The sequence below is a fragment of the Vipera berus genome (genome assembly GCF_964194415.1).
Source record: "Vipera berus genome assembly, chromosome: 5".
NCBI lineage: Eukaryota > Metazoa > Chordata > Lepidosauria > Squamata > Viperidae > Vipera > Vipera berus.
The window spans coordinates 6,183,012-6,302,112 of record NC_138207.1 but is presented as its reverse complement, the minus strand read 5'-3'; the positions used below and the strand labels follow the sequence as shown (position 1 = coordinate 6,302,112).

Genomic DNA, 119,101 nt, shown 5'->3' with positions numbered 1-119,101 from the left:
ATTTAGATGAGGGAATTGAAGGGGACCTCATCAAATTTGCAGATGTCACAAAACTGACAGGAATAGCCCACACCCCAGAAGATAAATTTACAATCTAAAAAGATATTGACCAACTTGAACAATAGGACCTATCCAACAAAATGAGTTTCAATGTGGAGAAAAGCTAAGTCTTACACTTAGACAGGAAAAACCAAAGGCACAAATACAGATTGGGCAAGACCTGGCTTTAAAACAGTAACTGTGAGAGAGACCTTGGAGTTGTAGTGGATGATCACATGACTATGAGGCAGCAGTGTGCAGCAGCAACCAAAAAAAGCTAATAAAATCCTGGGTTGTAGAAACAGGCATAAAGTCAAGATCACGCAAAGTACTAGTACTAGTACCACTTTACAAAGCTCTGGAATACTGCAGCCAATTTGGTCAACATATCATAAAATAGATGTTGAGAGTTTGGAAAAAATTCAGAGAAGAGCAACTAAGATCAAAGGCGTGGAGACCAAAACGTACAAAGAACAGCTGCAGAACTTGGGTTGGCCAGTCTAAAGAAAAGAAACAGGGGAGACATGATAGCAATATTCCAGTATCTGAAGGGCTGCCAGAAAGAAGAGGGGGTAAGGATGTTCACCAAAGCACCAGGGGGATGGATGAGAAACAATGACTGGAAACTGATCAAGGATAGAAGCAAACCTGGAATTAAGGAGAAACTTCCTGACAGTGAGGACAAGCAACCAGTGGAACAGCTTGCCTCCAGAAATCGTTGGCAATCCATCACTGGAGATTTTTAAGAAGAGACTGGACAACCACCTGTCTGAGGTGGTATAGGTTCTCCTGCTTGAGCAAGGGGCTGGAATAGAAGACCTCCAAGGTCCCTTCCACCTTCTGTTTTGTTCTGTTCTGTTCTGTTCTATTCCATTCCATTCTGTTTTCTGTGATCCAAAATTGTATATTCCTCATAATGCAAGAATATTTTACTAGAAAAAGAATAGAACAAAACTTTACTGATTTAATCTGATACAAATATTCAAGTTGAGTCAAAGAAAACAAGAGGACATGTTCATACTGTATTTTCCTGAAAGTAAACCCTACTCCAAAAGTAAGACCCAGCTGTTTTTCAGTGGTGGGCCTAATATAAGCCCTACCCTGAAAGTAAGCCCTATCGCAAGGCAGTTGGCCTAGATCTTCCATGCCCTCTGCCAGTGGCCACCAGTGGAACCAGCTACCACAGGCCCCACCATCTCCATCCCACCGTCTGTATGCCTGCGGCCACAATGAACCGTACCTCGATGAGCCCCAGGCTCTGCCTGCCCTGCCTGCTGCTCTACTGCTGCTGGGACATTTCTTGACCGTTGAGTGCCATGTGTGGCCGCCAAGTGGCTGCCCATGAGGCTTTGGGCTTTGCGGAGCTCTTTGCTTTCCTGACCATGTTGTTCTGGGCTGCCATGCTGGGCTGCTCCTGCCTGGCGTGGAGTCAGTCCATGCCTCCGCCTTCGGGCTGCTGCACACTAGGCTGCGTGCCTACTCAGTGCTGCAGGCACCGGGCTAAGGGCTGAACCTGGCGCTCTTCAGGCCGAGGTGGGCGCTGCACCACTCATGCCAGCTGGGTGCTTTTGGCCTCTACCGGCTGCTCCTGCCAGATCACCTTCCATCTGGCCAGCGGCTGCTGCCACCACCATGAGGCGGGGAGGGAATTGCTTCCCTCTGCCTGCCGGACACCTGCGGAAGCCGCACAGGGTAAGGTTGCTGTGCCTCCTCGCCCAGATGCCCTTGCCTCCCCCAAGCGTTTTTTTTTTTACTAACCTGCCTTTCAGCTGCATTGTGTTTCTCCATTTGCTTCTCAGCCTTCGCCGTGTGTTTGTGGGACAAAAATAAGTTCAATCAGACTTTCTAACTTTGTGAAATCTGTAGCCCTTCTTTTAAAATGTGGCAGTGGGGAGCCTGTTTCTGTGAATGATTTACTTTTATTTTATTTATTTTATTTTATCTATGATGATAATGTTACCCATTCAGTTGTTTCACCTTTGATGGTGTCCAGCCACCATGCTCTTTGGGGGCCTGGTTTCCTTTTACTACTAACTCTTCCAAACATAATTGCTTTCTCTAGTGAATTCCCCCACATGATTTGACCAAAATAAGTGATTTGCAGTTTTGTGATTTATTTTTATTTTTTTATTTATTTTTATTTTAATTCCATTTATATCCCGCCCTTCTCCGAAGACTCAGGGTGGCTTACAAGCTTAGCAGTAGCCTTCATTCTATGTATATGCCTGCTTGTTAGGGCTTTCACACACACACCCAAGCGGCATTATTACAAAGTCAGCTTATTGCCCCCAACAATCTGGGTCCTCATTTTACCTACCTCGGAAGGATGGAAGGCTGAGTCCACCTTGAGCCTGGTGGGATGCGAACCTGCACTAATTGCAGGCAGCTGGTGTTACTTAAGGAGGCATTAGCCCACTGCTCCACCAAGGCTCTAGTGACATGTCTGGTGGCATGTACTCCAATATTTGCTTGCTAGTCACTTTTTGCTGTCCAAGAAACATTGCAGGAGCCTTCTCCAGCACCACAATTCAAACAAGTCGATGTCTTCCTTTCTTGCTTTCTTAAGGTCCAACTTTCATTTCTGTGAAAACAACTTGATCTATGTGTTCCTAGCTCCAGGTATACCTAGTCCACCACTTCCTAAAATTGCTTTTCGATTTATTGATATTCAGGTAGTTGAACAGATAATGTGAACTAAATCTGTGCACCAATCTTCTCAACCCTACCCGGATAAATGACATTAATGCTATGTCATCTTCATAAAGTAAAACTTTATGATATTCATATCAATTGAACGAAGGGAAATCATTAATATGCAAATTAGATAAAATGGAAGCCAGTATATATCTTTTCCTGACTCCTTTTATCAGTATTAATTTTCCGTGTTAAGGAACAATGTGTTCCTGGGCATACCATTAGGCATTGATTTGTGCTTCTTAGATTGTAAGCCGCCCTGAGTCTTCGGAGGAGGGTAGGATATAAATGGGATTTTAAAAAAAAGATGATCAAAGGCCTGGTATTATTTTTCCCTGTTAAGGAACAATGTGTTCCTGGGCAAACCATTAGGCATAAATTTGCAGTATAATGCCTTGATTGAAGAGGGGAATCAGGAATGCATGCTCAGATCCATATGTTTCTTTCAAAGAGGGTCTCTGTTTATTGAATCAAATGCTGCACTGAGGTCCATAAAATTGGTAAACATCTACCTCCTTTTAACTGTATATGTTAAGGACCCACTTAAATTTACATCGTAAGAAGACAGAACTCTTGGAAATATTTTCTTCCATCAGGAGTCTTTATTAAGAGAAATTAACTGAAGGCATGTTAAACTGGATCTGGGGAGCTCTCACCACCATTCAACATCTTAAAGTGTTCCCCAAGCAGCCCCAACTCGCAGTTCTTCTGGGCGATCCAAACCGGCAGATTCTAGGTGTTTATTTCAGGGAAGATAATTTCAGTCCAGCTCAGTTGGCACGATCATTCAATCCTTTTATTGCCCAGACTCCAAGTGTTGTATCTTTCCCCCTCCCCTTTTCCCTCTCTGTCGGCACAGAGAAGCTCTTCACAGAGGCATAGGATGAAAGACAGATGGCTGTATTGTTATGTTTAGTATACCCAGAGTGAATCAACAAAAGGTTACTTTGTAGTGAAGACAGGAAGGGAAAGCAAAAAAAGTCCCCATGCATTCCCCCTCCCCTTTTTTCGTATGACAGAATCCGGGAGAACGCAAGGGCCTCATTTTTAATCAGAGAAGATAGGTAGAAATGAAATCTAACTGGATTCTGACAGTATATTTTTCTACTAGGTGATATAAAATGAAGTAGTTATCAATGGTGGGGTGACCAGACCTAAAATCAGTTTTCTCTTTTAAATTACTCAATCCTCAATCTTGTACAAGTTTGCCCCCCTTGCTTTCTAAACGCCTCCCAGATATAAGAGGGGGTCTAGGGGTAGCCGAGGCAAACCCTTCTGCCCATCTCTGGTCAACAGCTGCCTGCAATTAGTGCAGGTTCGCGTCCCACCAGGCTCAAGGTTGACTCAGCCTTCCATCCTTCCATGGTAGGTAAAATGAGGACCCAGATTGTTGGGGGCAATAAGCTGACTTTGTAATAATGCCGCTTGGTGTGTGTGTGAAAGCCCTAACAAGCAGGCATATACATAGAATGAAGGCTACTGCTAAGCTTGTAAGCCGCCCTGAGTCTTCGGAGAAGGGCGGGATATTTCATTTCATTTCATTTCATTTATTGGATTTCTATACCGCCCTTCTCCCTAGGGACTCAGGGCGGTTCACAGGGCATATATAAATAGGTATACAAAAATTAAAAGAGAATTAAACCATGCCCAATTAAAATACAGCAATAGTAAAATAATAAAACCAATTAGAAAACCCATATTCCCCTTCAGGCCAGACCAGCTAACTCGAACAAGTGGGTCTTCAACCCGCGACGGAAGGATCGGAGGTCCGATGCCATCCGGAGCTCAACCGGCAGTTGGTTCCATAGTGCCGGGGCACCCACAGAGAAGGCCCTCCCCCTGGGGGCCACCAGTCGACATTCCCTGACTGGAGGCACCCTGAGGAGGCCCTCTCTGTGGGCACGCACAGGGCGGAGGGGAGTTGAATATAAATATTAAATTTTATAAATTTAATAAAAATAAAAAATAAATAAAAAATAAAATAAAATAAAGTGATTCAAGAAAACAGATACACTTTTACACACACATACACATACTCCCCTGGGCATGCCTGTGCTATAAAGCAATATAAGCTTACCTTATCTTCAGCCCTCCTGAGTATGCAGGAACCAAGTGAAGGCAACAACCACAACAAAAAGGAGGAAAAAAAAACTAGTTCCTGTTTAAAAGCCACAGTGAAGAGTCAAGAAGGGGGGAGGCACTTCCAGGAAACCCCAGAGCGTGCTTGGTGCCTTCCCCCTTCCCAAGCCTCCCTAGGACCAAGCACCTCTCCTAAGCCAGAGCTCGCCAAAAATGATATGCAGGTTCTGAGGTTTTGCTGGATAAAAAATACAGGAAACCAGAAGTTGCCCTCAAGCTTTATGTGTTTATTCAGCTGAACAAAGATGGGCTTCTCTAAAAAGATACAAAAGCCCGAAATATCAGAAAAGCCTTATTTTTATACCTACTTTGATTACTTAAGCAATTCACCCAGCAAAGCTGACACACATAAGATTAAGACTTCGCCCTTTAAGGCTGGCACATTGTAGATAAGGAAGAAGAAAGCAGAAGTAGCTAATATGTTCCCTTTTGTGTGTTTCCCCAAGACACCATGTTCCCTTTTGGGTGTTTCCCCAAGACACCAGGTGTTCCCTTTTGGGTGTTTCCCCAAGGCACCATATGTTCAAAAGGTTTCCTTGGTCTTTGAAATAACCTAAGGCAGGCTGAATCCACATATGCTCCTCCTTCCTCGGGAGATGGCAGAATCCGTATTGGGGGGGATAATGTTTTAAGCATACATTTATGAATGTGATATAAATGGATTCTGACATCCCGCTCTCCTTAAAAGAAAGATATGTCCATCTGTAGGGAAAGAAAGAAAGAAAGAAAAACATATATAAATGTTAACTTGGTTTGTTCGGATATTCTGTATGAAATCTCTTAAGCAGCTTTGGTGCTTTAACGTGGCGTTTGCTGACCCATTCATTTTCTGAGGAGGGGAGGTGTTTCCAAGCCACTAAATATTGGGTCGTTCCATGATGTTTCCTGAAATCCAAAATTTCTTTCACCTCAAAATGTTGTTCCCCTTCCACAATGATGGGAGGTGGTGGTGGTGGGATTTTTGTTCGTAGGGGAGATTGTTGTTCTCTCTTTATTAGACTGCAGTGAAAGATTTGTCTAAGATTTTTAGGTAGTCCTAATTCAACTGTTACTGGGTTTATGATTCTTTTAATTGGAAAAGGTCCAATATATTTTGGTCCTATTTTTTTGCAGGGTTGGAGTGATTTAAGGTATTTTGTGGACAGATATACCATCTCTCCCACTTTGAACGGTGTGGGATCGGCTCTTTTCCTGTCTGCCTGTGTTTTGTATGCTAGTCTAGCATCTGTTAACGCTTTTCTGACAATAGGCCAGGTGTATTGTAATTGAGCAATCCATTCCTTTAGTTCTGGAATTACCGGTTCTTTTGGAGTTAGTTCAGGTATGGGGTTGAAGCTTTGGCCTGTAGCTACTTGAAAAGGAGTGTAACCTGTGCTGGAGTGGACTGTATTACTATATGCCACTTCTGCGAAAGGCAGCAGGTCTGTCCAATTGTTCTGCTGAAAATATACATAACATCTTAAATATTGCTCAAGTACTGTGTTAGATCTCTCACATTGCCCATTACCTTGAGGATGATGACTAGATGTCAATCCTTGGGTAGTTCCTAACAGGGATAAGAATTCCTTCCAAAATGCCAAGGTAAATTGCACCCCTCTGACAGATATGATGCGTATGGGGGGGGAATAATGTTTTAAACATACATTTATGAATGTGATATAAATGGATTCTGACAATTAGCTGTCTTTTAAGCATATTCTCTTTTTCACCCACTCATAAAATTTTCCCCAAATTTCATAATACTCTGACTCTGTCTTATCTTTAATTATCATTGTTAATCTATTCATTTCTGCACATTCCATTATTTTCCTGATCACCTCTTCTTCTGGAGGAGCTTTCAGTGCCTTCCAGTTTTGTGCAAACACAATCCTAGCTGCAGTGGTTATATAAATAATCAAATATGTGTTCTCTTTACTATATTTCTCTGGTAAAATACCCAACAGGAATATTTCTGCTCTTAATTCTATACGTTGTTGTATCATCTTTCTATCCATGATTTAATTATGTTCCAATAGGTCCACTACATATGATAGAAAGAGCCTGGTATTTGATTGCATTTCCAACGTTTCATAGATCTGTCCTTAAACATTTTAGCTAGTTTTTCTGAAGACATATGCCATCTGTAGAACATATTGTACATATTTTCTTTATACGCTGTCGCCATTGTCAGTTTATAGTTTCTTTCCCACAATTGCTGCCATCTATCTAATTCAATCGTATATCCAAAATTTCTTGACCATTTTATCATTGACTCCTTAACCTGCTACTCCTCTAATTCCCTATATAATAAGTAGCTGTACATTTTTTAATGTTTCCTTTTGGGTGTTTCCCCAAGATACCATGTTCCCTTTTGGGTTTTCCCCATGGCACCAGATGTTCCCTTTTGGGTGTTTCCCCAAGGCACCATATGTTCCCTTTGGGGTGTTTCCCCATGACACCAGATGTTCTCAGGTGGGTTAGGGTTCATGGGTCTGCAAGTGGCCAGAGAGAGAGGGGCCATCTGCACATATTCACAATTGATACTCTCCCCTAAGTCCGGGTCATCAGTAGCCATTCTATTTCCTATAGATCTATAAGATGAAATTGATTACAGAGGGATGGACCTAAGGATAAAACAATAGCTCTTTTTGTACCCCAATGACCAATGATCAAATACGTTTTTTAAATGATTCAACTGTCAGTCAGTGCTTGGAATGAGACACATCAAGACAATCAGTAATTTGGCGGTAAGGAATAAAAGGAACAATAATAGCATTGGGCCATAAGGCAAAACACAATAGCTTAAAGAATGGCTTGGTATTACTCATGCCACCTGACCTCCATTGAGTTTAAGGGTGCTTCAGAGTTGGACAATTGTTCCTGCTAAAGCTTTAGCATGGATCATTTCCAGATGTGCTCAAGGGCTAACCCTCATGTGCTGACTTCATTCTTAGGTAGGCATTGCTCAGCATCTATAATTATCTACCTATAATTTGTTGCTTGGATTAAGGGCAACTGTTAATAACAGCTGCTGCGGGATCTATAACAGCAGCCCCAAATTATTAGGGTGATGGTGTTCATTTCTCTTAGTTGCAAAAGACTGATCAATCACATAGATCCACAGATGGTTCTCAGACATGATGCCCACCTGGAGATAGTCTCTTATTTGCAGGGGAAGTTGAGAGAAGGTTTTTTTTTCCATAATAATGTCCTAATGAAGGACTTGCATGAGTGTGCATGAGACATAATTCTGGACTACATAATATCTCTGTGACCCATGAAATTCTCCTTTATTTTCAGGTAGATTTAATGGACATATGGTACACCATGATTTTAAAATAATCCTGGCATAATATCATGATAGGGACAAATATTATATAGCCCTTGTCTATGGAGTTTTTCAGTTATCCAGGTCACGATTGTCCCAAAAAGCAACTGGACTTCTTGGTTGTTGTTTTTTTCTCGTCCCAAACTTGTCTGTTTGTGTCAGCATGTTTGTCCTTTGAGTGTGCAAGCTTCTGTCTTAATGTATTCCTGGGTTTAAAGAGTGCACATATGTTGTGTCCGTTGAAAATCTTTCATAGCTTTTCAAATATTCCTGCAGTGTATGGAATGACAACATTGTTCTGTTTTGTTGTTCCCTTCTTTGTCTTTATGAAACAGCTCCTGGTGGATTTTTTTTTATGGAGAGACAAAATAGAGCAATGTGGTATATGAAGTGCAATGCAGCAAGACATGTGCAGACCTATACATTGGGGAAGCAAGACCACTTCACAAACACATGACACAACACAGGGGAACAAACTCATAAGGACAAGATTCAGCAATCCATCTGCATCTAAAAGAGAAGGGTAACTATTTTGAAGAGAGTGAAGTTCATATCCTGGACAAAGAGGACCACCGGTTTGAAAGATGAGTCAAAGAGGCCATCTGTGTCAAAACTGAACAGCCCTTCTTCAAATTTGAACAGCCCTTTGACATCACCCACCTCCTGTTCACAACACAGTCCTTTCAGCAGTCCCAACAAGGTTCCACACCCATTTACACGCTGATTCAGGTGACTCTGAGGATACAGATAAACTCCCAATTGGCCTCAATCACTCTCAGGGAACTAAGGACCAATCCTCAGGATGCTAGCAACGAGATGACTGCAAAGAATATAAATCCTTCCATTCCCCACTAATCAGTTAGAACTGAAGAATCATTATTACAAACAAATCAATTAATCTAGTAAAATGTTCTTGCATGATGAGAAATTTAATTCATCTTGAATGAGAAGTAAAATATTTTCAAAGAAAAAAACCCAAGAAATTCCAGTCGCCTTTTGGAAAAAGCACCTTTGGGGTACACAGCTCTTGATTTATTCATTTTTTAAAGTCCTCCTCTGTTATTTGCATGTCATATGGTGAGAGGCAACCTCATTGACCCAAATTAATGTGATAATAACTTGTTGACAAACTGGCAGCACTAATCAGACAGATGAACATTGAAAGACGTGTTGTTATTTGTTTCCCATCAATGGAATAGGTAAAATAGGAAGAAAAGCAAAACAGATCTGATAAAAGGATACATCCACATCCAGGCTTACCAGAAAGTCTCAAGGATAAAGAACCAGCAGGAAAATGATTGTGATATGGATATTGTTGCTTGTTTCGCCACTTGCTCTGCTGATTCTCCTCTTCCTGAGGGAACTCTGGTCCCAAAGACATTTGCCTCCTGGTCCTGTGGGTCTACCTCTTGTTCGGACCTTGTAGGCTGATGGGTTTTGGTTTCGCGAAGATTATTTTCTTAAGGTTGTTGTTGTTGTTGTTAGTAGCGAAGTCATGTCCGACCCATCACGACCCCATGGACAATGTTCCTCCAGGCCTTCCTGTCCTCTACCATCTTCTTCCTTAAGGTATTTCATTCTAAATAATCAACCTGCAATATTCAAAATAATTCTCAATTGTTTTCTTTTACCATTATTACAGACAAATCAATTAATCTAGTTTAAATATTCTTGCATGATGAGAAATTTAATTCATCTTGAATGAGAAGTAAAATATTTTCAAAGAAAAAAAACCAAGAAATTCCAGGAAAAAGCACCTTTGGGGTACACAGCTCTTGATTTATTCATTTTTTAAAGTCCTCCTCTGTTATTTGCATGTCATATGGTGAGAGGCAACCTCATTGACCCAAATTAATGTGATAATAACTTGTTGACAAACTACCAGCACTAATCAGACAGATGAACATTGAAAGACGTGTTGTTATTTGTTTCCCATCAATGGAATAGGTAAAATAGGAAGAAAAGCAAAACAGATCTGATAAAAGGATACAACCACATCCAGGCTTACCAGAAAGTCTCAAGGATAAAGAACCAGCAGGAAAATGATTGTGATATGGATATTGTTGCTTGTTTCTCCACTTGCTCTGCTGATTCTCCTCTTCCTGAGGCAACTCTGGTCCCAAAGACATTTGCCTCCTGGTCCTGTGGGTCTACCTCTTGTTCGGACCTTGTAGGCTGATGGGTTTTGGTTTCGCGAAGATTATTTTCTTAAGGTTGTTGTTGTTGTTGTTAGTAGCGAAGTCATGTCCGACCCATCACGACCCCATGGACAATGTTCCTCCAGGCCTTCCTGTCCTCTACCATCTTCTTCCTTAAGGTATTTCATTCTAAATAATCAACCTGCAATATTCAAAATAATTCTCAATTGTTTTCTTTTACCATTATTACAGACAAATCAATTAATCTAGTTTAAATATTCTTGCATGATGAGAAATTTAATTCATCTTGAATGAGAAGTAAAATATTTTCAAAGAAAAAAAAACAAGAAATTCCAGGAAAAAGCACCTTTGGGGTACACAGCTCTTGATTTATTCATTTTTTAAAGTCCTCCTCTGTTATTTGCATGTCATATGGTGAGAGGCAACCTCATTGACCCAAATTAATGTGATAATAACTTGTTGACAAACTACCAGCACTAATCAGACAGATGAACATTGAAAGACATGTTGTTATTTGTTTCCCATCAATGGAATAGGTAAAATAGGAAGAAAAGCAAAACAGATCTGATAAAAGGATACAACCACATCCAGGCTTACCAGAAAGTCTCAAGGATAAAGAACCAGCAGGAAAATGATTGTGATATGGATATTGTTGCTTGTTTCTCCACTTGCTCTGCTGATTCTCCTCTTCCTGAGGCAACTCTGGTCCCGAAGACATTTGCCTCCTGGTCCTGTGGGTTTACCTCTCGTCGGGACCTTGTGGGCTGATGGGTTTTGGCTTCGCGAAGATTACTTCCTTAAGGTATTTCATTCTAAATAATCAACCTGTAATATTCAAAATAATTCTCAATTCTTTTCTTTTACCATTATTACAGACAAATCAATTAATCTAGGAAAATATTCTTGCATGATGAGGAATTTAATTAATCAAATGATGGTGATGACACCTGATTAATCATTTTCCACATCATGCCAGAATATCCAAGCTAAGACCTGGTCACCAATGTTTCACAGAGCGGCAAGTGAAATAATGAAGTTGAATTATTAGAAGACAGATTCTAGTTTAATCTTGCTAATAAATTGTAAAATTGGATAATGGAACCAATTTACCAGAGAGAGGGTAGTTTCCCCTTCACTCTACTCAAATGAGGTCAGACATTCCTCTGTTGAGGATGCTTTATTTTGTATTCCTGCAGTGGACAATAGGTTGAATTTGCTAGCCTAAATGACCTCTACTGATTCTGCAATTCTAGAATGATGAAAAAAAGTTTTTGGATCTGAGTTATAAAGATTAAGATGTGATGTTATTTATTTATCAAATTCATATATTGCCCATTTCACCTAAGTGATTCTGGGTGGCTTACAAATAAAACCCATACAGCCATACACACGAGTCATAGATAAAAACAATGTTAAAAACAGGAATACAGTAAATCAGTTTGAGACTTTGGGAAAAGTGCAGAGAAGAGAAACTAAGATGATTAGAAGGCCGGGAGACTAAAACATATGAAGGACAGTTGCAGGATTTGGGTATGGCTAGTCTAGAGAAAAGAAGGACTAGGGTAGACATGATAGCAGTATTCCAGTATTTGAGGGGCTGCCACAAAGAGAAGGGGGGTAACTTATTTTCCACAGCACCACAGGGCAGGACAAGAAACAATGGTTGGAAGACCAAAGAGAGAAGCAACCTGAAATTAAGGAGAAACTTCCTAACAGTGAGGACAATTAACCGGTGGAACAGCTTTGCCTTCAGAAGTTGTGGGTGCTCCATCACTGGAGGTTTTTAAGAAGAGACTGGACAGCCACTTGTCTCAAATTGTATGAGAAGGGGGTTGCACTAGGAGACCTCCAAGGTCCCTTCCAGCTTCTATTCTATTCTAGTCTATTCTAGTCTAGTCCAGTCCAGTCTAGTCCAGTCCAGTCCAGTCCAGTCCAGTCCATTCTAATCCAGTCCATTCTTAAAACTTGTTATACTTGCTGCCCTGTCTCCATCTTTTCTATCTTTTTCTGGAGCCAGAGAAAATGGCCCTGCCTACTGAGCAAATTGTCGCACTGAGAACAATGCAGGTTCACCAGGGTGCATTTCCCCTCTGTTGAAGATGATATTTGTCTCCAGCAGTGTCATAAGGCTCCCTATAGTCTAAAAGGCTGTTGCCAGATTCTTTTTGATTTGGGATTACTGTTGATGAAGAAGGCTTCCCTCCACAGTATTTTCATGAGCCATGTATCGCATGGAATGTGGCCACAAACCAAGCAGATTTTAACAACTTACCCAATAGTTTGTATGGATGGTCTATATAGAGACTTTGATCTGCCTGATGGGTTGCCATCCATCAGATAAAGAGCAACCCACCAGGCAGATCAAAGTCTCTATCTAGATTCTAGACCATCCTGTCAACATAGCAATCAGTTTGAGAATTGAAGAGTTGGTGGCTTATAAAGGAAGAAGGTCAGAGAGGTTGAGAAAGCCTCTTCAAACATCCAAATTATAGTGCTCAAAAGATGTGACTCATGAACAAGCTGTTTCAGACAACCATTGACTAACCTACCTGTCAGTCAGAGGAGCAGTGGGCAGTATGAAGGCCCTCTCTTATCCAGGGCAAGGAGGAGTGGAGCAAACAGATTGGAAATGGTGGATTTTAGGCAGAAATATAGAGAAGGAAATGTCCCAGGAAAATAAAAGAAAGTGGATGGAGAAGTTCTTAGCACAAATCTTAAAGAGAGAAATTCTAAAGAGTAGAGAATATGGTGAAAGGTTTTAGAATTGAGGATTTAGGAAAGATTGTAGGTGGCATATCATATATAAATAATGTTTTATTTGATGGTAACATTTCTCAACATTGATTCACTTGGCAGCATATAAAACGATATGGAAATATATACTCCACGTGGGCTGGACCTCACCTTATAGTAGTATTGTCTAGATTCAAAACTGTGAAAGAAGCAATGACCAGCTTTCCAGAGGAATTCTCTGATCGACCATATGATGGTTTCTTGAGTACTTTACAGAACGGAAGGGGTAAGTGCAAATAATAAGAAATGGTATCTTAATAACCATCGGGCTATAATAATTTGTGGTAATATGCGTATCTATATATCTATACCTCTATCAATCTTTATTTTTCCTTTTTTTATTAGTTTTCCAATATTACAATAGTATCTTTAAAAAGCAACGTGGTGTCTGGGTTACAATAGTTCCATTTCAGACAAATACTTATTTATTTATTGATTGATTGATTGATTGATTGAATTTATATATTATTACAAATCTCCAAATTGTTGTAACCAATACTTCCTCTCTCTTGTTTGCTTTAATACATATTATCTCTTATCTAAATTAACATACTTCTCATTGCTATCCATCAGTCATTTAATAGTTTTCTTATATTTGTCAATACTTGGGTATATTTTATATTTTAACATTCCATCTTTAAAACATAAAACATCTTATATATTTTTCCACCTTTAATTTTGCATCAATATTAAAATTAAAAGTTTAAAGTTTCTCATTTTCATATTGCTAAATAACATCCTTTCCCTTTACACAATTTTCTCCGATACCTAGTAATGTAAATACACTTCTTATTTATCTCATTTCCATATCAATGTTAGTAGTACAATATTAGAATGGTAGTCATTAGGATACCAATTGCAAAGGAGGAGAACGAGGAGGAGGACAATATAATATTCTTATTTCTCATTTATAATTTCCACATATTAAAAATTAACCAAAATTTCTTCCGTTTCAACATTTAATACATCCTTTCATGTCACTACTTCCAAGTATATTAGTTACATTCTATCATTCTTAACATATATACATCTTAATCCATGTCATTTAAAGAGGTCAATATTTCAATGTTAGTATTCATACATCTGTGTTTTATTTTTAATTAGTCAGTATTTTTACCTACTCATCAAAACAATCTCTTGTAATCCAAGTACAATCCTGTCTATTTTGGTATTATCTATTTCAGGCCTCTTAAGGATGTCCATAGGGTTTTCATGGCAAAGATACTGGAGTGGGTTGCCATTTCCTTCTCCAGCAGATCATGTTTTGTCAGAACTCTCTGCTATGACCTTTCTGTCTTGGGTGGCCCTGCACGGCATAGCTCATAGCTTCATTGAATTACGCAAGCCCCTTCGCCACGACAAGGCAGTAATCCATGAAGGGGTCTTCCCAGTTGCAATGTATGGCAGTGAAAGTTGGACCATAAAAAAGGCTGAGCGCCAAAGAATTGAGGCCTTTGAACTATGGTGCTGGAGAAGACTCCTGCGAGTCCCTTGGACTGCAAGGTGATCAAACCGGTCAGTCCTAGAGGAGATCAGCCCTGACTGCTCTTTAGAAGGCCAGATCCTGAAGCTAAAACTCAAATACTTTGGCCACCTAATGAGAAGGAAGGACTCACTGGAGAAGAGCCTAATGCTGGGAAAGGTTGAGGGCAAGAGAAGAAGGGGACGACAGAGAATGAGGTGGCTGGATGGAGTCCCTGAAGCAGTAGGCGTGAGCTTAAATGGACTCCAGACGATGGTAGTGGACAGGAAGGCCTGGGGGAACGTTGTCCATGGGTTCGCGATGGGTTGGACATGACTTTGCAGCTAACAACAACAAAGGATGTCCATATTTCTTCAATCTTATTCTTGCTTTCTTCCTTTGCCATGTCATTTTTTGCTTCTTTGCCTCAGGGTCATCAAAGCATTCTTGTGTTATTATATCATATCGAAGTAGCCCTCCAGTCTCCATTTTTGAAGAATTGAGGAGTCTGTTAACAGTGCCAAATCTTCTCATTGTTTTCACCTCTTGATATAATTGTCCTGGACTAAATAATTTTTTTCCACCTGTTTCCCATTATGGTCTTCAAAAGTCTGTGTTTGTTGAATAGTTAATTCTTCTGCCAATGTATTTGATTGTTCAATTTCTTCTGTTAAGTTCTGTCCCGATAAAATATTAGTTGTAGTCACAGTTTGAGTTTGTTTCTTCAAGATGCTAATTCTTTTCCAAAAGCTCTTATTTCATCGCCAACTGTAGAAAGGAACTGATAAGTTTGGTAAGATATTTCCCACATAGCATATATTTGTTTTTGAAACTCTTCCATGGTGGAGTTTCACATCTGGTATTCAAGGTTAATCTTATCCATCTCTATCAATCTATCTCTGTCTCTGTCTCCGTTTCCATATCCATATCCCCATGAATATCTCTATCTCTATCTCTATCTCTATCTCTATCTCTATCTCTATCTCTATCTCTATCTCTATCTCTATCTCTATCTCTATCTCTATCTCTATCTCTATCTCTATCTCTATCTCTATCTCTATCTCTATCTCTCTATCTATATCAATCTATATATATCAATCTATATATATATATATCAATCTCTATCTATCAATCTCCATCTCCATCTCCATCCCCATCTCCATATCTATATCTATATGTATAATCTCACACTTTTGAGATATATACGAGAGAGCTTTCTCCACTCTACACCAAGTTATTGTGCATATCCATAGTTTTCTGTTTGGTCCATTACATTCATATGTTGATTTTGACATTATTTCTTTTTCATTAAAATTCTACCTCATTTTTTCCCCTGAGGTTCTTGTAAGTCAACTAAAAATTTCCACATCTTCCCTTTCCTCTTCTCTCCATTCCTTTTTTTGTTCATATTTTGCTTTTTTGTTCATATTTTGTTTCTTCCTTCAAATTTTCATTATCATCAATTCCTCTCTATATAAGCATTCCACCTAAAGACATTAATTTCAGAATAACTACCTAACTATGCATAATCATACACTCACTATTTCCATGTACAAGAATTAGGTTTAGGTGGGATAGTTTAATTTAGTCACCGCACCACATATGTCTCCCAGTGTCTATGTGACTTCCAAAATGATTAAATATTTTTTAAAGAAAAAAATAACATGGCCATAATTTTACAAAACGACAACATGTCAGAAGGGTTTCGTATTCCCACCTGAAATTCAGAGAATACAACTACACCTGTGTTTGTTTGTTTGTTTTTAGCATAAATGTCCTCAGGAATCACTTATCATTCTCTGCTGATGCCCTCAGGTATTGTTTTCTCCAATGGCCACATCTGGAAACAACAGCGACACATTGCCATCACTTCTCTGCGGAAGCTGGGCCTGGGAAAGAAAAGCATTGAGTATCAGATAGAAGACGCAGCTCAGACATTGGTGGAGATTTTTAGACAAACAAAAGGTATGCAATTTGGGGTAATGACTCAAATCTCTGTCTGTAATTTTTTTAAAAAAACAGATGTATTTGATTTGATTTTTTTTATTTTTTTTTAAATAATTGGCAGAGTTCCCAATTCTCTTCCTTCATCCCCTTTACAAGCCCTGTTCCTTAAGTATTCATTATAAAATATCTTCATTTGCAGGACAGCCATTTGATCCATCACTTCCAATACTAAATGCAGTTTGTAATATCATATGTGCTTTGAGTTTTGGATGTCAATTTGCTCCTGAAGATGAAAACTACCAAAAGCTAACTCAAGCCCTTGAAACACTTGTGAATTTCACTGGTAACTTTTTCCATATTGTGAGTCATGTTTTCTACTAAAGAGACAAAGTTCCCACACCAATTATATTTCCGTCTGATTTAGTGCTTGAGTTGGGACTAGAATTCAGAGTTTCTCAGTTTCTAGACTTGTGCATAGACCACTAAACCAAAGTGATTCTACCTATGAAGGAATCCATCATTTTAGTATCACCAGCAGCTGGCCAACCATGCCATATGTTAACAACTCTCAACCACCACTTCCTGGGACAGTCTTTTGTACTCAGTGGTGGGATTCAAATATGTGAACAACTGGTTCTCTGTGTGGATGTCGCTTCCAGAAATCCGTTCTGGGCCTGGGCAACAAAAAACTAGCTACCGGTTCTCCAGAAGTGGTGCGAACTGGTTGAATCCCACCACTGCTTGTACTGCTCCCAATTGTTCCTTTTAAGTTTTTCCTTCCAAGACTCTTGTCATCTCAGCTGTTCTACCCCAAAACACCCTAATTTAGAAATGTTGTTCTTAAAGCACAGAGTAGAGAACTATATATAATATCCTAGTGGGGTCTGAATAATGAGGAAGAAAGAGGAAGAATGATATATCTTGATCTTGATACCAGACTTATTTATATATAACCTAGGATTATACACCTTGTAATCATAAGTTGAGTTCCCCAAACTTATAGTTTTGGGCGACTTCAATCTACCATCCCTAGGAGGATCATCTGAGCTAGCTCGGGAGTTCATGGCTTCCATGACGGCCATGGACCTGACGCAAATAATTCTTGGACCAACTCATGAGGGAGGCCACACCCTTGACTTGGTTTTCTTATCTGGACAGTGGTTTGATGATCTTGGTGGGGGCTCTCCAACCGTTATGCCCCTGTCATGGACTGATCATCACCTCCTGCGGCTAGTCTTCCGTTTTGCCACCCCCCGCCGTGGGTGTACGGAGCCAACTAGATGGTACTGCCCCAGGTGCTTAATGGATCCTGACAGGTTCCAGGCAGCGCTTGGGACCCCACCTGCCTCCCCTGCTCACAACTCGGCGGATGCCTTAGTGGAAGCCTGGGAAAGGGCAGCCACGGAGGCACTTGACCGAGTTGTACCCTTGCGGCCCTTGACCCGGCGCAGATCCCAGCGAGCCCCATGGTTCTCTGCGGAGCTCCGGGAGATGAAGCGTCGGAGACGGGGCCTAGAGAGCCGTTGGAGGTCCAGTCAATCCGAATCCGACCGGTTGCGACTAAGAACCCATATTAGGTCTTATCTCGCAGCGATAAGAGCGGCGAGATCCAATTACTTCTCCGCCCTCATCTCATCCGCAGATAACCGCCCGTCTGCCCTGTTTAGAGTGACCCGCTCCCTTCTCAATCAGGAGGTGAGGGAGGAGCCCTTGCAGGGTCGTGCTGAGGAATTTGGTCAATATCTGTTGGATAAAATCGCTCGGATTCGAACCGGCCTGGACTCCAACTGGGCAGAGTCTGACGAACAGGACACGGGCGGTCTTGTCGACGTTATCTGGGAGGAGTTTGATCCTGTGACTCCGAAGGAAGTGGACAGGATTATGAGGAGATTAAGCTCCACCACATGTTTATTGGACCCGTGCCCTTCCTGGCTGGTTTATGCAGCTCGGGAGGGGACACGAGGCTGGTTCCAGGCGGTTATATCTGCTTCTTTGAGTGAGGGTAACTTCCCCGCCGCCTTGAAGGAGGCGGTGGTGAGACCTCTCCTCAAGAAGCCCTCCTTGGACCCAGCTGTGTTAAATAACTTTCGTCCGGTCTCCAACCTTCGCTTTCTTGCAAAGGTTGTTGAGAGTGTGGTGGCGCATCAGCTCCCTCTGGTCCTGGATGAAGCGGATTATCTAGACCCGTGCCAATCGGGTTTCAGGCCCAGCTACAGCACGGAGACGGCATTGGTCGCTCTGGTTAATGATCTCTGGAGGGCCCGGGACAGGGGATATTCCTCTGTCCTAGTCCTATTAGACCTCTCGGCGGCTTTCAATACCATCGACCATGGTATCCTGCTGCGGCGCCTCACGGGATTGGGAGTGGGAGGCACAGTTCTTCGGTGGTTCTCCTCCTATCTCCTGGGACGCTCACAGTCGGTGTTGGCAGGAGGGCAAAGGTCGACCCCAAGGTCTCTCGTTTGTGGAGTTCCTCAGGGGTCGGTCCTCTCGCCTCTCCTGTTCAACATCTACATGATCACAAGCTAGCAGACTGTGGAAATTCAACAATTGTAGTTAATGCATTATTTAGCTGGCATGTAAATCCAGCTGGCCAAATTAATTACATCATAGCTCAGTTAGCCACAAGTAATCATATTTACAAAGGCTCCTGGGGACAATGAGAGAATAAGATAATTTTATAATAGCTTTATAATGATCTATTTGCCTCCAACATTATCTATCAAGAATTTGTAAATAGCTTTTCTGGAGCGTTCTTGAGGTCTGACACCATGTATGCTTTGCCATGTTTTAATGGGTTTGTAATGTTTTTCTTTGGTTATTAAATGCTGTCTATTACTGTCAGCTGCTTGGGAGTCTTTTCTAATTGTGGTAGGAAATAAATAACTTTTCTTCTTCCTTTTTTATGAGATGTACGGTTTGTTTCCACAAATAATGAAGTACCTTCCAGGCCCTCACAAGGTGGCCCAGGCATCTAGAGAGCTGATCCTTTCCTTTGCAAAGCAGGAAATAGAGAAACACAAGGAATCCAGTTCTCTGCATGAACCACAAGATTTCATTGATCACTATCTACTTCAGATGGAGAAGGTATGGGTTTATTGTGGTTCAATACTTGGACAAGGAATGATTACATTCCTCAATATAAATAAACCAGGGGAGCTACTGGAACTATCTTCTTTGGATTTTTTCTTTTCTTTTTCATTCATCTCCCATTCTGAATTTAGCCCATGCTAAATTCTGGTTGCTTCTAAGTAAGAGTTACATTAAGCCTCTGCAATATTAGACTTGGGAGTCTGTGGGAGGAAAAATAAATTCCGAAATAGCTGCTTTTTCAACAACAAAGTGATTGCAGCACCGCCCCCCCCAGCTGTTGAAGCTGTTGAATTTACTTGTAGACCAGGGCTCCCTGGAGGATCTTGTGGGATGATTCTAGGACTCTCCGGAACCCAGGAGATTCATATAAACTGAAGCAGGGGTGTCAAACTAACAACATCACGTGACGTGTCGCGACGTATCGTGACTTTTTTTGCCATTGCCAGCAATGGGGTGAGCGCAGTTTCGCTATGATGCATCCGGCCCGTGGGCCGGCTGTTTGACACCCCTGAACTAAAGGAATGCTGGTTCCTTCTCTTGGTCAGTTGAAAAAGCAACAAGTGCAGCAAAAAAACCTTTCAGAGAGCTCTAGGGATCTGTCCCTGGGGGTGTTGTGCATTGACCATCTTTTCACCGGAAGCGCCTTTCCCCTTTTTTCTAAAGTACCATTAAGAAAGAAAAGAATTAACAAGGTAGGAATTTTTTATTGGTTCATACTTAACTGAATACTTATTCTGAAATGATTTTAAAAGGACAGATACTTTCACAGCCTCAACCATAAGTAAACATATAAAGGTTTTTGAAACAAGAAAAAAAGCCCTCTTCTCCAATGATATACAGACTTCTTAATACTGACCCCCATTCCTAAACCATTAAAACAGATTTCCACCTTTGTGTTAATGGTTCAGAGGATCTTTATGTTTCACTCTGTATTAAGGTATCATCACTATATAATAGCATCCGTGGGCATTGTAATTGTAGGTTTCTGGTTACAGTATCCATACTGATTATAAAGAGCAATAACTCAGAGACAGCCATGTTTATGCTGGTTTGTTTCTCAAGTTGCTTTTCCATCAATAGGCAGATGGTCTGTGTTGCTTCAGTTGTCCCACAATTCTTCATGAAATTGCAATGGTTTGGTGAAAGTTTAATGATGCTTCAGAAAAATCTAGTATTCTATATATTCCATAAATTGGCATATTGTGGCATAATAGCTACAAAAGCTTGTTGTTAGAGCTGTCATGGACATAGATTTTAGATATAACTTTAAAACAGAATGGATTCAGATAAACCTGCTTGTGAACTTTTGTGATTCACTCTAGTAGATACACATTAATCACTGCTACACAGACAAACAGAACAACAAAATAATAAGGTTGAAAAGGACCTTGGAGGTCTTCTAGTCCAATCCCCTGCTCAAGCAGGAAATCCTATAACATTTCAAACAAGTGGTTATCCAATTTCTTCTTAAAAACCTCCAGCAACAAAGCACCCACAACTTCTGAAGTCAAACCATTCCAATGATTGATTGTTCTAATTGTCAGGAAATTTATTCTTATCTCTAGTTGGTTCTCTCCTTGATTAGCTTCCATCCATTGCTTCTGCCTTCAGGTGCTTTGTAGAATAGGCTGGCTTCCTCTTCTTCATGGCAGCCCTTTAGATATTGGAACCCCGCTATCACCCTAATCTTTTCATTTAATTAGACATATTCTTGCAATGGTTCTTCATATGCTTTAGCCTTCACTCTTCTAATTATCTTTGTTGCTCTTCTCTGTACTCTTTCTAGAGTCTCAACATATTTTTTTTCATATTATGGTGACCAATACTGGATGGAATATTCTAAGTGTGGTCTTAACAAGGCGTTATAAAGTGGTACTAACACTTCACATGTGTGTATATATATATATATATATATATATAGAAAGAGGGAGAGAAATAGAGGGAGAGAGAGAAAGGGAGAAATAGAGGGAAAGAGAAAAATAGAGAGGGAGAGAAAGAGGGAGAGAGAAAAGGAGAAAGAAAGAGGGAGGGAAATGGAGAGAGAAAGAGGGAGAAATAGAGGGAAAGAGAAAAATAGGGAGAGAAAGAGGGAGAGAAAGGGAGAGAGAGAAAGATGGAGAGAGAGGAGAGAGAAAGAAAGAGGGAAGGGGAGAGAGGGAGAGAAAGAGAAGGAGAGAGAGAAATTAAATTAGTAACATGATTGTTAAGTGAATCTGGTTTCCCCACTAACTTTGCTTGTCAGAAGGTTGCAAAAGGCAATCACATGACCCTGGAACAATGTGACCATCATAAATATGAATCGATTGCCAAGCATCTGAATGTAAATCACATGACCCTGGGGATGCTGCAATGGTCATAAGTGTGAAAAATGGTCATAAATCACTTTTTCAGTGCCGTCGTAACTTTGAACAGTCACTAAGTGAATTATTGTAAGCCGAGGACTACCTGTACTTTATCATTTTTTTCCTTTTTTTGGGGGGGGTGTCAAGTTTTTGACACCTTGCTGGGCGACTGGTGGTACTCGGACATTGCCTTGTCCTAAAAGTGGTACAATGGATGAAAAGGTTGAAAAGCCCTGTTTTAGTATACCAGTACTATTTGGTTCAGAATATTTTTTTTCTTGTTTTCCTGCTCTAAAACCTGGGTGCGTCTTATGGTCAGGTGCGTCTTATGGTCCGAAAAATACGGTAATTTAACAGGAAAAGTAGGGGGTCATCTTATAAGCCCAGTCGTCTTATAAGCCGGAAAATATGGTAGATGCAGTTCTGTTAAGGACTACATGTTGAGTGCGGTTAGTCAGCCACTTCTGAATCCATCTGCTAGTAACGCTATCTAACCCACTTTTTTCTATTGTATCAAGTAGTAGGTCATAGTGTACGTTGGCCTTACTGAAGTCCAAGTAAATTATGTCCATGGCATTTTTCTGGTTGACTACTTTAGTCATGTTGTCAAACATTTACTGAAGTAACCAACCAATCAACCAAACATAAAAGAAAAGAAAAGAAAATGCATTCAAGTTCTTCCAAGGCTGAACCTCTCTTTGATCTGGACTACTTTAAGATAGGGAATTATACATTTTGAATCTACCACTTTATTTTTTTACTCTCCTGCATTGATTTTTCTATGTAACTGCCAAGAATATATTTATTCTCATGGAAAATATCCACAAAAGATCCGCATAGAAATAATTGTATTTTTCATTTTTTTTATTGAAAAGTTTTACAGTACATTTTATCTTTAACAATCCCCCCTCCCTCCACCCACCCCTACCTAACCCTCCCTATCCCTCCCTCCCATTCCCCCCTCCCCCCCGACTTCCCAGAGCTAAATACAAGGTATAAAAACGAAGAACAATCATAAACATCCATATGCTAACAACAATAAACTGCTAATTCTATCGCACTCTAGCTCATATGAAATGACTACAAGCAATACTAATATTACATATAAAAAAAAGAAAACTTATTCAAATGCTAAATGAAACTTTTTAGTCCCATATTTGTTCTGGATATAATCAATCCACTTTTTCCACTCCATAATATAACGTTCTTGCGAATGATCTTTCAAGTAAGCCGAAATCTTTGCCATTTCCGCCAGGTCCGAAACTTTTAGAGTCCATTCTTCTATAGTCGGCAGTTCCTCCTTTTTCCAATATTGACCTATTAAGAGTCTTGCTGCTGTGATTAAGTTCAACATCAACTTAATGTCCACAACAGTAGCATCTGTAATTATGCCCAATAAAAACAATTGCGGACAAAACTTTATCCTTTGCTTGAAGATCTTCTGCATATTCCACCAAATTTTTATCCAAAAAGCCTTAACCTTTTTGCAGGTCCACCATATATGAAAATACGTTGCATCTTCGCCACCACACCTCCAGCATTTAGGTTGATAATTCGGATACATACTTGCAAGCTTTTTAGGATCTAAATGCCATCTATAAAACATTTTATAAAAGTTCTCTCTTAGGTTTTGGGCTTGCGTAAATTTTACGTTCCTCACCCAGATCTTTTCCCACGTGTCCATTGTAATAACTTCTTGAATATTCTGGGCCCATTTTATCATACAATCTTTAACAAGTTCTGTTTCTGAGTCAATATCTATCAATGCAAGATAAATCCGTTTGATATGTGCTGGACCCTGATTTCTAATTTGCTTTATCAAATTTTCATCAGTCATTGAGAAACCAATTTTCTGATCTTCTTTCCACCTGGCACGTAATTGAGTATATTGAAACCAAGTTTGAACGATCTTCTCATCTCGCAAGAGATTGTACGGCTTCAAACACCAGACGTTCCTTTCCAAGCTTAAGATCTTCTTATACGTAGTCACATCATGTTTGAAGCCAACATTTATGTTTTCTATTGCATGTTTCGGGATTGCCCACAACGGCATCTTGTAGTCTAACTTATGTCTATACTTCTTCCAAACTCTCAACAATGCCTGTCTTAAAATATGCACTTTAAACACATTATCTACCTTCTTATCATACAACAAATATGCATGCCAGCCAAATAACAAGTCATGGCCCTCCAGATTTAATAATCTCCCTTGTGTCAAATTAATCCAGTCACTTATTCCTGACAACGCAGCAGCTTCATAATATAATTTAAGATTAGGCATTTTAAGACCACCTCTTTCACGAGTGTCCTGCATAATCTTAAGTTTAACTCGTGGCCTTTTCCCTGCCCACACAAATTTATTGATACCCCGTTGCCATTCTTCCAAATTAGAGTCTTTTTTAAGAATCGGTATCATTTGGAATAAAAATAAAAATTTAGGCAGGACATTCATTTTCACTGCTGCAATTCTTCCCAGTAAAGACAACTGCAATTTTTCCCAACTCTCCAATTCTTTTTGAATTTTTCCCCATAACTTTTCATAATTATTTTTATATAACTTTGCATTTGAGGGTGACAAATACACCCCCAAATATTTGACCCTTTTAACAATCTCAAATCCAGTTAATCCTTCTAAAAGGGCCTTTTGCGGTGTTGTCATGTTTTTGGCCAAAATTTTTGTTTTTTGTACATTAACCTTAAATCCAGAAACCTTCCCATATTGCATTATTATCTCCATCAGGTCCACAACAGAGTTTTCTGGCTGAGTCACCGTAACAACCAGATCATCTGCAAACGCCCTCAGTCTATAATCCTGATCTCTAATTTGAATACCCTTAATTTTTTCCGAGTTCCGTATTTTTATCAATAATATCTCCAATGTTAAAACAAATAATAAAGGTGATAACGGACACCCTTGTCTTGTGCCCTTCTCAATATTGCATACTTCAGTCAGACTATTGTTAACTATTATTCGGGCGTATTTTTCATTTTCCATTTTAAACTTCAGAGCAGGAATGACCCCGATTCGACCTACAGTGAAGAAAACCTGGCTCAGTGTATTTTTGATTTTTTTGCTGCTGGAACAGACACAACCTTCGCTACTCTGAAGTGGGCACTGCTCCTCTTGACCAATCATCCTGACATCCAAGGTGAGACAGACATGGGTAAGAGAAACAAGGGTTACTCTCAGGTTTTAAAAGACAGAGAAATTTGAAATACTAAGGGCTATTGAATGATGAACTCAACCTATTAATCATAATAATTTTCCTATGAAGATTGCTGACCCTACAAGCAAAACCATGACATTTAGCAGTATTAAAGGAAAGCAAAGAATGTATATACAAAGACCTTCTTTGAATCCTGACCAATGGGAGACACCAGTGTGTGTGGTTGTGGAAAGTGAAGAGTCCCATGGGCACTGGGAGCTATGGTTAAAATGCCATAGGAACATTCTTCCTTCCATTTATTTATTTATTTATTTATTTATTTATTTATTTATTTATTTATTTATTTATTTGTTTGTTTTTATAAACCGCCCTTCTCCCGAGGGACTCGGGGCGGTGTACAGAGTAAGATAGGCATTTACCCAATTAGATAGCTCTGTATCTACAGGGTTAGGGTTAGCAACTTGGCCAATCCAGGACAGTGAACATGCACCAGATATGATTTTCTTGTCTGAACAGAGGGGAATTTATCATTACCCCCCCCCCCGGTCATGGTCAGACTATACCATGGTGTCTTTGAGATTTTCCAATGCTGTACACACACACCTTTGCAGGGAGGCTAAATCTACTCAAATGGTGTATCCTCAGTGATTGATGGACCCACTCAGGTTGTAGAGGGAATTGGTGGATGTCTCAGGGACTCTGCTGCATTGTCTTGTGAATGTTCTGGTTACAGCCTGGAATCAGAAAGCAGCCAGAACCATGTACAGGATTGTGCCCAAGCACTGTCTTCCTGGTCTATCATTCCTGACAGTCCTGTAATTTATGGAGGAATTGATGGTGTCAAAAATGGACAAGAGATAGCTACTGGAGGAATACAAAGAATGAATCTAACTGAACATGGGTCAGAGTTGCCATTAAATCCTACCTTATACCTGAGTACTGCCCAATGAATCTGTTTAAGGTCACCAGGACCCTCCTTAGGGAAGGAGAGCTCAGATGATTATTTAGAGGAACATGAGGAGGAATTTGTCACACACCTAACAGATAACTCAAAGATACTTTTTCAAAAGGCAGTTGGATTGTTTGTTTGTTTTCCTTGATGGGGGAAAGGGAAGGGGATGGAAGGATAGGTATTGACAGTTGAGACTAGATAGTGGGGGGATGGAAGGTCAGGTTTTGCCTGGAGGATGGGAAGAGGAATGGAAGTATTGTATTTCTTTGCAGTCTTCTGGTCATTAGCACTCTTGGTGAGAGCTCCTGAGGTCCCTTGGGGGTTTATCTTTGCCCTCAGGGTTACCTGAATCAGGATCCAATTGGTTGTGGAATCTGTATTGTGGACTGGAGATGGGTGATGTCTTATCCCTCCCCTTCTGTTGGTTGAGAGAGGGCTGCTCAATGTTAACATAAATGGCCTCTTTTAGCCCTTTTTCAAACTTAATGACCCTCTCTATCCAAAATGTGGACTTTGCTGTCTTCAAAAGAATGGCCTTTGTCTTTCAAATGTACATGGACTGCTTAATCTTGTCCCGATTGGTTTGAGCTCCTACATTGTGCCATGTCCTTGTGGAGTAGTTGTTTAGTTTCACCTTTGTACAGATCTGCACATGTCTCATTGCATTGTAACTGCATATGTCACATTGCTCAGTTGGGTCTGGGTGTTTTATCTTTGGAGTGGACAAGCTACTGTCTTAGTGCATTCTTGGTTTTGAACGACATTCAAAAACAAACAAATGAAACACTTTCTATTTCCATCATTTTTTTTTCTAGAGAAAGTCCAGAAGGAGATGGAAGATGTGTTTGGCTTATCGGGGTCAATTTCCTATCAGGATCGGAAGAAGCTGCCCTACACCAATGCTGTGATTCATGAAATGCAGCGTGTGAAATATATCTTGCTAGCTGGGGTTCCCAGGCAAAGTACAAAGGATGTGAACTTGAAGGGTTACCACATCCCAAAGGTAAGAAATGTATTCAGGCTGCATTCCAGTAGCTCAACATGGAATGGAAAGCAAAATATGGCAGTTGGACAGAAGCTCTCTGTTCAGGAACTGCCAATGTAGTCATGCAAAATTGAATAAGCAAGAATAACAAACTTTTTTGAGGATAAATTATGGGTTTAAAACCAAACACCTCTCAGATTTTAAAGCTAGAACCATAAACATTTATTTATTCTAGAAAGATAACAAGAGAGAGAGCAGGCTGGATTTAAGTTCAAAATTGTAGTCATGTATACTGTTCCTTAAGGGACGCGGTGGCTCAGTGGGTTAGGACGCTGAGCTTGTCAATCAGAAGGTCGGCAGTTTGGCGGGTCGAATCCCAAGTGCCGTGTAGCAGAGTGAGTGCCTGTTACTCGTCCCAGCTTCTGCCAACCTAGCAGTTCGAAAGCATGTAAAAATGCAAGTAGAAAAATAGGGACCACTACGGTGGGAAGGTAACAGCGCTCCACGCGCCTTTGGCGTCTAGTCATGCCGGCCACATGACCACGGAGATGTTCTCGGACAAGCGCTGGCTCTTCAGCTTTGAAACGGAGATGAGCACCAGCCCCTAGAGTCAGAAACGACTAGCACGCATGTGCGGGGGAAACTTTACCTTTACCTTATACTGTTCCTTTGTCCATTTGGGGGGCAATCTGGTATAATAAAGAAATATACACCCAGCTCTCTGTTTTAATGGGAGGGAGGGGAGAAAGGAAGCTAAATAATTGAGCAGCTACTGTTCTCAGAATCTGCTTTGAGAATGAACAAATATGGGTCCACTGTGACAAGCTAAACCAAGTGTTTCATCAATATTGGGGTTTTTTTGCCTGTTTCTCTTATAAAAAATGCTCTGTTTAATCATCTTTTTTTACAGGGGACTGTTATTGGCCTAAACTTGCATTCTGTTCTTCTTGATCCTGAACAATGGGAGACACCTAAAGAATTCAACCCAAATCACTTTTTAGATAAGGATGGGAAATTCACTGAACGAGAAGAATTTCTGCCATTCGGAATAAGTACGTCCTTGAGCCCAAAGCAGTTTATCACTTATACATTCTCATCACCTCCATCACTCAGTTGTTCTCAAATCATGATCTGAATAGAAAGCCAAGTAATCTGAAATCCTTCTAGTTTCAAAAGTATGAGAGTTCGAATTTCCCCTTAGGTTGAAATTGTTGAAGTACAAATAAATGCTAGTTAAATTTAGATTGTAATCAGTAGAGCTTTGTAAGAAATATACCGTATTTTCTAGCGTATAAGATGACTGGGTATATAAAACGACCCCCTACTTTTCCTGTTCAATTACCGTATTTTTCGGACCATAAGACGCACCTGACCATAAGACACACCCAGTTTTTAGAGCAGGAAAACAAGAAAAAAATATTCTGAACCAAATAGTACCGGTATATTAAAACAGGGCTTTTCAACCTTTTCATCCATTGTACCACTTTTAGGACAAGGCAATGTCCGAGTACCACCAGTCGCCCAGCAAGGTGTCAAAAACTTGACACCCCCCCCAAAAAAAAGGAAAAAAATGATAAAGTACAGGTAGTCCTTGGCTTACAATGATTTACTTAGTGACCGTTCAAAGTTACGACGGCACTGAAAAAAGTGACTTATGACCATTTTTCACACTTATGACCATTGCAGCATCCCCAGGGTCATGTGATTTACATTCGGAGGCTTGGCAATCGATTCATGTTTATGATGGTCACATTGTTCCAGGGTCATGTGATTGCCTTTTGCAACCTTCTGACAAGCAAAGTTAGTGGGGAAACCAGATTCACTTAACAATCATGTTACTAATTTAATTTTTCTCTCTCCTTCTCTTTCTCTCCCTCTCTCCCCTCCCTCTTTCTTTCTCTCTCCTCTCTCTCCTTCTTTCTCTCTCTCCCTTTCTCTCCCTCTCCCTCTTCCTCTCCCTATTTTTCTCTTTCCCTCTATTTCTCCCTCTTTCTCTCTCCCTCTATTTCCCTCCCTCTTTCTTTCTCCTTTTCTCTCTCTCCCTCTTTCTCTCCCTCTCTATTTTTCTCTTTCCCTCTGTTTCTTCCTTTCTCTCCCTCTATTTCCCTCCCTCTTTCTTTCTCCTTGTCTCTCTCTCCCTCTTTCTCTCTCTCTCCCTTTCTTTCTCTCCCTCTCTTTCCCTCTCCCTCTTTCTCTCTCTCCCTCTATTTCTCTCCCTTTCTTTCTCCTTCTCTCTCTCTCCCTCTTTCTCTCCCTCCCTATTTCTTTCTCCTTCTCTCTCTCCCTCCCTTTCTCTCTCTCTCTCTCTCTCTCTATTTCTCTCTCTCCCTACCTCTCCCATTGTCTCTTCCTTCTTTCCTTCCTTCCTTTCTTCCTTCCCTCCCTCTTTGTCCTTCCCTCTCCACGTTAGAGCAGTACCTGCGGAGGCGGCCCTGCGGCCCGGCTTTCTCTTGCAGAAAGCAAGCTGAAATGGAGCAAGGGAGATTGCCAGGAATGCGAATCAGCCGATCTCGCGCTCCTGCAATCTCTCTCCCTCAGTTTCAGCTTCCCTTGCTACAAGACTGTTAATCCCACATTTGTCCAGGCAGCCAGGTGCAGAAAAAAAACCCTAACAAAAATATGTGTGTGATCACTGAAAGAGAATTCCTATAGATTATGTCCATTCCACCTCCATCTCCTCCAGCTGTAACACAATGCAGTGTGGAATAACGTATTAGTATACAATTTACCAAGGGACGCGGTGGCTCAGTGGGTTAGGACGCTGAGCTTGTCGATCAGAAGGTCAGCAGTTTGGCGGGTTGAATCCCGAGTGCCGCATAACAGAGTGAGCACCTGTTACTCGTCCCAGCTTCTGCCAACCTAGCAGTTCGAAAGCATGTAAAAATGCAAGTAGAAAAATAGGGACCGCTACGGTGGGAAGGTAACAGCATTCCGTGCGCCTTTGGCGTCTAGTCATGCCAGCCACATGACCACGGAGACGTCCTCGGACAAGTGCTGGCTCTTCGGCTATGAAACGGAGATGAGCACCGGCCCCTAGAATCGGAAACGACTAGCACGCATGTGTGGGGGAACCTTTACATTTACCTTTATACAATTCACCAGTGGAACAGTTTGCCTTCAGAAGTTGTGGGTGCTTCATCACTGGAGGTTTTTCAGAAGAGACTGGACAGTCACTTTTGTGAAATTGTATAGGGTCTCCTACTGGAGGAGGGGGTTGGACTACAAGACCTCCAAAGTCCTTCCAGCTTTATTCTGATTGATTGACATTGATTCATTGATTGATTGATTGAAAATAGTGGACAGAGAGAGATGAGAAAGTGATTTCCCTCTTGTAGGCCCATCTCTGGAAAACATGTCAGATCATTTTTTTTTTCATGGGTGTATAGCTTTTCCTTTGAAATGGTGAACCATTTAGTACAAACTGAATTAAAGGCATCTCTCTGATGGGTGTCAACAAACAAAATAAAAGAGAGAAAGTAGCTTTATTCCAAAGGTGCTTTTTTCAAGGCAACTGGACTTTGTTTTTTTCTTTGAAGATATTTCACTTCTCATCCAAGAGGTTTCTTCAGCTCTGACAGGAAGGTGGGGAATGGAAGGATTTATACTCCTTGCAGACAACTAGTCATTTGCCTTCTTTCAGGGAGTCGTTGAGGCCACCTTGAGGTTTCTCTGTGTCATCAAGGTCACCCGAGTAGTACAAATGGGTGTGGACCCTTCTTGGAACTGCCGAAAGGACAATCATTATTATCCACTTCATGCGTGCCTTGTCTTATCTACAGGTCAACGTTCCTGTGTGGGAGAGCAGCTGGCAAGAATTGAAATCTTCATCTTTCTCACCAGCCTGTTGAGGGCCTTCAGTTTCCGGTTGCCTGAAGGAGTGAAAGAACTCAATGAAGACCCTGTTGTAAAAGTTACATTGCATCCACATCCTTATAAACTATGTGCTATTCCCACACAGGATTAAATTTAAATAACATTAAAAGGATAAAAGTAAATATAGAGTAGTATGGGAGATGAAAATATAGCCCCCTCCTCATATAACAAGATGAGGCTGGAGCAAACCTGTGATAGGCCCCACAGTAGTGATTTAAAACAATACGAAGCTTTGACTTGAACTTTATACTATTTCACAATACGAACATACTATTTGTAATCTGTGCAATATGATATTGCATAGTAGATAGGTCTATGTATATTTGGAACATGAGTATTATAACCGTGGGAGAAATAGGAAACTAAAAGTAGCTGATGGATGCAGGTTCCAATGTACATGGGTATATTTGGAAAGTTATGTTCAGCAGAAAGTATATGTGAAAAGTAGGTCATCAGAGAGTCAGTAAGAGGTCAGCAAATGTCAGCAGAAGTCAGCAAAAGTTAGCGGACCATCTGCCTACAGTCGTAGAACAAGAAAGGGTATAAATGGTTGGGACTGGACCTGATCGATTTGCCATTGGCCTATAGCTGCCCTATTGGAATTTGCTATAACTATACAGTCCTCATTGCAATGGGTTATTAATGTACGTGATGATGTGTTATTATGCTTGCTATGTTCTAAATTATTAGAAACATAAACCTCTGAATCTTAAAGTAAGAATTATTGGTCTGTGTTGCTGTCTCTTGTCTTTTCCATTGGGTTTTTTCCACAACAGTAGCTTTTCAGTATAAATGTTTCTTACATACCTATTCACTTAATATTGTGTTCTGCTTCTTTTTACCCAATACTGAAACTTATTCAATGTATTGCTGGGTTCACACAACAAACCTAACCTGGTCAACCAAAGACCAGAAGTCCCAAAGGTGCTTTTTCAAAAGGCAATTTGACTTTCTTTGTTTTTCCTTGAAGACATTTCACTTCTCATTCAAGAAGCTTCTTCTGTTCTGACTGAATGATGGAGAATGGAAAGATTTATATTTCTTGCAGTCATCTGGTCATTAGCCTCTCTCTGAGAATTGTTGAGGCCACTTAAAGTGTTATTTGTGCCCTCAGGGTCACCTGAATAGTGCAAGTGGGCATGGAATCTTCTTGGAACTGAAAGAACTCAAAGGAAATGCTAATAATCAGATGACTACAAGGAATATAAATTGTTCCATTCTGAAACAATTCATAATGAATACATATGATTGCTCAGTAAAAGTATTGCCAACATAGCCAAGTAATGGGGCTCATGGTCTTATGGTCTCAAATCTGGCATACCACCAGGTCATCATTGCCATATGAATGGCCAGCAGAGATAGGGCTATTTTAATCTCTTGAGCAAGAATGTTCCCAAGGATAGGAGCTTCACATGTAGCTACATATTACACCAGTTGTAATTTCCTAATACTGTTCAGGGGCAGCCAAATGTAGAGTGTATTGCAGTAATCCAGATTATCAACACTGCTAACATTGGATGTTTTTGGATGGAAATGTAGTCATCTTTCCCCTTTTGCTTTTAGATTTAGATTATGCTGGGATGGGGGGATGTGAATGAGAGTCCAGCTAGACATAACAACACTAAACTTAGCATGAGAATCAAGGTTATTGAGCCCAGAGCTGATAAAGAATTGGTGGACTGTAGAGGAAGCCCGCGCTTCAAGCTAATTAAGGAATGTGATTTATGACTGTTAATTGGAGAAGGGAATTGTGGTTTGATACTATGTGCCCAGGGGAGGGGAATTCAGTTTTTGGCTTCAGTTATGCAGTGCCGATGTTATGCTACTCAAATAAAAGATCCTTTAAGGTAAGCAATGCCTCAAAGTTCTTTTGAAGAGTTTCATCTGTCAGAACCATGACATTAAGCCAAAAACTCCATTTTTTTCCTAACTACCTTGGGGTCCTGAGTCCCAGTCAATTCTAGGGAATTGAGGGATAAGCCGACAAAGATTTGGGGAAGCTCTCAGTGTGGAGAAAGAGCGCCTGAAACCAGCACCCCAAAAGGGGGAGCGACAGCCAGCACACTGGTGGAGAAGGAATTTTTTCAGGCCTCCCAGCCCGACCTCTCTGCTGAATCCTCACAGTTCTGGCAAAGCCTCCCAGCCAGTGCTAATCCCCCCCCCTCAATTCCCCTCTCTGCTACACTTCCTTCCTTTTCTCCTTCTCATCTCTTTCCTTCTTCTACGCTCAGGAAGGGGTGATGGGAGGGGGAGAGATTGCCATGTTGCTGCCAGTCTTACTATCCCACATGGGGAGGGGTCTGTCCCAGTGAAAGGAAAGCCTCATGACTGCGAGGCTGGAAGTGCTGGTGGGGGTTGGTGCTGATCTATAACCTGGCTGCGTCCATCAAAGCCAGAACGCGCTCAGCCTAAGATCCACTGGAATCAGCAAGGAGCTGCCTTGCCACCTCTGCCCTACCCCCCGAATGTGTGCACAGGAGACAACCAGTGCTGGTATCCTGGGTGAAGTCAGCCTGCATGACAAGACAGCCAGCAGGAACACTGGACTTTGCTTGCGCGCACATGCGGGGGGCAGGGTGGGGCTGCCCTGTGGATTTAACGCTGAGCATGTTCTGGCTTTGATGGATGCAACCAGGTTGTAGATCAGCACCCGGTTGTCATGGGCCGGGCTGAGGTGCGGCGGGCCAGTCTTTTGCTCTTTTCAGAGCAGGTCCCCAGGCTGGATGGAAAAACATGTCAGGCCACATATGGCCCGCGGGCCTTATGTTTGACATGTCTGGACTAGTTGTTCAGCTTCTCCGCTATAAGAAGCAAGCCCTACCTGAAGCTGAGTTGAGGCCACAGCAACCCAAATGGCAGCCACTCCCCCCAAAAAAACCTCCAACCACTGCAGCTACTGAAAATCCCAGGCCACCTGCAGGCCCACCGATCAAGTGGTAAAGTGTGCATGTATGTTATGTTGGCTGAAGATCTTCCTGACCTTTTCTAATATTCCTGCAATGAATGGAATGACTACCGTATTTTCCAGCGTATAAGACGACTTTTTAACCCATGAAAATCTTCTCAAAAGTTGGGTGTCGTCTTATATGCCCAGTCGTCGTATACGCCAGAAAATACGGTAGTCGGCTGATTCACGTTCCTGGCAATCTCCCTTGCTCTGTTTCAGCTTGCTTTCTGCAAGAGAAAGCCGGGCCGCAGGGCCGCCTCCGCAGGTACTCCTCTAACGTGGAGAGGGAAGGACAAAGAGGGAGGGAAGGAAGAAAGGAAAGAAGGAAAGAAGGAAGAGACAATGGGAGAGGTAGGGAGAGAGAGAAATAGAGAGAGAGAGGGAGGGAGAGAGAGAAGGAGAAATAGGGAGGGAAAGAAAGGGAGAGAGAGAGAAGGAGAAAGAAAGGGAGAGAAATAGAGGGAGAGAGAGAAAGAGGGAGAGGGAAAGAGAGGGAGAGAAAGAAAGGGAGAGAGAGAGAAAGAGGGAGAGAGAGACAAGGAGAAAGAAAGAGGGAGGGAAATAGAGGGAGAGAGAGAAAGGGAGAAATAGAGGAAAAGAGAAAAATAGAGAGGGAGAGAAAGAGGGAGAGAGAGAGAAGAAGAAAGGGAGGGAAATAGAGGAGAAAGAGGGAGAAATAGAGGGAAAGAGAAAAATAGAGAGGGAGAGAAAGAGGGAGAGAGAGACCAGGAAAAAGAAAGAGGGACGGAAATAGAGGGAGAGAGAAAGAGGGAGAAATAGAGGGAAAGAGAAAAATAGGGAGAGAAAGAGGGAGAGGGAGAGAAAGGGAGAGAGAGAAAGAAGGAGAGAGAGGAGAGAGAAAGAAAGAGGGAGGGTGAGAGGGAGAGAAAGAGAAGGAGAGAGAGAAGTTAAATTAGTAACATGATTATTGAGTGAATCTGGTTTCCCCACTAACTTTGCTTGTCAGAAGGTTGCAAAAGGCGATCACATGACCCTGGAACAATGTGACCATCATAAATATGAATCGATTGCCAAGCATCTGAATGTAAATCACATGACCCTGGGGATGCTGCAATGGTCATAAGTGTGAAAAATGGTCATAAGTCACTTTTTTCAGTGCCATCGTAACTTTGAACGGTCACTAAGTGAATCATTGTAAGCCGAGGACTACCTGTACTTTATCATTTTTTTCCTTTTTTGGGGGGGGGTCATGTTTTTGACACCTTGCTGGGCGACTGGTGGTACTCGGACATTGCCTTGTCCTAAAAGTGGTACAATGGATGAAAAGGTTGAAAAGCCCTGTTTTAGTATACCGGTACTATTTGGTTCAGAATATTTTTTTTCTTGTTTTCCTGCTCTAAAACCTGGGTGCGTCTTATGGTCAGGTGTGTCTTATGGTCCGAAAAATACGGTAATTTAACAGGAAAAGTAGGGGGTTGTCTTATACGCCCAGTCGTCTTATACACCAGAAAATACAGTACATTGCTTCCTCCTGTGGAGGAGTTCCTGCTGTGTCTTTTTTGGGATTGGATAATTTATTACTGGTTGAATATTTAGAATTAAGGAAATTATCTTCACAAAGCCCAAACCTGTCAGTTTTTTTCCCTCTTTGATGCTTTCCAGTCAATCTAGAGGTGGCTGTTCCTTTTTATCTGATGCTTTTTACTTCTCTTCCTGGTTTTCTGTATTCCGTTGCTAGGAAACTAATAGAAACATGTCTTTTGAGGCTCTGATTGATTAGCACTGGTGCATTGTCAACCAGGTATTACCCCATTCATTGACATAGTTCTGACTGTGTGCTACTTAGGTACCCGAGGAAGTGATGTTTTTTTTAAAAAAAAAATCAAGGGCATGGGATGCGGTGGGAGCAAAAAGTTTGCAAAAGAAAGTCATGTATTGTATGTCACCTAGAGTCACTTCAAAGAATGAGACAATTTATACATAAAAAATTAGTAACAAGCAAGAAGATGTTTCAAGGACAACTGGAGGGTTCTTATCTTTGAGGCATGACCTGGCACCCAGTTACCATGAAGGTGGTCCTATGAAGAGATAATTATGGAATGACTCTAGGAACCAAGTGAAACCTGAATCATTCTTAAAATTCTGTTTACCCTGAGGAGAAAAAGAAAACATCTGGAGCCTAGGAACAAGGGCAGATGTGAGTTTCAAAGAAAAGAAAATCTTATAAGGATTCAGCTCCTAGGTTGTGCTCAGAATGAAACACATCAAGGCTAATTTGGTTGTAAAGAATAAACTGAATTAAAAAAAAATACTGGGCCCCAATATAAAACACAATAAAGAATAGCTAGGTCTGTTCCTAGTCTACAGAGTTGGGCAATTATCCTTGCCAAGCATGGATCATTCTCAGATGTGTGCCTGGATTAGACAGCTGGGTTTATGATATAATTGAGAGGTAGGTATTGTGAAAGTACTTACTGTATAATTTAATACTTGGATTAAGCACACAACCAAGAAGAGCTAATGCAGAATCTATTCCAACAGCCCTTCCTTATTAGCACAATCCTTTCAGCAGTCCCAACAAGGTTCCACACCCATTTACACGCTGATTCAGGTGACTCTGAGGATACAGATAAACTCCCAATTGGCCTCAATCACTCTCAGGGAACTAAGGACCAACCCTCAGGATGCTAGCGACCAGATGACTGCAAAGAATATAAATCCTTCAATTCCCCACTAGTCAGTTAGAACTGAAGACCCATTATTACAGACAAATCAATTAATCTAGTAAAATATTCCACAACCAAGAAGCTTCTTCAGCTGAAACGTCTTCAAAGAAAAACAAGATACTCCAGTTGCCTCGTGAAAAAGCATCTTTGGGATAACTATGACCTGGATGACTGAGAATCTCCATAGACAAATCCAGAGATGGTTCTCAAATAGTCTGATGCCCTCATTAAGACATTTTATTATTGGCAAGGGAAACTGAGTGAGATTTTTTTTCCCATGATAGTATCCTGATGACGGGCTTCCAAGTGTGTGCCTGAGACATAATAATGGACTAGATAATATTTTTGTGATCCAAAACATTCTCCTTTTTATTTATTCAGATAAATTTCATAGACAGGTGGTACACCATGATTTTTAAGTAATTCTGGCATAGTATCACATTAGGGCACATTAGATCACACAACCCTTGGTTTTAAAAAAATCTCCTCCTCTGCCATTTGAGTAACACATGTCAGATTATATTAACCTGATTAACATAATAGTAACTTGCTGACTGTAGAGATGGAGGTCAAGGATATGAAGGGACCGTGTGCAGAAAACTGCCTGCCTTGGTATCTTGTTTACCGTCTGTCTATGAGCTCACTCCGATTAGCACCGCCGAGGACTGCCAGAAACCATCAAGATATGTGAGACTCTACCCTGGCTGGGATGTTCTTAAAGATTGACAAGAGAGTACACCAATAAACAATGCTTTTACAATGCTTTTGCTGTGTGCTCTTTCCTGCTTGTTAAAAACTGTATAAAAGAATAAACTCTGCGTAGGCAGGCAGACATTTTGGACACCCTGCAATGACTGGTCTCTGAATCCCACATTCTGGTGCCTTGAACAGGGACTTTCCTCCAGGAGAGCAACTTCCAACATACTTACCTTCATCTGGAATAGACCCCAAGGTGCACCTTCGTCCTACGGGACTCCTCAGAGGTAAGTATGGGTTGCAATCTATCTCACCAACAGCAGCAGCATGTAGAGGAACTTTGATTCCTGCTACAAAAGTCAGGGCTTACAGTGCCTGAGGAAGATATAAGGAAGCTCATAGGAGAGATAGGGAAACACTGTCCTTGGTATCCAGAGCTCCTCATGAAGAGGTTAATTCTTCTGCTTCTTCACAGCCATTGTATACCCCCATGAGGCAAAATTTAGAGGGACAATTAGCAAAAGGGGGGAGGAAATGTAGAAGAAATTGCTGACGGGTCTGGTCCCTTTGCTCCAGTTTATGCTCAAGTTGTTTTACCAGCTGCCACTCTACAGATTTCTTCTGAATGCGCCTACCGAGCATTTGGAAAAGTGCCTGTTTCTGGCAAGCCTCATCAAGCCTTTTCTAACATCAGGCAGAAGGCTACTGAGGCGTATCCTGATTTTGTTAACAGATTACAGTGTTAAGTCGTGGGCTCTTGGGAGCAGGAATGATGACACGAGGCTGAGTACAGAATAACTCATGCTTTTATTCTTGCTGGAACTGTACTGAAGGCTTGGGCCACAACCAGCCACAATATATAGACTAGCCCCTAGGCGGTAGCCAATAGGGTTGAACCCACTCTTGCCGCCTGGGCTAACCAATTGCAGGACTGGAGACAGCTTGTCTGGGTTGCTGGAGAGCCGTTAGCATCTCCAGCAACGCATGTGGTGTAACACCACAAGCCCAATACATAACATACAGGATATAGGAATAGCTTCTTGTCAAACAAATTTATTGGCAGCCGCTTTATCGCAAGGCAGCAAGCCTCAAGGAAAGTGTTATAACTATTATGTACTGAGCTTGTGGTACCACACCACATGAGCCAATGGCTCTCTTGAAACCTAGACAGACCGTCTCCAGCCTTGCAATTGGTCTACCTTGGTGGGAAGCATGGGCTGGGCACAGCCCAGGTTAAGCTCTGTCATAATTATAATAAAGGATGTGTTACTCTCTGAACAACTGTGTGTCTTCATTCCGGCTCACCAGAGCCCACGATATAATAGTGGTGATGAGGATGGGATCCTGCTTCACCACCTGAAAAGAGCTTAAGTCAGCGAGGGGTCGGCAAGATGCGCTGGTGGGAAGAGGCGTTCCCCCCCTCTCCAGGCTGGCTAGTAATGCTACACTAGTGGCCACGTGCTCAGTGGAAGCATTCTTGAGCCCTTTGAAGCAGGATCCTTGAGCACTGGAATCAAGAAAGATGCCGAAGGTCAGCAAACTCAGAGTTCAACATTAAACATCCAGAAGACTGGCCATCTTACCTCTCGCAGGTGGAAAACTATTTACGGAGGAAGGCCTCAAAGCTGCCACATTGCTGTGCGCTTGTGGACCAGCAACATTTGATCTAGTTTGCGCCTACGCCCATCAAAGCCGTATCATTTGCAGATCTCAAAAAAAAGCTGACCAGACATTTCCAGCCAAAAATGTTGGAGATGGCGTGGCATTTTAAGTTCGACCAGAGAGTACAGCTACCCAGAGAGACAGCTTCAGAGTGTATTGCAGGCCTGAGGCAGGCCACACGCCTCTGCAAATTTTTGAACTTAGAGGAATGTCTGAGAGACCAGCTTATCTGTGGCCTCAGAGACAGAACATCACAGCAAAGATTGTTCGCGAGACCTAACCTCACATTCTCAGAAGTACAGAACGAGATCATGGTGGACAAAGCCCCCGGAGGAGCTGTGCAGACTGTGCAACCCTCCAAAACCCCGAAGGTTGAAGATTCAGTCCATTCTGAGGTCACCAAACACGCCAGAGAATCGTCAGAAGATGAAGAGCCCAAAGTCAACAAGCTCCAACAACAACAACAGGGCACGCAAAACCGTAGAAGCCAGCAAAGAGAGAATGATTACAAGGCAGTTCTCTTACCTAGATGTAAGGGGTGTGGAGGCAGCCATCTTCGCACCAGTTGTAGATTCCGCTTGGCCACGGGGTAGAGCGTGCGGAAAGACCGGCCATATTGCCATGGTCTGCAGAGCCTGCCAGAGAGACAGGCCACTCAAGCAACAGTCAGAAGAACCGACTAGGAGAGGTACAGGGGCCCAGGGTCCACTTAGTGTGGGATTCTTCAAAAGTCGGAAAAGCGTTTGCCACACTGGGGCTCATTGCCCACTCAAGCCCAAACTCAAGCTCACAGTAGAGCTACAAGGAGTTCCTTGTAAAATGGAGTTGGACTCTGGCTCGGCTGTATCAATCATTTCGCAAGACACATTCAACTGTGTTTGCAGGCGCAACAACAATTGGGTTAAACTAATGTTTAACAGCCTTATCAGACCCGGCCACCAAAGGTAGCTTCTAGCTAAGGCCTTCATCCTTACAATGCCAGGGTGGCCTTCATGTAAAGATTGTAAGACTCTATCCCTCAATGAGGTGAGAATTACAACTCTGTTGCTCCATAGTAGGCAGCCCTTGTGAGCAGACAACTCATGTCTCCTGACAAAATAACTTTGGAATTCTGATCCTGGACTTTTATCCAGCCACCCCATGTATATCCAAGACAATACCCTGCTCAGAATTTTATCTGATGCAGTTTCAGCAGCAATGTCCCCAGCGTGAAGGGGAAAATTGGGTCAATCCTGAATAGACAATATTTTACAGCAGGTGCAGGTTCAGGCTCCATTAGTGGCAGTGGCAGTCTGCTTAGGCCATCTGCATGGCCCATTTCCTTCCCTGGTTTATGAAGTAACTTAAAAGTGTATGCAGACAAAAATATGGACCACCTTAACATCCTGGGTGAAAGTATGTGAGGAATTTGTCTGTTAACCTTAACATTAGCGTTCTGAAAGTCAGTTAACACAATATCAGAGTGCCTTAGTTTAACCCACTTGTTGCTGCGCCTGCAAACACAGTTGAATGTGTCTTGCGAAATGATGGATACAGCCGAGCCAGAGTCCAACTCCATTTTACAAGGAACTTCTTGTAGCTCTACTGTGAGCTTGAGTTTGGCCTTCAGTGGGCGATGAGCCCCAGTGTGGCAAATGCTTCTCTGACTATTGAAGAATCCCACACTAAATGTACCCTGGGCCCCAGTACCTCTCCTAGCCGGCTCTTCCAACTGTTGCTTGGGTGGCCTGTCTCTCTGGCGGGCTCTGCAGACCATGGCAATATGGCCGGTCCTTCCGCACGCTCTAGACGTGGCCGAGTGGAATCTGCAACTGGTGCGAAGATGGCTGCCTCCACACCCCTTACATCTAGGTAAGAGAACTGCCTTGTAATCGTTCTCTTTTTGCTGGGTTCTCCGGTTTTGCGCACTCGGTTGTTGTTGTAGCTTGTTGACTTTGGGTTCTTCATCTCCTGACGATTCTTCAGCATGTTTGTCCCGTTGCCTGGAAGCGGTACAGATTTGGATGGGAGAAAACAGGCTTCGACTCAACCCGGCCAAGACTGAGTGGCTGTACATACCGTCATCTCGTTTAGTCCAAGAGGTTCCATCTCTGACTATAGGAGGAGAGATGTTACCTCCCATTGATAGAGCACGCAATCTGGGCGTCCTCCTAGATTCGCGACTCAGTTTTGAAGATCATATTGGAGTCATGGCTAGGGGGGCATTTGCACAGATTCGTCTTATATACCAATTGCGCCCCTTTTTGGACCGAGATGCCCTACGTACAGTCACCCACACACTCGTTACCTCCCGTATAGATTAGTGTAATGCTCTCTACATGGGGCTGCCCTTGAAGACCACCCGGAGGCTTCAGCTGGTGCAGAATGCAGCTGCACGGGTTGTGATGGGAGCACCCCGATACTCCCATATTACACCCCTCCTGCGTGAGCTGCATTGGCTACCAGTTGCCCTCCGGGTGAGATTTAAGGTGCTGGTACTTACCTTTAAAGCCCTACATGGCTTAGGCCCGGGATACTTGCAGGACCATCTGCTGCCGGGAACAAATTCCCATCGTCCAGTACGCTCACACAGAGAAGGCCTCCTCAGGGTACCGTCAGCTAGGCAATGTCGGCTGGCGACCCCCAGGGGGAGGGCCTTCTCTGTGGGAGTGCCAGCCCTATGGAATCAGCTCCCCCCTGAGCTTCGGATGGCCCAAAACCTCCAATCCTTTCGCCGCGGCCTCAAAACACTTCTGTTCCACCAGGCTGACCTGGACTGACAGGCATTTTAATTAATTTATATTTAGAATTTTTAATTTATTTTTTAATTCTTTAATTTTAATTTATTGCACAGATGATTTCAATTTTATTTTTATCTTGATTTCTGTACTTATTATATGTTTTGTTGTTAGCCGCCCTGAGTCCTTCGGGAGATAGGGCGGGATATAAATCCCATAAATAAATAAATAAATAAATAAATAAATAAATAAATAAATAAATAAATAAATAAATAAATGTTTGGCGACCTTGGAATGAACTGAACCTTCAATGCTCAAGTTTTTGGTTGGCTGTACGGTCTGCACAGCTCCTCCGGCGGCTTCGTTGGCCATGATCTCGTCCTGAGCTTCTGAGAAAGTGAGATTAGGTCTCACGAACAGTCTTTGCTGTAATGTTCTGTCTCTGAGATGGCAGACAAGCCAGTCTCTCAGGCGTTCCTCCAAGTTTAAAACTTGCAGAGGCGTGCAGCCTGCCTTAGGCCCGCAATAAATTCTGACGCTCTCTCCGGGTAGCTGTACGCTTTGATCAAACTTAAAATGCCATGCCATCTCCGACATTTTCAGATGAAGATGTATGGTCAACTTCCTTTTGAGATCTGCAAATGATATGGCTTCGATGGGCGTTGGCGCAAAGAGATTTTCAGCTAGGTCGAACGTTGCTGGTCCGCAAATGCACAGCAACGTGGCAGCTTTTAGGCCTTCCTCTGCAATCTGGTTAGCACGTAGATAGTTTTCTACCTGCGAGAGGTTAGACGGCCAATCTTCTGGATGCTTGATGTCGAACTCTCTGAGTTTGCCGACCTTCAGCATGTTTCTTGATTCCGATGCTCACAGATCCTGCTTCGAGGGGCTCAGGAATGCTTTCACTGAGCACGCGACCGCTAGTGTAGAGTTACTAGCCAGCCTGGAGAGGGGGGGAAGTGCCTCTTCCCAACAGCACATCTTGCCGACCCCTCGCTGACTTAAGCTCTTTCAGGCAGCGAAGCAGGATCCCACCTTCATCACCACTGTTATGTCATGGGCTCGGGTGAGCAGGAATGAATACAGACAGTTGTTCATAAAGCAACACATCCTTTATTAGTTATGACAGAGCTTAACCTGGGCCGAGCCCAGCCACTATATATATATACAGTCAAACCCCATAGCAGCAGCCAATCGAATGGAACCCATGCTTCCCACCAAGGTTGATCAATTGCAGGGCCGGAAACTGTCTGTCTAGGTTTCAGGAGAGCTGTTAACTCACATGGTGTAATACCACAAGCTCAGTACATAACAATTCCTTTTACCTTTTCCTTTCCCCCTCCAGTCTCTTTCTCCCCACCTCCCCACTGTGTTACTTTAAGAGTGTGAAAGAGAGACAGAAAAAGAAGGAGGGGCTGGTCATTTTAACTGTTTTTCCCCCCTCTGCTTAGAATTCTGGTCTGAGAAAAGTGGGGGTGGACGTGAAATTTAATACCCACTCTTGCAGTTTCAGCTTGCAGTTTTGTTTTGTTTTTTCTGGAAAGAGGAGACAGTACTTGTTGGACAATTCTTTTTGAAATCTTTGAATCCTAAAAGAAATTACTCTGTTGTTTTGTTTAGATTTGTAAGTTTTAACCTACTTGACGGAAGTTTGTTTCCATCTGATTGGAATCTGATTAAATTGGAATTTGACTAACTATATTGAAAGCAATACGAAAGTTTAATATACGTAAAACTGTATCTCATTCAGTTTGTTTATTTTTTGTTTTGTGGAGTTGTTTTTTTTGTTTTTGTGTCTGTGCAGGACACATTGATGGATGATATTTTAATTGGAGCCCCAAAGCTACAACCTAATTGGTTTTCAGAAATACAAAATTATTTAGGTGTCTATGGATTACAGATTGCCCCGGAAAAAATACAATTGCACTCTCCCTATTTGGGGCATAAAATGTTGCAATCTTATTGTGCTCCAGCTTTTCCTCACTTGAACTTATGAAAAGTTATTTCGTTGGTAGATTTACAGCAATTGCTGGGTACTCTTAATTGGGTTCACCCATATTTTTCCTTGCCTATACATTTACTTAGCCCCTTATTTGATTTATTGACCAAAGCAAAACAACCTGGAGATCTCATTGCAGTTCCCTCTGCAGCACTCACCACAGCTGAGAAAATTAACAATTATCTTGAGCGTTCAGTTTGTGGATCGTATTCCTTATAGAGACTGTCAGTTAACTCTTTTGGTGTTTCCTACTAGCAAGCTGCCTACGGGAGTATTAGCTGTAATAGAAGATAAAAAGGCAGGGCTTTTTTTCTCATAGAACTCAGAACGGTGTTCTGGCACCCTTTTTTTGCAACAACAACAACAAAAAACACTCTGTCTGAAAGCCTATTGCAGGGCTAGGCAACCTTGGCCCTTTTTTATGACTCGTGGACTTCAACTCCCAGAAATCCTGAGCCAGCCACGCTGAGGGGAAAGAGAAAGGTTTCCAAGCTGAGCCATGCTGGCTCAGGAATTCTGGGAGTTGAAGTCCTTGAGTCATAAAAGAGCCAAGGTTGCCTACCCTGCGCTACAGGAGGACATTAAAATTATTTACAGGATTACTTCTTTAGGAACTAAACTTTTAGAATCTAAAACAGCTAATTCAAAAAAGTCAACAGGAAAGAACCTCACGTTTTTCGTCTGCTTCTGTCTTTTGGAAGGTAAAATTAGATAACAAAATAATCTATTTCCTATGTTAACATGTCTGCAATGAAATCAAAGGTAGCAGGAAAAAAATGAGAAACATTTTTCTCAATGTAATATGTTAGCTGATGCTAGAAAAAAATAGTATCTTTTGTACATACTCTATTACAACTAAACCACTTTAAACATTTCTTAAGAATGAAATATTCTTAATTTGGACTTTACTTTTACTGTTTGGACTGTTGTATGTTTTGAAAAAATAATTATTTAGAATCTAGTTATGTTGCACTTCAGTCTTTAAATAATTAACCTAGTATATACATAACAATTTATGATGTTTTCCATGGTGAGCTTAACATCAATAACAACATTTATTAAAAAGGCTAAAATAATTTCTGGTGGTATTATCTGTACATTAAAATTTTGTTTAGTCACAATCTTTCACTTTTCACATTCTGGACAAGCAACCTAGCAAAACATGTTACATATGTGCATAAGCGTAGTCAGTAGCATATGCCTTTTTAATAATATCAAACATGCAAAAAAACAAAAATAAGTCCAAAATATCTGTATTACATCAAGAAATGCCAGCTTTGCAACCAATATTTTTCATCCATAACTATGGCACCTTAAGGATACCTGCATACGCTGTGCGCTCTTTCTTGCTTGTTAAAAACTGTACAAAAGAATAAACTCTGTGTAGGCAGACAGACATTTTGGACACCCTGAGATGACTGGTCTCTGAATCCCACAGCTGACAAAATACCAGCGCTAGACAAAAGACATGTTGCTATTTGTTTCCAATTAACACAGTGTTGACCTGGAATTAGGAGAAAGTATAGGAAATATCAATTGTGAATGTGCAGATGGTCCTACTGTCTTTGGGCTCTTGCAAAGTCCTGGATGCAGGGTCATGAAAGGCCAGCAAGGAAAATACCCAATGTCCTAACCCACCCAAGAACATCCGGTATCTACAGGGAAACACCCAGAAGGGAACATGTTTATCTACAGTATGCCAGACCTAGTAGGTATGCATGTCAGCTTTGCTGGATGGCTTGCTTATGTAACCAGAAAGAATAAATACAAGGATTTCTTGTCTTTCATGGCTGCTCTCATTTAGATGAGCCCGTCTTTCTGTTCAGCTGAATAAAAATACGTAAAGCTTGAAGGCAACTTCTGGTTTCCTGTATTTTTTACCAGCAAAACCTCAGAACCTGCATATCAATAGTACGTAAAACAGGAAGAAAAGCAAAACACTTCAGGTAAACGGAAACAACAACCACCTCCAGGTGGACTAGAGACCATCAAAGGGAAACAACCAGAAAGACAGTGATGGCGATAGGGATATTCCTGTTTGTTTTGCTGCTTGTTCTGCTGATTCTGTTCTTCCTGAAACAACTTTGGACCCGAAGACATTTGCCTCCTGGTCCTTTGGCTCTTCCTCTCATCGGGACCTTGTGGACTGTTGGGTTTTGGCTTCATGAAGATTTTTACCTTAAGGTATTTCATTCTATGTAAATATATGATAATTCTCAATTGTTCTCTTTGTATCAAATGTATGGACAAATCCATGTCTAAAATATTCTTACACAATGAGGAATACAATTAATCTAGTTATAGTGATAACATTTGATTAGTTATTTTTGCCATTATGCCAGAATATTCAAGCTGAGACCTGCTCACCAACATTTCACAGGGCAGGATGTGAAATAATGGGGCTGTGTTTTTAGAACTTTGAACTGTAAGATTATTTTGGGATCCTAGAACAGACATGTCAAACACAAGGCCCGGGGGCCAGATCCGGCCCGCGAACTGGTTTTATGCGGCCCGCAAAGCCATCCTGGAAACAGTGAGGGAACGGCCCCCACTGCCTTGGCCCTGGCCCAGAGACCCTCCTTCTGCCAGAGACCCTCAGATCTGCCCCACTCCTGCCCAGGCCCACATAGGCACCCTTGATGCGAACGATGTGGAGCTGGCCACGCCCACCCAGTAGGCCATATGCACTCTAGCCATGCCCACCCAGTAGGCCACGCCCACCCAGGTTATACCCACCCGGCCCCCTGAGGGAAACTGCAATGCTGATGTGGCCCTCAATGAAATTGAGTTTGACACCCCTGTCCTAGAATAACAGACGAACATCAAGATTATATCCTTGGAAGGAAGTTGTTAATAGGAAACAAAATTAGAATGTGCAGAATGCCTTATACAAGGCTTGCAATGCACAAAGGAAAGTGTACTGGGGCCTTTAAGAAGCAAACAGTAAAAGGCAAACTAACTTGAGTTGTATCATAACAATATTTTTACTCAGACAATATAGCACAAAACAAACAATAAAAAAAAACACCACAATTACATATAGTCCAGTTTTCAATCCAAGGTCTGTAATGAAGAATCACCATTGAATAACAGTTCAGGAGTAAACAAAGTCAAAGTCAAAAAATCCTTACCAGTTAAAAGTCAAATATCAATACACACAGTAACAAGTCTGTCAGAGAAAAAACACTAGAGAGAAAGTAAGTCTAACACCTGAAATTCATTTATGCTGAATAGAATTAGTCACACCCTTAGGCCATTTCTCTTCTTAAAGGTACACAACCATATTATATGTATTTCACCCAAACCAGGTTAGGACTTTAATTCCTAACAATCTCCCCTTTGGGGTGACATACACTTTTACAATCTTAAATTATATTCATTACATACTGTTTTATGTTTTACAACACCCTGTGCCTTAGTAAACTGGTCAGCAATATTATCTTCTGTAGCACAATATTCCAATTTTATTAAATTATCTTTAATGCATTGTCTGACATTGAGATAACGTAGATCTGTGTGTTTAGATCTAGTCTTTACTGCAGCGCTTGTTGCCAACTTAATAGCTGCTTGATTGTCTTCAAACACAGTTATTGGTTTCTTACATTCCAACCCCATAACAGACATTAACTGTTTCCAAGCCAGTAGCTCAGTGCACAATAACGATAGACAGGAGAATTCAGATTCAGTTGTAGACAAGCTAACATGTTTCTGTCTGTTTGATTTCCATCCTATCAAAGCGTTTCCCAATAATATAACCAGACCTGAAGTGGATTTTCTGGTAACAGTATCGGATGCAAAGCTGGCATCTGCCAACGCTTTCCATTCCATTTCCCTTGTTGGCTCTAAATACAAATAATAATGTATGGTGTGCTTTAAATACCGTAAAACTCTTTTAGCACCTTGCCAGCATTTCACTGTTGGATTTTTGCAATATCTTGCCAGGTGATTTACAGTAAAAGCTATATCAGGTCTTGACCAGTTACACAGGTACATCAAACTCCCAATTAACGATTGGTATGTGTTTTTATCAAACGGTTTGCTATTATCTGCTGAACTCTCGAAACCCTGAGACACAGGAGTCTTGGCAGGTTTACAATTTTCCATATTGTAACATTTCAACAAACGATTGATTTTCTTTGCTTGAGTTAGTTTAAATCCCTTATTTGTCCTGGCAATATCCAGTCCTAGATAATGGCTAATAGCCCCTAGGTTTCTAATTCTAAATTTGCCTCTCAAATCTGAAACAATTCTTTCAGTTTCCTTGTTATCTTTTGCTATAATAGCAATATCATCTGTAAATAGTAACAACAATGTTAAATTATTATTTTGCTTTCTAATAAACAAACAAGGATCTGCAATACTTGCTTTAAATCCCAGTGTATTTAATTCTTTTACCAAACACTTATTCCACTCATATCCAGCCTGTTTCAACCCATACAAACACTTTTAGTTTCCAACAATAACCTTGTTGCTTTACAGTTACTCCAGGTGGAATTCTTACATAGATATCATGACTTAAATCAGCATGTAAATAAGCTGTTTCAATATCAATATGAGTTACAGTATAATCCTTACTAGCTGCCCACACCAACGCTGCTCTAAGAGTAGAAGCTCTTAGTGTTGGTGAAAAAACTTCATCATAGTCACAATTCCTCTGTGCAAACCCCTGTGCTACTAATCGTGCTTTGTAAATAGCTGTTCCCTCAGACCTTTCCTTTATTTTGAAAACCCATTTACATCCTAGTAGACTTTCATTTTGAGGAATCTTTACTTCTTGGTAAACACCTAGATCTTGTAAAGACTTAAGCTCTTTACTTATAGCTACATTCCATTTCTCCCTTTCCTCTCAGGATACATTTCTATCTCTTCAAAAGTAGAAGGCTCCACATCTACCTGACAGATCAACCCTGCCTCATAACATTCCGGTGGTCGTCTCTCTCTAGTAGACCGTCTGGGCAGAACCGGGCTTGTGGGTACAATCACCTTTCTCTCCTCCTCCCCAACCTCCTCTAACAATGACTCTTGTTTAATATTAACGGCAGATTTTTCCTCTTCTCTATTGGAATCTCCTAAGAAATCAATTGAATCTGGTGGAGGAATGCACACAGCATTTTCTAACCTATCCCAACCTGACTGTTCTTGGAAAATAGCACTTGAACTACAATATACATTCTTGGTTCCTTTCTCCCAGAAATGGAAAGACTTATGATTTGATTCATAGCCAACAAAGATTAACTGTCTCGCTCTATGTTCTCCCTTCTTTCTTAATGAGGCAGTAATATGAACCCATGCAGAAGTACCAAATGTATGCAAATAACTGAGGTCAGGTTTCCAACCATGCCATAACGTAAAAGGAATTTTACCAGTAGCTGAACTAACCACATTATTTAATACATGATTAGCACAAATAGCTGCTTCCTCCCCACAAACCATTTGGCAAACCATAATTCTCTAGCATAGCTCTAACCATAGCTTGCAGTGTTTGGCCACGCCTCTCTACAAAAGAATTATGTTGTGGCCTGTAGGGAGCTGAACGTCTGTGCTCTATCCCTACAGACACTAACAAATCAGTGAATCCTTTGTTAGTAAACTCAGTTGCATTATCTGTGATAATACATTTCACTTTTAATTGTGTCTTTCTTTCAGCAAACCTAAGCCAATTAGAAAATTTTTCTACAGTTTCTGCTTTAGATTTTAGGAGGTAAAAAAAACCATATCTGCTATAATGATCTAATATGCTTAATGTGTAACAAGCCTCCCTTAAACTTGGTTTCATTGGGCCAATTATATCAGCAAAAACCAATTCTAATGGAGCATTGGTCTTAAAGCCACCTAGCCTATTGGCTGGTGTTGCCTTGCTCTTTTCTCTACTGCAAACGTAGCATTGTAGATATTTTTGACAAGCTTTCACTTTTATTCCTGTAGATAATTCTATTGTTTTCCTAAGAAAATTGTAGTTTATATGACCCAACCTTCGATGTAATAAATGAGTGCAGTTGTCATGTGGCTTTTGGTTAACACATGTATTGGACATCATTATAGGATTGCAGTGTAAAACGAACAAACCATCTTTCAACTTAGCTACAGCCTTCACTTCATTCTTTTCAATAAGACATTCCTCCCCTAGGAAAGTCACTTTGAATCCTGCTTTAACTAAAGCTTTAACAGATAGTAAATTATCATTAATTTTTGGAACATAAAGCATATCTAAATTTTGCTTAATAAAAGAACAATAAAACTTACCCTCACCAGAGGCTTTTATTTTCCATCCATTAGCCATAGTTATGTATCTGTTACTATAAGCTATCTTTTCAAAACGTTCTTTTGAATTAGTGATGCATTGGGTAGCCCCACTATCAATTACCCATAAATTGTGATTACTGGTTGTTGCTGCATCAGACACAGCTATATTAACCACTTTCTTTCCCTTCCTATGGCTTTCGTTCCTCTGCTTGTTTCCTTTCTTACAGAACTTTGCTATATGTCCTTTCACCCCACAGTTATAGCACTTCTTTGCCATGTAAGCAGCTGTAGTATGCTCCTGTTCCTGTGGTAGCGTCTCTCAGCTGATCTCTTTCAATACGTCTTCTGTACTCCTCCAGTAGTCTTCCAATTATTGAAGATAAAGTTAGTTCATCTTTAGACAGAACTTCAAGCGGTGAAACAAATGCATCGTAGCTGTCAGGTAACGATGACAAAATGATGTAGACCTGATGTAACTCAGAAAAAATGAGCTCCTTCTCATGTAGCTCCAAAAGGGTTGACTTCATAAAGTCTAGGTGAGCTAGCATGTCCCCATTCTTTTCCAGACGAGCCCTAAACAGCTTCCTTGTGAGATGTATGTGTGCACCCACACTGTCACGAACATACAGCTTCCGCAACATGGTCCAACAACGAGCAGCAGACATACATGGACAAGCTGTTGGTCACCTAGTGTTAGCCCAATTAAGCACAAAGCTTTTTCATTGTCTCTATTGAAAGCTGCAATTTTCTTCTCGTCATCCTCGTCATCTGGATCCCAGGCAGTCACATCAGGAAGATTGTTAACTACGCCCCATAGACCTTCTTTTCGCAACAGCAAACTAAATTGTTTGCGCATGCCCAAGATGGCGGACGTGCTGGGCTGAGCTCCGTGGAGTGTTTCCAGTCCTGGCGTCCTTACCGGTCTTCTGGGGACCCTACGAGCCCGCGGATATGTTTTTCCTCTGTATCGAGGCTCGGAGGGACGATTGAACTGAGAAAGAAGAAGGGTCGGCACGCTGTTGGAGTTGCAGTCCTCCATTTTTCCATCCGAGCTTCGGCGTCTTCATCTCGGAGGTCCCGGTGGAGCTGGGAGGAGCCGCGGCTTGGAGGGCTCTGAGTGGTGGATCCTCAGAGCCGATAGAGCCGCGGCCTAGAGTGGCCTCCGATACCCTCGTATGCTCTGTAATGGAGGTTGACTCGGCGCTGGGATAGAGTGGTGGAGTGATCGGCAGCGAGCGGAATGGAAGCGTTTTGCCGGTTCGTGGTCTCTGCGAGGTCTGTAGAAGATTATTTGAAGCTGCTTTTTGCCTATTCTCGACCAGGGAGACCTACGGCTGGCGTGGGACCGTTTGACTTTTGGCGCTGTGTGTGGCTGACCAAACAACATGCTTTTTGCCATCCGGTCTTCAGCTGCCTGCATTGGGGTCCATCTATCTGCCGTCCGGCGTCTCCTGCTCTCCTCGCTTTGCTCTTCCCACCTTGAAATGAACCGTGCTCTCCAACCTAACCATGGTTACCTTCAGGTTATGCCTGTTCTTTTCCTTCTCTCCCTATGGTCCCTATTGTATTAAGAAGGTCTTGGACGAGCTTCCGTGAGAGGGCGGCTCATTTGTATTCTCATCGATACCAACCAATACCATCTGCTGCCTCCCTAGAGGTGAGAGATCTAGGGAGGTATGCCCTACTGGGTTGGTATTTTGTCCATCCCATGATAGATTCAGGCCCTTCATGAGAGGGAGGTGCCTGTTCTATTTTGGAAGTCACCTGAATGGTACCCAGCTCAGTGGCAGGGAGCTGGTGGATTGGACACTCTTGACCTTCCAGTTTTTCATCTCTAGACTGACGGACTGCCTGACTGGACTTACCCGGACAAATGGTTTATTTATCTTACTCCAGCACAGACTTATTTGCGCTCAGGGGTGCCCCCCTCTCCTGGGCGCGACCCGCCTTCCTTTCCATCGTTTCTCTTGATGACGGGCCCAATTATTGGGACCCAGAGAGATGGCTGGGCAGGGACAGGAGCCTCCTTCACAAATTTAACAAGAGGCCCCTGGCGTGTTTTTTAGCGAAATATTTTGTGGGGTTAGGGAGGGGGGTGGGTTTACAGGTTCGGTTGGAAACTGGGGGGGGTTTCCACCAACCGTTTCTCAGACCAGGTCGGGGATTGATCGCGCCGTGATGGGGGTTGGGCTACAGGGCCCCGGAGCGGGGTGTGGGATTGCCTATTCCCACGGCGGTAGGGAATGGCCGCAGGTGTATGAACAGAGGGCCATATCAATATCTGGGAGTGCGTCCCCGCTGTCTCCAAGCGGTGATGCGCTCCGACCCTCTGATTTCGGCCCGTGGTACCGGGAGCGAGGATGAGCAGCCACCTGAGCTCAGGCTCGTGTATTTTAATGCCAGGTCCATAATGAATAAGGCTCCTCTCATTCATGAGCTGATTGAGGAGGAGCATACTGACCTGGCTTGCATTACGGAGACCTGGTTGGGCCCAGAGGGCAGGGTCCCCCTGGTTGATCTTTGCCCATCAGGCCTCCGGGTGCTGCACCAGCCTCGGGCTCAGGGTAGGGGCGGTGGAGTGGCAGTAGTTGTGAGGGAGACCTTATGTCCGCGGGAGGCCACCATAGTCCAGATAGTCGGGTGTGAGTCCCTCCTCCTGAGATGTGGCCCTAGAGCTCAGTTGGGCTTGCTGCTGGTGTACTTTTCGCCTAGTCGCGTAGCACCAGCCCTGCCTGAGCTTCTCGATATCCTTTCAGGGTTGGTGGTTGAGTTCCCCAAACTTATAGTTTTGGGTGACTTCAACCTACCATCCCTGGGAGGATCATCTGAGTTAGCTCGGGAGTTCATGGCTTCCATGACGGCCATGGACCTGATGCAGGTTATTCAGGGCCTAACTCATGGGGGGGGTCATACGCTCGATTTGGTTTTTCTATCCGGACGGTGGTTAGATGATCTTGGGGGGGGTTCCCCAATTATTACACCTCTGTCATGGACCAATCATCATCTCCTGCGGTTGGTCTTCCGTTTTGCCACTCCCCGTCGTGGGCTTGCTGAGCCAATGAGATGGTTCCACCCTAGGTGCCTGATGGATGCTGAGCAGTTCCAGGCGGCGCTTGGGCCCCCACCTGCCTCCTTTGCCCACAGCTCAGTCGATGCCCTAGTGGAAGCCTGGGAAAAGGCGGCCACAGAGGCACTCGACCAAGTTGTACCCATGTGGCCCTTGACCCGGAGCAGATCCCAATGGGCTCCATGGTTCTCCATGGAGCTCCGGGAGATGAAGCGTCGGAGACGGGGCGTAGAGAGCTGTTGGAGATCCAGCCAATCTGAATCTGACCGGTTACGACTAAGGTCGTTCACGAGAACTTATCTCGCAGCGATGAGGGTGGCAAGGTCTAACCACTTTGCCACCCTCATCGCGTCTGCAGATAATCGCCCGGCCGCCCTGTTTAGAGTAACTCGCTCTCTCCTTAATCGGGAGGTGAGGGAGGAACCCTTGCAGGGTCGAGCCGAGGAGTTTAGTCAATTTCTGTCGGACAAAATCGCTCGGATCCGGACCGGTCTGGACTCTGACTGGGCAGAGTCTGACGATGAGGATACGGGCAGCCTTGTCGATGTTATCTGGGAGGAGTTCGATCCTGTGACTCCTGAAGAAGTGGACAAGATCATGGGGAAGCTGAGCTCCACCACGTGTTTGTTGGACCCGTGTCCCTCCTGGCTGACTTATGCGGCCCGGGATGGGACACGAGGCTGGCTCCAGGCAGTGATTACTGCCTCTTTGAGTGAGGGTAGCTTTCCCGCCGCCTTGAAGGAGGCGGTGGTGAGACCCCTCCTCAAGAAGCCTGCCTTGGACCCAGCAATATTAAACAACTTTCGTCCGGTCTCCAACCTTCACTTTCTGGCGAAGGTTGTTGAGAGCGTGGTGGCGCAACAGCTCCCTTTGTTCTTGGATGAAGCTGATTATCTAGACCCGTACCAATCAGGCTTCAGGCCTGGGTACAACACGGAGACAGCATTGGTCGCGCTGGTGAATGATCTCTGGCGGGCTCGGGACAGGGGTTGCTCCTCTGTCCTAGTCCTTTTAGACCTCTCAGCGGCTTTTGATACCATCGACCATGGTATCTTGCTGCGACATCTCAGGGGGTTGGGAGTGGGAGGCACAGTTCTCCAGTGGTTCTCCTCCTACCTTCTGGGACGTTTGCAGTCGGTGTTGGCAGGGGGACATAGGTCGACCTTGAGGCCTCTCATTTGTGGAGTCCCTCAGGGATCGGTCCTCTCGCCTCTCCTGTTCAACATCTACATGAAGCCGCTGGGCGAGATCATTCGTGGTTTTGGAGTTGGGTATCATCAGTATGCTGATGATACCCAGCTTTTTATTTCGACCCCAAACCACCCGTGATGACCTCGACGTGATGTCCCGCTGCCTGGAGGCGGTCCGGGTCTGGATGGGGAGGAACAGGCTTCGGCTCAACCCTGACAAGACTGAGTGGCTGTTCGTGCTGGCATCCCGGGAAATTCTGATTATTCCATCTCTGGCTATGGGGGTTGAGCTATTACCCCCGTAGATAGGGTGCGCAACTTGGGGGTCCTTCTAGATTCACAGCTCTCTTTAGAAGAGCATATTGGAGCTGTGACTAGGGGGGCCTTTGCCCAGGTTCGCCTGGTGTGCCAGTTGCGACCCTATCTGGACCGGGATGCCTTGCGTACAGTCACTTATGCGCTCGTGACCTCTCGTCTAGACTACTGTAATGCTCTCTACATGGGGCTGCCCTTGAAGTCCACTCGGAGGCTTCAACTGGTGCAGAATGCAGCCGTGCGAGTTGTACTGGGAGTTTCCCGATACTCCCATGTTACACCTTTGCTCCGCAAGCTGCATTGGCTGCCAGTTGCCCTCTGGGTGAAATTCAAGGTGTTGGTAATGACTTTCAAAGCCCTACATGGCATGGGTCCGGATTACCTACGGCAACACCTGTGGCCGGCATCAACTTCCCTCCGTCCAGTGCGCTCCCACAGAGAGGGCCTCCTCAGGGTGCCTCCGATCAAAGAATGCCGATTGGTGGCCCCCAGGGGGAGGGCGTTCTCTGTGGGCGCGCCAGACCTGTGGAACCGCTTGCCGGTTGAGCTCCAGATGGCCCCCGACCTTCGCTCCTTCCGGCGCAATCTAAAAACGTATTTATTTGAGCAATCTGACCTGGTCTGATGGATTAGGGTTGGGGTTTTAATATGTTTTTAATTATTGTTTTAAATCTTAAATTTGGGCATTATATTTAATCGTTTTTTAACTTTTGTATTCTGTTTTTTATATTTATTGCCCTGTACACCACCCTGAGTCCTTCGGGAGAAGGGCGGTATAAATATATAACAAACAAACAAACAAACAAACAAACAAACAAATAAATAAATAAATAAATAAATAAATAAATAAATAAATAAATAAATAAATAAATAAATTGCGTAGACCAGAATACGTAGTTTGACCCATTAAGCCAAGTTATACAGAACGGATTAAATATCCCTTGTGCCATTGTCTGGTAAACTCAGTTAGTAAAAAAAAAATATTACTGTGCCAGCCCTCAGTACCACACTGGGCCCATAACCAGTGTTAATCAGAAACAAAATTAGAATGTGCAGAATGCCTTATACAAGGCTTGCAATGCACAAAGGAAAGTGTACTGGGACCTTTAAGAAGCAAACAGTAAAAGGCAAACTAACTTGAGTTGTATCATAACAATATTTTTACTCAGACAATATAACACAAAACAAACAATCAAAAAAACACAATTACATATAGTCCAGTTTTCAATCCAAGGTCAGTAATGAAGAATCACCGTTGAATAACAGTTCAGGAGTAAACAAAGTCAAAGTCAAAAAACCTTACCAGTTAAAAGTCAAATATCAATACACACAGTAACAAGTCAGTCAGAGAAAAAACACTAGAGAGAGAGAAAGTCTAACATCTGAAATTCATTTATGATGAATAGAATTAGTCACACCCTTTAGGCCATTTCTCTTCTTAAAGGTACACAACCATATTATATGTATTTCACCCAAACCAGGTTAGGACTTTAATTCCTAACAGAAGTACTATTAGGTTTTTACTTAAACTAATGCAATTCCAAGCAACAATTACACAGAACAGAACCAAAGGTGTTGGGAGGGGAGAAAAATTTATGACTTGGGAATGTTGTTCATGACTGTCTTCCAAAAAACACAAGTACATTCTTTACTTCAGATTTTCTATCTTTCTCTGGAACCAGAAAAATTGTCTCTGTCACATTTTCTGACTCCTTATGAGCAAATTGTAAATGGTAGCAACAAGAGCAATGCAAGTTCACCAGGATGCATTTGTCTTCTATTGAAGATGGCAACTTTCTACAGAGAATGTTGTAAGGCTTTTTGATTTTGGCCAACTATTGACTTACAGTTCCCTTTCACAATATCTGCATAAGTCATCTTTCTTAAGGAACTTGTTCATTTTTAAAAAACTACTTTCCCAATTGTTTGGAGATACTGCTGTTCTTGTAGTCAATCTTAATTCAGGTTTTAAGCCATCAGATGAAGGGAACAAACAGATGGCAGATAGTGGATTTCAAGCAGAAACATAGAAAAGGAACATCCCAGGAAAATAAAGAAAAGTACATTATGAATTTCTTGGCAGGAATGTTAGCAAAAATAAGTTTCTAAAGAGTTGAGAATTGCCTATGGTGAAACGTGCTAAAATTTAGGTTTTAGGAAAGACTCTAGGTGGAAAACCGTCTGTAAATAATCTGATTATTTGATTGTAATGTAGCTCATCTTTGATTCACTCGGTAGCATGTGAAACAATATGGAAATGTACACTCCACGTGGGTTGGATCTTACCTTGTAGTTGTGCTGTCTGGATTCAAAACTGTGAAAGAAGGAATGACAAGCTTCCTAGAAGAGTTCGCTGATCGACCAGATGAGCCTTTCTGTGATAATTTAGGGGGAAAAAAGGGTAAGTGCAAATAGTGAGAAACTATTCTTCAAACTCTACCAATTTGTGGTAACATGATGCATAGAATGGTTGTAATCAACTTTATATTTTTGTTTTCAATACCAAGTGCTGAAATGTTTGTGAGTGTGTATGTGTGTGTGTTTGCCAAAGACATAGCCCAACTTTTTCTAGTCCATGTCTTTCATTACCATGGCGTGCTCTCAGCACTCGTGTCAGACAGAGGCACACAATTCCAATCTAGATTTTGGAATGCACTTTTCCACCTACCAAATGTCAAGGGCAACCTCTCCTCACCTCACCACCCTGCCACAAATGGGGAAGCTGAAAAAACTAATCAGCTCCTACAGTAGTACTTGAGGTGCTACTGTATCTACCACCAAGAAAACTGCCCATTGTCACTGCCACTCACTAGCACCTTCAGAGGAGGAGGAGGAGGATTCAGTCATGAGTCCCTTCATGCTCACAAGAGATCTAAGTCCAGCTCATCTTGAATTCTTTCTATTCCTATCTCCCACTAATTTTCCTTGGCTGTTTAAAGTTCAGATTCATGTAGAGAGCTCAAGCTTGCAACAATTTTTATACCCATTTGAATTGTCTGGAGCTCCTGATTTTTCTGGCACTCGACAATTATTTTAGAAGCTTTTGCTCTCCATCATATAAGATATAGGTTGGCAAACACTGTCCCCATGCCACATGTGTCTCCCAGTGTCCCTATGGATTCCAAAATGAATAAATATTTTTAAAGAAAAAATAATATGGACAGAAACCTACAAAATGCCTCCATGTTACAAATGTTTGGTATTTCCAGTTGAGAGATGTTTGGCATAACTAGACCTAACCCTTTTTAAGAATTGTTTATCACTGTCTGCTGATGCCCTCAGGTATTATTTTCTCCAATGGCCCCACCTGGAAACAGCAGCGACACATTGCTATCACGTCTCTGCGGAAGCTGGGCCTGGGGAAGAAAAGCGTTGAGCATCAAATTGAAGACACAGCTCAGACATTGATGGAGAGATTTAGAGAGAAAAAAGGTCTGTGATTTGTAGTAATAGTCCCTGAGTGCAGAAATCTTTTTCATTCTGATTATTTCAAATAAAACACATTTATTTAATTTGATTTTTAAAAAAAAAAACCTGATAAATTTCCCATTTTTTTCCTTCATCACTGTCCCAGGTTTATTAGATAGGGGACATAACAAGATGAACTAATTGTACTTCTACATTAGCAGACTTCTGCAAGTTTGAAAGTACAAATGTTCCACACTTTCTTTTTACTGCCTGATAAGTTGATGGGATCCTTTCAAGTTTTCTGAACATTCCCTTGGCAGTGCTTCCTCCCCAACCTGTCTTCCAAGGTCATTTGCACGTTCTATTACATCACCTTAAAAGTCTTGTTCTTTAATGTTAACAGGTTAACAGGAGAATCTGAATTCACTATAAAATACCTTCATTGCAGGACAGCCTTTTGACCCGTCACTTCTGGTGCTAAATGCAGTTTGTAATGCCATATGTGCTTTGAGTTGTGGACATCAGTTTGCTCCTGAAGATGAAAACTTCCAGAAATTAACTGAAGCCCTTACTTTTTTTTTTAATTTCACTGGTGGCTTTTATCATGTGGTGAGTCATATTTTCTAGTAAAGAGACAATGCACCCCAAACAAATTATGTTTCAACTAAGAACATCAACATAGCCATTAAGTGAATCATTTGCTCATAATCATTTGCTCTTTTTTTCTCCACAAGATGGCAGCACATTCACATGCAGCGGCTCTGAGCTCCCGGTACTGGTGTGTGGTGATTGGATTAATGTGCGTATGGATGAATGTGCACAGTGTAGTGCAAGGGGCTAAAATAGCCTACAGATGTATAGAGCTGTTAAACATCGGGCTTGCAAGGCAATCTGAAATTACTAGTGATTTTCAGCAGTCACATAACCTACCGAACTGCATAGTGAGGCCTCCAGGATCTCCATGAATTGTCTTCGGGCCAGGGAGGAGACGACGTAAGCGAAAGAGAAAGGAGCGAAAGCAAAAACGTGGCTGAAGGGCCGGGATTCTGATTAGACTTCAAAAGCAGCCTTTTAGACCAGCATTGCCGAGTCTTTTTCTGAGCAATACCAGATCCCTCATCCATAAAATTGACAAATTACAGCTGCATTTGGCAGCAAGCAGGCTTCTCTGTGAATGTTGTGTGATGGTTGTCACGGAGACCTGGCTTCATCCAGAGATACTGAATGCAGCAGTGGAGCTGACAAGTCGAGTCATCCACCGCTCTGACAGAGATAAGGGCTCCGGGAAGTGCAGAGGAGGAGGACTCTGTGTGTATATACACTGTGAATGGTGTGTTAACAGCAGATTGGTATACAAGTATTGCTCCCCAGATGTGGAACTGATGACTGTTATATGTAGGCCTTTCTATCTGCCTAGAGAAATTACTGTGGTAATTATTACAGCTGTTTATGTTCCACCTGATGCCAATGTTAACATGGCACTTTCTAAGCTGTATGACGTCATCACCAGGCAGCAGCAAACTCACCCAGAGGGCGCTCTTGTTGTGGCTGGGGACTTCAATAAAGCTTGTCTAAAGACAGTTCTCCCCAAGTTTGTACAGTATGTGCAAGTTTCCACCAGAGGGAAGAACACTTTGGACCATGTGTATTCCAATCCGAAACAGGCATACAGAGCTTTCCCTCTTCCCCACCTGGGTACATCCGACCATCTTTCACTCCTGTTGTGCCCAAAGTATGTCCCTCAGGCAGGGACAAGGAAAAGGACTCAGGCAGTCACAAAAAGGGTCAGAACCTGGCCAGTGGGTGCTCTCAGTCAGTTGCAGGACTGCTTTGAAACCACTGACTGGAGTGTATTTGAAGAACAAGACCTAAATTCATATACAGATGCCGTACTCCTGAGAGCCTGGGATTCTGCCTTTAAGGCAGGGGACAGGGATGCATACAGAGAGGCCAGGGCAAATCTCAGAAGAGGCATTAGGATGGCAAAACAACAATACAAACAAAAGGTGGAGAACCACTTAGCAGATAACGATCTGAGGCAAGGATGGCAGGGACTACAGCACTTAACCAACTATAAGGGCAGCACGAGAAGCATGGTAAACACCGATGCCTCGTTGGCTGAGGAGCTGAATATCTTCTTTGCCCGCTACGAGGTTAAAAGATCAGACCCCGTAGCCTCTGCTGGCCAGCCTTCTGACTCTGAGCCACTCACCCTGTGCGAACACCAAGTGAGAGCTGTATTGAAGGCTGTGAATCCCAGCAAAGCCGCAGGCCCAGATGGGGTGCTGGGGATAGTGGTAAGGAATTGTGCTGACCAATTAGCAGGGGTCCTGACAAGGATTTTTAACATCTCCTTGCAAACGGCATGTGTACCATCGTGCTTGTCCCAGTCCCCAAGAAAACTGCATTTGAGTACCTGAATGACTACAGACCTATTGCATTAATGTCTGTCGTCATGAAATGCTTCGAAAGATTGGTTCTCCAACATCTTAGGACATGCCTCCCACTGGACTTTGATAAACATCAATTTGCCTACAGGGAAAATAGGTCGACAGACAATGCCATAGCTACTGCTTTACACTCTGTAGCAAGTCATCTCAAGAAACCTGGAAGTTATGTCAGGATGCTTTTTGTTGACTACAGCTCAGCTTTCAATACCATTTTGCCGAGCATTCTCATCGAGAAGCTGACTGACTTGAAATTCTCCCCCCCATCTGCGATTGGATTCAAGACTTTCTTAGGGACCGGTTACAAACAGTGAGGATCGGGTCTGCTTTGTCCACCTCCCTGAAGCTTTGCACCGGCATGCCACAGGGCTGTGTGCTTAGCCCCTACCTGTACTCTTTATACACATATGATTGTGTATTACAGGTGGGTATGAGACAGCATACAGGGCAGAGGTACAAAAACTATCCATATGGTGTAGTAACAACAACTTGCACCTAAACATTGGCAAGACAAAAGAGATGGTGTTAGACTTCCAGAGAAAAAAGGAGGAACCTGCCCCACTTTACATCAGGGAGGACTGTGTGGAGAGAGTTTCCTCCTTTAAATTTCTGGGAGTCTACCTCTGTGAAGATCTGACCTGGAAAGTTAACACAACCCAGGTGGCTAGAAAGGCCCAACAGAGGCTTCACTTTTTTAGGGTCTTGCGGAAGAACAGGGTAGAACGACGGCTAATGACCCTCTTTTACCAGTCTACTATAGAGAGCGTCCTCTCTATGGTATTGTGGTTTGGTATGCTGGTCTGACAGCCGCGGACAGGAAAGTATTACAGAGGGTAGTGAGCACAGCACAAGACATTGTGGGCTGTTCCCTGACACCTCTGGATGACATCGCCAGGGCTCATTGCCTTGGAAGAGTGAGGAAAATTCTCAGGGATGACTCACACCCTGGACGGTATCTCTTTACTCTCCTACCATCGGGTAGGAGATATAAGAGTATAGCCAGCCGTACCAACAGGCTGAAAAACAGCTTTTATCTGTGGGCTGTTAGGCTTTTGAATCGGATATAATCTCTGTGAACGTATGCAGAATTGACTTGGGAGGCCGGTGTGTGGTGTAGTTGGTTCACATGGTGTGGTAGGATGGAGGGTTTGTTGTCACTGTGTGTTGGGGGGAGAGAGCACGGGGGGAGGCTCAGCTAATCTCAATGTACACATGTTGTACTTTGACAATAAAGGTTTGTTATTTTTATTTTTATTATTTTTTATTATCATTATAAGTCTAAACCCAGCTTATCCAAAGGATGTTTGTTGCCGGAAAATGGCAAAAAATATAAACCATGATTATGTGACACTGAGATGTTGCTACTGGTCATAAATGGAAGCCTATTGCCAAGTACCCAAAATACAATGATATGACAATTGGGATGGTAGTTTATCTTTGAAAATAAGTCCTAAGTATGTTTTTTCAAGTCTGTTGTATCTTTTTATATATAAATATTTTATTAATTTTCTGTTTTTACAAACAAATGCTTAATAGACTTAATATCTATTTATTCAGTCAGTATCCTATTTTTTCAGTTTTAGTTTACATCCATATTCAAAATATCCTAATTGTTTATAGTTTCAGAACAAGTTATATTTGTGTAACCAAAGGTTTCCCTTATTCAAACTTCTTAGCATTTTCTTATTTCCCTTTTCATGCCAAAATATGATATTCTGATTATCTATCTAGATAATTATTCTGATAATGTATCTTATCTATCTAGTTATAATAATATTTCTATTTCTAGCAATCTATTCTTAACCATATTCAAACATCTAATTGATAATATAATATCCCCTCTAATAGGTCAAAGTTTCTGTTTTCTTCAGTCTTACACTAGCTTTCTTCTTTTGCCAACTAACTTTCCAAGTCAGTGAATTTGGGTCATCAAATAATTCTTCCTCTATTTTTGTGCATATTATTTGGAGCAAAAGAAATAATTTAAAGAGAGGGTCAGGTGTCACCCAGTTTCATCCACGTTGCTGTAATGTTGCTTGTTGGTGCTTATTGCCTTCCAATTGTCAGCATCTTAGGACTGGCTTTGTGAATTTAGCCAGTCTTTCCCCCACCGGTTTGGAGACTTTCTCAGATAAAATGGGGGGCTGCCACACACACACACACACACACCCTGATTAACAAGGGTCCCCTCCTTACTTGTCGCCTCTATGGGGTGACTTTCGACTCTTTCCAGGGTCCCCCCAGCGGGCTGAAATCAAACATGAAATATGGAGCCCCTTCTTCCTTCTTCTGCATCACCGTGACATCAAATCTAGAAGCCAAGTATGTGGTATCTTAGAATTGTTGTTAAGCAACCAGTTGTAAGTCGAGGATTATCTGTTTCAGGGAATTGTATCACTTTATTGGCTGATGGTAACATAATGATCCAAAAAGAGTGATACCTGGAGCAAGAGAATCAGTTCAACTCGGAAACAAATCAGTTCATTTAGTGATTGATGATTTATATAGCCACCCATCTCACACAGGTGGCTCAGGGGGCTTACAGGACTGTAACAAACCCACCAGAAATGACCCTCAAAACCCAAGAATAGACAATAATCACTTTCTTCATCAATAATTACACATTTCATCTACCCACCTGATCCAAATGTCTTTGGGAAAAGTCGGGATTTCAATACTTTATGAAACACAAGCAGACTTGGGGGGATCTGAATCTCTTTGATTAGGGATAGTCATTTTTGATTCAAAAGATTATCTTGTAGTGCTAAGTCAATGATACTAGATCACAAGCTAGTATACTGGGAAAATTTACAGTTTTTGTATTATGTAGTCTGGTACATGAATCCATTTAGGCATCTAGTCATGCCAGCCACATGACCATGGAGACGTCCTCGGACAAGCGCTGGCTCTTCGGCTTTGAAACAGAGATGAGCACTGGCCCCTAGAGTCGGAAACGACTAGCACGCATGTGCGGGGGAACCTTTACCTTTACCTTTATTAAATGACAAGTTGTTAGTCACAGATAAACACATTTTAAAAGGCTCCACTAAAAAAATAAAGCAATCTATAATAGCTTTATAATAATCAACCTGCCTCCAACATTACCTGCTATGTAGAAGTTGGGATTTTCAGGGGGGGTTGGGGGTTGGGATCTAATACCATGTATTGTTTGACATGTTTTAATGTGTTTGTAATATTTTTGTTTGAATATTAAGTTCTGCTGTTGCTGTGAGTTGCTAAGAGTTTTCTGTAACTGTTGTGAAAAATAAATAATTTTTCCTCCTCTTTCTTTTAGATATATGATTTGTTCCCACGGTTAATGAACTACCTCCCAGGCCCTCACAAGAAGGCCCTGGCTTCCGTGGATTCGATCCTTACCTTTGCAAAGCAGGAAATAGAGAAACACAAGGAATCTCACTCTCTGCACGAGCCACAGGATTTCATTGATTACTATCTTCTTCAAATGGAAAAGGTATGGTTTTATTGTAGCTCAATAGATGGGAAAGGAATAATCATATTCCTTGCTATAATTAAATAGAAGGAGAGATTGATTCTGACTTCCTTGTTCCTAGATTTTTCTTTCTTTTTCATTCAATTTCCATTCTGAATATAGCTCATGGTAAGTTCAGGTTGCTTCTCTTGGAGGTTAAATCTGGTCCACGTCTTATTCCAAGCGGCAGAGAAATCCAGGAAAAGGAAAAATTCCAGGCAGGCTGCAGTTGGAAAGGAGATTTATTGGCCCAGTAACAGCAGTGAAAACAGCAAACATTTCTGGGGTAGCTAGGAAATTGGGGTTATTAGTTAGCGAGTTTTTATATGTTTCTGAGGTTTTTTTTAATTGGTGTATTGACATTTCTTCTTTAGACTGGATATAGTATTTTAATTGTCACTGCAATTCTATTGTGGCATGTGGGATCATGACTCACCTTAAGGGCAAAGGGAAAGTGTAAAACAAGTGTTTTGTTTTCCTGATGTTGTCCCCAATTCGGGTCTGAGCCTTTGTCGAATACTATGAAAAACACCAGACATGAGGTGCAGATATTGTTTCCTTGTATTGAAGCGCTCCAAGAAAAGGGGTCCTGGCTAGAAAATGTCAAGCAACTTTGAACAATAGAATTAAGAAAGCTTTATAAATTTTCACTAAAGCAGAAGATGAATAAGCTAGGGTGTATAAAACTAATCATCTAATATACATTTTAGTAATGATCTAACAATCATCCTATTGGTCTCTAGCCATCCCTATTCCTAAACCTTGGCTAATGAATTATCAAGGAGTTATATCATACATACTGTATTTGCTCAGGGAGATCCCTATTCTTAATTTCCCTCTGAGGTCTGCAGGATGTCTAACTCTTTGTTATAGTCCTCTAACCACCTAGAATAGATGCAAGTGTTACACGTGCATATTCTTTGTGAATAAATATTCTTTGTTCTTGCCAGAGAGACTGCAGAATTACAGGCATCATAACCTTGCTTCATTTTATCAGACAGCCCATCACTAATTTAATCTCGTTTGCATAGTTAGTTTGAGCTCCTGGTCTATTCTGCCATCTATTTGGAGATCGCTTTAGCCAAGTTCGATTTTACAATGTATACATTGTTTTATGAATGAAACTTAGTTTCCTTAAGCTTTTTCAGCAGGTTGTTTTAGGGGAGGAAAGCTTGGGGCTGCTTTCTGCCTTTGCTAAGGAGATTTTTCTGCTCTTATCCTTTAGGGGAAATATTCTATTCTGCTTCCTTTCTTGTTCTGTGAAATATTTTATTTGTGACCTGCCCATCTTCCGCTCAACAAACCCAGTGTAATGTATTGGGGTTTTTGCTTGTACTGATTCACATGTCTGTTTAAATGCTGCATTAACGGTTGCTCATTCGTGTTTATGTGTAACGGCTACTGACTAAGCCAGACTTATTGTCTCCAGGATTATCACTGGTAGATTTGGGGCGGGAATGGCTTCCTTCAAATCTATTGGCCACCACCTAGTGGCCAACCATATAAATAGCTGTGCAGCAGCCACTGTTTCAGTTCTGTTCTGCTTTACTTCAATAAAGCATGTTACTGTTTGGAACCTTCGTCTTGCTTATTGCCAGCAACGGACTGACTGCACAACACCCAGTTTCTTAATAGGAGAATAAAAGTTAAAGTAAAAAAAGTCCTGAAAGAGTTTATCCAGTGTTTCATAAACATGGTTAAAAGCTCTAATACTTCCAAAGAAGAGAAAAGAAACAGGAACACAAAGTGGTTCAAGGAAAAATAGTGCCCACATTTTTTTTCCAGATGGCATATCTTTCCATTAGAATGCATGTGGGCAATCTTGTTTGTGAATTTTTCTGACCCAGAACAGAAGCACAAATGATCCAAGGAAAGCTGCATAGAATTCATTGTAATTTTCATTTTCCATTTTAAACATCAGAGCAGGAATGACCCCAACTCTACCTACAATGAAGAGAACCTGGCGCATTGTGTTTTTGATTTTTTTGTTGCTGGGACAGAGACAACCTTAGCTACTCTGAAGTGGGCACTGCTCCTCTTGACAAATCATCCCGACATCCAAGGTGAGAGAAATCTGGGTTGTGGGAACAAGGGCCATGCTCAGGTTCTAAAACCCAGAGAAATTATTTAAAGGCATTTGAAATATTAAGGGCTATTGAATGATGAACTGAATCTATTCTTCATAATAATTTTCCTATGTGGATTCCTGAACCAAAAATTATGAAGACGAGTTTAGCAGGATTAAAGGAAAGCATAGAATCTACATAAGGAGAACCTCCTTAATAAAATATTGAGTGAGGAACAAAAAAGAAAACTAGAGATCAGTGCAAATCTGAAACATTTAACCCAGTGTAAATGCAGAAATCTACCAAGGTTTTCAGTTTTGGTGCTTAGTTTCAGTCTAAACTGCATACAAAAGACCCAATTAGAGTATGGTTTAAAAAAAAGTAGGAGACTTGTACAATTAGATCCATATTATTTTATACACAATTGTGGAACATTTTGTTTAACAGAATCAGATTTCCAAATTGATTGGGGTTGAATTCAGGAGACTGACTTGACTGAAGGAGAGTCAGAGAAATCTTTGCACTAAGTCACCAGTTTGTATCATTATTCTGAATCAGTTTGGACTGAATCAGATCAGAGTCCAAAAAACAGATTTTACACATGCACACCTTCATGATTCTCAAAAGAAGGATGGCTATTCTACATCTTAAAGTATTGCTGAGGATCAAAACTGGGAAATAATAATAATAATAATAATAATAATAATAATAATAATAATAATAATAATAATAATAATAATAATAATAATTTGGAACACAACATGCCAGATATCGCAGTCATAGAGAACTGAAGCATACAGTTGATTGATATCACTGTACCAGGAGATGCCAGAGTCGAAGAAAAAGTGCTGAAAAAAATTACGAAATACCGCGACCTGGCCATCGAAACTGTGCGATTATGGATGAAACATGTAACAGTGATACCCATTGTCATCGGGGCACTGGGAACTATGTCCAAAATACATCAAGAAATTGCAGCTTCCTGCAATAACTCCAGCAAAGCTACAAAAAACTGCGCTACTCGGAACATCTTACATTTTAAGGAGATACCTGGTTGATACTAAGGATGCTGGCAACAGCCCGTGTTAACCATTAGTGCCAGTCAATTTGAGTGTTCAGTTGACTGAGTTTCATGTTTTATGAATAAAAGCTTAATAATAGTAATAATACTTCTTTGATGTGTTTGTGGGGCTTGTGTACTCTGAGGAAGATGAGAGCTATGCCAGATGTTCAATCATACTAGACAGGTCTCATCATAGAAGTCAGACAAAGAGTGTCTCTCCCATAAAAAATATGGTGAGACATAAATTTCAGTATGCCATACCGGCTCAGATGTTGCCCGGGTTAACAATGTCTGCACTAGATGTTGCAGTTCCTGGATATCTAGTGAAAAATGGGTTACAGGACTCAGGACTGTTGGCTGAGCAACCAGGGCCAGCAGCTGCAGAACTACTGGAAGAAAAGGTGTGGGTTTTTTGTTAGTTGCGAAGTTGTGTCCGACCCATCACGACCCCATGGACAACATTCCTCCAGGCCTTCCTATCCTCTACCATCTTCTGGAGTCTATTTAAGGTCATGCCTACTGCTTCAGTGACGCCATCCAGCCACTTCATTCTCTGTCGTCCCTTTCTTTTCTTGCCCTCAATCTTTCCCAGCATTAGGCTCTTCTCCAGTGAGTCCTTCCTTCTCATTAGGTGGCCAAAGTATTTGAGTTTCAACTTCAGGATCTGGCCTTCTAAAGAGCAGTCAGGGTTGATCTCCTCTAGGACTGACCGGTTTGATCGCCTTGCAGTCTGAGGGACTCACAGGAGTCTTCTCCAGCACCACAGCTCAAAGGCCTCAATTCTTTGGTGTTCATCCTTTCTTATGGTCCAACTTTCACAGCCATATATTGCAACTGGGAAGACCATAGCCTTGACTATACGCACTTTTGTTGGCAGGGTGATGTCTCTGCTTTTTAGTGTGCTGTCTATATTTGCCATGGCTTTCCTCCCCAGGAGCAAGTGTCTTTTAATTTTTTGGCTGCAGTCCCTATCGTAGGTGACCTTGGACCCCAGGAAAATAAAATCTGTCACTACCTCCATTTCTTCCCCATCTATTTGACAGGAATTGAGAGGGCCAGATGCCATGATCTTGGTTTTCTTAATGTTTAATTTCAAGCCAACTTTTGCACTCTCCTTCTTTACCCGCAACAAGACACTCTTTAGTTCCTCTTCACTTTCTGGAAGGTTAGACTACGATCAGGAAGTTAAGATCACATGCAAGCAAGCTGGAACAGATGAAAGAAAAGAAGCTGAAGAAAAGAAGACTAAAGAATACCTAATCAAGAAATACCTGCTAGAAACAAGGAAGATCAAGGAAGCACTGGAAATAATAAAGGATCAAATAACAGCTATAGCCAGGAAAATCAGTAGATACGAAGCACGAATTACAAATTATAGGCAGAACCTCCAATTTCAATCCAATCAGAAACGTTTCTATCAATTCATCAATAGAGAAACTGCAATGAATCAGTCAGTACCTGACAAAGAGAAACAGTGCAGTTCTGGAAGCAGATATGGGATAACTCAAAGAAACACAACAAGGATGCGGCTTGGTTAAAAGAGGTGGATGCAAATAAAACAAGTTGAAATGAAAGAACCAGTAACAGCAACAAAAATGATAGAAAAAAGATCAAGGAAGATCAAAAATTGGTCAGCACCAGGTGAAGATGCTAGGGATACAATTCAAGGTTTAGATATAGATAGATATTTACAAGAAGTGAATACCCCTATACTTACACAAGAGCAAAGGGAAGGGATGAATCAATTAATAACTGCTGAAGAAATTACTTTAGCAATTAAACAACTAAAAGTGGGTAAGGCACCTGGAACAGATGGTTTGACAGCTATTTATTATAAAAACTTACAATTAGAAATGGTGGAACCTTTAAAGAAGTTATTTAGAACAATCCAATCTGGAGGAGAAGTGTCTCCATCCTGGAAAACAGCTTTTATAATGTTGATTCCAAAGAAAGATCAAGAACTTACCCAATCTAAAAATTACAGACCAATATCGCTTTTAAATACTGATTATAAGATATTTGCAAAAATTTTAGCAAACAGATTAATGCAGGTTTTGCAACAAATGATTCATAGTGACCAAACAGGATTCATAAGTGGTAGACAAATGAAATATAATGTGAGACATATTGTAAATTTATTAGAATAGCGCTGATTTTTTTGGACGCCAAAAAGGTGTTTGATCAATTAAATTGGCAATTTTTATTAAAAGTATTAGAGAAGATGGAGTTTGGGGATAAGATTTTACAACCTATTAGGGCAATATATCAGAAACAAACAGCTCAAATAATAATTAATGGTAGTTTAACAGAAGCTTGAAAAATTAAAAAAGGTACAAGACAGGGATGTCCATTGTCACCATTGCTGTTTGTTTTAACATTGGAAATATTACTGACTAAGATACATGATTCAAATAAAATAAAGGGAATTAAAATAAGATATCAAGATTATAGATTAAGAGCGTTTGCGGACAACTTGGTTATTACATTAAGTCAACCGACTCAATCGGTTATAGATTTAATGGAGATAATTTTGCAATATGGACAAGTTTCTGGATTTAAGATAAATAGGTAAAAAACTAAAATATTGTCTAAAAACATGACTATAGAACAAAAGGAATCCCTAGAAAAACTAATGGGATTCGAAATAGTCAAAAAGATTAAATATTTGGGGGTATATATTACAGCTTAAAATGTGAAATTATATAAAAATAATTATGAATTGTTATGGCTAAAAACACAAAAAGAGTTAGACAGTTGGAGAAAATTACAATTGTCTTTATTGGGAAGAATTGCAGCAATGAAAATGAATGTTTTACCAAAATTTTTATTTTTGCTTCAAATGATACCTATACTTAAAAAAGATTCAAATTTGGAGGAATGGCAGAAAGGTATTAATAAATTTATCTGGGCAGGGAAAAGACCGAGAGTAAAACTTAAGATAATGCAAGATATACGTGAAAGAGGTGGTCTTAAAATGCCCAATTTTAAATTATATTATGATGCTGCAGCTTTATCGACAATTAGTGATTGGTTTAATTTAACACAAGGGAGATTATTGAATATTGAGGGTTGTGATTTATTATTTGGTTGGCATGCATATTTATTGTATGACAAGAAGGTGGATAATGTTTTTAAGACACATATATTAAGGTATGCCCTGTTGCGAGTCTGGAAAAAATATCAATATAAGTTAAATTATAAAATACCAATTTGGGCAATACCTAAACATGTAATAGAAAATATAAGTTTGGGATTGAAACATGATGTGATCACATATAAAGAAATTCTTAGATTGGAAAGGAATGTATGGCAACTAAAGCCATTCAATATTTTAAAAGAAGAAAAGATAGTACAAACTTGGTCCCAGTATGGGCAGATACAAGCTAGATGGAAAGAAGATCGGAAAATTGGCATTTCAACAACTGATGAAAATTTGGTAAAACAAATTAGAGATCAAAGTGAAGCGCATATAAGAAAAATATATAATGCATTGATAGAAATAGATTCAGAAATGGAACTTGTTAAAGACTGTATGATAAAATGGGCCCAGAATATTCAGGAGCCAATAACGATGGATACTTGGGAAAAAATCTGGGTCAGATTTTTAAATAAATAAATAAATAAATAACAACCTGGACTTAACAATTGTCGATAAGAAAGACAAAAAAGTCTGGATAGTGGACATGGCAATGCCTGGAGACAGCAAAATATTGCTAAGCACATTGATTTGTGCTTAGATTGTAAGCTGCCCTGACTTCGGAGAAGGGCGGGATATAAATGGGATAAAAAAAAAGAATAGACAAGAAAGAACTGGAGAAGATAACAAAATACAAAGACTTACCAATAGAAATAGTAAGACTGTGGCAAAGGCAAGCAAGGGTAGTACCAATAGTAATAGGCACCTTGGGTGCAATTCCAAAACAACTGGGGCACCACTTGTACACCATTGGCATTGACAAATTCGCCATTAGTCAATTGCAAAAGGCAGCCTTACTAGGAACTGCTTCCATCCTGCAACAATATTTGTAATACCATCAAACATCCACATCTGCCTATCCCAGGTCCTTGGTAAGGACTCTATAGGTAGACAAAAAAGTCAAATCCAGTCTGAACATCTGGCTGACTGTGCAATGACTAATAATAACAATAACAACAACAACAACAATAATAATAACAACTATTATTATTATTATTTTAATTTTAAGGAGATACCTGGTTGATACCTAGGATGCTGGCAGCAACCCGTGTCAACCATTAGTGCCAGTTAATTTGATTGTTCAGTTGACTGAGTTTCAGGTTTAATGAATAAAATTTACAATAATAATAATAATAACAACAACAAACAAACAACAACAACAACAACAACAACAACAACAACAACAACAACAACAATAATAATAATAATAATAATAATAATAATAATAATAATAATAATAATAATAATAATAATAATGAAGAAGTGAAATAGAATAGAAAATGAAACCCAGCTTCTATTTCCATCATTTTCTTTCTAGAGAAAGCCCAGAAAGAGATTGAAGATGTGTTTGGCATCTCAGGGTCAATTTCTTATCAGGATCGGAAGAAGCTGCCCTACACCAATGCTGTGATTCATGAAATGCTGCGTGTAAAGTATATCTTTCTACTTGGGGTTCCCAGGCAAAGCACAAAGGATGTGAAGATGAGGGGTTACCACATCCCAAAGGTGAGAAATGTATTCAGGCTGCATTCCACTAATCCAACATGAAAGGAAAAGCAAAATACGGCACGTGGATAAAAGCTCTCTATTCAGCAACTTCCAATGTAGTCATGCAGAAATGAATGGTCAAGAAGAGCAAATTGTTTTGCGGTTAAATTATGGGTTTAAATCCAAACACCTGTCAGATTTTAAAGTTAGAACCTTAAATGTTTTTTTTTATTTATCCTAGGAAGATGATAAGAGAAGAAAGGCTGAAATTAAATTCAGAACTGTAATCATGCCTGACCATGTTTCTTTGTCCATTTCTTGGGGCAATCTGATGTGATAAATATGCACCCAGATCTCTGTTTAAATGGAAGGGAGGGGAGAAAGGAAGCTAAACAGTTGAGAATCTACTGTTCTCAGAATCTGCTTTGGAAATGAACAAATAGGGGTCCACAGTGGCAAGTTAAAACCAAATGCTTCATCTATTTGTCCTGTTTCTTTATGTAACTCCTCAGTTTAGTCATCTCTATTTTTACAGGGAAGCTTTGTTTTCCCAGATCTGCGCTCTGTTCTTCTTGATCCTGAACAATGGGAGACACCTAAAGAATTCAACCCAAATCACTTTTTAGATAAGGATGGACAGTTCATTGAACGGGAAGAGTTTCTGCCCTTCGGAATAGGTACGTCCAGGAGCCCAAAGCATCTTATAACCAGGGCTTTTTTTCTCATAGATTGCTCAGAACGGAGTTCCGGCACCTTTTTTGGATACAACCTAGTAGGGTAGGCAAGGCGGGTTGTATGACATGTGTGAGTTCCGGCACCTTTTTCTTTTACAAAAAAAGCACTGCTTATAACAAATAAATTCCTACCACCACTACTGCTGAGGGTTTTTGGCAACTAAGTCCCACAATTCAACTTACACTTTTTGTTGCCAATCAATTTCTACAGTTTGCTCACCTGCCCCACCATCAATGATCTAATCGTACAGTGATCTATGAGGATATCTACCTGGATATACTCTTCTGAGTATATTCCAATAGGAAAGACTGTATTCACTATGCCTACAAAGACCAACACTAACTGATGCCCTAGAAAGATACATGGTCAATAAACTGAAAATAACTGAGGAAGGAGAATTGGCTCTCCCAATGTCAAGTTTCTGGCATAGCTCATTTTCCCAGAGAACCAAAATACATTGAGTGTCAAAGGCTGATAAAGCCCCAGGTGGAATGGCCAGTTTCATCCAAATGCATCTGGAGCTGTAAGACCATTGCTTCTTTGATTACGTACAATATTTGAGGATAGTCTATAATCATAAACCAAAATGTGATTCTTTTCTACTAGTAAAAAGAAATTTATGTGTGTTGTTGAAACTGCTTGAGCCATCTCCGCATTTCACAAATCAGAGAGGACTTCACAGTAAATGAGACATAGGATTCCTTTGCTGTATTCTTTCCAGACTTATCAAGCACCTCGACCACAGTATTTTGGTGTCCCTTCATCCCTGCAGAATGTGATCTGCAGAGGTTCCTCTCCAATTTCTGGAGATGTTGATTTGCACCCCTTCAGAATGGCCTCCACATCTTTCCATGGCAATAAGGGTTATGCCAAGCTGGTTCTTCTTCAGAGACAAACAAAATATCAAAGCCCAATAGTAGCTGGGACAGATCCATGGCAATCACGGCCAAACTGACCTCCTGGACCATTCCTGAATTGACAACCTGCCCATAAATATGAAAATTTCTGAGGAAAAGAAGTCAAAGATAGTCTAATGCCACAGTGGCAATTACTCTGATGGGACCAAATAAAAAGGTGTCCCCACTGAAGAGTGTCAACAAACAGAAGAAAATGTAAGAAAGCAGTTCTAGAAATTGAATCTGTTAGAAGATGCTAGTATTCAACATGGAAATCTGCTTTGGCTGTTACAAATCTTTTCAGATTTCCTTGCTGGTGGGGATATACCATGAAGAACAGATTATTATTTGTTTTATGCTTTGTTTCACCTTCAGGTCAGCGTGTATGTGTGGGAGAGCTGCTGGCAAGAGTTGAGATCTTCATATTTCTGACCACCCTGTTGAGGGCCTTCAGCTTCCGGTTGCCTGAAGGAGTGAAAGAACTCAATGAAGCCCCTGTTGTAAAAGCGACAATGCATCCACACCCTTACAAACTGTGTGCTATTCCCACACATTCTTAAACTTAAACACCATAAAAAACCTAACACTAATGATAGAATAGCTTTTCACTATGTTAACTGTTTCCTATATACCTATTCTCTTATGTTTTGTTTCCATTGATTCCACAATCATTGGTGGGTTCACACAACATACCTAACCGTGTCAACAAAAGACCAGAAAGCTATGTATGAACAGTATGTGAAGGAAGCTTGTTACTCTTTACCTTTGTTTCCTTTTTGGTGCCAATAAAGAGCCTTGGTGGAGCAGTGGGCTAATGCCTCCTTAAGTAACACCAGCTGCCTGCAATTAGTGCAGGTTCGCATCCCACCAGGCTCAAGGTGGACTCAGCCTTCCATCCTTCCCAGGTAGGTAAAACGAGGACCCAGATTGGTGGGGGCAATAAGCTGACTTTGTAATAATGCCGCTTGGTGTGTGTGTGTGTGAAAGCCCTAACAAGCAGGCATATACATAGAATGAAGGCTACTGCTAAGCTTGTAAGCCGCCCTGAGTCTTCGGAGAAGGGCGGGATATAAATGTAATAAAAATAAAATAAATAAATAAATAAATAAATAAATAAATAAATAAATAAATAAATAAATAAATAAAACATTTTGCTTTCAATTTGCTCTTAGTGTCCCTTTTCATGTTTTTAAAATTTCCACTATAGGCTCCATGTTAAGCAGCCAGAGCAAACTTCACAGATAGCCCAAACTGATACTGTGCTAGAAAGTATGAAATGCTGCTGACAGAATTAGTGGAAGAAGAAAGAGCGTGAAATCCATCCACATCCCAGGGCAGAACATCCACAAGAGCAGGCAATGCATTGTTTACCTCATATTAGGGCTGAACCTGGACTGGATCCAAATATCTCTTTCATCAAGATCCTTCTGTAGTTACAGCCTAATCATTTTCTCTCCAACCTTCCCCCAAAGCAAAGGATTTGGGTTTTTGGCAGTACAAATTCTTCTTAAGGATCTGTGACCATCCCAGAAAACTTTCTCCTTTCCCCTGGGCTACAACATTAGAGTCTGGGGAAATTAATGTCAGGTGCAAGCAAAGAGATCCACGTGTGCAGAGTTCAACTTAGCTCCTCCTTTATTTTCTGTTGATTTTACAGGAATCTGGGCTGTTGGTTTGATCTCCGAGCTTGGCAATTTGGTTGCAAATGTTTCGTTGCCATTTGAGGAGACATCATCATAGGACTTTGAATAATATTCAAGCATATTTCCTACAGGAATCTCTCCAGACTATTGCAAACAGAGAGATAGGGTTCTCCAGAGACAATGGGTGGATTGATGTTCAAGAAGAGATTTAAGCAAAGGTCACTTTCAGATTTGGCCATGGGTTACACAGCTGTGGTGGTGACCCAATTGTTAGACAGATATTGCTAAGACGTTGTTGTTAGCTCCCTATACTTTGATGATTGGATTAATTGCACAACCTTTTAATTAATAAGAGCTACTGCAGAATCTATTGCAACAGCCCTTCCTTGTTGGCAATTTCTTTTAGTTGTAAAAGACAACACAGATCCAGAGATGGTCCTCCAACAGCATGATGCTCTCATGAAGACATGCTGTTTTCCATGATAATGTCCTGATGATGGACTTACAAGTGTATGTACAATACACAATCCTGGATGAGATAATATCTCTTGTGAGCCACAAGATTCTCCTTTCTATTCAGATAGATTTTATGGACATATAATGTACCATGATATTTTAATAATTCTGGCATAATATCCTATTAGGGACACTGTCAAGCACCATCGAAATCAGAAGATCCAGGCAGTTCAAATGGCTATATAGATTTATTTGAAGCTTAAGCTCTCGACAAGAATCTGAACTACTAACAGCCAAAGCAAATTAGCAGTAGGTAAGAGTCACAGGAATTGAAGGCTGGCTGGACTTAGATCTCTTGTGGGCACAAAGAGACTCATGACTGATGATGCGTTTGATCTCTCCCTCTGGCTGAGTCTGGTTATATTCTACAGGCCTATTGGGTTATACAGCCCTTGGGTTTTTGTTTTTGTTTTGTTTTAAAATCTCTTCTTCTATTATTTGAGTGACACATAGTCAGAGGTAACCTCATTAATGTAACTTAATATAAGAACAACTTGCTGACAAAATACCGGAACTAGACAAAGTATCAAAAGACGTGTTGCTATTTGTTTCCAATCAACACAGTATGTAAAACAGGAAAAGAAAAAGAAAAATAATTAAGGAAAAAGGAACCTACCACCTCCACATTCACTAGGAAACATTTTTTTAAAAAAAAATATCACAAGACAATAGTGGTGATAAGGACATTTTCATTTTGCTGCTTGTTCTGCTGCTTGTGCTTTTCCAAAAACATCTCTGGTCCCAAAGTCATTTGCCTCCTGGTCCTTTGGCTCTACCTCTCATTTGGGACCTTCTGGGCTGATGGGTTTTGGCTTCATGAAGATTATTTCGGTAAGGTATTTCATTCTGTTTATAATTAACCAGTAATAAATACAATGATTTTTTTATTGTTTTCATTGTATCAAAATTAAGGACAAGAGCATTAACCTCAAAATATTCTCACATAATGTGGAATCCAATTAATCAAGTGATAGTGGTGACACTTGATTAATCATTTTCCTCATCATACCAGAGTTTTCCAACTGAGACCTTCTCGTTTCATAGAGTAGGATGTCAAATAATGGGGCTGATTGTTAGGAAGGTGGATTCTAGTTCTGTTTTACCAAGAAATCTTTGATGATGGAATCAATTCACTAAAGAGCAGATTCTTTCTCCTTTCCTCAAATGAGGCTAAACATCTGTCTGTTGATTATGATTTAAACTCTATTTCTCCAGTGAACAATCAGCTGAACTTGAAAGCTTAAATGGCTACTTCTAATTTTGCAATTCTATAACAATCAAGCAGCCTGTTGAGGGCCTTCAGCTTCCATTTGCCTGAAGGAGTGAGAGAACTCAATTAAGCCCCTGTTATAAAAGTGCAATGCATCCACACCCTTACAAACTGTGTGCTATTCCCACACATTCTTAAACTTAAACACTATGGAAATCATAAAACTAATGGATATTCTGTATGATAAATTTTTACTCAACACTGAAACCTATTCAACCTGTCAAACCTGCCACAACTTGAACCTTAAGCAAGAACGAACCACAACTCCTTTTTATGAGATAGTCTTTACTAGAGGTCAAATATAATACAGTAAGGTAAAGTCAGATCTAAGATTTGTGCACCAAATTCTCCAGCATAATTTCCCCTTCCCAAGATCCCCTCTACCCATTCCCCTGGATTGTCGAATCATATTCAAACTAGATGAGTTTCTTAAAAGAATTATTTTATTAATTTTCTTTTTTCACAAACAAGTGAAATGAAGGGATGAAGGGATACCTCTTCCAAGACTTGGAATAACACAGAACAACATAGGCAGACATATATACACAAATACTAGTAAAACAACATTCATTTAGACATATGGCTTGTCCTGCAAGAAGCGAGAAAAATCAGGAGGTGATTCCAACCAAACATGGTTTTATAGGGCCCTTTAACCATCTCCCATTTTTCTCACCATTCCAAGTCCAAGTTTAATGTTCCAAATGTACAAATATAAGTATATAACAAAACAAAACACACATCAATTTGAGGCCAAAACAGACCTCCCCTTTTAATTAAAAGGAGAGGAACATTTATGGTTACTTACAATTTATCCCATCAACTTCAAAAGACACTGGGGAAAGACTAAAAGGAATATTGAACCTGGGATCTTTTGCAGGTGTGAAGTGGGAGGTGTCCTCACCTCTGACAAAAAGAATCGAATAGTCCAAAGAGCCAGATTAAAAGAAAAAGACAGAAAAATAACTTGCTTTTGGTTTCAACCTCTGATAAAAGGGCTGTGGGATGCTGCAGACATCCCCCACCCCGGATTTTGACATTCCCTTTTAGAATGACTGGGTTTTCCACAGTTATAACACTTTCCTTGAGGTTTGCTGCCTTGCGATAAAGCGGCTGCCAATAAATTGGTTTGATAAAAGGCTGTTCCTATACCCTGTAATCTGTTAACAAAATCAGGATACGGCTCAGTAGCTTTCTGCCTGATGTTAGAGAAGGCTTGATGAGGCTTGCCAGAAACAGCCACTTTTCCAAATGCTCGATAGGCGTATTCAGAAGAAACTTGTAAAGTGGCAACTGATAAAACAACTTGAGCATCAACTTGAGCAAAGGGACCAGACCCATCAGCAGTTTCTTCTACATTCCCCCCCCCCACTTTTGCTAATTGTTCCTCTAAAATTTGCATCATGGGGGTATACAATGGCCGTGAAGAAGCAGAAGAATTAACCTCTTCATGAGGAGCTGAAGGTTCAATTAAAGATGATTTCGGGGGGAAAATTTATTTGATCATAATCAGGTGGAGGTTTTGTGGTCAATTGCTGTCCTGCCAAAGCATCAGAGCCAAATTTTTCCACTGCTTGACAGCATTGAAACCATAGATGTTATATCTGAACTGGAGCCTGGGGTTCAAGATGTAAAGTATGCCCTATCTTTACCCAGTCCTGTAAACGGAGCATCCCGTGCTCTGGATACCAAGGACAATGCTTCTCTATCTCTCCAACGAGCTTCCTTATCTCTTCCTCAAATGCTGTAAGCCCTGACTTTTGTAGCAGGAATCAAAGTTCCTCTACATGCTGCTGCTGTTGGTGAGATAGATTGCAACCCATACTTACCTCTGAGGGGTCCCGTAGGACGAAGGTGCACCTTGGGGTCTATTACAGATGAAGGTAAGTATGTTGGAAGTTGATTTGTTGTCCCTGTTCAGGCGCTAAAATGTGGGATTCAGAGACCAGTCATCGCAGGGTGTCCCAAAATGTCTGTCTGCCTACGCAGAGTTTATTGTATTTATACAGTTTTAACAAGCAGGAAAGAGCGCACAGCAAAAGCATTGTTTATTGGTGTACTTCCTTGTCAATCTTTAAGAACATCCCAGCCAGGGTAGAGTCTCACATATCTTGATGGTTCCTGGCAGTCCTTAGCGGTGCTAATTGGAGTGAGCTCATAGACATATGGTAAACAAGATACTAAGGCAGGCAGTTTGCTGCACAAGGTCCCTTCATATCCTTGACCTCTATCTCTACAAACCTCCAGATGGACTAGAAAGCAGCAGGACAATGATGGCAATAGGTATATTCCTGCTTGTTTTGCTGCTTGTTCTACTGATTCTGTTCTTCCTGAAACAACTCTGAACCCGAACACATTTGCCTCCTGGTCCTTTGGCTCTTCCTCTCTTTTTTTAATTTATATTTTATTGTTTTTTATTCTTTACACACATATGTTAATTTTCCAAACAACGTGCGAACTGAGTTCATGATTCATTAATACATATACAAATTTCACTCTTTGGTTCTTTTTTCCAACCATTTATAAAATAAATGTTTCTCCTTTGTCTTTTAGTCTCACAGTTAATCTGTCCATCTCTGTGCATTCCAATATCTTCTTTATTAGCTCTTCTTCTGATGGTACTTGTTCATTTTTCCAGCATTGTGCGTAGCTCATTCTTGCTGCAAGAATAAGGGAAAGTGCAATTGGCCCAAGGTCACCCAGTTGACTTAGAGCCTGAGTTGGGTCTGAATAATGAGGAAGAAAGAGGAAGAATGATTTCACTTGATCTTGATACTAGACTGCTGATCTACTCTAAGACTATATAGGTAGTCTTCGACTTGCAACTATAGTTGAGCCCAGAAAATTGATCATATATCATTGTGGTTGTAAGTTGTGCCGTCATGTGACTGGAATCGATTGTACAACCATTTATATGAATTCCATTAAGAACATCGACATGGCCATTAAGTGAATCATTTGCTCATAAGTCTAAACCTAGCTTATCCAATGGATGTTTTTTGCCAGAAAATGGCAAAAAAAATATAAACCATGATTATGTGACACTGAGATGTTGCTACTGGTCATAAATGGAGGCCTATTGCCAAGTACCCAAAATACAATCATATGACAATTGGGATGGTTGTTTATCTTTGAGAATAAGTCATAAGTATGTTTTTTCAAGTCTGTCGTATCTTTTTTATATACAAATATTTTATTAATTTTCTGTTTTTACAAACAAGTGCTTAATAGACAACATGTTGACTGAGTCCATTAATAATTCCGTGGTAGAGATAAGCTTCTTCAAACTAAATCCAAGATTAAATCATCCAATACCTCCTCTCTTCTTCCAGCAATAAACATTTTTCCACATTATGCAAATGCAATTCTTATTGTTATAAATAGATATACAGTTGAATATCAACATTTGTTACAGTTTCCTAATAGTGTCAATGGTATCAGTTTAAAATATCTTTTCTAACCAAAACAGATCTTAATTGCATTTCCACTCAATATCCATTTATTCAGTCAGTATCCTAATTTTCAGTTTTAATTTCCTATCCATATTCAAAATATCCCGATCATTTATAGTTTCAAAAAAAGTTATATTTGGGTAACCAAAAACTTCCCTTATTCAAACTTCTTAGCATTTTCTTATTTCCCTTTTCATGCCAAAATATGATATTCTGATTATCTATCTAGATAATTATTCTGATTATCTATCTTATCTATCTAGTTATAATAATATTTCTATTTCTAGCAATCTATTCTTAACCATATTCAAACATCTAATTGATAATATAATATCGTCTCTAATAGGTCAAAGTTTCTGTTTTCTTCAGTCTTACACTAGCTTTTTTTCTTTGCCAACTAACTTTGTAAGTCAGTGCATTTGGATCATCAAACAATTTTTCCTCTATTTTTGTGCATATTATTTGGAGCAAAAGAAACAATTTAGCTAAGGTATTTTTGGAAGAGCTAGCCCATTGATATTCATTAAACACCCTCCCTCCTCCAATTCCCCACAGTTCTCCTAATAGCTCTATCTTCCATTCCATCAGCTTTGTGCTGGACCAGTATACATTCAGCTGCTCCATTTTATATCTAGTTTAGGAATTAACAACTTTGTTAGTGTATTCAGCATTTATAGGGCTAATACTGGCAACACTGTATGTAAAAACATTTACAGGGTTAAATGTTATTTCCTCAAGAGATGCCTTATGGGAATTGTAGTCTAGCTGTATAGTAAATACCATGCTTTCTAGTTAAGTGGTTGGAGCTTTCATAGTTTATGGCAGGACTTCTGCCTTTCTCTCATTTCTATCTCTCTGGATGAACCCTGGCATGACTGGGGACATGTAACTTTGCACAGGATGGAAGGATCATCATTTTTTTACCTAATGAGATGAATTCAAATTACAATCTTGCATTTTGGATGGACCAGTGTTGTAATTGTGAGTTATTGACATTGGAAGCATGAATAATAAAGTAGTTTGTTTAATCCCATTTCATTTGAGTTTATTCTGGCTGTTTCAAGAGAGATCAGCATTCACATCTCTACATGAAACAGTACAGGCTTTCCTTCCTTATCCTCCAGTATGCTCTGAAATCTTGGTTGATAAAATGTCGTTACAATTTTCAACATTATAATTATGTCTTCTAATTCTTCATTTGTCTGAGTCTGACTGTTAGTTTTTTCCTTTGGGTCCTCCATATTTGGGTCAGCTTTTTCTAGTTTTCCTTCTATTTTCTGGGTTGCTAGTTCCTCCTCTATGGTTATTTTCTAGGTTTAATTTAATTTAATTTAATTCAATTTATATACCGCCTTTTTCCCGAGGGACTCAAGGCAGTTTACAGGGCAAATTAAAACAATACAATATATATACAGATAAAATTAAATTAAATTAAATAGCCCCAAAATAATTAAAAATTAAAACCATTAACCCAAAAACCCTCAGTCCAGGCCGGCAAGCTCGAATAGCCAAGTTTTTAAGTCCCGGCAAAATGAGCGATGGTCGGGGGCCATCCGGAGTTCCACAGGCAGCTGATTCCAAAGGGCCCACAGAGAACGCTCTCCCCCTGGGAGCCGCCAGCCAGCACTCCCTGACAGGCAGCACCCTGAGGAGGCCCTCCCTGTGGGAGTGCACAGGATGATGGGAAGTTGATGCTGGCAGCAGGTGCTCCTGAAGATAATCCAGAGCCATGCCATCACCAGCACCTTGAATCTCACCCGGAGGGCAACTGGAAGCCAATGCAGCTCGCGGAAAAGAGGCCTTACATGGGAGTATCGGGAAACCCCCATCACAACTCACATGGCCACATTCTGCACTGCAGATGAAGCCTCCGAATGGTCCTCAAGGGCAGCCCCATGTAGAGATCATTGCAGTAGTCTATCCAGGAGGTCACAAGCGCATGAGTGACTGTACGTAGGGCATCTCGGTCCAGATAGGGTCGCAACTGGCTCACCAGGTGAATCTGGGCAAAAGCCCCCCTAGCCACGGCTCCTATATGATCTTCCAAACTGAGCCGCGAGTCCAGGAGGATGGCCAAGTTGCGGGCCCTATCTACGGGGGATAACACCTCACCCCCCATAGTTAACGATGGAATAGACTGGTTAATCCGAGATGCTGGTATGCACAGCCACTCAGTCTTGGTGGGATTAAGTCAAAGCCTGTTTCTTCCCATCCAGACCTGGCCCGCCTCCAGGCAATGGGACATCACGTCGAGGGCATCACTGGGTTGGTTTGGGGTGGAAAGAAAAAGCTGGGTATCATCAGCATACTGATGATACCCCACCCTAAAACCACAAATGATTTCACCCAGCAGCTTCATATAGATGTTGAACAAGAGGGGAGAGGGGACCGACCCCTGAGGAACTCCACAAATGAGAGGCCTCGGGGCCGACCTCTGCCCTCCTGCCAACACCAACTGTGAGCGGCCCAGGAGGTAGGAGAAGAACCACTGTAAAACAGTGCCCCCCACTTCCAATCCCCTGAGACGCTGCAGCAAGATACCATAGTCGATGGTATCGAAAGCCGCGTATTTTTTTCTCATTCTTTTCCTTATCTTCAAAGTTGCTTGGACGCATTAAAATATCTCCCATTTGAATTAAATCATGATTTTTTATTTTATACGGTTCCATCTTTAGGTCTCTATCCTCAGAATCTCTACTGTATTTTCCTGGGAAATTTCTTGGAGTGGAATTAAGTTGGAGGTAAGTTGATTCATACTCTCAAAGTTGTTCTGTATTTCTTTGTGGTTTAAAATCATTGTCCTTTGAAATGGTTGCCACTTATCATATGTTTCCTTTTGTAAAGTATTCATTGCTTCAGATTTGTTACTCTCACTTTATTTACACAGCTGCACTTTTTAAGAACTTTGAGGGTCAGAGAAAAAAATCCTCACCCACCAGTAGGTGTCAGCGTTTGCTCATTTTTAGATCTTTTTAGTCTTTTTTTCTCTCTCTAAAGGGTAAGTTTCGCTGCTTCCAGTAACCAAAGGGAGGGAGTAGAATCCCCCTCCGTTTTTTTCAGAGATCTCTTATTTTGGGGACTGTCTTCTTCAGGAAAATAGGTAGGATAGAGAAAATCAATATTCTTACCCAGATTCAAGCATGCTGTTTAAAATCCGCTTAGTTTAAAGCTTATGACTTCCGTTGTTTTCAGCTATGACTGGACAATGGAGTTAGCCAGCCTTTTCTTCTGTTGGTTTCTGGGAGGCTTCTCCTGGACCGTTTGGGGAGACTGCCATCTCTCCTAAGTCCCTGGGATTTCCTTCCTTCATTACCCCTCTTCAGGGTGGGTTCTGGCCCCTTACGGTCCCCAACAGAAAGAAATTTCAGCCAAAGGGTTTGGCATTCCGAATCTTCCAACTGCTCCGCTGGAAACAGGAACCAAAAGTTCACTGTAGGCAATTCTTAACTCTTTAGAAACTTTTTTTTTCTAAGATTCCTGCCAATATCTTCTTTATATGTTCCTGAGATGTTCCTTTCTCTATGTTTCTGCTAGAAATCACTGTCTGCCATCTGTTTGTTCCTTTCAGCTGATGTGTTACAACCTGAATTAAGACTGGCTACAAGAACAGCACTATCTTCAGACAAAAGAGCCTTGGTGGAGCAGTAGGCTAATGCCTCCTTAAGTGACACCAGCTGCCTGCAATTAGTGAAGGTTCGAGTCCCACCAGGCTCAAGGTTGACTCAGCCTTCCATCCTTTCAAAAAATGAGGACCCAGATTGTTGGGGGCAATAAGCTGACTTTGCAATAATGCCACTGGGGGGGGGCGAAAGCCCTAATAAGCAGGCATATACATAGAATGAAGGCTATTGCTAAGCACATTGATTTGTGCTTAGATTGTAAGCCGCCCTGAGTCTTCAGGGAAGGGCGGGATATAAATGGGATTTTTTTAAAAAAAACCTATTACATAAGTAGTTACAAAATGACCAACTTACTTGAGAAGGATGATTTATGCAAAGCTGGGGTGGGCCAAACTTATTGGGGTGATAGAGTTCCTTATGGAGCCTGGAAGCATTGCCTGAATTGTTTTCAAAGTGATAACTAGCAACTCAAATTCTATCCAGGAGAAAACCAACATACATACCAAGCAGCTATTAAGACACAGGCAAACCTGTTCTATTGCTTTCTTTTCCAACCAGCTACACATGAATCATTATCTAAAACAGATGCTACTCTTCAGAACTCAGATTCAGAAAGTCGTTAAAATCATTGTTGTAGAATTGCAGAATTAGAAGGGGCCATTCAGACTATCAAGTTCCACCCATTATCCATTGTACAAATACCAAATAAAGCAAATGTCTACAGAGGGTTCTGATAACTCCCATTTTGAGAACACCTACACCACTGAGCTGAATACTTGCCTACCAGCAAAGATGAGAAAGAAAAAGAACTAAAACACATCATGGAAGTCCTCAGAACCTGTACCACATGTCCATGAAATTTATCTGAATAAAAAAGGAGAATGTTTTGGGTCACAAAAATATCATCTAGTCCATTATTAGGTTTCATGCACACACTTGGAAGCCCATTTTCAAGGTTTAATGATAATTCAGAGTTGGGCAACTTTCCCTGCCAAGGCTTTAGCATGGACCCTTGTCAGATTAGACAGCTGGATTGATCACATAATTGATAAGTAGGTATTGTGAAAGTACTTATCATTTTCTCCCTTGGATTAAGCACATAGCCGAGAAGAGCTACTGGAGAATCTATTACAACAATCTATTCCTTATTAGCATGAGGGTTACCCTTGTTTTAGCTGCAAAAGCAGCACAGAACCAGAGATTGTGCTTAAACAGTGTGTTGCCCTCATTAAGACATTTTGTAATTAGCAAAGGAAACTGAGTGAAATTTTCTTTTCCATGATAATATCCTGATGACGGGCTTCTAAATGTGTGCATGAAACATAATAATGGCTTAGATGATATTTTTGTGATACAAAACATTCTCCTTTTTATTCAGATAAATTTCATGGACATGTGGTACACCACAATTCTTAAGTAATTTTTTTAGTAATTTTGGCACAGTGTCATGTTAGTGACATATTGGATTACACAACCCTTGGCTTTGAAAAAAATCTCCTCCTCTACCATTTGAGTAACCCATGATCAGGGATAACCTAATTAATATAATGGCAACTTGGTGACAAAATAGCAACACTACACAAAGAATCAAAAGATGTGTTGCTATTTGTTTCCAATCAACACAGTGCATAAAACAGGAAGAAAAGCAAAACACTTCAGGTAAAAGGAAACAATAACCACCTCCAGGTAGACTAGAGAGCATCAAAGGAAAATAACCAGCAGGACAATGATGGCAATAGGGATATCCCTGTTTGTTTTGCTGCTTGCTCTGCTGATTCTGTTCTTCCTGAAACAATTTTGGACCAGAAGACATTTGCCTCCTGGTCCTTTGGCTCTTCCTCTCATTGGGACCTTGTGGGCTCACGGGATTGGACTTCATGAAGATTTCTACCTTAAGGTATTTCATTCTAAATAATCAACTGGTAACAAATATGAGAATTCTCAATTGTTTTCTTTGTACCAAAAGTATGGACAAATTTATGTCTAAAATATTCTTACACAATGAGGAATACAACTTATCTAGTTATGAAATTTGATTAGTATTTTTGGTCATTAGGCCAAGACCTGTTCACCAACATTTCACAGAGCAGGGTGTGAAATAATGGGAATGAATTTTTAGAAGGCAGATTCTAGTTCAGTCTTACGAAGAAATGTTTGATAATTAAACCAATTCTTCAGAGACAGGGTGGGTTCCCCTTCACTCTACTCAAATGGGGCTAGACATTCCTCTGTTGAAGAAGCTTTATTTGTCCCAAAATGCTTTTTCATGAGACAACTGGACTTTCTTGTTTTTCTTTGAATACATATCAGTTCTCATCCAAGAAGTTTCTTCAGCTCAGACTGGATGGTGAGGAATGGAAGGATTTATACTCCTTGCAGATAGCTGGTCATTTGCAATCTTTTTAGCGAGTAACTGAGGCCACCTGGAGGGTGGGCTCCCCGAACTCAGCCAAGCGTTTTAATTCCCCCAGCGGCGCCACAAAGGCCACCTAGCCCAGCATCGCTCGACCCAGACGTCACCGACAGCCCCCAACCTCCAAGCCCCGAAACTTCCCCCGCCGAGGGAAGGGAAGATCAGCCCAGCACAAGTCTTCGTCGCTCTACCAGACCGCGGAAAACCCCTTCGTACTTGGCTGACTATGAATGGGCCGGCAGCAGAAACAGCGAAGCCGACCCAAGCTGAACTTCCAGGGGGAAGGGGGGAAGGGGTGTTATGTACTCAGCACACACACACATTCCCTCACAAACTATAAGGAATCCCCGGCAGCCGTTGACAGCCGTCAAAAGGCTGCCGTGGCGTTCCCCCCCCACTAACGCGGCAAGCGGCCGATTCTGACAGCTGTCAAACTGCCGCGCATGCGCAGTGCACTGACAGCTGTCAAACCGGCCGATTCTGACAGCTGTCAACTGACGCGCAGGCGCAGTACACTGACAGCTGTCAAACTAAGCTCAACCACGCATGCGCAGTTCAGCCGGAGCTGTCAAAGCTGCCAGCTGGCCCCAGCAACAGCCCGCTGTCAGCCGCGCCTACCTTAGCCGGTCTCTTCCCTATTGGGTGTTACTGTTAGGCGGGAGAACCCCGCCTGTTTATTGGTTCTAAACAAAGTTGTTAATGTTCCTGTTGACTATAAATACGGGGGATTCCCGGCGGTGCCTCGCCCGGGACCTCTGCCCAATAAATAAGTTCTTTTTGGACTGTGCCTACTGTCTCCTGTCGTCCCTCAAGACAGTTCAGCTTCCATTCTGAATATAGCTCATGGTGAATGCAGGTTGCTTCTCTTGGAGGTTAAATCCAGTCTGTGTCTTATTCCAAGCCAGTAGAAAAATCCAAGAAAAGGAAAAAATTGAGGCAGACTGCTGTTGGAAAGGAGGTTTATTGGCCCAGTAACCACACTGACAACAGCAAATATTTCTGGGGCAGCAAACAAATTGGGGCTATGAGTTACTGATTTTTTATAGGTTTCTGAGTTTTTTCTATTTGGTGTTTTGGTATTTGTGTGAAATGTGTCCTTTCTATGTTCTTTAGACTGGATATAGTATTTTAATTGTCATTACAAGATTTTCTATTGTTGCATGTGGGATCATGACTCATCTTAAGGGCAAAGGGAAAATGTAAAACAAGTGTTTTGTTTTCCTGATGTTGTCCCCAATTCGGGTCTGAGCCTGGGTGCCAAATCCTATGAAGAACACTAGACATGAGGTGCAGGTATTGTTTCCTTTTATTAAAGCACTCCAAAAAAGGGATCATGGCTAGAAAATGCCAAGGAACCTTGAACAAGGTTCACTAAAGCAGAAAGGTGGAATAAAGGAGGATGTATAAAACTAATCATCTAATAAACATTTTAGTAATGATCTAACAATCATCCTATTGGTATCTAGCCATTCCTATTCCTAAACCTTGGCTAATGAATGCTCAAGGAATTATATCATACACATTGTATTTGCTCTGGGACATTTAATTCCATTTATATCCCGCCCTTCTCCGAAGACTCAGGGCAGCTTACAAGCTTAGCAGTAGCCTTCATTCTATGTATATGCCTGCTTATTAGGGCTTTCACACACACCCCAAGCGGCATTATTACAAAGTCAGCTTATTGCCCCCAACAATCTGGGTCCTCATTTTACCTACCTCGGAAGGATGGAAGGCTGAGTCAACCTTGAGCCTGGTGGGACGCGAACCTGCACTAATTGCAGGCAGCTGGTGTTACTTAAGGAGGCATTAGCCCACTGCTCCACCAAGGCATCCCTATTGCTAACTTCTACCTGAGGTATGCAGGATGTCTAACCCTTTCTTACTGTTATCTAACCACCTAGAATTGATACAAGTGTTACACAAGCACATTCTCGGTGAATAAATATTCTTTGTTCTTGCCAGACAGACTCCACAATTACAGGCATCCCAGTTTTCTTTCAAGTGTATGTCATAGACTTGCTTCATTTTAGCAGGCAGCCCATCACTGATTTAATCTCATTTCCATAGTCAGTTTCAGCTCCTAGTCTATTCTGCCATCTATTTGGATATTGCGTTTGCCAAGTCCAATTTTACAATGTATTCATTGTTTTATGAAAGAAATTTAGTTTCCTTAAGCTTTATCTGCAGGTTGTTTTAGGGAAGGAAGGACTGGGGCTGCTTTCTGCCTTTGTTAAGGAAATTTTTCTGCTCTTTCTTCTCCTTTAGGGGAGATATTCTATTCTGCTTCTTTTCTTGTTCTGTGAAATATTTTATTTGTGAACTGCCAATCTTCCACTTAACAAACCCAGTGTCTTAGTAGGAGAATAAAACTTGAAGTAAAAAAAGTCCTGAAAGAGTTTATCCAGTGTTTCATTGTTGTTGTTAGTTGCGAAGTCGTGTCCGACCCATCGCGACCCTATGGACAATGTTCCTCCAGGCCTTCCTGTCCTCTACCATCTTCTGGAGTCCATCTAAGCTCACGCCTACTGCTTCAGTGACTCCATCCAGCCACCTCATTCTCTGTCGTCCCCTTCTTCTCTTGCCCTCAATCTTTCCCAGCATTAGGCTCTTCTCCAGTGAGTCCTTCCTTCTCATAAGGTGGCCAAAGGATTTGAGTTTCAGCTTCAGGATCTGGCCTTCTAAATAGCAGTCAGGGTTGATCTCCTCTAGGACTGACCGGTTTGATCGCCTCACAGTCCAAGGGACTCGCAGGAGTCTTCTCCAGCACCATAGTTCAAAGGCTTCAATTCTTTGGCGCTCAGCCTTTCTTATGGTCCAGCTTTCACTGCCATACATTGCAACTGGGAAGACCATCGCCTTGTGACTATACGCACTTTTGTTGACAGGGTGATGTCTCTGCTTTTTAGTGTGCTGTCTAGATTTGCCATGGCTTTCCTCCCAAGGAGCAAGCGTCTTTTAATTTCTTGGCTACAGTCCCCATCTGCAGTGATCTTGGAGCCCAGGAAAATAAAATCTGTCACTACCTCCATTTCTTCCCCATCTATTTGCCAGGAATTGAGAGGGCCAGATGCCATGATCTTGGTTTTCTTAATGTTTAGTTTCAACCCAAGTTTTGCACTCTCCTTCTTTGCCCGCAACAAGAGGCTCTTTAGTTCTTCTTCACTAAAGAGTGTTTCATAAACATGGTTAAAAGCTCTAATACTTCCAAAGAAAAGAAACAGGAACACAAAGTGATTCAAGGAAAAATAGTGCCCACATTTTTTTCCAGATGGCTTATCTTTCAATTAGAATGCACGTGGGCAATCTTGTTTGTGAATGTTTCTGACCCAGAACAGAAGCAAAAATAACCCAAGGAAATCTGCGTAGAATTCATTGTAATTTTCATTTTCCATTTTAAACATTAGAGCAGGAATGACCCCAACTCTACCTACAATGAAGAGAACCTGGCTCATTGTATTTTTGATTTTTTTGCTGCTGGGACAGACACAATCTTTGCTACTCTGAAGTGGGCACTGCTCCTCTTGACAAATCATCCCGACATCCAAGGTGAGCGAAATCTGGGTGGTGGAAACAAGGGCCATGCTCAGGTTCTAAAACCAGAAAAAATTATTTGAAGGTATTTGAAATATTAAGGGCTATTGAATGATGAACTGAATCTATTCTTCATAATAATTTTCCTATGTGAATTCCTGAATCTAAAATTATGAACACAAGTTTAGCAGGATTAAAGGGAAGCATAGAATCTACGTAAGGAGATCCTTCTTTGAAATCCTTAATAAAATATTGAGTGAGGAACTAAAAACTGAAGATCAGTACAAATCTGAAATACTTAATCCAGTGTAAATGCAGAAATCTACCACTGTTTTTAGTTTTGGGGCTTAGTTTCAGTCAAAATTGTGTACAGAAGACCTAATTAGAGTATGGTAAAAGGATAAGAGGGCTCTACCACAACTTGATCCAGATTATTTTGTAGATAATTATGGAACATATTTTTTAAACAGAATCAGATTTGCAAACTGATTGGGATTGAATTCTGGAAGCTGACTTGAAATCTTTGCACTAAGTCACCAGTTTCTATCATTATTCTGAGTCAGTTTGGGCTGAATCAGATTGGAGTCCAGAAAACAGATTTTACATCTGCACTCCTTCATGATTCTCAAAAGAAGGATGAGATTACATTTAATGCTCTGATAGCTATTCTACATCTTAAAGTATCACCGAGGATGGAAACTTTGTTGTTGTTGTTGTTGTTGTTATGTGATGCAATAGAAAATGAAACGCAGCTTGACTTCCATTTTTGCACCGTAGCACACTGCTGTGGGATAGCAGAGCTCCGCTCCCCACAGCCAATTTTGCTCTGCCGGGGGGACCTTAAATGGGTCTGAAGTTGCCCCAAAGATGTGACTGTGAAGAAGGAGTGCTCCATTGATCATGAAATGGCAGAGGTCATTTCATTTTATCTTGGGGAAGCCCTCTGACCTGACAGGAGAAAGGCTAGCTGTACATTTGCATCTAGCCCAAGCTACATGCAGCTGAAGTACAAGAGCATGAACCAGAACATCAGTGAACAGTATGTTGGAACTGGTGAGAGTATTGATCTTCTCTCTTCTCTCTTTTAACTGAATCCTCCAAAGCAAGAAAACCTCCAAAATTGAAGGGAGGGACTTATATCCCCACTCCCTTACAGACGGAAGCAGTGAATTTATACTAAGAGGGAAAGAAATATATTGAAATTAAATTTAAAATACTACAGTCTGGACAAATCTAGAAACTAAAAAAAACTGTTAAGACTATACCCTAAAGGGGTTTGATTAAATTATAATATATATATAACAATAATAACTTTTTGTCTGAAAAAACTGGAAAACAAACAACTACTGACACCTAGTGGAGAATCAGAGCATAGAATACTAACAATAATGACTCAGAAATTGGCAAAAACAAAGAATAATCTGTTACCTTGAATTTTAAATAAATTTAAGAAGACAGCTGGGAACAGAAAGAGCTGAGCCAGTTATAAGATTACAAACTGTCTGAAAAAAAATACATAGACTGTTGTCTAAATCTAAGAATTGTTTATAGAATAAGAAAAACTTTGGCTTTTGGCTAATCTTTTAGAGAAGAACTTTACAGGAAGGACTTAAGGTGGCTAAACATACTGAATTGCAACTTTGACTGATTAATAATTGACCCCTGAATAAAAAAAAACTGTTACAAAAATATTGCCTGTACTATTAATTATAGAGACTAAAATATTGATGAAAGACTATTTGAAGGGGGAGATAACATGGATATCGTATATCAAAAAATGACAAACCACCACATTCAATATTTACCCCTGAAGGATTTAGGCTGGAACATCAAAGACCTCCAGAAGCAATATTTCAAGGCACGACAAATACTTTTCAAAAGGAAATGTATGCAATGTTATGACAGATACAAATGACAATGGTTTTAAACCACGAGGAAATCAAAACCAACTTTGATGATATAAATAAGCATATTTCTAACCTAAATCTACAATTAAAAAACACCCAGAAAATCACAGCAAAGGAACAAACAAATCAAATAACACAACACAAATTAGAAGAATATGATCAAATCAATGAAGCTATAAATAAAAAAGAACTACAATTTAATACAAACAGGAATAAATCTACAAGACTTTGATATAATAACAAAAATGAAATGGATTATAGAATTACCAAGAGAATCATCAGAATCTGAGAGACAGAAATATATATTTTACCTATTTTATCTTCTTTATTCCCAACAATACTTACAAAAACACAGGAACTGACTTCCGGTTTGCCATCCCGGTGCTGGCAGACCCATGGAGGTGCGCTCTGTCTTCAGTGTCCAGTTTTATCCCTCTGGGGGACCCTGGAAAGGGTCAAAATTCACCCTGTAGGGGTGTCGAGCAAGGAGAAGACCCCCACTTGATCACGGAAGGGCGGTAGCTCTCCAAACCGGCAGGGAAAAGACCAGTCATAGCAATAAGCTGCTGACAGCCAAAGTCAAAACTAAAACCAAGCACCTTTAAAGCAACATGGATGAAACTGGGTGAGATCTGATTTTCTCTTTGAGACTTTAAACATTTTTCCTGCAAAAGCTGCTCAAAGTATTTCTCCCCCTGTGAGGAGAGAGGGAAGGGAATTCTTACCCCACCCTCTAAGAACAGCATCGACTGACTAACCAGGGGAAAAGAGCAAATATAAGAACAACTCTAATTTAATAATAATAATAATAATAATAATAATAATAATAATAATAATAATAATGATGATGATGATGATGATGATGATGATGATGATGATGATGATGATGATGATGATGGTGGTGGTGGTGGTGGTGGTGGTGGAAGGTCTTCTAGTCCAGCCCCCTGCTCAGGCAGGAAACCCTATACTATTTCAGACAAATGCTGCCCAGTCTCTTCTTAAAAACTTCCAGTGTTGGAGCATTCACCACTTCTGGAGGCAGGTTGTTCCACTGGTTAATTGTTCTAACTGTCAGGAAGTTTCTCCTTAGTTCTAGGTTGCTTCTCTCCTTGACCAGTTTCCATCTGTTGCTTCTTGTCCTGCTTTCAGGTGCTTTGGAGAATAGCTTGACTCCCTCTTCTTTGTGGCAGCCCCTGAGATATTGGAACACTGCTATCATGTCCCCCCCTTGTCCTTCTCTTCATTAAACTAGACATACCCAATTCCAGCATCCAGTTTTGGTCACCACGATGTAAAAAAGACGTTGAGACTCTAGACAGAGTACAGAGAAGAGCAACAAAGATGATTAGGGGACTGGAGGCTAAAACATATATGTTTTAGCCTCCAGTCCCCTAATCATCTTTGTTGCTCTTCTCTGTACTCTGTCTAGAGTCTCAACGTCTTTTTTACATCGTGGTGACCAAAACTGGATGCTGTATTCCAAGTGTAGCCTTACCAAGGCATTGTAAAGTTAATACTTCACGTGATCTTGATTCTATCCCTCTGTTAATGCAGTCTAGCACTGTGTTGGATTTTTTATTATTATTTTTTATTTTTTTATTTATTATTTATTAATTTAATTTGTATACCGCCCTTCTCCTGCTGGCTCATATTTAAGTGATCATTCACTAGGACTCCAAGATCCCTCTCACAGTTGCTACTATTGAGCAAGTTACCACCTACTGTACCTGCATATTTGGTTTTTCTTGTCTAATTGTAGAACCTTACTTTTTTCATCATTGAATTTCATTTTGTTAGATAGTGCCCAGTGGCCTGAGATCACTTCTGCCAGTTCCTTGAGAACCTTGGTGTGTAATGCATCTAATCCTGGTGATTTGAACTCGTCTAGGCTGGACAGGTGCTCACTTACCATTTTCTTGCCTATTTTAACTTTTATTTCTATTCTGTTTTTTATGACACTTTTTGATAGGTTGGACTGTTTTTTTTCCTTTGTGTAAAGACAGATGCAAAAAACAAGTTAAATAGTTCTGCTTTCTCCCTATTGCTTGTCACTTTCTTGCCACTTTTCCCACTAATGGACCAATCATTTCCTTAACCTTTTTTCTTGTTTTTTACATGTTGAAAGAAGCCTTTTTTGTTATTTTTGACTTTGGTCGCAAGCCTTAGTTCATTTTGAGCCTTCGCTTTCCACACTTCATCTTTGCAGGCACAGGCTATTTGCTGATATTCTGCCTTAGTTATGTGTCCCTCTTTCCACTTTTTATACTTGTCCTTTTTGTCTTTCAATTTATTAGAGAGCTCTTTTTTATTGAAAAGTTTTACAAAATTGTAATAATAACCCCCCTCCCTATCAACCCTCCCCCCCTTCTCCCTCCCCCCCCCGGACTTCCCAAAGCAGAATACAGGGTATTACATATAGCAATCTTAAGCAAACATATGCTAAATATCTATTACAATGTTAACAAACCTTCCACCCTTTAACTCCCTTATAACAAAACTAAAGTAATTATAATAACACTTCTATAATTGTTAGGAAATATTCATATGCTATTTGAAACTTTTTAGTCCCATATTTGTTTTGAATATAATCAATCCATCTTTTCCATTCCAAAATATATTTTTCTTCTGACTGTTCTTTCAAATATGCTTTTGCCATTTCAGCTACGTCCATTACTTTAAGTATCCATTGTTCTATTGTAGGTAAACCTTCTGTCTTCCAATGTTGCACCACTAACAGTCTGGCTGCCGTTATTAAGTGTAAATTTATCAGAGAGCTCTTTATGCAGCCATGCTGGTTTCTTTTGAGAGCTGTTATTTTTTTTCTTTCTTGGTGTTGTGCTAGACTGGGCTTTTATTATCTCACTTTTCAAAATTTCCCAAGCTTCTTGAGTTGTTTTCTCCTTTAGGATTCTCATCCATGGAATCCTCCCCAAGCTGTCTCTACATTTATTGAAATTAGCCCTTTTAAAGTCCAAGACTCTAGTTTGACTGTGTTCTATTGCTTGTGCTTGCATAATGTTGAATTCCAATATTGCATTATCCCTCCCCCCCAAGGTTCCTGTGGTTTTAACACCTTCTATCATTGCATCTCTGTTAGTGAGAAGTAGGTCCAATATGGCTAATCCCCTAGTTCCCTTCTCTACTTTTTGGGGGACAAAGTGGTCTGCTAGGTTTGTCAGGAATCTGTTTGATCCACTTGGTGCAGACTTTGTCTCCCAGTTGATGTCAAGGTAATTAAAGTCCCCCATTACTATTGTGATGTGCTTCCTACATATCTTAGTTAGCTGACTAGCAAAAAGTTCATTTATTTCCTCTGTCTGGTTGGGCAGCCTATAGTATACACCTATGGCAATGTTATTTTTTCCCCTTTTATATTGACCCAAATGCATTCGAGACAGTTTTCATCATTGTTGTGCTCTATGTCTGTAGAGATATAGTTATTTCTTATAGAGAGAGCAACTCCACCTCCTCTTTTGTTTGGTCTGTTTCTTTTAAATAATGTAAATCCCTCTAGCTGTGTGTTCCATTTGTGGGTTTTGTCCCACCATGTTTCTGTAATAGCAACAATATCATATCTGCCCTCATTTATCTGAATTTCTAGTTCACCCTGCTTACTGTTCATACTCTGTGCAATGGTGTATAGACATTTGAGTCCTTTATGACTGACCCTGTGTTTACTTTCTACATAACTTGTGTGGTACCTGAGTTCCCCTATTTTCTTAGATTGCCGGGGACAAGGATGTTCTGTATCAATTAACTCACTGTCCCATTGTTTAGTTTAAGTATTCCTCTAGAAAATCTGTGAATTTATTGCCAAGTAACTCGGTCCCTTTCTTGGATGGATGCAAACCATCTCTTTTGTACATTTTTTCATTGGACCAGCTACAGAAATTGTGACTAATATAACCAAAGCCTTCTCCTTTACACCACTCCTTTAGCCACATATTGAATTCTGCTATATGCTGGCCTTTTCCATTTTGCTCCTTATACACTTATAAAACCTCTGAAAAGTGAGCCTACAGCCTATTCTGCTGAGTTCCTGCCCCAAGCTCTGGAAATCATTCCGCACAGATAGTACATCTTTTTGGGACAGATTGTTAGTGCCAAGATGAAGAATGGCATCCACACCACAGTCCTTGCTGGCATTCTTGACTATATACATTTGAAATTTGGGAACTAAAAGTTTTCCTATTCTTACTGGAGATATTGGCTTTTATTTACTTTTATTTACTGCTAAGCTTGTAAGCCGCCCTGAGTCTTCGGAGAAGGGCGGGATATAAATGGAATTAAAATATATAAATAAATAAAATTTAAAAAGAAAAGAAATAAACCTTGAAAAACTGTTATTAAAACTTGGGACTTAAAAAGTTTTAAATGGCATAGGTGACATCGTGTGGTGAAATATGATATTACAATGATATTACAATACAGTTTTCCTATTTCTTTGCATGAGAAGTCTTTGTTACTACACGAGATGAGGAAAAGGAAGAACAGACTGAGTCAAAGATAAACTTATCAGGACAACTGTGGGAAATTGGAATAATGGGGAGACAATCAAAGAAATATAATGGGGCTAGTTCTTCCAAAAAATTGTAATTAAGTGGTTTTTCTTAACTCAAATAATACACATAATACAGATAATAGAGGGAGAACTATTTGACGAATTAAAAGTAGTGAAATGGAGGGTTAGTTGATAAAGGAAAAAAGCCAGAGGAAGCCTGAAAGAAACTAGGGTTTTGATTTATTAGTGGGGATTTTATACTATTGATTAGAAGGTTGAAGATGGTCAAATATTGAATTTTTTTTAGAAAATAAAGTAATATTATAACTAAATAAGTAAGATGTATAATAAGATTAATAGATTTTTGGTTTAATATGGTGAAAAAAAGATAATTTTTAGAAAATAGAATAAGATTATATGCAAATAGATATGATGTATATTTGGAATATTAGATTTTGTTATAAAAAGGGGAAAATGTAGAAGTTGAGATAAGAGGAACTCTAGTCACTTAAAGCTTAGAAATTATAACATACCAAATGTCAAGTTGAATATTGAGGGGAAATTAAAGCCTGGGGGGAAAAGCCATAATAGGACATTGATGTATATAAGATTGAATGGGAACACAATTAAGGTATGTATAAGTTAAAAATTGTTGATAAATGTAACAAAGATGGTTTTACTTATTTGATAACAATAAGAATTATATTAATTCAGACTTCTGGTCCTGTGCAGCAGCACAGCAATTGACGGGTTCAGGACTCTGTGCCCTTCAGCTGAGTTTCTTCCTATTAGGGGACCCTAAATGGGCCAGAAGCCACCCTGAAGAGGCAGCAAAGAAGGAAGGAAGTCCAGGGAACCTCAGAGAGATGGTGGTCAACCCTATCGGTCCAGGAGAAGCCTTCCAAAAACCAGCAGGAGAAAGCCTAGTCTAACTTCAGAGTCTAGCCCAGTGATGGCGAACCTTTTAGAGACTGAGTGCCCAAAGTGCAACCCAAAACCAACTTATTTATTGTCGGGTGCCAGGTGGGCATGGCTGTGGTGGTCATGGCTGATTCAGTGGGTGTGGCCAAGGTGGGTGTGGTCACCTCAATGTTGCTCGTGGGGAGGAATGCCTGTGCGGGGTGGGCAAGGTTGGGGGAGATCAAGGGGGTCTCTGGCAGGTGGGGCGGTAGTCAGGAGGCTCCTCCTGTGGGGTGAGGCGAAGCAGGGCAGGGGTGCCATTACCATGGGGCAAGGCAAGGGCTGGGGTGGCGGCTGCCTGACACCATCAGGCCCCACATACAGAGGCCAGTGAATGCATGGGGGCCGATGGTGTCTGTCAGCGGCCACATCCTGCTGGCCCCTTGACTGACACACTCTGGGGCTCTGCAGCCCGCTGCCAGCAGTTCAAAGAAGCTGCCTCTGAGCTGGATGGCCAGCCGACACTGAGGAGGCGATGTAGTGGGTTGTGCTTGGGAAAAGGAGCGCATATGTTGTGACTCAGGGCCAGCCTGTGGGTCCGACAGCCGGGTCCGATGTATCGGAGGACTCAGATGAGGGGGAGGAGGGAGACGAACCGGCTGATGATGGTTTGGAGGCTTTGCAGAGTCCTCAGCCGGGGACCTCTTCTCAGCTGCGTGAGCCCGAGAGTGCGGAGGATGATGACCCACAGCTGGCCCTGTTCAAGGACGCCCGACGCAGGAGGCAGTCGAGCAGGAACAAACAAAGAAAGGTTATGGGACTCCTCGGGAGGAGGCACAGGGAGACCACGCCCTGAGCTCTCTATAAAAGGAGTGTTTGGGGAGGGGCTGGTTGCTGAAAGCAACTTTTCCGCTTGAGAAGACAAGCTCTAGTGTTTTTGTTAACTGCGTAATTAAATCTTGGCAGAAGCCTTTTAGCCTTGGACGCTCTCCAGTCTCTTCTTTTGAATAGGGGTTTGCTAGAAGAGGGCTGGTTCAGAACAGCATACAAGGCCTGGAGGGACGGGATGGAGGGGGGGAAATCAGCCATGCCAGGATGCATCCAGCCACATTGGGGCTCGGCAAGTTAGCAGGCAGCTGGTTGAAGAGGGACAGTTGCCACCTCTGGGGCATGGCGCACGTGCCCACAGAAAGGGCTCTGAGTGCCGCCTCTGGCACACATGCCATAGGTTCGCCACCACTGGTCTAGCCCAAGCTGCAAGCAACTGAAATCAAAAGCACTATTTAAGCTAATTGTAAACAGTGTGTTTGAATCTGGATAAGAACATTGATTTTCTCTATCCTACTTATCAACTTTCCTGAAGAAAAAAAAATCCCAAGAAGCAAAAAATCTCCAAAAGTGAAGGAGGGGAATTTTTGCCCCACCCTTTTACTAACAGAAGTGGCAAATTAAACATTTTATGGAGGACCAAAATGCATTGAAATAATGAAATGAAATGAAATGAAATGACTATAAAACCTAAATTTGGATAAGTTTGAAATTACTGAATGGTTAAGATTCTCATTTTAAAGGTAATTTGTTCATTTTGAAAATTTGAAAAATAAATCAGTGCTGACATCTAGTGATGAATGAAGACTAGGACAGCTATGGCTTTCATGCAGGACTTGACAAAATCTGGAAAAAACTAATTTCTACTTGTGACCTTCAAAGATCTAACAATAAAGAACAGCTGTGACAAAAAAGAAAACAATCTGGGCTGCAGACAAAGTGAGACTTACAAACTTCAGGGAACAAAAACAAAAACAAAACTTTTTTGAACTTTCTGGATTACAAGTATCTATTTAACTCTGACCCCAAAGCTATTGGCAGAGAAAAGAAAATTTGGATTCTTGGTCATCATGGAAAATCAGAGATTTATAGAAAGAACCTATAAAAAATACTTTTCAAGAGGAGATATATTATATGTTGCAATTAATTTAAATAAAAATGATTTCAAACCACAAAGAAATCCAAAATAACTTTGAAAATATAAACCAATGCATCTCCAATTTAACTTTACAACAAAACAAAAAAAATCCCAGGAAACAACAACAGAGAAGGAACAGATAAAACAGACAACTGAATACAAATTTGAGGATAGAGCCTTAACGACAGAACCTAACAAAACAAAAAAGTATGATTTAACCCGTGAGAAAAAAAATTACAAGAAATACTGGATTTGAAAAAGACAACTCATAGTTTAACACCACAAAACAAATTTGAGGATAAGAAAAAAAGATTGGACAAAATAGACTGCAGAGGTGCCAGGAAAAACACTAGAACTAGAGCAGGGGTATCAAACTCAATTTCATGGAGGGCCGCATCAGCATTGCGGTTGCCCTCAGGGGGCTGGGTGGGCATGGCCAGGGTGGGCGTGGCCTACTGGGTGGGCATGGCTAGAGTGGGTGTGGCCTACTGGGTGGGTGTGGCCAGCTCTACATCGTTCGCATGAAGGGTGCCTATGGGCGCTTGGGCAGGAGTGGGACAAATCTGAGGGTCTCTGGCAGAAGGAGGGTCTCTGGGCCAAGGCAGTGGGGGCCGTTCCCTCACTGTTTCCAGGATGGCTTCGCGGGCCACATGAAACCACTTTGCGGGCCGGATCCGGGCCCCGGGCCTTGTGTTTGACATGTCTGACCTACAAGAATATGGAAAGATTCTTTGATTCAGCAGAACATATTGATTAAGAAAGATACTGGGCAAATGAAAAAGGCTAAGGTGAAAACTAAGAAAATAGACGATGGGGCCTATCAGAGAGAATATTTTAAAAAGCAACACCTGTTCAAATATGGTTAAAGAAATAGAGCCCCTCAAGTAACATAGCAGTTTCTTTTTCCTCTTTCTTTTTATTTTATTTCTTGATATGAGTAATATAAAAGAGTTGGAATGGTTTATATAAAGGAAATGTGGTAGATATTTAAAGGTGATTGACTTTAAGAAAGTTACAATGCATTAAAAAAAGGTTTTGAATAAGAGTTAAAAGACTAGAACACTAGATTTATTAAATGGGATATTTAAAGATTAAATATATTTTTAATTATGGTAAAAAAGAATGAAAAAATGGAAATAAATATGTATTCGCTTATACGAAATAGGGATTTTAAGTATTCCTTTTTATTCTTATTCTTCTTTTATCTTTTTTAGTCTTATTTATTCTTTAAGAAAGGTAAAAGTATTGGGTTGGCTTACATGAAAAAAATAGACTTAAATATTTAATTGTAATTAACTTTGAGAAAATCTTAACCAGTAAGAATGTTTTGAATATTGTGGGAAAAACAAATGTAAACAGGAACTATAAACAGGATCTATGATGAGACAATCAGAATGACTAGATAGAAAAGGAATATTATGTTGATGTGATTATTATCTGTAGAAATATTAGAAAACTTTTATACCCAATTGTCATTCACTAAAATAGCAAGAATTGTATTAACTTAAGGTTGGTAAAAGGGAACATTATGGGAAAAAGAGGTAATCAAGTAAAGTTATTATGTGGATTATAGATTATAGAAATCAACTGTTAATGAATCTAAATGTAAACTCAGACAACACACTGTTTACTGAATATTAAGTTTAAGTTTAAGTTTAAGTTTAAGTTTATTATATTTGTATACCGCCCTTCTCCCGAAGGACTCAGGGCAGTGAACAGGGCATATATAAAAATACAAATTACAAAAATTAAAAAGAGAATTAAACACGAGCCCAAACTAAAAACAGTAGAAAAATGTAAAAAATCCGCAATAAAAACCCCAACGCATTCCCCATCAGGCCAGGCCGGCCTGTTCAAACAGGTAGGTCTTCAAGTCGTGTCGGAAGGAGCGAAGGTCAGGTGCCATCCGGAGCTCAACCGGCAGCTGATTCCATAAAGCCGGGGCGCCCACAGAGAAGGCCCTCCCCCTGGGGGCCACCAGCCGACATTCTCTGACCGGTGGCACCCTGAGGAGGCCCTCTATTAAGGTGATTATGTTAAAAAAATAATAAAACATATGCCAAAAAAAAGAATTATATTAATTCAATATGAGATAGCAGATATTAAGGGAAAAAGAGAGGAAATATCTGATGTTGTAACTTGAGATTTGTGCTAAAGATTTATGTATGTTATGGAATCATTGATTACCCAGTCACCACATTGCTTTTTAAACATTTAATTGTAAAATTAGAAAATTAATAAAATATTATGAAAAACAAAACCACAAGAACTGCTGGGCAAGCAGAACATATCAACTTGGAAAGGGACTTGACAAAAGAAGAAGGCCAGAGACAGATTCAAGAGACTTGACTAGCCCTACCAGTTGGAGTATTACATGAGCAAACACTTGTTTGAATATAGTTAAAAGAACAGAGAAATTTGAACATAAAGGGGTCCTATAACAAGAGGGATAAGAGATTTAGGTAGTATAGTATGTTTTACAATATATGAAATGTAACAATATTGGGATGATGTAACTTTTATAACCTAACGAGAAGGAAGGACTCACTGGAGAAGAGCCTAATGCTGGGAAAGGTTGAGGGCAAGAGAAGAAGAAGATGACAGAGAATGAGGTGGCTGGATGGAGTCACTGAAGCAGTAGGCGTGAGCTTAAATGGACTCCAGAAGATGGTAGAGGACAGGAAGTCCTGGAGGAATGTTGTCCATGGGGTTGCGATGGGTTGCACATGGCTTCACAACTAACAACAACAAACTTTTATAAACATAAGTGAAATATAAGCTGATCAGAAAGAATGTTATACCCAGATGTTATAAGATAGACAAGAAGTGCAGTATTTTTAATAATACATGAAACTTGAAAATATTGGGATGGTATACCTAAATGGAAGAATTTGGATATCTAGATGACTAACATTGAGAAAATCATGACTGATAAGAACGGATTGAATAAAAGGGGAAATTAAGCTTAAACAAAAATCATTAAAATATGATGCATGGTGAACTAATGAGATAATGGTTATAAAAATAATATAAGCTGATAAAAAAGTTATATATAGATGTTATCATTATTTGTACAAATATGAAAAAATGTCTTTATTTAATCATTTATACATTGAAAATATTAAGAATTATATTTGTTTAAGGTTGAAGAAGAATACAATTGGGAGAAGGGAAGATCAAAGAAATATAACATTAATTAATATACTAATTATGGAATTATCAAGATCAATCATTATTGACTGTTAATTAATTATTATTGGGTTTTTTAAAAAAAAAATATAAACCAAGACAACAAAGCTGTACACCAGGTATTGGAGATCATTGTTGTAAAAAAAAACCCAATAAAATATTTTTTTAAAAAAAGAAATATTCTATTTCAATCATTTTTTTCCTAGAAAAAGTCCAGAAGGAGATTGAAGATGTATTTGGTTTATCGGGGACAATTTCTTATCAGGATCGGAAGAAGCTGCCCTACACCAATGCTGTGATTCATGAAATGCAGCGTGTAAAATATGTCTTATTATTTGGGGCTCCCAGGCAAAGTACACAGGATGTGAAAATGAGGGGTTACCACATTCCAAAGGTAAGAAAAGTATTCAGGATGCATTCCACTTATCCAACATGAAAGGAAAAGCAAAATACGGCACTTGGATGAAAGCTCTCTATTCAGGAATTGCTAATGTAGTCATGCAAAATCGAATCGGCAAGAATAGCAAACTTTTTTGAGGATGAATTTACGGGTTTAAGTTCAAACACCTCTCAGATTTTAAAGTTAGAACCTTAAATGTTTTCTATTTAACCTAGGAAGATGGTAAGAGATTAAGAACTGTACTTAAGTTCAGAATTGTAATTATGTCTGACCACATTTCTTTGTCCATTTCTTGGGGCAATCTGATGAGATAAATATGCACCCATATCTCTGTTTTAACAGAAGGGAGGGGAGAAAGGAAGCTAAACAGTTGAGAATCTACTGTTCTCAGCAGTGTTTTTTTGTAAAAGAAAAAGGTGCCGGAACTCACACATGTCATACAACCCACCTTGCCTACCCTACAAGGTTCCATCCAAAAAAGGTGTCGGAACTCCGTTCTGAGCGTTCTATGAGAAAAAAAGCCCTGGTTCTCAGAATCTGCTTTGGAAATGAACAAATAGGGGTCCACAGTGGCAAGTTAAAACCAAAAGCTTCATCTACTTGAACTTTTTTGCCTGTTTCTTTATGAAACTCCCCAGTTTAGACATCTCTATTTTTACAGGGAAAGGGACGCGGTGGATCAGTGGGTTAGGATGCTGAGCTTGTCGATCAGAAGGTCAGCAGTTTGGTGGGTCGAATCCCAAGTGCCGCATAACAGAGTGAGCACCTGTTACTCGTCCCAGCTTCTGTCAACCTAGCAGTTCGAAAGCACGTAAAAATGCAAGTAGAAAAATAGGGACCACTACGGTGGGAAGGTAACAGTGTTCCGTGCACCTTTGGCGTCCAGTCATGCCGACCACATGACCACAGAGACGTCCTCGGACAAGCGCTGGCTCTTTGGCTTTGAAACGGAGATGAGCACCGGCCCCTAGAGTCAGAAACGACTAGCACGCATGTGTGGGGGAACCTTTACCTTTACCTTTATTTTTACAGGGAAGCTTTATTATCCCAGACCTGCGCTCTGTTCTTCTTGATCCTGAACAATGGGAGACACCTAAAGAATTCAACCCAAATCACTTTTTAGATAAGGATGGAAAGTTCATTGAACGAGAAGAGTTTCTGCCCTTCGGAATAGGTATGTCCATGAGCCCAAAGCAGCTTATAACAAATAAATTTCCACCACCACTACTCCTGAGGTTTTTTTGGCAACTAACTTCCACAATTCAACTTACTCTTTATGGTGCCAACTACCACAGTTTGCTCACCTGCCCCACCATCAGTTAGCTAATCTTATAGTAATCTGTGAGAATCACCTGGATATACTCTTCTGGGTATATTCCAATAGGGAAGGCTGTAATCACTGTGCCTTCAAACCACAACTCCAACTGATGGCCCAGAAAGAACATGGTCAATAAACTGAAAATAACTGGGGAAGGAGAATTAGCTATCCCAACATCAAGTTTCTGGCATAGCTGATTTGCCGATAAAGCCCCAGGTAGAATGGTCAGTTTTATCCTAATGCATCTGGGGCTGTAAGACCATTGCTTCTTTGATTACCTGCAATATTTGAGGATAGTCTATAATCATAAACCAAAATGTGATTCTTTTCTACTAGTAAAAAGAAATTTATGTGTGTTGTTTAAATTGCTTGAGCCATCTCCGTATTCACAAATCAGAGAGGATTTCACAATAAATGAGACATAGGATTCCTTTGCTGTATTCTTTCCAGACTTATCAAGCACCTCGACCACAGTATTTTGGTGTCCCTTCATCTCTGCAGAATGTGATCTGCAGAGGTTCCTCTCCAATTTCTGGAGATGTTGATTTGCACCCCTTCAGAATGGCCTCCACATCTTTCCATGGCAATAAGGGTTATGCCAAGCTGGTTCTTCTTCAGAGACAAACAAAATATCAAAGCCCAATAGTAGCTGGGACAGATCCATGGCAATCACGGCCAAACTGACCTCCTGGACCATTCCTGAATTGACAACCTGCCCATAAATATGAAAATTTCTGAGGAAAAGAAGTCAAAGATAGTCTAATGCCACAGTGGCAATTACTCTGATGGGACCAAATAGAAAGGTGTCCCCACTGAAGAGTGTCAACAAACAGAAGAAAAGGGAAGAAAGCAGCTCTAGAAATTGAATCTGTTAGAAGATGCTAGGATTCAACATGGAAATCTGCTTTGGCTCTTCCAAATCTTTTCAGATTTCCTTGCTGGTGGGGATATACTATGCAGAACAGATTATTATTCCTTTTAATGCTTTGTTTCATCTTCAGGTCAGCGTGCATGTGTGGGACAGCTGCTGGCAAGAGTTGAGACCTTCATCTTTCTGACCAGCCTGTTGAGGGCCTTCAGCTTCCGGTTGCCTGAAGGAGTGAAAGAACTCAATGAAGCCCCTGTTGTAAAAATGTCAATGCATCCACACCTTTACAAACTGTGTGCTATTCCCACACATTCTTAAACTTAAAACACCCATAAAAAGCGTAACACTAATTCAGTATGTTACTGTTTCCTAAATACCTATTCATATACGTTTTGCTTCCATTTAATCTACACTTAAATGTCTTCAACCCATTGGTGGGTTCACACCACATACCTAACCAAGTCAGCAAAAGACCAGAAAGCTATGTATGAACAGTGTGTGAAAGAAGCTTGTTAATCTTTATCTTTCTTTCCTTTTTGGTGCCATAAAATATATTACTTTCCATTTAGTCTTAGTATCTATTTTCATTTTTAATAAATTTCTCCTATGGACATTATGTTCTGCAGCCAGAGCAAACTTCATAGACATTCGAAAGTTATACTCTACTAGAAGGTATGAAATGCTGGTGAAAGAATTAACAGAAGATGAAGAAAGGGTATGCCATCCATCCACAATTCAGGGCAGAACATCCATAACAGCAAGCAATGCATTTTTACCCCATACTTAGGACTGAACCTGGACTGGATCCATGTATATCTTACATCTTCTGTGATTACAGCCTAATCATTTTCTCTCCAACCTTCCCCCAAAGCATAGGATTTGGGGATTTTGGCAGTACAAATCCTGCTTGAGGATTTGTGACCATCCCAGTATCCTTCCTCCTTTCACCAGGACTACAACATTTGAGTCTGGGGATTTTAATGTCAGGTGCAAGCAAAGAGATCCACATGTACAGAGTTCAACTTAGCTCCTCCTTTATTTATTTTCTGTCTGTTATATCTCTCCAGACTGCTTTCCTTACCTTGGGAGCAGTAAGATAGGGTTTTATGGAGGTGGTTGGGGATTGATCCTCTAGAAGATTTGGCCATGGGTTACACAGCTGTGGTGGCGACCCAATTGTTAGACAGATATTGCTAAGACATTGTTGTTAGCTCCCTATACTTTGATGATTGGATTAATTGCACGACCTTTTAATTAATAAGAGCTACTGCAAAATCTATTGCAACAGCCCTTCCTTGTTGGCAATTTCTTTTAGTTGTAAAAGACAACACAGATCCAGAGATGGTCCTCCAACAGCATGATGCTCTCATGAAGACATGCTGTTTTCTTTTCCATGATAATGTCCTGATGATGGACTTACAAGTGTATGTACAATACACAATCCTGGATGAGATAATATCTCTTGTGAGCCACAAGATTCTCCTTTCTATTCAGATAGATTTTATGGACATATAATGTACCATGATATTTTAATAATTCTGGCATAATATCCTATTAGGGACACTGTCAAGCACCATCGAAATCAGAAGATCCAGGCAGTTCAAATGGCTATATAGATTTATTTGAAGCTTAAGCTCTCGACAAGAATCTGAACTACTAACAGCCAAAGCAAATTAGCAGTAGGTAAGAGTCACAGGACAGTGACACAGGACAGGCTCAGTGGGTTAGGACGCTGAGCCTGTCGATCAGAAGGTCGGCAGTTTGGCGGGTCGAATCCCGAGTGCCGCGTAGCAGAGTTGAGCGCCTGTTACTCGTCCCAGCTTCTGCCAACCTAGCAGTTCGAAAGCACGTAAAAATGCAAGTAGAAAAATAGGGACCACTCTGGTGGGAAGGGAACAGCGTTCCGTGCGCCTTTGGCGTCTAGTCATGTCGGCCACATGACCACGGAGACGTCCTCAGACAAGCGCTGGCTCTTCGGCTTTGAAACGGAGATGAGCACCGGCCCCTAGAGTTGGAAACGACTAGCACGCATGTGCGGGGGAAACCTTTACCTTTACCTTTTAAGAGTCACAGGAATTCAAGGCCGGCTGGACTTAGATCTCTTGTGGGCACAAAGAGACTCATGACTGATGACGCGTTATACAGCCCTTGGGTTTTTGTTTTTATTTTGTTTTAAAATCTCTTCTTCTATTATTTGAGTGACACATAGTCAGAGGTAACCTCATTAATGTAACTTAATATAAGAACAACTTGCTGACAAAATACCGGAACTAGACAAAGTATCAAAAGACATGTTGCTATTTGTTTCCAATCAACACAGTATGTAAAACAGGAAAAGAAAAAGAAAAAATAATTAAGGAAAAAGGAACCTACCACCTCCACCTCCACATTTCGGTAAGGCATTTCATTCTGTTTATAATTAACCAGTAATAAATACAATGATTTTTTATTGTTTTCTTTGTAACAAAATTAAGGACAAGAGCATTAACCTCGAAATATTCTCACATAACGTGGAATCCAATTAATCAAGTGATAGTGGTGACACTAGATTAATTATTTTCCTCATCATACCAGACTTTTCCAGCTGAGACCTGCTCACCACCATTTCATAGAGCAGGATGTCAAATAATGGGGCTGATTTTTTAGAAGGCGGATTTTAGTTCTGTTTTACCAAGAAACCTTTGATGATGGAACCAATTCACTGGAGAGTGGGTTGTTTCTCCTTTCCTCAAATGAGGCTAAACATTCATCTGTTGAAGATGCTTTAAGTCAGGAGTCTTCAAACTTGGCCCTTTTATGACTTGTGGACTTCAACTCCCAGAATTCCTTAGCCAGGCATGCTGGTAAGGAATTCTACTGTAGGAGTTGAAGTCCACAAGTCATAAAATGGCCAAGTTTGAAGACCCCTGCTTTAAGTTGTATTTCTGCAGTGAACAATCAGTTGAACTTGATTGCCTAAATCAGGGGTGCCTAATCCCCATTCCCTGGACTGGCACCAGTCCATGGCATGCTAGAAACTGGTCCACACAAACAAACACAGCCCCATCCGTAGGATGCAGGCAGCATGCAAAACCACATTCCCTCTGGTCTGGTGAAAAACCTCTCTCCATGGAACTGGTCCCTGGTGCCCAAAAGGTAGGGGGCCACTGGCCTAAATGGTCCCTTCTAATTCTACAATTCTATAACAATGAAAAAAATGTTCTGGATTTGAGTTCTGAAGAGTAACATTTGTTTCAGATAATGACTCATAATGACTTGTAGCTGTTTGGAAAAGGAAGCAATAGAACAGTTTTGTTTGTGTCTTAATATCTGCTCAGTATGTGATATATTGTATGACTTTTGGTTCCTTGGGTTTTAATCCAGTCAAACAAATGTAATTAATTTTGACCCCTATCTTTATTTTTATTTATTTTTATTTATTTTTTATTACATTTATATCCCGCCCTTCTCCGAAGACTCAGGGCGGCTTACAAGCTTAGCAGTAGCCTTCATTCTATGTATATGCCTGCTTATTAGGGCTTTCACACACACACCCCCAAGCGGCATTATTACAAAGTCAGCTTAATAGCCCCCAACAATCTGGGTCCTCATTTTACCTACCTCGGAAGGATGGAAGGCTGAGTCAATCTTGAGCCTGGTGGGACTCGAACCTGCACTAATTGCAGGCAGCTGGTTTTACTTAAGGAGGCATTAGCCCACTGCTCCACCAAGGCTCTTATATAGTATATCTATTACTTTAGTATATCTATTACTTGCATTGAGCTGTCTTTCTGAATCAACAGGCCTGATTCAATGTTTCCACTTTTCACAATAGTCAGGGGAGCATAGTAAAAAGGATTTGGGGCAGGGGGTGTACTTACCGAAGAACAAAGGCTGATGCCATCCTCTGAATGCCCAGCATCTTATATCGGTCTGTCTCCAAAGGAGATAGAGTGTCAGACTGAGGTACACCATTAGCTCAGCAAAGTAATCATTGGCAATTCCAATGATGTAGACAACCCTGAGAGCAAGTATAATGAACGAATCAGCTACCTGGGGAAATGAATTTCAAGAAATCTTGTGCTGACAGAATTGATTGTAGCTTGCAACCATCAATTCTGGGGTGTGTGTGTTCATATGTAGAGCTGTGATGCCATAGTGGTTAGAATGCAGTATTGTAGGCTAATTCTGCTGACTGCCAGCTGCCAGCAATTTGGCCGTTCAGGTCTCACCAGCTCAAGGTCGACTCAGCTTCAATCCTTCCAAGGTTGGTAAAATGAGGACCCAGTTTGCTGGAGGGCAATATGCTTACTCTGTAAGCTGCTTACAAGTGTTGTAAAGCACTATGAAGCGGTATATAAATCTAAGTGCTATTACTATTGTTATTGCTACCACATTGGAAAAAGAAAGCAGGCTGTTCCATGCCTTGGCATCCCTAAGCCACGTGGCTCTGTCCTGGAAGTGGGGGCAATTTCAAAGCAGCCACAATTCTGGAATGGAGCCATGTAGTCTGCAGAGAGACCAAGGGGTGGAGTGTTCGATTCTCCTTCTCTATGGCTTTAAAAGGGTTAATGGTGTGTGTGTGCACGTGCATCAGGCTAGATACTAGGTGACAGGGAGTTCTAGTTATACCTTGGGCACAAAGGCAGCTGGTTGACCTTGGGCCACATTGCCTAAGAAGAAGGCAATGACAAACCACTTCTGAAAAATCTGGTTAAATTAGGGAGATGACTGGATGGTAATAAATCATGAAAAAGATTTATTAATAAATTGTCCCTCAACATACTTACAGCAACAGGAAATGACCCTCAACACACAGACGAGCCCAAATGGTGGGGAGGTTTTCTGGAACAGGTCTCATGAGGAAACTGGAAATAAAGGGGTAAATCTTATAGCCCTTCTTCCCTACCCCTTTGGAATTCTCACCTCATTTCCAGAATAATTAGCAAGGAGAAATTAGTGTTTGCATTAGTGCTCATTGGAGAGGAAGAAATTACAAGAGAGTAAACAATACATACAAAAAGGGAATACAAATTGAAAGGAATGACTAAGCGTTGGCTGTTTGCTTGATGGGTGAGCCACATACTACCTTGATCTTGATCTTAATATCATCCCTCTTTTGATGCAACTTGCATTGGCTTTCTTGATAGTTGAAGCACACTGTTGACTCATACTTAACTAATTGTCCACTGAGACACCTATATTCCTTTCACAGTTACTACTGTTGAGCCAGGTGCCACCTATTCTATATATCTGTGCAGTTATGGGTTGGTGGGTTTTTTTGCCTAAGTGTAAGACATTTTCTCACATTCTGGTGAGGGAGAGGTTCTCTGAGGTTGGGCTCCAGCATGAGTCCAAAAACTTGAAAAACTAAACCTCTGGTCCCAGTGACTGACCCAGATTGGATCCTGCAGTATAGTGTGTGTGTGTGTGTGTGTGTGTGTGTGTGTGTGTGTGTGTACCCATGTTTCCCTGAAAATAAGACCAGGTCTTATATTAATTTTTTGCTCCAAAAGACGCATTGGAGCTTATTTTCTGGTTAGGTCTTATTTTCAGGAAAATATGGTACTTAATGCATCCATCTGGCTGACAGCCTTAACTGGGGCTTATTTTTGGGGTAGTGCTTATATTACGAGCATCCTGAAAAATCACCCTAGGGCTTATTTTCCAGTTGGGTCTTATTTTGGGGGAAACAGGATGTGTATAATCACAGTTAATGTAAAATATAGAAAGGTAGTAAATTGACCTATTCTTCATGCCTTTATTTCTTCCATTTCAACTGCCTTGTTGCATGCTGCTCCGCCATTCACATCCCACTGGTTTTCTGATGCCATTCTTTTTCTATCTTTCCCTTCTTTTCTTCACTTTTTAAAATTTACTTAACTTTATCTGTGTTTTTTTCTCCTGTTTCTTCTCCACTCTGAACGCCTCGCTGTGGGTGGATGCCGCCACACTGCTGTTTGTCCGCTACTGATTGTCTCCTTAGGAAGCATCTTGTTGCTGCCCTTGGTAAGTGTCACAACAGCAGTGTTGTGCCCACCACTGCTTTGCACTCACCTCCATCCTCTTCCTTTTTTCTTCTCCTGTGCTTTTCTTTTCTTTCTTTCTTTTTTTTTTGGATATCTCCATTTATTCTTGGGGGTCAGTATGGAGTACATGGGGAAAACTGGTATATCAGAACAATAACGGCATTCTTGAAATCATCAGTCTTTCTTTACAGGCACATTAAATAAGCCACTCCATATTTTCATTTATTTATTTTACACATTTCTGTCCCACTGCAATCAAAGACTCTACACCATAGTCTATATTTTAACATTTCTCTACCTATACTTTATTTTTATTTATTTTTTAAAAAATGTTTTAAATAAGAATGTAAACAGGATTGGGACTTCCGGTGGCTGCGCGGCACCGGAGACAGCCTTCCCGGGCTGCCCGCGGCTCAGCTGAGTAATTTTCACCCGAAACAGCGCCGATCAGCTGTTCGGGTGAATTTGAAGCCCCCTCCTCGGGAGAAGAGGAGGGGGTGAGGCCCCAGGTAGGGGTCGAGTTCTCCGGGGCCGCCTGAGCTTGTAGCTTGGGCGGCTGAAGGATTGAACTCCCCCGTAGCCTGGGTCACTCCCAGCTGGTCAGCGTCTCTGCTCCGGATTTCTTGGAGCAGAGCCAGGCGTTTGCGACCACCCCTGCCTGAAGGAAGGACTATGGAATAAAAGGAGCAGGCAGAGCGGTACAAGAGGAAAAGGTGAAGAGGATTATTATATTTTACTCTCGAGCTCGATGCGCTTTTTAAACTTAAAGTGAAAGTGCGTCACAAGTGAAAGTAGAAGATGGCGGCTAAACCTCCCCCAAAAACTCTTCGGAGTGGTGGAACTTCTCCGGTGCAACAATCATCATTGCAGGCGTTGCGTCCTCCTGATGTATTGACCCCGAAGGATTTACAAGATGCTCTTGAAAAACATGCCCAGGTAATTCTGGAATCAATGGGTGATAAATTTGCACAGATGGAGGAGAAATTGGAGAAATTGGAGGAGAGAATGGAAGAGAGGATGGAACAGAAGTTCAGTGTGTTGAAGGTAGACATTTTGTCTTCAGTGCATAAAGTGGCTGAATGTGTGGAAGATCTGGATGAAAAAGTGGAAGATTTGACTCAAAAGAATGCCATATTAGAAGCAAAAGTATTGGAGAATGAAGATTTAAGAGACAAAATGGACAGAGAATTGAGTCTTGCTCAATATTACCAGATGCAGTTTGCTGTTAGAATCAGAGGCTTAAAAGAGAATATTAAGGAAGATATAAAGCAGCTGATTTCTGAGGCTCTGGAAGTGGTATTGAATCAGCCAGCATCTGAAATAAAGGGAGGCATGGATAAAGTGTTTCGTGTGAATTCATGGATTGCTAGACAGAGAAAGCTGCCTAGAGATGTGGTGGTTTATTTTGCAAAGAGGGAAATTAGAGATGAAGTTATACAAGCTGCCTACGATTCTAAAGTTGTGATTGCTGATCAAGAAGTTTTGGTTCTAAAAGAAATTCCTCCAAAGATTTTAAGGAGAAGGAAGGATTTTACATTTCTTGTGCAAGAGCTCAAGCAACGAGATATAAGGTTCAGATGGGAGATCCCAGTTGGGTTGATGGTGATGCATGAAGGTAAAAGGTACCGTCTGGTTACTGTGATGCAGGCGCGTGATTTTTACAATAACGTTTTAAAAGCAACCCCATTATCACTTCTGGAAGCTGCAAAGAGATCTGGAGAAGGAGAACATCAAGAGGCTGAAGATGGACAGACAGAGGAGAACGGTGCTGGAGGAGATCAAGCTACAACTTCTTTGGATGATCCTAGAGAGCAGAGGGTGACGCGTGCTGCTTTAAAACGATCAAAAAAAATAAAAGAACAAGATCAGCAGAAGTCTATGGAACTTCCACAACGTACTTACAGCCAAGCAGTGGGAGGAGCACGGCCTAAAAAAGACAGTCCTATCAAAGCAGTGCTTCAAGAGCTTTGGGATGATATGCATGACAACTAAATTTTTAACTTGGAACGTTAATGGACTAAACTCACCACAGAAGAGGAAGAAAGTTTTTCAATATTTAAAACAATTCAAGATAGATGTTATATGTTTGCAAGAAACGCATATTAGGGTTGTGGATCAAAAGTATTTATCGAACTCAAGGTTGGGTACGCAATTTGTTGCTTCTGCAATGAATAAGAAAAATGGAGTGGTTGTTTATGTTAAAAGTGCTTTAACAGCAGACTTAATTGAAGCAGATAAGCATGGAAGATACGTTATGATAGAGCTGCTGCTAGAAGGTAAAAAGACGCTTTTAGTTGGATTATATGCTCCTAATCAACAACAAGCTGACTTTTTTAGCTTACTTCATATAAAGCTTACCCAGTTGGATTATAAATCTTTTATTTTTATGGGGGATTGGAATGGTGTTTTGGATGTACAGATGGACAAGGCTGGAGCTTTTAAGCGCGTCCCAAGTCATGCTAGACTGCCTAAATCCTTTTTTGAAATGAAGGATGACTTGGAACTGCGAGATATTTGGCGCGAGAGACATTTGCAGGAAAAGGATTATACTTTTTTTCCTGACAGACATCAATCTTTTTCTAGGATCGATTTTATTTTGTTGACTAATGATTTTTTTTTAAGGACTAAGAAGGTGAAGATTTGTGCAAGAACTATTTCTGATCACAGCCCAGTTTGGCTAGAGATTGATAAGGAGAATAGAGATAGGCGCTCGTGGCGCGTAAATGAGAATTTGTTTAGAAATCAGAGAAATGTGGAAGAATGCAAACAGCGGATGAAGGATTTTTTTGAAATGAATATGAATAAGGGCACCTCTATGGACATGGTTTGGGATGCTAGTAAGGCCTATATGAGAGGGGTGTTGATATATATGAATAATAAACATAGACGTGCTGTGGAAGCTAGGAGGAAAGAACTGGAGAATGAAATAAAGGAAAAAGAAAAGGCTTTGATTTTGAATTCAGAGGATGTGAAGATTAAGGAGGCTATTAAACTGCTAAGAGGACAATTTGATAAATTAATGGCTGACCAAGTGGCAACCAATTTGCGGTTTGCCAGGCATAATACCTTTTGCAACGCCAACAAACCAGGTAGATGGTTAGCTTATAGATTGAGGAAAAAGCAAAGGGCTTCTAATATAGATAAAATTGAGCATAAAGGAAGGGTTGTGTTTCAACAGGACCTTATCAAGGATGCTTTTGTGGATTTTTATTCTAAATTATATGCTAAGGAGAAGATTAATGAAAAAGACATTGATATATATTTGGAGAATGCTAGCATCCCGGTTCTTACGCAAGTACAAAAAGAGGGGATTAATCAATTAATTACAGAAGAAGAAATTTTCACAGCAATTAAGGAATTGAAGATGGATAAAGCACCAGGTACGGATGGTTTGTCTGCAGCTTATTATAAAAATTTACAATTAGAGATGATGAAACCGTTAAAGGAACTGTTCCAGACAATCCAGAGGGGGGGAAAGGTGCCACCGTCTTGGAGAACAGCTTTTATTTCCTTGATTCCGAAGGAAGACCAAGATGCTACTCAAGTTAAAAATTATAGACCGATATCGCTTTTAAATACAGATTACAAGATATTTGCTAAGGTGTTGGCTAATAGACTGATGAGGGTTCTGCAACAGGTGATTCATGGGGACCAAACGGGGTTTATTAGTGGTAGGCAAATGAAAAATAATGTGAGGCATATAGTTGATGTGTTAGAGTTTTTGGAAAGGAACAACCAGATCCCTGCGGCGCTAATCTTTCTAGATGCTGAAAAAGCTTTTGATCAATTGAATTGGCAATTTTTGATGAAAGTTTTAGACAAAATGGATTTTGGGGAAAAATTTTTACAACCGATTAGGGCATTATATCAAAAACAAACTGCCCGAATTATAGTTAATAATAGTCTGACAGAAGTATGTAATATTGAGAAGGGCACAAGGCAAGGGTGTCCGTTATCGCCCTTGTTATTTGTGTTAACATTAGAGATATTATTGGTTAAAATACGGAATTCGGAAAAAATTAAGGGTATACAAATTAGAGATCAGGATTATAGATTGAGAGCATTCGCAGATGATCTGGTTGTTACAGTGACCCAGCCAGAGAACTCTGTTGTGGACCTGATGGAGATAATAACACAATACGGGAAGGTTTCTGGATTTAAAGTTAATATACAGAAAACCAAAATTCTGGCCAAAAATATGACAGTTTCGCAAAAGGCTCTCTTAGAAGGATTAACTGGATTTGAGATTGTTAAAAGGGTTAAATATTTTGGGGTGCTTTTGTCGCCCTCTAATACAAAGTTATATAAAAATAATTATGAAAAACTATGGGGGAATATTCAAAAAGAATTGGAGAGTTGGGAAAAATTGCAATTGTCCTTGTTGGGACGGATCGCAGCAGTGAAAATGAACGTCCTGCCTAAATTTCTATTTTTATTTCAAATGATACCGATTCTTAAGAAAGATTCTAATTTGGAGGAATGGCAGCGAGGTATCAATAAATTTGTTTGGGCAGGGAAAAGGCCACGAGTTAAACTTAAGATTATGCAGGATACTCGTGAGAGAGGTGGTCTTAAAATGCCCAATCTTAAACTATACTATGAAGCTGCTGCATTAGTAGGAATAAGTGATTGGATTAATTTGACACAAGAGAGATTATTAAATCTTGAAGGCCACGATTTGTTGTTTGGCTGGCATGCATATTTGTTGTATGACAAGAAGGTAGACAATGTGTTTAGAGTGCATATTCTAAGACAGGCATTGTTGAGAGTTTGGAAGAAGTATAGACATAAGCTAGATTGTAAAATACCACTGTGGGCAATTCCAAAACACGCAATAGAAAATATACATGCTGGTTTCAAACATGATGTGACTACGTACAAGGAGATTCTGAGCTTGGAAAGAAATGTTTGGAGTTTGAAATCATATAGCCTCTTGCGAGAAGAGAAGGTTGTTCAAAATTGGTTTCAATATACTCAGCTACGGGCCAGGTGGAAAGAAGACCAGAAAATTGGTTTTACAATGACTGATGAAAATTTGATAAAGCAAATTAGAAATCAGGGTCCAGCACATATCAAACGGATATATCTTGCATTGATAGAAATTGACTCAGAAACAGAGCTTGTTAAAGATTGTATGATTAAATGGGCCCAAAATATCCAAGAAGTTGTTACAATGGATACGTGGGAAAGGATTTGGGTGAGGAATGTAAAATTTACACAAGCTCAAAATCTAAGAGAGAATTTTTATAAAATGTTTTATAGATGGCATTTAGATCCTAAAAAGCTTGCAAGTATGTATCCGAATTATCAGCCTAAATGTTGGAGGTGCGGTGACGAAGACGCAACATATTTTCACATATGGTGGACTTGTAAAAAGGTTAAGGCTTTTTGGATAAAAGTCTGGTGGAACATGCAGAAGATTTTTAAACAGAGGATAAAGTTTTGTCCGCAACTTTTTTTGTTGGGAATAATTACAGATGCAACAGTTGTGGACACTAAGTTGATGTTGAATTTAATTACGGCAGCAAGACTCTTAATAGGTCAGTATTGGAAGAAGGAGGAACTGCCGACTATAGAAGAATGGACTTTAAAGGTTTCTGACCTGGCAGAGATGGCAAAGATATCGGCCTATTTGAAAGATCATTTGCAAGAACGCTATATTATGGAGTGGAGAAAATGGATTGAGTATATCCAGAACAAATATGGGACTAAAAAGTTTCATGTAGCATTTGAATAAGTCTTTCCTTCTTTTCTCTTTTTTTTTTCTCTTTTTTTATATATTTTATATTAATAGTGTTTGTAGTTATCCTATATGAGCTAGAGAGTGATAGATTTTAGAGTTTACGGTTGTTAACATATGGTCGTTTATGATTCCTTTTTTTTTGTTTTTTATACCTTGTACTTAGCTCTGGGAAGTGGGGGGGGAGGGGGGGAGGGGTAAGGAGGGAGGGATAGGGGAGGGGTAGGGGGGTTTGTTAAAGATAAAATGTATGATAAAACTTTTCAATAAAAAAAAAAGAATGTAAACAGGATTTATGACGAGGTAATCAAGATGATCCATGAAAAGAAGCTTTATACTGATGTGGTTACTATTTGCAGAAACATGAGAAAAATGTTTATATCTAATTGTCATTTATTTAAATAAGAATTGTATTGATTTAAGGTTGGATAAAAAGAATACTATTGGAAGAAGAGGAAATCTAGTTTATATGGATGGATTGCTTGCCTAAAGTCTTTAGTTCGTACTCTTCAAGCTGAAATTGGGTGGCCAATTCAGCTGGTGTGTTCTATTGAGCTGCCCCACTAACAGTTCCCTCTTCCACAAAGACCTCACAGGAGAAGGGCAGTATGGATAACTATTGGATCTGGCAGAGTGAGAGCTATGAACCATAAACATGATACTTTTGGTGTGTCCCTGCATAGTAGATATAGTGTCCATGCTGAACTTACTAGGGATACTAAGGTGGCAACTTAGTATCACAATGGTGATTCAGCTGAGCAGGAGATCCTGGTCCATGAGGAAGAAGTTGTTTTGAACATGGGAAGATGTGCATCAGGTGTTGCAAACCTGTCACATGTGATGTATAAGGTATGGTTAGTGACTCAACTGTAAGAGGTGTCAATTTAGGAAAGTATGTGAAGGTTTTGAAAGAGGTGAGCTATCTGCCAGGTGTTATTGCCAGCAGAGAAAAGAGATGCCTTGTTAAGATTGTCAACAATGCTAATAAGACAAGATAACCTTTATTGTCACAGACACAGACACAGACACACAGACACACACACAGAGAGAGAGAGACACACAGACACAGATACACAGACAGACAGACAGACACACACACACACACGTATATTAATCGCAGTCCATTTTGAATACATAGCAGAAAAAAGAGTCTTAGAGTTAACAAGGCTGATACTATATGGGATAAAGCTATTACAGAATCTAGTTGTTCTGCTTCAGATACTGCAAAGCCTCCTTCAAGAAGGTATCAAAGAAAACCACTCATGGTGAGAATATGTAGCGTCCCAGACAATATTGCAGACCCTGCTCAAGCAATGCTTCTATGCCATGTCCTGGATAGAAGGAAGTGAACTCCCAATAATCTTTTCTGCCATCCTCACGACTCTCTGCACAGCCTTCGTATCCAAAACAGTAATACTTCCAAACCACACAGTAATACAACACAACAGGATGCATTCAATCAGCCCTATAAAGAAAGTGGGAAGGATAGGGGAAGGAAGATGTGCTCTTCTCGTACAACACAAAAAATGCAGGCGCTGCTGTTGCTGCTTCATCAGTGTCTCACTGTTGAGGGAACCAAGCTAACCTGTTTATCAGCTGCACATCACACTTCACTTAATGCATTATTTTTAACATATACTGGAATCATTTGAAATAAAAAAATTAAGTCTGGTAAGATATTATTTTTATGGCTGTAATTCTTCCTAGCAAAGAGAAATTTACTTTTTCCATCTGGAGAAAGATGTCATCAAATGGTTCTTTATAACAACAATGCTCCATATAGTATTAAAGGGGACAAGATGTAACTTTGCCCTCTTTCTTGTTGTCTATTTTTGCTGGCTCTTAAACTGTTAACAGTGAAAATGATCTTCTGTCCTGTGGGAACCAAGGTCATGGGCTGCTCCTGAGACTAGGGACTGGGCGTTGCATAAAAACCTGCCAAATAATAATATTGGGGAATGTAGTTGCTTGCATAGTTGGGGCAGTTGACTTTGTATTGGGCAATTGTTACTTGTGTATTCAGACTTGATTTTACTTTTCACCATGCCGATACTTTGTAACTAATAAACATGTTCTTTGAGGAATTCTCAAGCCTCGAAGCTCTACTTCATTCGTCTCTGTCTGTCAGAACCACGGCAATATCATTCATTCATTCATTCATTCATTCATTCATTCATTCATTCATTCATAAATAAATAAATAAATTCAGGGGGGAAATCAACAACCCAAGACCATAAATTGAATTAAGAAATGTGCTTAGTGGACTAATTAATAATCCATTTATATTAGAATGTTTCATAATCAAGAAGACTAAAGTAAAATCAGCATAACAGGATAACAGAGTTGGAAGGGATCTTGGAGGTCTTCTAGTCCAACCCCTTCCTCATCTTATGACCACCATTGAGCCCAAAATTTCAATAATAATAACAATAAAAATAACAACAACAATAATAATAATGTTGGAAGGGACATTGGAGGTCATCTGGTCAGACCCCCTGCCCCCTGTTCAGGCAGGAAACCCTATACCATTTCAGACAAATGGCTGTCCAGTCTCTTCTTAAAAACTTCCAGCATTGGAGCATTCACAGCTTCTGGAGG

General features: G+C 40.8%; 3 protein-coding genes across 6 annotated transcripts; all 3 read left to right on the top strand.

Moving 5' to 3' along the window:
• Positions 1 to 10,969: 10,969 nt before the first annotated feature.
• LOC308669340 (cytochrome P450 2J4-like) lies at positions 10,970 to 31,043 on the top strand (the record flags this gene model as incomplete). Its single annotated transcript, XM_081329976.1, has 9 exons — positions 10,970 to 11,140; positions 13,195 to 13,357; positions 16,409 to 16,558; positions 16,740 to 16,900; positions 19,451 to 19,627; positions 24,983 to 25,124; positions 26,910 to 27,097; positions 27,990 to 28,131; positions 30,859 to 31,043. 9 exons carry the CDS (start codon positions 10,970 to 10,972, stop codon positions 31,041 to 31,043), a joined length of 1,479 nt encoding a protein of 492 aa, XP_081186102.1.
• A 6,353-nt stretch (positions 31,044 to 37,396) lies between these two features.
• On the top strand, positions 37,397 to 74,429 carry LOC308668894 (cytochrome P450 2J5-like). 4 transcript variants are annotated; one of them, XM_081329157.1, is made up of 10 exons: positions 37,397 to 37,569; positions 45,545 to 45,844; positions 56,714 to 56,876; positions 57,758 to 57,907; positions 58,332 to 58,492; positions 63,626 to 63,802; positions 65,742 to 65,883; positions 71,464 to 71,651; positions 72,151 to 72,310; positions 73,640 to 74,429. In XM_081329157.1, exons 2-10 carry the CDS (start codon positions 45,677 to 45,679, stop codon positions 73,822 to 73,824), a joined length of 1,494 nt encoding a protein of 497 aa, XP_081185283.1. In that variant the 5' UTR covers positions 37,397 to 37,569; positions 45,545 to 45,676; the 3' UTR covers positions 73,825 to 74,429. The 4 variants fall into 4 exon arrangements, 3 of the variants coding, with proteins under 3 accessions (XP_081185283.1, XP_081185282.1, XP_081185284.1); XR_014026611.1 differs by lacking the exon at positions 37,397 to 37,569 and having other exon boundaries at positions 45,366 to 45,844; positions 72,188 to 72,310; XM_081329156.1 differs by lacking the exon at positions 37,397 to 37,569 and having other exon boundaries at positions 45,398 to 45,844.
• Positions 74,430 to 76,224: 1,795 nt separating this feature from the next.
• On the top strand, positions 76,225 to 105,217 carry LOC308669338 (cytochrome P450 2K6-like; the record flags this gene model as incomplete). The annotated part of the gene is made up of 5 exons (XM_081329974.1): positions 76,225 to 76,254; positions 89,580 to 89,721; positions 102,376 to 102,563; positions 103,602 to 103,743; positions 104,889 to 105,217. 5 exons carry the CDS (start codon positions 76,225 to 76,227, stop codon positions 105,071 to 105,073), a joined length of 687 nt encoding a protein of 228 aa, XP_081186100.1. The 3' UTR covers positions 105,074 to 105,217.
• Between the last annotated feature and the right edge of the window lie 13,884 nt (positions 105,218 to 119,101).

What these genes read in the sequence shown, in the direction of transcription:
- LOC308668894 (XM_081329157.1), top strand. Translation starts at nt 45,677, where the DNA reads ATGGCGATAGGGATATTCCTGTTTGTTTTGCTGCTTGTTCTGCTGATT. An exon ending in GAGATTTAGAGAGAAAAAAG is followed by an intron (nt 57,908 to 58,331) that starts GTCTGTGATTTG and finishes CCTTCATTGCAG; the next exon opens with GACAGCCTTTTGACCCGTCA. An exon ending in ATCTTCTTCAAATGGAAAAG is followed by an intron (nt 63,803 to 65,741) that starts GTATGGTTTTAT and finishes TTTAAACATCAG; the next exon opens with AGCAGGAATGACCCCAACTC.